General features: G+C 54.6%; 9 protein-coding genes across 15 annotated transcripts in view; 5 read left to right on the top strand and 4 right to left on the bottom strand.

Annotated features, from left to right (window-relative positions):
- The window catches only part of ASIC4 (acid sensing ion channel subunit family member 4), a 29,283-nt gene extending 17,582 nt beyond the window's left edge, over positions 1-11,701 (top strand). For both annotated transcript variants that reach the window (XM_017825399.1, XM_017825400.1), the window contains 9 exons: positions 6,516-6,660; positions 6,829-6,956; positions 7,048-7,207; positions 7,668-7,724; positions 7,821-7,974; positions 8,363-8,454; positions 8,771-8,850; positions 9,173-9,277; positions 9,555-11,701. In XM_017825399.1, the coding sequence (XP_017680888.1) occupies positions 6,516-6,660; positions 6,829-6,956; positions 7,048-7,207; positions 7,668-7,724; positions 7,821-7,974; positions 8,363-8,454; positions 8,771-8,850; positions 9,173-9,277; positions 9,555-9,674 (1,041 nt within the window). In that variant the 3' untranslated portion in view covers positions 9,675-11,701. The remainder of the gene's footprint in view (positions 1-6,515; positions 6,661-6,828; positions 6,957-7,047; positions 7,208-7,667; positions 7,725-7,820; positions 7,975-8,362; positions 8,455-8,770; positions 8,851-9,172; positions 9,278-9,554) is intronic.
- Positions 11,702-16,809: 5,108 nt separating this feature from the next.
- CHPF (chondroitin polymerizing factor) lies at positions 16,810-21,939 on the bottom strand. Its single transcript, XM_017825420.1, has 4 exons — positions 21,607-21,939; positions 19,829-20,393; positions 19,509-19,691; positions 16,810-19,085 (listed from the first exon to the last, which is right to left on the bottom strand). The coding sequence occupies exons 1-4, from the start codon at positions 21,909-21,911 to the stop codon at positions 17,823-17,825; spliced, it is 2,316 nt and encodes a 771-aa protein (XP_017680909.1). The 5' UTR covers positions 21,912-21,939; the 3' UTR covers positions 16,810-17,822.
- Positions 21,940-25,035: 3,096 nt separating this feature from the next.
- TMEM198 (transmembrane protein 198) lies at positions 25,036-30,238 on the top strand. 2 transcript variants are annotated; one of them, XM_017825406.1, is made up of 5 exons: positions 25,036-25,066; positions 27,029-27,279; positions 27,385-27,960; positions 28,195-28,385; positions 28,855-30,238. In XM_017825406.1, the coding sequence occupies exons 2-5, from the start codon at positions 27,090-27,092 to the stop codon at positions 28,999-29,001; spliced, it is 1,104 nt and encodes a 367-aa protein (XP_017680895.1). In that variant the 5' UTR covers positions 25,036-25,066; positions 27,029-27,089; the 3' UTR covers positions 29,002-30,238. The 2 variants fall into 2 exon arrangements, with proteins under 2 accessions (XP_017680895.1, XP_017680896.1); XM_017825407.1 differs by lacking the exon at positions 25,036-25,066 and adding an exon at positions 25,804-25,858.
- A 137-nt stretch (positions 30,239-30,375) lies between these two features.
- OBSL1 (obscurin like 1) lies at positions 30,376-45,981 on the bottom strand. Its single transcript, XM_017825408.1, has 25 exons — positions 44,561-45,981; positions 43,525-43,794; positions 43,005-43,265; positions 42,358-42,663; positions 41,964-42,239; positions 41,593-41,868; positions 41,184-41,456; positions 38,409-38,681; positions 37,447-37,755; positions 36,890-37,165; positions 36,396-36,671; positions 36,031-36,306; positions 35,484-35,765; positions 34,498-34,773; positions 34,088-34,363; positions 33,739-34,005; positions 33,318-33,587; positions 32,969-33,235; positions 32,441-32,707; positions 31,994-32,106; positions 31,677-31,830; positions 31,414-31,575; positions 31,171-31,275; positions 30,776-31,042; positions 30,376-30,539 (listed from the first exon to the last, which is right to left on the bottom strand). The coding sequence occupies exons 1-25, from the start codon at positions 45,597-45,599 to the stop codon at positions 30,532-30,534; spliced, it is 6,825 nt and encodes a 2,274-aa protein (XP_017680897.1). The 5' UTR covers positions 45,600-45,981; the 3' UTR covers positions 30,376-30,531.
- A 2,059-nt stretch (positions 45,982-48,040) lies between these two features.
- INHA (inhibin alpha subunit) lies at positions 48,041-50,975 on the top strand. Its single transcript, XM_017825290.1, has 2 exons — positions 48,041-48,616; positions 49,400-50,975. The coding sequence occupies exons 1-2, from the start codon at positions 48,250-48,252 to the stop codon at positions 50,131-50,133; spliced, it is 1,101 nt and encodes a 366-aa protein (XP_017680779.1). The 5' UTR covers positions 48,041-48,249; the 3' UTR covers positions 50,134-50,975.
- Positions 50,976-51,255: 280 nt separating this feature from the next.
- Positions 51,256-55,836, bottom strand: LOC108502454 (gap junction gamma-1 protein-like). The gene is made up of 3 exons (XM_017825430.1): positions 55,752-55,836; positions 52,349-53,544; positions 51,256-52,246 (listed from the first exon to the last, which is right to left on the bottom strand). The coding sequence occupies exons 2-3, from the start codon at positions 53,517-53,519 to the stop codon at positions 52,239-52,241; spliced, it is 1,179 nt and encodes a 392-aa protein (XP_017680919.1). The 5' UTR covers positions 53,520-53,544; positions 55,752-55,836; the 3' UTR covers positions 51,256-52,238.
- A 6,404-nt stretch (positions 55,837-62,240) lies between these two features.
- On the bottom strand, positions 62,241-80,984 carry STK11IP (serine/threonine kinase 11 interacting protein). The gene is made up of 23 exons (XM_017825270.1): positions 80,628-80,984; positions 78,479-78,553; positions 78,086-78,181; positions 77,038-77,145; positions 76,749-76,820; positions 76,312-76,441; positions 76,024-76,127; positions 75,146-75,235; positions 74,088-74,129; positions 73,417-73,584; positions 73,029-73,110; positions 72,559-72,924; positions 72,187-72,377; positions 71,087-71,197; positions 70,145-70,340; positions 68,248-68,739; positions 66,655-66,770; positions 66,366-66,463; positions 66,003-66,181; positions 65,669-65,753; positions 65,131-65,213; positions 63,391-63,617; positions 62,241-63,088 (listed from the first exon to the last, which is right to left on the bottom strand). Exons 1-23 carry the CDS (start codon positions 80,982-80,984, stop codon positions 62,948-62,950), a joined length of 3,609 nt encoding a protein of 1,202 aa, XP_017680759.1. The 3' UTR covers positions 62,241-62,947.
- On the top strand, positions 80,727-115,318 carry SLC4A3 (solute carrier family 4 member 3). 5 transcript variants are annotated; one of them, XM_017825381.1, is made up of 23 exons: positions 80,727-80,747; positions 86,508-86,648; positions 87,863-88,019; positions 91,482-91,816; positions 92,254-92,396; positions 92,952-93,163; positions 99,049-99,200; positions 99,840-100,020; positions 100,559-100,694; positions 100,795-100,969; positions 101,393-101,489; positions 103,218-103,402; positions 105,051-105,264; positions 105,575-105,796; positions 106,123-106,271; positions 107,586-107,780; positions 108,226-108,432; positions 109,039-109,128; positions 110,703-110,869; positions 111,264-111,517; positions 111,770-111,939; positions 112,412-112,585; positions 113,332-115,318. In XM_017825381.1, exons 2-23 carry the CDS (start codon positions 86,595-86,597, stop codon positions 113,407-113,409), a joined length of 3,747 nt encoding a protein of 1,248 aa, XP_017680870.1. In that variant the 5' UTR covers positions 80,727-80,747; positions 86,508-86,594; the 3' UTR covers positions 113,410-115,318. The 5 variants fall into 5 exon arrangements, with proteins under 5 accessions (XP_017680870.1, XP_017680868.1, XP_017680866.1 ...); XM_017825379.1 differs by lacking the exon at positions 80,727-80,747 and adding an exon at positions 80,767-80,787; XM_017825377.1 differs by lacking the exon at positions 80,727-80,747 and adding an exon at positions 81,341-81,412.
- A 9,555-nt stretch (positions 115,319-124,873) lies between these two features.
- LOC108502421 (unconventional myosin-X-like) overlaps positions 124,874-136,802 on the top strand; it is a 90,899-nt gene continuing 78,970 nt past the window's right edge. The window contains exon 1 of the mRNA XM_017825350.1: positions 124,874-124,933. Coding sequence (XP_017680839.1) covers positions 124,913-124,933 — 21 coding nt within the window. The 5' untranslated portion in view covers positions 124,874-124,912. The remainder of the gene's footprint in view (positions 124,934-136,802) is intronic.

Here is a 136,802-nt window from a genome sequence, read left to right as displayed (position 1 = left end):
GCAGTGCAACACACCTTTGCCACTGGAACTTCATCTTCTGCAATTCCCTTGGTGTTGGCTCCTTCACCTGCCCAGGCGTCCCTTTTGGTGGACTCTTTTAAAATGCAAACAAACCATATCAAAGCATAAGCTGCCGAGAGATCTGCAGGGAGCAGGTTAGCCCCGGCTGGGGCAGCAGACCAAACCGGGGTGGGATGCTGCCCCACGGCTGCTGTGGGACGGAGCAGTGTGCAAGCCCTGGGCAGCCAGGGCTGTGGAGCTGGAGCAGATGCTGTGCTGGGCTGCACAGGCAGACAGAGCCTGAATTAGGAGAGGAAACCAGAAGCAACTGGCACATGCAGGCTGGAGGCTACAAGGGGATGGGATTGCTGTTTATAAATACATCAAGGGAGTAAACACAAGGGAGGGAAGAGAGTTATTTAAGCTAAGGGACAATGCTGGCATGAGAACAAATGGTACAAACTGGCCATGAATAAATTTAGGTTTGAAATGAGTGAGATTCTGGGACAAATTCCCCCCAGAAGCAGCAGGAGTAGAAAGCACAACTATGCAATGGCTCTTGCTCTGCTATTGGAGGCAGCTGTGTGCTGCCCTGCTGTGCAGTGGGGTCGAGAGGTGATAACCTGGGGTCCCCAGCCACTCACCTCTGCGTCACAGTCATCCTGGCTCCATGTGGCACTGGCAGTGCAGATCCCTCTGGCTCCTGGCTTGGCCAGTGCAGGGTTCCTGGGGCAATGGTTTGCAGGGAGTGGTCCTTCCCTGGCACACAAGATTGGGCATGCCATCACAGATGTTGATCCTGAAAGCTGGATGGTGCCAATGTCCCCCTGCTTTACTAGTCACTGGCAGCACTGGGACAGATGTGCTGGGAAGGTGTCTGTCCATGAGCACAGTGCATCCCTATCCCTCTGCCTTGCATTGCATCTCTATGCTCCTGACCAACCCACCAGGAGCAGCAAGCCCTGTTCTAGATCCTGCCCATTCCTGGGGACACAGGCTACATGCTGGCCCTGATGCAGCAGTCTGGTGGCGACCTGCTGGCCCTGCCCAGTGTTGGTGCCCAGGTGTCTCCCACTGCTCTGCACCAGCCAGCAGCACAGCCTGCAGCCCAGTTGAGCAATTGGTATTCCAGCAGCGAGCCTGCTTGGTATGAGAGGGGCTCTGCCAGCCCCATGTACCCACGTCTCCACTGCTTGGCTCAGGCCTATCTGAGGGGACTCAGCTGGCATGGGCTGTCCTGTGGCACATAGAAAGGCACAGCTGTGGTGGCAGAAGAGGTCCTGGCCCTTCTGGGATATGCTTGTAGCATCCTCTGGTCCCCTTGCCCCACGCTGCTCTCCCTCTTCCTTTGGAGGCAGGTCAGGGAGCTGTGGAGGATGCTCCAGAGCTTTGCCCTTCACAGGGAGGGAAACAAGGGAAACAAGGAGCCCAGACCAGCACTGGTGTGTGCTGCTCAGGGTCAAAGGTGCCCTGCTCTGTTGGGGTGAGGATGCAAAGCCCAGTGCCCCACAGAGGTAGCAGCTCCAGCCCAAATAAGCAGGGTTGCATCCCACAGGAGCCATCCCAGCAGCTACATGTGGGGCAGGAGGCTGCACTGGGGGGCTGCTAGTGTGGGAGATGGTTGTGCTACTCGCAGGAGCTGGGGTAGAGCCAAACTGGCACCATTCCCAAACCTTTCTTGGGAGCAGGGAAGGGAAATGGTGCGACCACGTGTGAGAAGGGACGTTTGCAGTGGCAAAAACATCCCACTGGCTCAGAAAATTGCTGCAGAATCGGGCTTGAAATGAGTTGAAATTGCTGAATCCAAGCGGATCTCATATCCCGGGCAGTTGTAATGCTGGCGTCAGCGCTGCGGCTTCCCTCCCGGGGCACCCAGGCGGGGCCTGGCTGTGCCGTGCGGGGGGGAACGGGCTATTGGGGATGGGGGGGCTGCCATGGAGGGGCCAGTGGCATGGGGAGGGGCTCCAGCAGAGCTGGGCTTCAGGGCTGGGATGGCCACAGTGGGGGGCAGAAGCAAAGCAGGGGGCAGTGTTCATGGGTGTGCCATTGCCCCAGCTCTACCAGTGTCACCTCAGTTTGGCCCCAGCTCTTGTGCCATGTCCCCTGTACAGGAACATCCCTGTGCCTTCAGCTGACTGCACTCGCTCAGGAAGCAGCATTTCCAGTTTTGGAGGCTGCTTTCCTTTATGCCATGGCTTTGCCCATACTATTTTGCTCTCTGGGGTGGGGTACCTCAAGATCACCCACAAGGTTACCCCTGGGCTGGCATCCCCAAGTCCAGGGTGGGCAGTACTCCAGTGTCTTCCCATTCACGTCCCCATCCCCATTTTGCTCCAGTGATGACTGCTCTCAGGGGTGTTCCTATGCTGGGGTGATCACTCCTGCATGCTGTGTCCATGCCCAGGGCCTGCCCATCAGCTGCATGTCCCAGTGGGGATGTGGGAGCAGAGCTGGATGTCCCAGAGGGGATGTGGGAGCAGGGCTGGGTGCCCCAGGCGTGCAGGAGCAGGACCCACCGGCATCACACACATCACAGCTCGTTTCCCTCACATGAAAACGTTTGGCTGGAAGCTTAGTGTGGCCTCTTGTCTCCTTGGAGCAATCAGGATTTGTCACCGCTTGCAATGTTTAACGTCGTCTTCCAGAGGCTAAATACCATGGGGAGCCGTGTAAGCCGTGGAAATACCTGTGTGAGCTGGGATCAGCCTGGGGCTGGCACAATAGGCTGGCAGCACTGCAGATGGGGGACTGGGAGTGCATGATGCTGGTCCTCATGCCCCCACTGCTCACGGGTGGACTGGCGCAAGCCAGGGTCAGGATGCTGGGGGTCAGCACCTTGCTCCCATAGGGCTCTCCACAACAGGGGGCAGGGAAACAAGTCTCAGGGGCATGAAGAGGACTTGGGGGGCCCCAGAGCTGTGTGGAGTGGGGAGGAAGATGCCAGGGCCCCCACCAATCTCTGACTGGGATCTGCCTGCCAAGGTGCAGGCAGCTATTTCTGTCAAGGTCAGCGTGTCTCCCAGGCAGAGAGAGGAAAATGAGGAATTGTGTCAAGAAATTACCTCCCTAATGGGGTCTCCCCTGCACATCAGCATGGTATGGGGATGCCGTCATGCAGTGGTTGAGTGAGGAGACCGGCACGAGGTGTGGAAATGCTGCCACCCTACCCCTCAGGTTGCAAGATTCTTAAGTACCCACCAAGCAGAGCAGAGTGCCGAGAGGTCCATGGCCCAGTTGCTGTTCTTGGCTGGACATGTGTGCTACAGCCTGCAAGGTGCTTTTCTGGGTCAGCTGCAGGGAGAAAATCATGTTCCTGGTGCAGGCAGGCTCTCCTCTGCCCTTTCTCCTCCTCCTCCTCCTCCTCCTCATGCACTCCCTGTTATCTAATTGGATTTGTCATGCTGGAAAGGCAAAGCCCCTCAGGACTGTGCTGTGTGCTTGCCAGTGTGATTTCACAGCTGGCCTCAGCACCCCAGCAGCCGACAAGTGAGTAACTCAGCTGGATGCCACGGGCACCCCTGCTCTCCCCCTGCTCCCCCACAGCCATGCCCACCTGCCTAGGGCTGCAGGAGATAGGGGACAAGGCCACAACCACCACAAGGACCTTCTCCTCCAACCCTGCACAACACTGGTCCCTGTCCCTGAGCTGTCTGTCCCCGTGTGCCCCAGCCTCTGCCTCTCATCCCCATCCCTCACCTTGCTCCAGGGTGATTGCGATGCTGCCCGGAGATGTCTGAACCGACACGAGATGGAAGCGTTCAGAGAAATGACATTTTCTCCAGCCTGGGGAGTTCATCCTCCGCTTAAAGAAAACTAATATAGAAGCTGCCTTAGTGTGCCGGGGCTGATGGTATCAGGCTGGCAGCTGCCGGCGCTCACAGCCGTGATAAATCTCAGAAAGGAGCAGGCTTCGAGCCGGCTCCAGCCGCCCCACGGAAGGGATGAGCCTTGTCCCGGGAGTGCTGCGGGGACGCTGGAGGGGACAGCTCAGGGCAGCTACGGTGGGGTGACCCACGGCGTCCCGAGGATGCAGGGAGCAGGGAGCCCGCGACGGGATTGGTGCCGGCGCTGAATTCGGCGGCGAGGCTACGGCAGGAGCCAGAGAGCTCAGCGGCCCGGTCCGGCTCGAGGGCTGCCCTGGGGATGGGGGGCCGGGCTGGGAGGGCGGACGGGAGCAGGGAGAGCGCGGGGCCCTGCTGCCCTCTGCCGGAGAGCGCCCGCCCCGCACCCGCCGCCCGCGCTGCGAGTGCGGGGTGCGGAGTGCGGGGTGCGGGCTGCCAGCAAGGGCCAGAGCTGGAACCCTGCGCGCCTTTGGGCTGCGCTTCTCCCTGCAGCGGGGTAGAGAGTGTGATGGAGGGGGTGCACTGCCCTGCCACCCTGGAGTGCTGCCCTCGGTGCCTGTCCTGTTCCTGACCTGCCTAGTTTCCTTCTGTACTTGTAACCAAGCTGCCAGATGGGATCCTGGGCGGTTCCCTGTCATGGCTAAAGTTACACCTTGCTCAGGCGTCAAGGCCAGCGGCACAGATGATGCTGGGAGTCACTGCTAAGGTGATCTGGAGCCCCCCTTTTTCCAATCCCTCCTGCCACCAACTGCCCTCCTCCTGCCCAGGCACAACGGAGCTCAGGGGTGTTGCCCTTCAAGAGGCCCAGCAGCCCTAACTTGACCCAAGACCATGGAGACGGCGGGACCCACCCCCCATCCTTGATGCTAGCCCACATGGGGCGGATGCCGAAGGCAGGTGCCTAGAAGCAGCAGCAGCAGGAGATGAGAGGCTGCAGGGACTGCAGTGCTGAGCTTTGAAGGCACCTGACAGGCTGTCGGGGTGCTGCCAGCCACACTTGACAGCCGGGTGCAGACACCCCCCCGCTACTGCTGCGCTCTGATCACAGCCTTGCTGTCACTTCAAAGAGCCTGCCGGGGTCAGGTGGGCTCCCACGCAACCTCCCACCAAATGGTTCCACTCCTCCTGACCCACAGTCCTGCTTCTCCCACCCCACAGGGACCAGATGAACTGAGGTCCACAGCTCCAGGGCCAGTGATACCAGGGTACAGCCTTGGAGCCCAAGGTAGATATGATCCCGAGCAGCGCTGGCAGGAGGTGGTGGCCTCCCAGGCCTGGCACTGTCCTACCTCTATGGAGCATGGTCTCCAGCCCCAGAACAGGCACAGTTGTGGACCCTGCGGGTCCAAGCAGTATTTCATGGGGGCTACAGTGCCATGCTTGGCAAGGGACAATGGGGACGAGCTGAGGCGCAGCATCCCCAGGCACAGGGTTCACACAGTGTGGCTAGGACAGGTCACTGCTATCCAGACACAGGTGTACACCATGCTGGAACACTGGGGGTGGCCAGTTCAACCTGCCTGGGGTGAGGCAACCCTGCTGTCCCAGCCTGGCTCGAGGAGGAATTTTCCATTCCCAAATGGAGGTTGGGGGAAGGCGTGTTTGTAGCAGCCCCCTCCTCTCCCTCCCCTCACCCGTCACCAGAGCAGCTCAGGAAGGCGCCTGCCACGTTCGTTTCCAGTCTCCAGGAAGGTGCGGAGAAAGAGCCTACGGGGAGGGAGAGCTCCCTGGAGGGGACCAGGGACCCTGGGTAGCCTCAGGGGCAGCCTGCACCTCTGCATCCCAGAGGAGCCACCCTGCCTGCAGCCATGCCACTGCCCATTGCCTGCTGCCAGGACAGGGAAGTTCTGACATCATCTCAGGACAGCAGCGCTGCCCAGATTGCCGTTGGCATCCTGCGAGCCACACGGATCCCCGGGCTGCACTACATGTGCACCCGACCACAGTCCCGCCTGCGCCGCCTGCTCTGGAGCCTGGCCTTCCTGGCCTCTGCCGGGCTGCTGGCCACCAGCACTGCCGACCGCCTGCACCACCTGCTCTCGCACCCTGTGCACACCCAGGCACGCCTCACCTGGGCTCCCCAACTCCGCTTCCCAGCCGTCACCCTCTGCAACCCCAACCGGGCACGCTTCCTGCACCTCACCAAGCCTGACCTCTACTCGGTGGGACAGTGGCTGGGGCTGTCCCGGGAGAACCGCTCGCTGGTGCCCGAGATGCTGGCCGTGCTGGGGGAGGACCAGCGTGCATGGCTGACGCATCTGGCCAACTACTCACGCTTCCTGCCACCCCGCCGCTCCGAACGCACCATGCAGAGCTTCTTTCACCGCCTGGGCCACCAGATCGAGGACATGCTGGTGGAGTGTCGTTTTCAAGGAGAGCGCTGTGGCCCCCAACACTTTGCCCCTGTGAGTCTCCTCCTGGCAGGAGCAGGACAGCTGGGCTGCCCCCATGGGTGCTGGGAGTGACGCTTCACCCCTGCTTCAGCAAGGGTGGAGGAGTGACATCATCAGGAGTGAGGCTGAGATGAACCCTTCCAAGAGCCATGCAAGACTGTACCTCCCTTCTAGCACCTCCATGGAATTGGAAAGGGGTTCCAGGACCTCATCCTGCTTGTAGAACACCCTGCCCAGATCCCTTCCTGCTCCTTTACCCCTCCCCTTTCTCCATCCTCAGGTCTACACACGCTATGGTAAGTGCTACACCTTCAACGGGGACCGTAAGAATCCGCGTGTGACCCGCCAAGGGGGCATGGGCAACGGGCTGGAGATCATGCTGGACATTCAGCAGGAAGAGTACCTGCCCATCTGGAGAGAGACCAGTGAGTGGGGCTATGGCTTGGGCAGGGCACAGGTGAAGGGTGCTAGGAGGGAGGGGTTGCTGGGCAAGGAGGGCATCCTGAGTGGGGACTATGGGTCAGGCAAGGCACCAGAGAGATGCAGGTGCTGGGTCAGTGCAGCCATGCAGCACTTCTGCCCTTCTCCCACAGATGAGACATCATTTGAAGCTGGCATCCGAGTCCAGATCCACAGCCAGGATGAGCCACCCTATATCCATCAGCTGGGCTTTGGTGTCTCACCCGGCTTCCAGACCTTCGTGTCCTGCCAGGAGCAGCGGGTAAGGCAGGATGCCCCACAGTCCCCAGGAAGGTGCCTGTGGGCACACAGTCCAGCACAGCCCTGCAGAGATGCCCTTCTCACCCTGACAGCTCACCTACCTGCCACAGCCATGGGGGAACTGCCGGGCCAGCATGCAGGGGGAGCAGATGCTGCCTGGCTATGACACCTACAGCATCGCTGCCTGCCGCCTCCAGTGTGAGAAGGAGGCCGTGGTGCAGACCTGCCACTGCCGCATGGTCCACATGCCAGGTGAGGGGTGTGCATGATGGTGTGGGGGGCACCTCACTGCCCCAGCAGTTCTACCCACGGCTACCCCAACTCCCTGCAGCCTGCACCCAAAGATCACCCCTGCCCTATCACTCTGCACCCAATGTTCCCCGATTCCTCATCCCTCTGCACCCAATGACCACTCTGCTGTCCATCCCTCTGCACTCTGAGATCCCCCCGCCCCATCTGTCTCTACCTGGGGACCATCCCATCCTCTCCACACAACGAGTCAGCCCCTGTCCTACCCTCCTTACACCATAGGTCAGCCTCTTCCCTGTCTGCCCTGTACCTAGGGACCATCCCTGCCTCAGCCAACCTGCACCCAAGGACCACTCATCCCTATTTACTCCACACTGCCCCACTACCTTTAGGGGAATGAGTCAAGGGTGAGGGGCAGAATATGGTCAGACTCCCACCCTCCCAACCAGCTGTTTCTCCACAGGCAATGAGTCCATCTGCTCCCCTAATGTGTACATTGAGTGTGCTGACCACACACTGGGTAGGTGTGGCGGTGGGCGGGCATCTGGGGGCCAGCTGAGAGCTCCCAGGGAGGGAGCTGAGGGTTGCAGCCATGCCAATGGGTGTCTGCCCCCAGATGCAGCAGTGGAGGACAGCCAGGAGCGCTGCAGCTGCCCCACACCGTGCAACCTGACACGCTATGGCAAGGAGATCTCCATGGTCCGCATTCCCAACAAGGGCTCGGCACGCTACCTCGCCCGCAAGTACAACAAGAACGAGACCTACATTCGGTGAGCTGCCAGCACCAGGGTGTTCCGGGGGTAGGCAGGGGGATGGGGACCTGGGGACCCTCCACCCTACTCTTGGCAGCATGCAGGGAGTGGGTCCTGGCATACAAGGTCCTCTATCCAGGGGTGTTGCCACTAGAACATCTCTCCAACCCATCAGTGTCCTTCCAGCCCTCCTGCCAGCATCTCCCCACCCCATGGCCAGATGTCCCCATGACCTCGCCTGGGACATGCCCTGCTCATGTCCCCACTGGACCAGCCTGAATAACTCACAAGGGCCCTGGGAGCACCTGGGAGATGGAGGACTGGGGGACAGGGGAGATTTGTGGGCAGCGGGGGTGGGAGAGTCAGTGACCAGTCCTCCCTGCTTAGCACAATGGTGTCCCCACAGGGAGAACTTCCTGGTGCTGGACATCTTCTTTGAAGCGCTCAACTATGAAGCCATCGAGCAGAAGAAAGCCTATGACCTTGCTGGGCTTCTCGGTGACTCCCCTCACCTAACTGTGGGGCCTTGAGGCTCTGGGTCCTAGCCCTGGGAGGATGTGGGTCTGGTGTGGGAGGGACCACACAGAGCAGCAGCCAGCTAGCCACAGACTGGTTGAAGGGTGGAATGCTGCTGGGTCTCCCCTATCCCGCATGTCCCCCCACTCCCTCCATCCTGCTGCCCCTGCCCCTGTGACTGCACTGTCCCCCTCCATCCAGCAGTCCTGGCATTGCCCACAGCCCTGCTGGCCCACCCCAGGCTCACAGTGGGCTGCACAGCATCTCCTGGTGACCATCTCCTCCTCCTCCCCCCCAGGGGACATCGGGGGGCAGATGGGCCTGTTCATCGGTGCCAGCATTCTCACCATCCTGGAGATCCTGGACTACATCTATGAGGTGTGCTGAGCCTTCAGGGATGAGTCTCAGCATTGGGAGGGGGGAATGGGCTCCCTGGGGAGGGCATACCATGCGTGGCCACCCTAGAGGGCTATTACAGCCCCCAAATTGGGGAACACCCAGGGGAGGGCAGTGGGAGGAGAACGGGTCATCCAGCATTCCTCAGTGACCTGAGGACAGGGAGGGTAGTGGGCAGAGGTGCTGTCCCCACTGTCCCTGGGTGGGCAGGGCAGTGGGCAGCAGTTCCATGTAGACTGGGGTATCCACACACAGGGTGCCACCTGCGTGTGGGTCTGGGTCTGACCCCTCCATCTGCACCTAGGTGATCCGAGACAGGGTGAGCCGAGTTCTGCGCCGCTCCAAGCCACCCCTGAAGAAGCCCTCGGGCAGTATTGCCACACTGGGACTGGAGGAAACGAAGGACCAGGTACCCCCACAGGAGTAGGCTGTCTGAAGGCTGCAAGGACAGGGCCTGGGCAGTGTCCGCCCCCACCCCAGGGGAAGGGACATGGTCCCAAGACCAAGGGACAGTGTGGCTCTGCTTTTGGTGCCCTCAGGCTGCAGAGTCAGGGCAGTCCCAGGGAGGCAGAAAGCTGGGTGCCCCTAGGGGGGTTCCTATGGACAGGCTATGTTGGGTGGGGAGACTGGGGGGTGAGCAGGGTGAATGGAGTCTATGCTCACCTCACTGACTGCCATCCCTGCAGAGCCCCTGTGAGACACTGGGCCGGCACATGGAGGGCACCTACAACGCAGGCATCCTGCCCAACCACCACCACCGCCACCACTACCCTCATCAGGGTGTCTTCGAGGACTTCGCCTGCTAGGCAAGATCGGAACTAGGGGGCAGCCCCCTGCCGCTCCCCTCCCCATTGTTCTCATGGAGAGGGACTGCGGCGCTGGGTGTGGTGGGTGCAGGCCCCCACCTCCCCCAACCCACTGCCAGGACCGGCCACACTATGTGCCCCCAGTGATGCCACTGGAGCTGCCTTGGCACTGGCACTGGCACTGGAGCAGGCCCTCAGCCCTTTTGCCTGTCCCTTCTGCTTGCCCCTAGCACGTGGGCTCAGCCCAGTCTCAAGCACACGGCATGGAGGGGTATGGGCATGCCGGGGGGGTTTGGGGGAACAGCAGGTGTGGGCCAGAGGGGTCCTGACACTACAGAGCATGAAGGGGGTAAGCTGAGGTTCCTGTGAGCCCCTCCAAGCCCTCCCCTGCTGACCCCTCCTGGGTGGTGGTCTCTGCCCTGCATGGTTCCTCCCAGGAGACAGACATGCCTGGAACAGCTTCTCCCCTGCCCAGGGACCACCTCCCTGCCTTCCTGCTGCAGGGCAGGGCAGTGTTGCAGGGCAGCTCTCTGAGCAGTACAGCCCCCACAGCCAGTCCAGGGACACCCCAACTGCAGCCACACCTGCATGGCACCACCCTGACCCCTGGCACCACCACCACTGTGACACCCTTCCAAACATCCACCTGCCCTTCCCCAACCTTCTGCAGCCTACCAGGTCTGCAGGCCCCACATCACTGTTCCCAGCCAGACCCCTGCACTGTGATTTCCTGTGTCACTCCAGTGTTGGTCCCCAGTAGTCCCCAGTCATTTTGGCACCACAAACCTGCAGCCTCCCCCGTCTTCTACCCCAATCCATTGTGAACCCATGCTCTCCCTGCCCAGGTATTGCCCAAAGTGGCTCATCCCTTGGTGCAGCTGCCCGGCACAGCCCAGGCAGCACGGCAGGTCCTGCCCTCGCTCCCCTGCCTGTCGTTGCTCTTTTGCACCGTGCACGTACCCCTTACCATGCTCCCACCCCTGGGTGCTGAGCACCCGCTGTGCCTCCCCCAGACTGTACACAGTTAGGAGGGTGCTCCATGCCGAGCGCTGCCCAAATAGCCACAGTCCAGGCTGCTGGCCGGATCCTTGGCCAGAACCGGCACCCACAGTCCTCCTGCCTGTCCTGAGATGGTGGGAGCCATGGCAGGATCCATGTCAGGACCCACAGCACTCCCCCTGTCCTGTCAGACACTGCCTCCACCTCCTCCACTGTAGCAGACACCAGCGCAGGGCAAACTGCCCCAAAATATCTCAGGAGGGGGGGCAAGCTGGTAAAGCCCCCCTCAACACACACACTTGGCAGAGGGGGACCCCAGGGCAGGAATTTGGGATCTCTGGGGAAGGCTGGGGTTGAGCCAGGCAGCTCCTGGCCCTGTTAGTTTGGTCCCCATCCCTGGTGCCCACAGATGGAACACGGCCACGCCACGCTGTGCCCAAAGCCATAGATACAGGAGGAGCCATCATCCTTGAAGCTCTCAAGGCCTGCACATGGGATATGCAGGGCAGGAACCAGAGCACCAGCCTGGTGATGTGCCCAGCAGTCCTGGCTCTGGGTATGCGTGGCCCAATGACCCTCCAAAATATGCACCTATGTGTAAACATGTTCCCTGTTGGTGCAAGCACCCAACTGCATGGTATACCATGTCCCCCCACATGGAGGGGACCACAGCAAGCCTCCCAGCAGGGCAGACACTCTGGTGCTCCCCAGGAAGTCCTTCCAGAACACCCCATGCCAGCTCCCCATGGGGTCCTCATACACCAACCTGCTAGCAGGAGTGTCCCCAGAGGGGTGCCACACATTAGCCCAGGGAGGTGCCATGGCCATGCCAACCAGCCTTACACCAAAGTCTCCTGCAGCAAGCAGGGGGCGCAGGATGTGGGTCTCTCCCTGCCAGCTGGAGCAGCAAGCCCCGAGCGGGGTGGGCACGGGCACCATGGTGGGAGGGCCTGCGCGAACGCCCTCATGATGGTGAACGTGAGAGATGTGCATCACTGTTTTATAAATGTACAAATGCTCCCTAATAAAGAGGCACAAGTAGGTCTGGATATGCCTACAAGGGCTGGGGGGGAAGAGAGGTGGGGGAGCCATGACCCCAGGGGGGACGTAGTGGTGGGACCCAGGGAGCACTTTACAGCCCTGCGCCCACGTGCTAGGCTCTGCAAGAGCCAGCGTGACAAATCACAGGCAGCTGAGCATCTCTGCTCCCCTGCCCACAGAAAGCCTGTCCCACAGTGGCACCTCTAGCAGGACAGCTTTGGGAGCCATGAGTGAGGAGTGAAGGGTAAAACTGAAACGAGGGAGGCAGAGAATGGGTGGCAGTGAAGGGAGGCTCTGGTGGGACAGAGTCTATGGCTTTCCCTGGCACAGGTGCTCCTCCAGCTCCTGCCTTCTCCAGACCTTTCTCCATCTGCCTCAGCTACCCTGCAGCACAGAGAGAGGGGACAAAACAGGAAACAAAAGCTGACCTCATGGTGCAGGCTGCCAGCAGCAGGCATCACAGGTTTCCCCTCTAAACTGGTGAGGGCTGAAGATGCTTGGGTTAACTGGCTGCAGCTGGGACATAGGACCCCCATCCCACAGCTCACACCATGCCCTGCAAGAGGAACATTGAGTGCTAAAGCACTGAGTGCTGAAGGGAAAAGCAGAAAAATAGCTACATCCTCCACATCTTTTCATCACCAAGTAAGAGGATCATCCCCTTTGGGACGAGGCTGCCCCTGCCACCAAATTTTGACCCATCTGCCCCTCCAGGATGCCCCATCACCTTCATCTACACCAAGGCCATGACTGGGAGCTCATGCTGCCTCCTGCTCCACAGTGAAGACATGTCAGAGGAGCTGAGCAAGAAGAACAGGATTGCATGTTGAGCCCACGAGGCTCTTCCTCAGCATGTCCTCCAGCTCCTTCAGCACCATGCAGAGGAGTGAAGCATGGCTGAAGGAAATGCTGAGGTTCATGCACGGCCCATCCTGGCTTCTGTGCCAGTAAAGTGGCCTCAGGACAGGTCCCAGCAGCACTGTAGTGATGACCTAGTGAAGATATGACATATATTTTTCTTTGTTGCTCTCAGCACCACTGTTCTTTAATGTGACAATTTCCAGGTGCCATCTGGAGGTGACAGTTCCTGTAGCTCCACCTCTCCAAATAGGGCAGACAGGTGAGGTGAACCCAGCATCTCCCCCTACCTGTGCCATGCCTCATGTCCCAGTGCAGATGGCGCTGGGCTGAGGAAGGCCAGTGGGACAACTCAGGTTTAGCACTCCAGGGCCAGTCCCAAACCCCAGTGCTGTGGCCTCTGGGTGCCCCCTCCCCTGACCCTACCACACAACCACCAGAGGTTTGGTCTTCCCCAGGAATGGAGACGGTGCCACCCGGGGCTTACCAAGCCCAGCACTGCTTGAAACACCTGTAATGAGCCACAAGAAATAGCAGGGGCATAATTAGAAGGGGACTCACTGTAGTGAAACAGGCCCTTAATTTTAATGAGCGCAGCCCTCTGGACAAATGCCAAGTACCTGATCGCAGCAGGACCGGCTGTGCTGGCGACAGTTCCTGTCATTGTAGAGGCAACAACCCCAGCAGACACAGCTCCTGTGGTGCCAATCCCTAGGGAGGACGCACCAAAATGTAGTGGGCATCTCCTTGGGCACTTCCCAACATGCCTCCACTACCACAAACAGCAATTACATGTTCCCATGGAAAAGCTGCATTTCAAAGAAAAGAAAACTATCCAGCTTGGGAGCAGAGAGGTTGGAATTAAGCCCTGAAACGTAATGGGACATGTGGCATCACCGCTGCCACCTCCTCCCCAAGCATTTTCTGCCTGGACATGCTGGTGGTGACAGGCAACACCTGGAGAAAGGAGTGACCCTCAGCATCTCCGGATGACATACACATGGCAAGTTTGTTGCTTTGCTCCTGGTCATTTGCCCATGACCTGCTTGCTGGAAAAATGGACTGGTGGTGCTCATCAATGGGGCCAGGCAGAGGATACACAGCCTTCGCTTTCCAGCACTCAGCCCTGGACAGTGGGCAAGCAGGTTGGAAAAAATAAGAATGCAATTTAAATCAAAATCCAAGCAAGCTGCTTGCCTTTTCCCCCAGCCCCAGAGTTTCAGGCTCCTGCATTCTGCCACTGCCAAGAGTGTTTGTCCCCAGAGGGCATAGCTAGGTATGCTGACACCCTGTGCAGGGAAACCCCCCCAGGCAGGCACACATCGGCAGCAGCTCTGTCTGCACTTACAATTAACAGCTCTTCTTCATCAAGGCTTCGATTTCCCTGAGCTTTGGCCCTGATCAAAGCCCCTCACACCCTCCAGAGGGGTTCAGCAGTGCGTTGGGCTGTGACCCGAGGGATTTGGTACAAGCACAGCCTGGCATTTCCTTGTCTGCTTTTCCTCAAGCAGAGCAGCCTCTCCTGCCTTCATTTGCGGACAGGAGGAAACGCTTGCTGGAGTTGGGTCCCGCCCTGTGGTTGACAGCGCTGCTCCTGCGGGACAGGCAGCGAGGCACCACTGGCCCCTTCCCAACGAAAGCACAGGGACGAAAAGGCACTGAACTTTCCCTTGCCCTCCAGCCCTCTGCTGGCACGGCCGCAGTTCCCACTTCCTCCCAAAGGTCAGCCATTGAACTGATCAATATTGCCGGGGCTGAAGCAGCTCTGTCACAGGGTTTAGCACAGCCTGAAGTGACCCAAGCAGGGCTAGAGTAGCAGGTTTTGCCTTCTCTGCTCACAGGCTTACTGCTGTGTTTGCAGAGAGGCACAGGGGAACAAACTGTGGGGAAGGGGTGGGGGGGTGTTGGGAGAAAGGGTGTGGCAGGGAGTATAGCACAGTAGCATCTTGGGTTTTCCCTAGTTTGAGTCCCTTTCCTTGCCCTGGTGCAGAAAGGAGATGGGAGGCAGAAGGGGAGGCAAGTTCCTGCCCAGCCCTAGTGCACCCAGCCAGTCCCTCTTGTGCTTCAGAGTGCTCTGCTCTGAACCAGCTCTTCACTCATTCTTTTGAAAAATTTTCCAAGAGGAACTTGCTTTGCCCTTCTTGATGGCATGGTGAGCCAGTAACACTTAAAAAGTGTCCTCAAGGGAAGCAAAAGTCTACAAGGTAGGAGATGTGTTTTCTCTCGCCTCATTGGGAAAATTGTCCTTTCGCTGCTCTGCCTCTGGAACTGCGTCAGTGCAAAAGTTCACACATCGTATGGAAGTACCAGTCAAACCTGATGGGGATCACAGAATGTTCCTGCATGCTCAGTCACCTATGTCAGCACCCAGGGCTCCTCCTCCTGACACTTTCAAAGGTTGTCATCATCCCTGGTGCCCTGCCTGTCCCTGCCAGCCTTATGAGGACAGGAGGGGTGCACAGCGCAGTTGTGCCCAGGTAGGTCCCCATCATCCCTGGTCTCTGTCATGGCACAGTGAGCCCACTTACTTCACAGCCAGCAGTCAGTTCGCTCCCGTCACCAAACCCCTTCCCCAAGCTTTGCACATCCTTCTCCAGGGTTTTGTCATGTTTTGATGCTGCAGATAACCTGGCAAACACTAAAACAGCTTCAAACCCTGCAAGCTCCTTTGAAAAGGGAGCAGTTACAGTGCTGGGAGTGCAACAAGCACTGTCATTTGCTCATACATATGTCAGAGCGGGAAGGCTCTGCTGATATTGATAGTGCAGAGTATGCAAATATCTCTAACTCAGTCTGGGCAAACAGCAATAAGGAGGCAACGGCAACTTTATCTAAACAGTCTTGTGATAATTAAATGACAGTTCTGGGTTTCTTTTCCCAGCCAACTCAATTTGAAGCCAGTTTGCTTTATTACTATTTGGATACTCCTCTTATGCCTAATCACATCTGACTCCTAGGTCTGCTTTTCAGAGAAAAAATGTATCTGTAACACATCTGCATCTGCCTCACTCCCTCTGTCCCAGATTTCCATTTAAAGGGAATTTAAATGTGCTCAGGGAAGATCAAAAATAGAAATACACAGAACAAGCTAACGGCTACTGTCTGAAATATAATAAAATTATATTTAAACATATACACTCCTACACCATGGATACGAGACTGGAACGGGAATAGATGAATGAGGTATCCTTGGGAAAGGCATGTCACACAACCCAGAGGCTCTCCATGAGTTTCACTGAGCACTAACAGCCTTGATAAGTAACAGTGACTAGGTTCAGTTCATATTCTTGGAGATGTCTCTTTGATACATGTGTTTCATGAACCAGTAAAACATTAGGAGTACAGGGCTGGTGGGAAGAGTACATGGAGTCATGAAAATCATGCCTTCAGCAGGCGGCATGGGCAAGGGACACAGTCCCCATTCCTTGTAACGAAAATAGGAGCTGTAGGTGGTGAAACAGTCCAGGGCAGGATGACACTGCTCCGCCCAACTCAGAACTGGAAACCACAAGCTGTTGAGAAGCCTGAGATGTAAAACAGCCCCAAAAAAGTGACAACAATGCAGAGGGCAGGTCGAGGCCTGGCCTGGGAGTTTCCTTCAGAACTGATCCCAGATGCTGGAGGGCAGAATTCACCCTACTTGGGCAGCCAGCCTGCACTCTGACAGGGGCAGGGGTCCCACATTACTCACGCACAGACCACAAAGACTGTTACAGAGACAGCACATGCAGGAGGACACACAGCTGCACCAGCCCCTCACTGGTGCTCTTCCATGCACAGACAGGGCTGAGGACTGGTCAGTGAGACCACAAGCTTACAGCAACAGGAAAGACAGCAGTCAAAGGACTTTCTGTGGCAAGGGGCTCAGCATCCTGCTGCACCACCAGTGACTGGTAGCAGGTAGTTATAGCAGGACAGCCTGAGGAACCGTGGGCATCAGAGGAGGTGCATGATTCTAGGGTTTCAAGCACATATTTCCAAGTGTCTGCTTGGCCCAGCATCTGCTACCCTGTCCATAAGGAAATGGGCTCCTGCAGTCTCCCCAGGAAGAGGCAGTCATCTCCCAGCTCAGGTAGAGGATGGTTGCAGGTGCATGGGAAGAGCGGCATGCCTGTGAGGAATCCATCCATCCAGCTGCACCCAGAGTTTTTACAAACAGCCAGCACCTACCACCACATAGACGCGCAGCGGAACACCCAGAGGTGCTCCGTGAAAGAATCAGCCAGACTCACTAGTTCATCTCTCCATTTTATTAGTGTAAATGCAACCCATTTCCCCTCCTTTTCCCCTATTAAATACAAACCAGGAGCAGAGAGAGGCTCCTCAGTCGCTTTCTCCTTAGGAGATGCACAGCCAAACCCTCTGCCATGCCCACCAGTGTCAGGCACCATGTCCCTCGACCCCCACACTGGGGAGGGATCCAACCTCTGTCAGGAGGCTCTCGTTTGAGGGCTGTGACCTCCGACGTCCTATCAATACTGCGAAGGCCAAAGCGGCCTGGGTCACGGTTCCCATGGGGAGCAGTTCACGGTACGTGAATACAGCAGGATCCCCTCCAGCACCCCCTGCGCCCACCGGCCCCAGGGACCAAGTCCCCCACACCCCAACCAGCCAGGAGCGCTCCAGCTCATTGCCAAGTGGCAAAGCCCCAAAACCAACCTCCTTCTTGCTCTTTTGGGGTGGGACATGCCCCATCCCACTGTCCAAGCCTGTGGCAGGCACAGGGACATGGCCCTCTCTGCACAACCAGGCCAATGCTCCAAAGGAGCGAAGGGCACAGGCTTGTCCCAGGGCACTGGGGTAACCACGAGGGATCACTCCAGGCCCCGTGGCAGTCATGGCCCTGCAGCAGGGGAACCTTGGGCTCTACATTTCCCCAATCAAGGGGGGACAGCAAGGGACAGGGCAGCCCATCTCCCCTGTGCTGAGCAGTAGGGACAGGACAAAGGGATGGGGCCAGCAGCCAGCAGCTCTGTGATGAGGAGCCAGGCATTCCAGCTTGCAGCTCAGTGAGTCTGCCCCCTTCTTGCCCCGGGGTCTGCACAGCCATGGCCACTCCAGAAAGACCCAGGCACCCTGGGATGGCAGACCCCGGTCCAGGCAGCCCCGGCAGGGCAAGTCATGAGCTCGGGTACCAGCAATCCCTGCAGCTGCTGGGAGAAGGAAGACAGATTTGGGTAGCAGAAGAGGTGAGGTGAGCAGGCAGGCATGGCATGGCATGGCAGGGCCAGCCTCTCTCCACCCCAGAGTTCAGGTGCTGTTCCCTTGCTCCTGCTCAAAAAGCACCATGGCCAGCTGGGAGCGAGAGCCTATGCCCTCCAGGCTGCTCTGCACACAGCGGTGGTAGATCTCCTCACTGAGCCGAGGGTTGCAGGCCTGGTGCCGGTAGTGCTGCAGCAGGGCAGGCTCCACAGCCCGGAAGACATGGAGGTTGGAGTACTTGATGAACATGTCGTAGATGTCCAGGGTTTCCAGGATGTCTTCATTCTCCTGCACATCACCTGCCATGCGGGTGCGTGCTGCCATGTAGTCGGCGTTGTAGAAGCAGGCTTCGTGGAAGACATCCCGGTCGAACCGCCCCACGTCCCGCAGCAGGTCCAATGTGGTAGGTGGCACCTGGTTGTGGTAAGCAATAGCTGGGTTGTAGCCCTGGAAGTGGATGGGGAAGAAGACCTGCCAGTTGTTTATGGTGTTCATCCGGCAGCGGTTCAGGAAGTCGACGGTGACCTCTGTCCCCACGCCGGCCACAAAGAAAAGTGTGTCCACGGGATGCTTCTTGGAGATAATGTCCATGACCTTGATTTGGGAGGGTGCATCTGTCTTAACACTGATCCACGGGATCTTTACCTCCGCATATTTGCGCTCATACTCAGTGATCTGGGCCTTCACAGAGGCAAAGATGTCATTTTGGGTGACCTGCTGGGCCTCAAAGGGGTCATAAATGAAGAGGAAGGTGAGCACTGCATTCTCACTGCTCTCAAAAGCAGCTGCCGCATAAGCCTCCAAAAAGCGGGCAGCATAGTCCCGGTCATGGGCTGTCAGCGGCAGGATGACATTGATGCGACTGGCCTCCGTCACATACGGCATGGGGATGATCTCCACCTCGCTGAGGGGCCGCACCAGGTGTACACGTTTTGTGACGGAGCGGCTGTGCCCCTTCTGGGTGACCACCTCCACCTGAAGGTCCAGTGTGTACTCCATGCCACGTGTGGGGTCGAAGCGCCGGTACCCATTCACCAGCTGCTGCTTGCGGACATGGAGCACTGGCTGGTACTTGCGGTTCAGCTCTTCCATGGCCGTGGCCACCACGTCGGCAACGTCCGCCAGATCCGCGCCACGCAGCTCACACTTGGGGGAGCCATCCACACAGGCGTAGACTTGCTCCTCAGTGAAGTAGTCCCAGCGCAGCACCTCAAAGCGGGTTTTGGGCTGGAATGGGGGCGGGATGCCGATGGGCCATGTGGCGCTGTGGTCCCCATCAGCAGACAGGCTGCTGGCGTTCTGGATCTCCATCTGCAAGAGAAGAGATGGAGGAGTGACAGCCAAGACACAAGTAGGTGTTCCAGCTCTGGCAGCAGCCAAGCTGACTCCTGATATTCAGAGATCTGCCAGAGCTGGCTCAAAGAGCAGTGTCAGAACAACTCTGCCTTCAACCTGATTCCCATCCAGCACCTCAGGTTTGCTCTGCCACCCTACCCAGCCTTTGCTGACAGACTTCTGTACCCTGTTTGCCTCATCACCCTGAACCACCACCATCTCTCCAGGACCTATCTAGGTCTAAAGCTGCTCTCCAGACAGCACCACTGCCTCTGTAGCCACATGGGCTCAACTGATCGTGTCCCACAGTAGGATCAGATGAGAAACTTGCAGAGTAACCAGAAAGCCCACAGGGATGACAGATGGAACCAAGACCCTCCCAGCCAAGCCAAGTCTCACCTGGAGCTGCTGGATCTCCTGGTAGGTGCTCTCAAGCTCCACCTGTGCAAAGTACTTGTGCAGCCGGTACATCTGGAGGGGATCCAGCACAGGGTGGACAGTGAAGGCGCTCTGGAAACGGAGGTCAGTCTCCCGCTCAGGGTCCACGTTCTTCCCCAGCTCAAAATAGTGGTAATGCAGACCCTGTGCCAGTCAGGAGAGATAGGTCACAGCCAGCCCCAGCCTGCACTCCCACCCCAGCAGATGCCAGCACAGCAAGCTCAAAGGATATAAGGCTGCAAGGGCTAGTCTTCCCAGGACATCTCTGCTGCAGGACCTACCTCATGTTCCTCAGCACAGTTGACACCTGTGTAGTCGATGATGCAGCGGCCCAGCCACTCATCGGGCCGGGCGCTGAGGATGTCATTGCGGCAGCTCTCCAGGTGCTGCTGAAGGAGCAGGAGGAGGCTGCGGGACAGCAGGTAGCCAAACCCTCCGTAGCAGTAACGTCCCTCAGTGTCCCCACCGATGAACTCCTCGGGACGGCCCAGGTAGAGGTGGGTGTCGATGCTGAGGTGGGCAACCAGGCGGCTGATGCGGTGTGCCTCTGTATAGGTATCATCCTGCACCAGGAAGAACCAATCGAAGTCGTTCACGTAGTGCTCCAGAAGGTATCTGACAGTCTGGTACATGTTCCAGATGGGCCGCTCGTCACTGTGTGTCACCACCACCATGCCGTGGGGCACCTTGCGGCCCCGCGTGCCCGTGAAGTACACCAGGCGCTCCAGGCGGTGGGCCAGAGTGCGGTTGACAGCTACTCCCAGGGTGTTCAGTGTGCTCTTGGAGGTCAGCACACCCACAAAGAGCCGCTGCCGCATCCCCAGCTCTGTGCTGATGTATCGAGTCCTGCAGGAGGAAGACAATGTCTTCTGGGGCACTGCACCCCACCTCAGCCTGCACCCTCCCTGCTGCAACCAATGGCACCAACCTCGGTTCCTCTGCAGGAACTGCTCCCGGGCTTCAACCACGCACACAAGACATCACCCCAGCATCACCAGCTGCCACTATACCAGAGGCACAGCAGAGCACTTTGCTGAGGTCCCCCGTCAACCTGAGACCATGGAGGACCCTCCCTTCCCACAAGTTGGCTAGTCCAGCTTAAAACAGAGGCTCTCAAAAGGCTGAAAACAGCTAAAAGCAGGAAACAGGGCTGCACACCCTAGCCCTAGCAGAGACATGACCCACCAGGCACCCACACTATGAGGCCAGCCCCAGCCAGGACAGACAAACTGGGAAGCACCTTCCTGCTGCCCTTACCAGACATACTGCCCTACAAAAGGCAGGCAGGAGAGTCCTTGCTGCCCTCCCTGCGGAAGTCAGGCCCCACACAGGTGGCTGAAGCCAGCAAGGGGCTGGTTGTGTCCCCCTCCCCACCAGGGCCCCCAGCTGTCACATTCAGAATGACTTTCAGGTTTAATTCTCCCAGCCTGGTGCAGCGGCAGGAAGCGACCCCCCCATCCCGTCCCCCAGCCGCTGCCTGGTACACACTGGCCCCATTCAGCCCCCTTCATCCGCCCACCACCTCACCAGGACAAGGAGGCCCTTTCACTGCCTGCCCCCTGTCATCCAGGGGACACTGAGACGGGGCTGCAGCCGGCTCTGGAGCAGGCTGGAGTTTGCAGAGCCGGGTGGGGACAAGCCACCGCGGGAGGGGTCCCTGCTCAGGCAGGAGGGGACCGTGGCAGGGTGCCCGGCAGCACGTGCTGCAGCAGGCAGCCTTCGCATAGCAGGGAACCTTTGCACAGAGGGCAACTTTCGCACAGCAGGCAGCAGCGTGGGCAGGAGGCTCTTCTGAGTGCCTGCTGAGGGCTGGGAGTAAGGAGAAGAGGGGGCAGAGGGCGCTTGCAGAGAGAAAAATCCTAGGTGGCTGCAGGGAGGATAAAGTACATCGCTGGGCCTCCTGGAAAGCCCCCCTGCCGCGGCCCGGCAGGAACACGCCCACACCCGGGCACCCCGAGCTCGGCCGCAGTTACCCCTACATAAAGCCCGGGGAGCCGCGGCCGCCCGCCCTCACCGGGGCCCAGCTCCCCCAGCCCGGCCCGGCCCGGCCCCCCCGCACCTGACAGCCTTCTTGGCGGCCCTGCCGGGGCTGGGCGGGCGGTAGGGCACGACTCGAGGCTCCCAGCTGTCGACGCCCAGCCCGGCGGGCACGGCGTTGGGCCTGCGCGCCGCGTTGCCGTTGGCGGGGCCGGGGGGCGGCGCGGGGCCGCCGTCGGGGCGCGGGCGGGTGGCGGGGTGCGACGGCGGCCCGCAGGGCTCCTCCACCCAGGTGACGCTAAGCAAGCTGAGGGTGAAGCCCAGCGAGACGCCGATGGCCACGGGCCCGGCGGGCCGCAGCACCGACAGCACTAGCGACAGCCGCATGGCCGGGACGGGACCACGACCGGGACCGGGGGCGGCTCCGGGGGCCGCTGGCGGCGCCGCCGTCCGACGTGTCACCCACTGGCACCGCCCCGCTCGCGTCACCCGCCCTGGCCAATGGGCCGTGCTGCGGGAGGCGCGTCACGCGGCTGCTCAGCCAATCGCAGGGCGGGGGCGGTTTGGGGGCGGGTCCAGGTTGCTGGGAGACCGCGCGGCGGGGACCCCCCGAGGGCACGGCCGGGACCTTCCGCACCCCCGAGGGGCACCGGCCGGAGCAGGGGAGGCGCCGCGGGGCTGCCCCGTGCCGTCGTGTGCACCCCTGGCGCTGTAGGGCAGCAGTGCAGCTCCCCCGCCCACAGAGCGCCCTCCGGCTCGGAAAGCGCGTCCGCCAGGGACCTGGCACCTGAGCCGGCTTAAGGGCGCGTTTCCCCGGCCCTTTGTGCCCGGGGCAGGGTGGTCGCCGCGGGGCCGTGTGTCTTCTCCCCGGGACAGCCCAAACCACGACGCTGGTGATTTCATGGTGGGCTTCAAGCGACACGTTCCCCAAATCTCTGCCCGAGGGTCTTCCAGAAGATGTGGGTGGTGGCGCTGGGCTCTACCTGAAAGTCCTCAGGAGGTGCCCAGTGATTGTGGGTGGATGAGGGGTGAGGGTCTGGCCTCAGCAAAGCGTGAGCCGCGGGCTGCAATTGGCAGCTGAGCACGCCAGGTATGCCAGCTGGAAACCCCTTGGATGCAGAGCAGCAAACCATCCCAGAGGACAGGCAGACTGTAGGAAATACCAGCAGCAGGGACCCCTATCATGTGAGTCAAACGGGACCAAAGTGGGCTCCTTTGTTTGGGTCACCATTCCACCATGAGCTGTCTGCAGCACATAGACACTGTTGCACCGGCTGCCAGAAAGAGCCCCCCGGGCAGACAGAGCTGGAAAAACCGTCTTGGAGCAGAGTTTGCTGCACAAACAGAGCTTCCAGCACAGGAATGATCCAACACAGAAGCTACAAGGACAGCAGCCCTACATGGCCACTCAGTGCCAGGCATTACTGAATAAGGACAAGAAGGAGGACCTGGCCTTTCCGCCCATTCCCAGCCTATGGCTTCACTTCCAGCAGCGTCACAGGCAATGGGACTCTCAAGTGCCTCTGGATTTACTCTGGCTGGTGGGGAACCCATTCCACCCTCCCCATGAAACGCAGCCCACCTGCCCTTGGGAGCACCAGCAGCCACAGAGCACCGCGGGCACTGAGGGCAGCCGGAGGCCTGCTCAGTTCCAGGATCTCTTTCATTTTCTGAAACAAAGCAGCCTGTTTTCATCGAGAAGCGGTTGGCAGCATCTCACCCCCCTGAGATACTAGACCATCATCCAAGTTCGGCTCATTTTCATAGGCCTTTTTTCTCCTGAATAGGCCAAGACAAGCAATAGGCAAAGGCAGTCACGTGGACGGCAGTTTAATGAAGAACATATAAAAACTAGAAACAGAGAGAACGCAATGGGATGAGGAGATACCGGAAGGGAAAAGATGCAGAACTAAGAAATGAGCAAAGATTTTCCATGCATAAAGGTCAAAAAAACAGGCATGATCATATAAAAAAAAAAAAGGAACCTGTTTTCTGTACACAGAGAAATGTGATAGAAATAGATGTATTTGATTTCCTTTATGGGTTGGAATATGTAACTTTAGCCACCTTGTACAAACCTGGATCATTTTACATGAGTGATGAGAGGTTTCATTCTGAAATGACGCTGTTGATCTGAACTTATATTTAGACAGAGATACAGATCAGAGAAAATAATGAATTTTTCAGACTTTTAGCCTGGGAAACCTGCATGGAGAATAAGCTGTGGTCAGAGCACATGTCTCTCCAGGGCTTGCCTGGGCAGTGGCTGAGCCCAGGGTCCCCATGCCCGGCCTTGGGAGATCCTGTGGGGCAAGCAGGCAGCAGTGCCGTTCCTCCAGCAGCCCCTTCTAGCCCCCTACCAGCTGCAGCTCCCGCCTTTGTCTCTCCAGTGTTGGCATGGGGCTGGGAAGGGGCTGCCAGGGGAACGGCAGCTTCTGCCAAGAGCTTTCTCCCTGCCAGGATTTCCCGGGGGTCCCTGTGCGCCACAGCCAGGAGGCGCCAGCTCCAGAGAGCTCTGCCTCTGCAGAGCACTGTGTCCCCACATCTGCCTGCCATGGCTGTATCTCCCACCCACTCGTGTGGGGATGGTTGGGCAGCCACTCTAGGTGCCCTTGATGTGTACATTTGCCCCATCAGAATGCAGGCACTGCAATTCCTGTGGCCCTAGCACAGCCCCTTGCACACTGCACAACCCCATGCACAACTGACATGAGGTTATCCTGCAGTTTTCACATCCACACCCCTGCACCCCAATCCACTCTGTCCCTACGCACCATCCTGAGGGGCCCACAGCCCTCACAGCCGCTGTACACCCAGCACATGGCACATATGGCATGGCACGGAGCGCACTGCACTGCGCTGCACGTAGGGCCTCGGGCTGAGTCCCCCATGGCACAGGGCATGGCACCCCAGTGCACACCCTGATGTACACCCCAGTGCACGTGCTTGTGCACACCCCCAGTGCCCACCCCAGGGCACATCCCAATGCATACCTGTGCACATCCCAGAGCACATCCCAGTGGACAGCCCAGGGCACACCACAGTGCAAACTCCAATGTACAAAATGCACACCCCAAGGCACACCCAAGTGCACACGCCAGAGCACACCGCAACGCACACCTCAGTGCACCCCAATGTACACCCAAATACACACCCAAGGGCACATCCCAATGCAAACCCCAGTGCACACCCCAGTGCACACCTCATTGTACACCTCAGTGCACCGCCCAATGCACAGCCCAATACACACTCCGATGTACACACAGGGCACGTGCCCGTGCACACCGCACCGCACACCCCAATTCACACCCCACCGCACACCCCCACCTCACGCCCCGCCCATCGCAGAGGCCCCGCCCCCGGGCCGCGAGGCCCCGCCCCCGGGGCGCGGTGACGGAGCGGTGACGTCAGCGGAGCTGTCCGCTCAGCACCGCGCGGCGGCCGCGCCGCCACCATGCGCGGGGCCCGCGGCCGGGAGCGCCGGGAGCGCCGGGAGCGCCGGGCGCCGCGGGGCCGCCGCCGCTGCCGCGCCGGGAGCGCAGGTGGGAGCAGGCGGAGCGGCACGGGGGGGTCCGCACGTGGGGGTCCGGCAGGCGGGGGACGCGCCGGACCCCTCGGGGGAAGGGCTGTGGCACTCGGCTCCCGGTCCTCCCCTCGTGCGGCGGAGCGAGCGCGAAGCCCGGGATGGGCATGCGGGTTGGCCTGGCGGAGCGGCCCCCGGGACCCCCGCCCCGAACAAAGAGAGGGGCGGAGCGGCTCCGCGCCCCGGCGGCCTTTGCGGCCGTCGCTCGGCAACGCCGCGCCCGCCTCGGCGGTCCCGGGCCCGGCGGGTGCGGTGGGGCCCGACCGGGGGGCGCCGCGGCGGGGCCGTGTCCCGGGCGCTGCCCCCGGCCCCCGCCGCGCCGTGCCCCGCGGGGCGGGAAGGGGAGGCCGGGGGGCCCGGAGCGGGCGGCAGCAGGTGGGTAAGTCCCGGCGCCAATGAGCAGGCGCTGGGCTCCCCTAGCAACAGTGCCCGCGCCAATGGGCGCCGCCAGCCGCCCGCGCCGCTGCCCGCAGCCCTGCCCGCCGCCCCGCTGGGACCGGCCTTCCCGGGCGGCCCTGCCCCGAGCTCTGCACCGGCCCGGCGTGGGCTCAGGGCACAGAGCAGCACCCCGCTGCCCTCCTGCCACTCCACCGGCCGTGCTGAGCCGTGCCAAGCCATGCTGTCCCCACGCCGGCCAGCCAGCCGTGCCCTGCCCTATCCCCGACCCTCTGGGGTGGCAGAGCCCTACTCTCACCCCACACAGCATTACCCAGCCCCGCCAGGGCCGGCTCGTCGCTCCTGGGCTCTTCGGGTAAAGTCCAATCCTGCTTAGCATCCCCTCGGGGCCCCGCGCTTGGCTGCCCGCTCTGTGCCCGCCCGCTTCCTTGGGATTAGGCTCTGTGCTTGGCTTCCCCACGGGGATTTGCCCTAGCTGGTGGTTCCTTCCCCAGCCGGAGGGAGGGAGGAGGCTAGTGGCAGGGGAAGAGATGCCAGTGGAGTCCGGCCGGGCAGCAGCGAGGTGCTGGGCAACAGGGAGCCATGACTGCAGCCTCTGCCCTCTTCCCTGCTCCTTCTCAGAGCACTGTTTTTGTGAGCTGTCCTGAACTGGCTGCTTTAACTTGGCACTGGGAAGGAGTGATGCTGGCCTGGGGACAATCAGTGACAATAAACCCATTCTAAACCAACTGAGCCTTTAAAGGGACTACGGGGGCAAAGGGATGCTGGAACTGGCTCCAGGTGGGAGCAGGCAGACGGCCGCTGTAATTAGGTTTAAACTGGAGCTGGATCAGTCTTTGCAGGGGATTATGACCCCTCCGTCTGTGTAGGCGCTGTGGGGGGCCTAGTAACTGCTTGCTCAGCGTCCTGGCACAGCTGCAGCATTAGGGGTGAGCTCTCGGGTAAGGAGCAGGAACATCTAGGGCTGTTGCCTCTCTGGCCCCATAGGTTGGCATGGGAGGGCTGGATCCAGTGTGGAGGCCCAATTTGTTTTTACAAGGACACTAGGAGCTGGAGCAGAGATGAAAAATAGCCAGAAATATGATTAGAGGATTGGAGAAAATGCCTTGGAGTACAAGCTTAAAGAGCTCAATCTGTTTAGCCTATAAAAATAGAAGACTGAGGGGTGACTTAATTACTGAGCATAATTACTTCACAGGCAGAAAATACCAGGTTGTGGAAGTCTCCCGTTAATCGAGCAGGAAAAGGGTGCTGGAGAGCCACGGGCAGGAAATTGAAGACACAGACAAATTATAAAACAACGCGAAGCTCCTGGGGGTGCAGGCAGGTTCTCTGGGGACAGTGCATCCCTTCAGCCATATGCTGTGTGATGGTCTGCACCCCCACCGATGAGGCTGTTCCCCCATTCCTTCCCTTCCCACATAGTAGTGGGGGGACAGAGCAGGATTTGTGGTGGCTGAGTTCTGGGATTCCTTCTGGGCACATGCCAGTGGTGTCTCCATTCCCCTTGTCTCTTTCTCACCAGGTGGGGCGGGTGCCGGAACACAGTTTTGCCGGCAAGCCATGAGGCAGGAGTGGAGATTTTGATGCCTCTCCCAGCAGTCCCCAGAGCCATGACTGCAACTGTGCAGACGCTGCGGTTCAAGCTGCTGCCGCACGAGCCAGGCCAGGAGTGGGAGCCCAGCTGCCAGCAGGAAATCGAGCGTCGCTACCAGGTGGTGCCCTCGGTGGTGTGCGCCATGTGCTGCCTTTTTGGCATCATCTACTGCTTCTTTGGTGAGCCAGGCCAGCCCAGCAGCTGGTGGGGCAAGCAGGGAGAAGGGCAGGGGGGAGCTGGGGGTGCTGTCCATCCACTCCCTGACTGCAGTGGTCTCTCCATAGGCTACCGCTGCTTCAAGGCCGTCATGTTCCTGACAGGGCTGATGTTCGGCTCCATCATCATCTTCATGCTGTGCTACAAGGAGCGGGTGCTGGACACACAGCTGAGCGTGGAGGCCTCAGTGGGCATTGGGCTGGGCATTGGAGTCCTGTGTGGACTGGTCACCATGCTGGTGCGCAGCGTTGGCCTCTTCATGGTGGGGCTGCTCCTGGGGCTGCTGCTGGCAGTGGCCACACTGGTAGTGATGGAGCAATTCTACCACCCGCCAACAGTGTGGATCCCCATTGCGCTGCTCCTGGGTGTGGGGATGCTCTTCGCCGTCCTCACCCTGCAGTGGCAGCGCTTCTTCACCACCCTCTCCACCGCCGTCTTTGGGAGCGCCATCATGACCGTCACCGTCGACTACTTCATTGAGCTCTTCCTCCTGGTGCAGTACATCTACGAGCGCATCAAGGTGGCCCCTGCTCGCCCCGTGTGCTGGTACAGCTGGGTCATTCTGGGCGTCTGGCCACTCCTCACCACACTGGGTGTCCTGGTCCAGTGGAAGGTCACAGGCGAGGGCTACTCCCATACAGAAGGTGTGTGGGGACTGGCGGAGATTTGCATGTGCAGGGTGAATGGAGGAGCCAGGGACGCTAGGGACTGGGGTGGAGGTTCCCAGCACCTCGTTTGCATGGACAGATATGGGGTTTGGGACTCTGTGGTGGCACAGCACTCAAAGGGAGGTTTGAGTGCACAAAGCTGGCACTGGTTTGGGTGCGGAGATCATTTGGGTGTGCTCCCCAGTGCTCACAGGCCCCTCTGCTCCACAGTGATCATCAGCCGGCAGCAACGCCGGGTGCAGCTGATGCGCATCAAGCAGAGGGAAGACCGAAAGGAGAAGAAGAAGAAGCGGAGACCCCACCACCCGCCACCCCACCAGCACAAAGCCCACCCACCAGAGCCTGCTTACCGCCGCAAGCCCAACCCTGTGCGCCGCTTCGATGGGGACGTGCTCTCCCCTGTGAGTCCCACAGCCAGGGTAGAGATCTCCCCCAGACTCCACAGCCCTTCCTTCTCCATGTGGGTGGGCCACAGCATGGAAAGGTGTCCAGGGTCCTCAGTTGACATCTGAGCACCTCAAGGGATGAGACTGGGGCATCCCAGGGACCAGGCAGCTCAGGAAGGGCTAAGCTAGGACATTACCACCACAGAGCAATTCAGCCTTTGGAAGGAAATGAAAAGTGCTGGCCGAAGCACTGTGGGCACAGTAGAAACAGGTGGTAGGCAAGGTGTGAAGTGTGTGCCCAGGGAAGGCATGAGACTCTGCACCCTGCTGTGGACCGCCCCTGGAGGACCTGAGTGCTGGGGATTGCACAGGGCTGTTTCAGGGGAGAGGAGGGGGAATGCTGCTGCAAAGTTTAGGGTGGAGTGGGGTGGAGTGAGCCAGGAGCAGAGCCCCTCTCATTCTCTGTTCCCCCTCTCTCAAGCAGAGCTACATCCAGAGTTTCCGGGAGCGGCAGACGGGACCATCTCTGAACAGTCTCATCGCCAGCTCCCACGCCGTGGTGGACGTGGACTATGACTGCAGCTCCACCGTGCCCCTCACCACGGGCTCTGGCCCTGCTGTGAGGGTATAAGCCAACCCAGTGACCTCGAGCAACACCAGCACCCCAGCCTGCTCTGACAGAACCCCTGGGACAGGCAGGGCTGTGTCTTCGGCCCCAGATGGCCACGTGCAGCTGGGGGCTGCAGATGAAGACCCTTCTTGGAGACATGTGGGACTTGTCTGGGAAAGCTCTAGCTGCCCATGAGATCCAGAGGTGCTGGGGAAGCCCTTCGACAGGGACTCAGCCCAAGGGCCAGCACCCATGGACATACATTGCGAGTGGCTCTGCTGGGGTGGTGGGTTCCTGAGCCCCTACTGCTGCGTGTTACCCTATGGTCTGGGCACGCTCATCCTGCATCCTAACATTTCCCTCCCCATATTTGAGCCCCCCTTTCCCAAGAGCAGCTCCCCATGCCTGCCCCCACCCCATTGCACCACCCAGCAACTCCCCAAGTGCCTGTCCCCTATGTCCCTTCCTCAAAGAGCAGGTCCCACAGCCCTTTTCCCCGCAGGGACTCCCCTGAGCATGTGTGCCCTGTCCCACCCTGGCCCCAAGAGCAGCTCCCAGGCAACATTTCCCAAAACCTGCCTCCTCAGAAGGTCCCCCTGCCCTAGCCACCCTTCCTACACCCCAGAGCAGCTTGCCACTCCCCTTTTTCCCAAGCTGGACCGGGGTGATCCTGGGGCAGAGACTGCCAGAGCCGGGTGGTTCCCAGCGTGATGCTGGCAAGTGGTGCCTGTCCAGCGGGAGTTGCGCTCACGGGGTGCATCCCCCACAAAATGTTTCGATGGGAGACAGGACACTGGCTCCAGCCTTTGGGCGGAGGCTGGGCTGCCTCAGGGATGTGGGGACCCCTGCAGTGTCAGAGACCGTCGCTGTTTTGCTGGCGACTGGATTTTTATAGTGGCCAGGGGGGCCCTGGGGCAGGGCAGGGCAGGAGCCCCTGCCCAGAGCACTGCTGAGGGCAGAGGCTCACGCCTTGTATATATTTCTCTTGCTGTGATTTGTATTAACTTATTATGGAGTGAGCCAGGATTTCCCCATGGCCAGGCAGGCAGGATAGTGGTGAGACTGGACCAGGGAGCCCCTTACTTTGGGAGCCCCCCACAGCGCAGCCCAGCTGACCTCGCTGCCCCAGGAACTGCATGTTTCTGCCAGGCACCCCCTCTCCTGCAGCGTCGTGCTGCCATCTCCTTTTCAGTCTCTTTTGTAAATGTGCCAAATGCTGCTGAGGCCTCGGCCACACAGTAAAGAGCCTTTCGGAGTCCTGCGTGTGAGGCCAAGGGCTGTGCCGGGGGCAGGGGTGAGGGGCCGCCCCAGGGGCCAGGCTCCCAGGGATGCTGGGTGGTGCCACCACCCCTTCTCTTAATGGGACCCTGACTTGCTGGCGTGGAAGAAACCATGTCAGAAAAAAAGGGGTGTTTAATGCAGAGCCCTGAGGCTGGAGCAGGCACGGGATGGAGTCTGTGTGTCTGTACGTGGTGGGAGAAGCGTGACCCCATCTCCCAGCAGCAGCATCAGTCTGTCTGTGTGCAGGTCCTGAGTGCCGCATCCTGGCTTCTAGCTCCCTGTGGGAACAATGGTTGTCAGAGAGAGCTGGAGCATTGCCAGAGCTGGTGGGGCACCCAAAAAGTGTATCTCAGACAGGGAGGCACAGACCCCTGGGCCCATATCCAGCCTTTTCCCCCCACACCAGCACTCAGACTCTTGTAAGCAGTGGGGCATGAGGACAAGGCCTCTGGTGTCCCTCCACTGCAAGGCAGATCAGCACTGCCAGTGGTGCCCCCCCCAGGTGCCCACTCACCCTCTACCAGGAGCCGAGCAGTGGAGCGGTCATCAAAGGCATCACAGGTGTATGAGTCCTCATCCTCTGGCCCCACGCGGTGGATGATCAGTGTGCGGTAGCAGTCCAGATTGCAGATCTCATACTTGTCACCAGCAAAGATCTCGGTGTCCCCACGGAGCCAGCGCACCCGGCCCCGGGCGTGGGACACAGTGCACTCCAGTGTCGCCTTGTGCCTCGCCAGCACCGTCTTGTCCCGCAGCGGCTTCACAATCCGGATGGGCAGCGCTGGTGGGAAGGGGCAGGGGATCAGCATTGTGAGGTGAGTGGGCTCCCATGGGGACGCCACAAGCTGACCTGGTGCACCCCAGCCCTGGTGCTGGAGTCCAGCCTGACCTCGCTGCCTGCACTGGTACCTTCCACATGCAGACTGGCCTCAGAGATGGCTGTCCCGGCTGCAAAACGGATGAGTCCCTGGTCCTCAGGGCGCACACCACAGAACAACAGGAAATGGCGGGTCCCTGGGGAGGGAGAGGCTGGCTTAGTTGGCACCCATAGCAGGCGGGGGCAGAGATCCCCTTTTGTCCACACAAACTCCCGTTGCTTGAATTCACCCCCTCCCAGCCCCAAACCAGGTGTGGGACCACCTGCAACCCCACCTTCTTGCCGTGTCTTCACTATGCTGGAGACCTTGATTTTCTCCCCTTCCCGGAACCACTCGCCCTTCACATCCTCATGTGACACCTCACAGGTGAAGACAGCGTTGTCACCTTCCCGCACCTGGACCTCCTGCAGCTCCTGCACAATGTGGACCTGGCGCTCTGCAGGTAAGGGGCAGGGTGCCAGGGCAGCCAAGGGTGAAGGGGAGCAGGCTGTGTAGGGTTTGGGGTTGCACAAACCCCCAGGAGCTGAGTGACTGTACCCTGGACATGCAGCACGGCGGAGGCCTGGCAGTCGCCTGCATCGCAGGTGTAGCTGCCTGCGTCGGCCAAGTTGCAGTGGCTCAGCTGCAGGATGCGGCGCCGGCCCGCTGAGTAGATGCGGCAGTGGGGCCCTGGCCGCAGCTCCTGTCCATCCTGCCCAGGAGAGTGTGCTCAAGGGTGCAAGCAGGCAGCACCCTGCTGCTTTGCCCCCATCTGCCCTGCCAGCAGCCCTGTCAGGGAGGGCAACAACCGGAGGACAAAGCAGGGAGGAGGACATGGCCAGGCACTGCTGGAGAGGATTGGGGCAAACCCTCACCTTGAACCATTTCACCTCTGCATTGGAGCGAGACAACTCACACTCAAAGCTGGCGCCCCCTGTCTCTGGGACCCCCAGGTCTCGCAGGACCCTCACCATAGTGACTGGAGGCTCTGAGGAGGCAGAACACAGGACAGGAAGGTTTGGTAGGGCAAAGACACACCGAGAAGGGTATCTGTGCCTGGATCATTTCAGCATGGGGTGAGTGGCACTTCTCAAGGCACCACCATGAGCAAGCACTCATCAGTGGTGGTCCAGCCACCTCTGAACCCAAACCCTGGCTGGACCCACTGCCTAGCTCACATCTCCTCCCTGAGGACAGGGCGACACTTGCCAACATGTGCCCAGAGTGGCTCAGCTCAGTTCTGGAATCTCCCCCAGTACTGAACAGCTGCAGGACAGACAGTGCCAGGGCCATGCACCCCCAGCCTGCCCCAGGGACCGTACCCCGTACACGCAGGCGGGCACTGCAGCGCAGGGTGTCAGCAGTGAAGGTGATGGTGCCCGAGTCTTCCAGTGCCAGCCTCTCCAGTGTCAGGCTGTGTCCACAGCCCATGGCACTGATCCGGCATGTGCCACTGGGCTTCACCCGGATGCCATCTCGTGTCCAGACTCCAGGCACGTGAGGGTGAGACAACTCTAGGTGGAAGGTGGCTGTCTCCTTCTCAAAAGTCTCCACATCTGCCAGTGGTGTCCGGATCGACACCTTCTGGGCTGTGAGAGACCCATGTACATGAGTAGGTGTCTGCCCAGCCCCTGGGTTCCCAGTCTGCACTTGCTGAAGCAGTACTCTAAATCCAACCATTTGGATGAGTGTGTGGGCTCCCACCCCTGCCCACACACTCATCTACCTCTCTGCTCAACCACCTTCCAGCCAAGGATCAGCTCTGCCCACACTCTCCCATTGCAGCAGTTGGGTGCCCTCCCCATTCCCATCCCCATCCATGTCACCTTCCATCCCAGGATGATACTCACGCTCCACACAGAGCTTGGCCTGTGTGCGGTCATGCAGGCTCTCACAGCGGTAGGTGCCACGGTCAGCAGGGCCAAGGCAGCGGATGGTGAGGGTGCGCAGGCACCCCGACTCCTGCAGCACGTACTTGCTGCTTGGCTGGAGGAGGACACCCTGCTTCAGCCACTGCACCTCAGCGGCCTCGTGGCTCACCTCCACCTCCAGGCACACGTCCCCCTGCTCCTCTGCCACCATGTCCTGCAGCTTCCTCACAAACAGCACCTGTGCCTCTAAATGGCCCATACACTGGGTCAGCAGCTTGCCCCAGGGCTGTGCCTTGGGCTGAGCCCCACCTGTCTCCTTCCCCCTCACCTTGCACACTCAGCCGGGCCATGGTCACCAGCCCCTCGGCGTTGGCTGTCACAGTGCCTGCATCCCCTGGCTGGCACTGCCGGAGGGTGAGGCTGTGGCACAGCCCACTCCTTGTCACCAGCAGCCGCTCGCTGGGGACCACAGGCTGGCCGTTCAGCTGCCATGTCACAGCCACATCCTCAGGGGACACCAGGCACTTGAAGGTGACATCCTCCCCCTCCAGCACTGTCAGGCTCTGCAGCTCCATGATGATCTCCACCACCCTGGGGACTACAGCCAGGGTGTCAGGGCTCAACACAAGGGACCCCCTGTCCTGCAGAGCCACTAAGCATCCCTGCAACCCTGACATCACTGTGCCCAGCTTCCCTGCCACCCCCATGGCATAAGGGTCCCTGGAGTGGTGGTCAAGCCTTGGGCTCACCCTGCACTGTCAGCGTTGCCAGCGTCTGGTCGTCGTTGGACTCGCAGCAGTACTCGCCAGCGTCCCCAGGCTCCACGTGGCTCAGCACCAGCGAGCGTTCCCGTCCCTCTGCCATCATCTCCCGGTGGGGGCCAGGCGCCAGCACCCGCCCATCCTTCCGCCACACCACGTCGCCCCGCGGCTTGCAAAGCTCGCACCACAGAACCACCCGCTCACCCTGCCGTGCTCGCACATCTGACAGCCCACGCAGGAACTTCACCTGCAGCTCTGCACAGTCAAACCCCCCATGTCAGCACCTGCTGCCACAGCAGGGGTTCCCCGGGAACGCCACTGCCCCCCAGCTGCCCACCTCTGACGCTCACGTCGAACTGCATCTGGTCGTGGGGTGAGAGGCAGGTGTAGATGCCGGCGTCCTCCATGACCACACTGTGGAGGATGAGGCTGTGCACGCGGCCCTCCCGACGCAGCTCGCAGCGCTCACCACTCACCGCTGCTTGCTGCGGGCCCAGCCAGGTGACATCAGATCGCTCTGTGGAGGTGATGGCAGAAAGCACAGCACTGCCACCCTCCAGCACCAGCAGCTTCTCCTGCTCCTCCCGTTTGTTCACGAACAACATGGGCGCCTCTGTGCCATGGGAGCATTGGGCTCAGCCGTGCCCCTGGCAGTGGCACCAGCATGGAATAGGGGTAAAACCATGCTGGCATGAGGCAGTGGACTGCTTCTGCCCCTGACATGGCTGAGGGACACTCCAGGCTCACCTTTCACGTGCAGTGTGAAATGCACCTCATCATCACCAGCATCGCAGAGAAAGATGCCACCATCACCCAGCTCCACTTGCTTGATGGTGAGGCTGCGTGTGGAACCCTCACTGCACACCAGCAGCCGCCCACCTGAGCACAGCCTCTGTCCATCCTTCTGCCACTGCACCGCCGCTGTCTCCGGGGACAGCCGAGCCACCAGTGTCACACTGTCCCCCTCCTGTACCTCCAGTGGGCTCTGCGCTTCCTCCTTGTTGACAATGCACACGGGCCGAGCTGAGGGGCACGAGACAAGACAGGGATCAGGGGTGTCCCCATAGTGTGGGGCAGTGCAGGGGCAGGACCGCTGCAAGCAGAGATGATCCCTCAGTGAGTTACTGCAAGGCAGGAGGACTGTGGGGCTGGCTGGGGGTCATGGTGGGACCAGACAGGGGTCCCAGAGGGGCAGGCATGCAGGCTGGAGGGGTCTGGCAGCTCAGAGTCCTCCACTCAGGAAACTCAGGTTGTCAGCACAGCCTGTCATTCCTGCATCACTCCCTGCACAGGCAGCTCAGCTGCCAGGTTGGGACCATTAATTTTGGTGCACCCCTCCATCCTGAACACCTTGCTGGGGAGCCAGGGCTCCTGCATGCACCAGGCCCTCTCCCACCCTGTCCAGCCCTCCATCTCCAGCTGATAAGGGTCTGGGCTTAGTTCAGCCTTTGGCAGCCAAAGCAGGAGGAGCGGCGCCTGGGAGCCGGCCAAGGCTAAATTTAAATAGTCCCTGGCTGGGGGACGCAGCAGGGACATGTCTCGCCACAACCCTGACATGTCCCTTTCTGACCAACAACTTCCATAGGGTTGAGGACAGGGCTTCTACCCTCCCCAACATGCTGCCACCCTGTCCTCTGCTATCAGCGGGGTCACATAGGTATCCCCTCCCCTCCCCCAGGTCTGTGGCATGATCCCACCACGCTGAGGGTCCCCGGGGTGCTGAGCCAGCTCACCCGACACCTCCACATTTGTCACCATGCGGTCGCTGGCAGCATCACAGATGTAGCACCCTGAGTCGCTGGGCTGTGCCCCACGGATGGTGAGCTGTCGCAGCACCCCACGGGCCTCAACCTGCACCCGTTCACCTGGATGCACCTCATGGCCATTCCGGAGCCAGCGCACGATGGCGTCGGGCCGGGACAGCTCACAAGCCATCACCAGATCCTCCCCGGCCACCAGGCAGCGATGTACCACAGTGCCTCTGCTGCCCACGATGGTTACTGGTGGCTCTGGGACTGAAGAGATGGGCAGTCACCACAGGAGCAGCCTGTGCCAGGTATTGCAATGGCCAGACTCTGTTCAGACTCCTCTGCCTGCAGCTGGGCAGCACCGGAGTTTCCACGAGGCCACCACACAGGTGCAGCCTGCTCCCCATTTGCCCCCTACCAGCCTCCCTATGCTCACTGCCGCCCAGCCCAGCCCCACACTAGCCTGGCAGCAGCTACAGACCCACCTCAGTCCTTGCCCCTCTGGCCATCTCCACTGGGAGCTCCTGCTCACCTTCTACAGTGATGAAGAAGACGATACTGTCATCGCCGGTGTCACAGAGGTACTCGCCCGCATCCCTGCCCATGGTGCCCAGGATCACAAGGGATCGGCGTGCCCCGTCCTCCTCGAGCCGCACACGCCCCGTGTCCTGCAGCTTCTCCCCATCCTTGTACCACTTCACCTCCCCGTGGGCGTGTGAGAGGTGCACCTCCAGCACCAGGTCCTCCATGGCCCGGCAATGCCGGTGGGTCAGCAGGATATCCCTCTCCAGGATCATGACCAGCGGATCTGCAGCATCCAGTACCAACAGAGCTGGGGTCTCTGGGGTCTGTGCACCCAGCTCTTCCAACCAGGCTCTCCCCTAGCCTCTTGCTCACCCAACACTTGGACAGTGAAGGTCACTGTGTCATTGGCAGTGTCACAGGTGTATTTTCCAGCATGCTCAGCTTGAGCAGCAGGGATGAGCAGCCGGCGATAGGCACCCTCCTCTTCCAGGACCAGGCTGCCCCCAGCCTCCAGCCTGATGTCCTCCTTGGCCCAGCACACAGGTGCATCCACACGGGACAGCTCACAGCACAGTGTCACTGTCTCCCCCCGGGACACCGTCATGACAGGGACAGGTCTGCAGGGCTGCAGTATCCTTACTGGAGGCTCTGCAGGAATGGCATGTCTGTGATGCAAAGCAGCGCAGGGACATCGTGGCCCAGGACACTCCTCTGGTGCCAGCCCCAGGCGAGCAACTGCACTGGTGGCCCTATCAGTGGGCACCCACCATCATCACCATGGAGGAGCCAGTCCCCTCCCCCAGGCTGGGACAGACCCTGCAGTCAGAACCAAATCAGCACCTCCCTGCTCCCACGTCTCCACTGACCTGACACCTTGACATCGAAGGAGACGGCCTCATCCTTGCTCTCGCAGATGTACTCGCCTGTGTCCTCCATGCTGCTCTTGGGGATGAAGAGACAGCGCCAGGCCCCCTCCACCAGCAGCAGAAGGTTGTCAGTCTCATCCACCTCCAGCCCATCCTTGAACCACCGTACAGGAGCATCTGGCACAGAGAGCTCGCACCGCAGCTCCACACACCCCGGTGCCTGAACCAGCAGCTCCAGTGAGCGCTGTGGAGGGTGCAGGATCCTCACTGGTGGCTCTGCCAGGGGTGCAGAGGAAGGGTATGAGACCTGCTCACTGCACTGCTCCTGGCTCTGCTGTCTCAGCTTACTGTCACCTGTGCCCCTGTTCCTCAGGGGCTGTACAGATGCTACAGTGTCTCACCCCAGTGCAAAGAGGCGGGAGCTGTTTGAGGACAGGGGCAGGAGGCACACAGATACAGCCGCATAATGCTGAGGGCAGGGAGCAGGGCTGGGGACTCCACAGCACAGAGCTGGGGCAGTGCTGCCCTTCTCAGGATGTCCCTGGTGTGCCACTAACCTGCCACCAAGATGGAGTAGGAGACAGATGCATCTCCAGCGTCGCAGCTAAACTCCCCTGTGTCCTGTGGCCGGGCACAGGGCAGCACCAGCCGGTACTGTGGCCCCTCCTGCTCCAGCACCAGGCTCTCATCCATCTCCACTTCCTCCCCGTCCTTGTACCAGCGCACTTGGACCACTGGACGGGACAGCTGACACCACAGCTCGACATGCTGCCCAGCCACATAGGAGTGAGGGGCCTCCTTGTTGGAACTGACAATCCTCACTGGTACCTCTGTTGGGGGACACATGGTGAGGCTCAGCCTTGGTGCTGAGTGAGGCCCATGTGAAGACAGGCATCCCCTGGAGCAGCTCACCCACCGCTCACAGTCACCCTGAAGCTGGCAGCATCGTCCCCAGCATGGCAGACGTACACCCCTGAGTCAGATGGTGTGGCTGTGGCAATGTGCAGCCTCTGCAAGCATCCCTCTGAGCAGATGGCCAGGACCTGGGTTGGGACCACAGCCTTGCCATCCTTCATCCAGTGGACATGGGCATCTGGGGGGGACACTTCACACTCCAGCACCAAGGGCAGCCCTGCCAGCACCTCCTGGAGCTGCTGTGCCTCAGTCACTGGGGTGATGTGGACCTGTGGGGCTGAGAGGACCAAGACCCTGTGTCACTTGGACTTCCCAGCCCTGCAGTGCTGGTAACTGCAAGTTGAGGGAACACCAGGGCTGATGTGTGAGGTAGAATAAACCACGGGCAGGCAGCTGGTTGTGCTTTGGGGTGTAGAGCGGCAGTGTGGCACAGGGCTCTAGGAGACAGAGCAGCTGGCCTGCTGCTGCCTGTATCCCAGGGGCATGGGTAGAGAGCTGCTCACAAGGAGGCGAGGGGCAGCTGAAGTGCTGCAGCCACAGTGTAAGCATGGAGCTGGGCCAGAGGGAGAAGGGGAAGAGGGATGTAGGTGTTCATCTCACCCACCTGCCACAGTGACAGTGTAGAAGACAGAGTCCCCGCCAGCATCACAGACGAACTCCCCTGCATCCTGTGGCTGGGCGCAGGGCAGCACCAGCCGGCACTGCAGCCCCTCCTGCACCAGCACCAGGCTCTCACCTGCCTCCACCTCCTCCCCATCCTTGTACCAGTGCACTGGGGCCACTTGATGGGACAGCTGGCACCACAGCTCGACACGCTGCCCAGCCACGTAGGCATGGGAGGCCCCCTCATTGGAACTGACTATCCTCACCGGCGCCTCTGCCAGGAAGAGACACGGGGTTCAGCCAGGACATAAAGACCAGAGCCAGTGATGGTGGCAGTCACAGCCCTGTGTGGAGTGATGCTTTAACCAGCTTGTTGGCTTTAAGGCTGGAAGGCACCACCTCATCCACAGCCTACATAGCACAAGCTTCTATGTAGCAGGCACATAGACCTGCCCAGGTTTCCCTCTTCTCACCCATCACACCCAGGAGGAGTACCTGGCTTCAAGCTGGCTGTAAATTGCTGCAGCGCCCTCACACCTGTGGTGCCTGCCCTACTCTGCCCTGTGATGGAGCTGAGGGATGTGGAGGGAGGTTGTGGGTAAACAAGCACCTCATTAGCAAACCCCAGCACTGCTAATCACTGTCTGTGGTGTCAGCACCAGCCCCTGTGGCTGCTCTACTGGGGGTGCCCACTTCTCTGCCTGTCTCCCCATTTCAGAGGCCACCAGGGGCCAGCTGATGTTTCTGTCTTGGCTCAGCTTTGGCATTTTCTGACACTGCAATGCAGGCATATGGCTTACCTGTGGCCAGCAGCCCTATTCCTCTGTCTCACCAGGGCCCAGGACCCAATTCCAGATTGCAGTGATCACTAAACACCACTGTTAATGGGTTACACATGAAATGAGTGCCACTGCTCACATCTCCCCCCTGACCTGAGTCAGAGATCTAAAGGAAGAGGGGCTCCCAGTACAAATTTTAGGTGACCAGCCCTCCTGGGAGAGGATCAGGATGCTACGCACAGCCGGCACTGCCTGCCTAGCCACATGCATTGCAGCCAGCTGCAGCTGGCCTGGACTCTGCTGTGGGTGTTCATCCAGCCCATGGCTCCAGACAGGCATGAGGTACAGCCAGCATCGGAGCACACACCAGCAAACAAGCAGTAACATGCCCTTCTCATAGCCCACAGCTGCCCCGTACTGGGTATCTAGCCTGGAAACCTCCCAGATGGTTCCCAGCTACCATGCCCAGGCCCAGCAACACACCACAGCCCCGCAGCGTGCGTGCGGCGCCAGTTTGCAGTGATTAACCTGCCACACGCTGAGCCTGCATCCGCCTGGCTTTCTGATCAAACAGCTGGTAGCTGCCTCTCTCCCTGGGCCTGCTAAAAGCAGTCACATCACTGAAGTGCAACTGGAGATGTTGAGCAGCACCAAAGCAAGGAGGGGGCGATGTGCCAGCCCTCAGCAGGCAGCACCACTCTGGCCTCAGCCTCTCACCAGCTCTGAGGGAGCTCCAGCACTCAGCAGCTACCGGAAGACCCAGAGGTGCACAGGGGTGGCCGGGCTTGAGGCAGACATGCTCCATGCCACAGCAGCCCCATGGGGGATAGCTGGGATGCCTCGGGGAAACCCAAGCATGCCACAGCAGTGCTTAACTGCAGCAGCCAGCCTGGCACTCGTGCCAGAGAGGTGTCAGCCTGAGCCTCCTGTCACCCACCCCCAGCCCTGCTGGTGACATTGATGTCCAAATCCAGATCGAACCAAGCCAGCTTCCCTAAGACCCTTCTGTTGAAGTTATGCAAAGCTGCTCAGTCAAAAGGCTGAGCTTCAGCAGATGGTGTTCCCCCTCCTACCCGAGGGAAGCAGAGCTCTCCATGCCCCATGCTCCCGCAAGGCACACAATGACTCCTGCCTCTGCCCAAAGCCCACACTGCCTGTCCTTCCCACTAGCGATTTGGCCTTTATCTCACTAAAAAACCTCCCTTCCTCACTCTTCCAGCAGTCACCACTCCATTGACTCTTCAAGCAACTCTTATCACTCATCCCATCTTCACTTACATCCTCTGCCATCAACTTTGGCCCTTTGTCCCATGTTAACACCACGGCGAGGCTTTACCGCTGTGATAACAGAGCTTTTTAACTGGGTTTTAGCTCTGCCCCCGGTCATCTTCCTGTGACTGTGGGATGTGGGTTTCAGGGCCAGCAAGGGGAAGCCTTTTGCTCACTTTCAGCTTTCATTATCTTCTGCCAGCCAGAGACGCCAGCAGCCGCTCCACAGCCGAGGCAGCCGCTGCGGGATGCTGTCCACTGCTCCCACCCAGCAAACACCCCCAGTCATTGGTCTCCAGGCAACCACTAATTTTCAGGTCAGCAATTAATTCTGTCCATCAGAGTGATGTCTGACCGTGAGTCACCCCACACCAGGTGCCCGGCCCACTATTTTTAGGACTTTGGAGGAGGGTTTGGTTACTGGCCATGACAGAGGCCTGGCAAACACCCTGGTATGCAGGTGCTGGGTGCCCTCGGGTGCTCTAGTGTTTTGGACAAGCAGAGCAAGCTGTTCCCTCTGGCAGTCAGTTTGGGTGGTTTTATGCACCAGAGCTGCCACAAAGACTCCAACCAACCAACCAACCAAACTGCGGTGAGGACCTGGCAAGAGCATGTCTGACAAGTGTCCCATAGCGGCAAGTGACAGCAATACTGACAGCAGCATGCACATGCTGTGGCACCCTGCACCACCACCTGAGACCCTGCCAGCCCTCCTGCATCATACCCACCTTCCACAGTGATGGTGTAGAAGGCAGAGTCCCCACCGGCATCACAGACGAACTCCCCTGTGTCCTGTGGCCGGGCGCAGGGCAGCACCAGTTGGCACCGTGTCCCCTCCTGCTCCAGTACCAGGCTCTCATCCATTTCCACCTCCTCTCCATCCTTGTACCAGTGCACCGGGCCTACCAAGCGGGACAGCTGGCACCACAGCTCCACACGCTGCCCAGCCACATAGGTGTGGGTGGCCTCCTCATTGGAGCTGATGATCCTCACTGGCACATCTGCCAAGGATAATGTGGGGCTCAGCATGGGTACCCAACTGGCTGCAGCTTTCAGCCCCATTATGGGGGTGAGAAGAGGGGCAGGAGCACTATCAGCAGGTGGGGTCCAGGCTCCCACAGGCAGTCCCCAGCTCACCGGTCACGGTCACCACAAAGCTCACAGCATCATCCCCAGCATCACAGGTGTACACACCAGTGTCCGAGGGACTCGCCGAGCGGAGGAGCAGCCTCCGCACGCAGCCCTCTGCCTGCACTACGATAACGTCATCTGGAGGCACGGCCTCACCGTCCTTCAGCCAGCGGACAGGAGCATCCGGGGCAGACACCTGACATTCCAGCAGCACAGGTAGCCCTGTCGGCACCTCCCGGAGCCGCTCGGCCTCGGGCACTGGAGCAATATGGACCTGCGGGGCTGAGAGACATCACAGAGAGGTGAGAAGCATCCTCCACCAAGAGAGCCCACACTGTTAGGGTCCCGGCAGGACCCCAGGCAAGCGCCCTACTCACCTTGCACATGCAGCATGGCTGAGTCCCGCACTCCACCAGACACAAAGGTGATCTGGGCCCCACTGTCAACCAGCCGTGCTCCCCGGATAAGCAGTGAGTGCTCCGTCCCGCGGTGCTGCATCCTGCACCGACCTCCTGCATCCTCCTCGCCCAGCCTGGCACCGTTGAGGAACCAGGAGCCGTGCACTGCAGCTGACAGCTCCAGGGAGAACTGCGCATCCTCGCCGTCCCGCACCTGCACATCCTGCAGACCCCTCTCCAGGCGAGCTGCTGGGACTGGAGCACAGCCAGACTGAGCCCCAGCGGCACTACCAGCATGCTGTAGCACAACGTCCCAGCTCGCCTCCGGGGAGACCCAGCTCCCAGGTGGAAGTCTCTGGCTCGGCATCCTCACCGAGATGCACGGAGCCGGGGAATTCCACGGGGCTGCTCCTGCCGTGCTTGTTAGTGGCGCAGATACGGAAGCAGTAGTCGGCCTCGCGGGGTACGCTGTCACCCAACACCCGCACGCAGCCGGGCAGGTCAGTGGCCAGGCACTGCACCCACTCACCCCCCACTGCCTCCCGCCGCTCCAGCAGGTAGCGGCTGGCAGGGTGGAGGTGGGCATCAGGTGCAGGACACCAGGTCAGCAGAGCCGTGTTGCTCTCCACCACGCTCATCTCAGCTGCCACCGGTGCACTTGGAGGATTGTGCTTCACACCTGCAAGTCACAGCCCATTGTTGGCTGCTTGGGGATGGCAACGAGACTCTGAGTGGGGTGGCAGAAGGGCTGAGGGGGGCTACACAGCCTGTTTCTTTGGGGATCCTCTCTTTGATGGAGGGGATGGTCTTGCTTTTGTGTAGCATGGTGCTAGTTACAGGGGTTTGTGAGTGCCAGTGAGGCTGGGGTTCTGGAGCCCTGCTGAAAGCTCCCTTCCCCAAAAAAATATTGCAGCATCACATCCCCAGCATACTGGGTACCCATTCCACCTCCCACTCTCTATCATCCCCCATGAATGGGCAGGAGAGAGGACATGGGACCCCTTCAAGCCTGCAGCTTACACTTGACCCGGAGCTGGGAGGATGTCTGTGACTCCCTGACAGTGAAGGAGATGATGCCCGCATCCTGGCGGGTGACATGCACCAGCACCAGGAGGTGTGTCCTGCCGAAGCTCTTCAGCACAGTGCGGGGTGACTCCCGCAGCTGTAGCCCATCCCGGCTCCAGCAGGTCCCCTCTGCCTCATCTTGTGTCTCCACACAGAAAACTGCATTCTCCCCCTCCATCACATCCAGCTTCCGCGGCAGCCGTTTCACAATCACCCCTATGGAAAGAGATATATGAAGGCTGGGGAGGGATGCTTGGGAACAGAATGGGCTCTTTGAGGTGAGAAAGAAGAGGAGGAGGAGGAGGAGGAGAAGGAGGACGAGGAGGAGGAGGAGGAGGAGGTGGAGGAGGTTGAGGAGAGGCAGCAGTAGGCAGCACAGCCAAATGGAGGGAAGGCAAATGCAGAGGGCAGTGGGGACCCTGGCAAGGAGGGGGATAGGAAAACAAAGTTGTGCCACCATAGACCTAACCCCCACCTCGGACAGAAACCTCGGCGATGCTACGCCCTTTGTCCTTCATCTGGCAGAGGTAGATGCCGTCGTCGTCAGTGCGGGCATCGCGGATGGTCAGGCGTCGCACCACTCCTTGCTCTTCCATCACGTACTTGTGGCTGGGCTGCAGCTCCCTGTCCTCCAGGTACCAGGCAGTGGGGATGGTCTCCAGTGGCACCTGGCACTCCAACACAGCATCCTCTCGTTCTGCCACCTCCACATCTGCCAGTTGCACCTGGAACCGCAGCCGGTGCTCTGTCACCAAAAGAGACAGGAGCTGAGGGCATGCGGGGTGCAGCACCCACCACAGTCCTTTGCTCACATTGTTCCCAGCTCACAAAGAGCACTGAGCCCTTGGCCCTCCTCTGTCCTCTCCTTTGGCCTGCATAAGATGGACTCTGCCTTGAGAAACACATCCCCCAGAGCAGGGAGAACCATGACACAGCCTGGGGAGACCCAGGGATGCCCCCAGCATCTCAGCAGGGAGTTTTGGGGGATGCAGAAGCATGGAAGACAACACGCTGTGGCAAGCATCTTAGCGGAGGGGAGCAGTAGGGTGCACAGGCAGGGACTGCACCAGGGACAGGGTCACTCCAGCAATGGGCTCTCTCCAGCTGGCAGGGTGGCTCAGGGGGGATGGGGCTGCCGCCAGTGTAGATGGTTGGAGCCTTGCCCTGAAGGGTTGCCTGCCAAAATCACTCAGCACTTCCAGGGGAATTTGTCACCAAGGCACTGTCCCCCTTCCCTGTTCATGGCTGGACACCCACAGCCATCCCAAGAGGCCACCTCTCTGTTTGCAAGAAGAGAGGGACATGGAGGGGGACACAGCTCACAGAGGAGCCCAACATCCCCTGCTTCCAGCTCACAGCTCTATCTTGAGGACCCTGAGGTGACCCTGGCTGCACAGAGCAGGAAGGAGCCTAGGGATGCTAGGCTCCCACACAGACACCCCTGCCAGACAAAACTCCCTGTACCCACCCAGTGCCCAGCCACCCCTAGCACTGCTTGGACACACTCCTACCTTTCACCTGGAGCTGCACTGCACTGAGGGTCTGGCCAGCAGTGTTGGAAGCAGTGCACATGTACAGCCCCTGGTCCTGGGGCTTGCAGTACAGCACCTTGAGGATGAAGTAGCCCTCCCGGTCCTCATAGATGAGATGCCTGCGGCCAGGGGCGAGGGGCTCACCATCCTTCTGCCAGATGATCTCTGGCTTGGGCTTGCCAGTAACGTAGCAGCGAAACTTCGCGTGCTTCCCCACACTCACGGCAAATGCTTTAGCTGCTGGCACTCTGGCTGGCACTACACCATTGGGTACCCAGATCTCTGGTCCCATGCGCCGTCCCGCTGTGTGCCGCCGCCGCCGCTGCCGCTCCACTAGTGGTTCGGGACCATCAGCAGGAGAGCCACTGGGAAGCCCATCCATCAGTGCCTGGGGTTCGACCAGGAGCACGGCAGCAGCCAGGGCCTCATGGGAGCCACTGCGTGCCCGGCAGACATACACACCCCCATCTGGGGGCCGGGCACCAAACAACTTCAGGAAGTGCCAGTCCTCGGGCTTCTGCCCCACTGCGAAGTGACTGCTCTCAAAGAGGTCGGAGAGCTTGCGCCCATCCTTCTCCCACTCCAGCACTGGGCAGGGCTGCCCAGACACCCTGCAGGTGAACATCACATCCTCCCCCCGGCACACCCTCATGGATGAGGGGGTAATGAGGAAGGCAGGTGCCTCAGTACCCAAGCATCCCTCCTCCTCTTGGGGCTCTGCTGCCTCCACCCTGAGTGCAGTGGCAGCATAAGTCTCGCCAATGCTGTTCTTGGCCTTGCAGATGTAGAGCCCACTGTCCTGGGGGCTGGCACCAGACACCAGCAGGCTGTACACGTCCCCCTTGGTCTCTATATGGAAACGGCCTGAGGGCTCAATGGGGTTCTTGTCCTTTTCCCAGTGGATGCTTGGCTGGGGATCACCCCTGATCTGGCAGCTCAGGACCACATCAGTGCCACTTTGGACAGTGAAGGCACGTGGATAGGCCAGGAACCTGGGGGCTCCCCCAAACCCCTCCATCACCACCTCCTGTGGTCACAGCAGGCAGATGGCTGGAGCAGCAGTGGGGACCATTAGCCTGGGGAGATACACAGACAGACCAGGGTTGGGGCTAAGGCTTTATCAAAAGGACTGACCAGTGTGGAGCCCCACCAGGAGGGAGCCGCGCTCAGAGCAAAACTCCCAGCACGGACCCCATGCTGCAGGAGCATCACCCTCTCTCTGAGCAGCTCAGCCCCACTGGATATGCTCCTGTGTCATCCAAATCACCCATTTCCCAGCCCGCAGCAATAGCAGAGGGGATAAAAGGCAGCTCTTTGCACCCCAAGGGCCTGGGGCACTCACAGCCTACCTACCCCAGGGTTGCAGAGGGGGCCCAAGCTCGAGCAGCAGGCGATCCCTGCCTAGACAGGGAGCACAGGCACTTGCTGAGGCTGGGGGACAGCAGAAGCAAGAGGGCCCCCCTCCCACCCCTTCCCCACCCGCCGGGCATTCCTGCAGTATCGGGTGGTGGCAGAGCCGCATTCCTACATCATCTGGGCCGGCTCAGCAGGCAGGTGCTGACACAGGGCTGTCATGGGCGCGAGGCTCCGGCTGGATCCGGGTACTTCCTCCCAGACTCGGATGGGCAGGCGGCCCCCCCACCCCGTGCCCGGCAGCCACCCCACAGGGCCATGCCCTATGGCAAAGTGGGCTCTCCCAGGAGCAGGTTCCCCTCCAGAGTGTGGTCCCACAGGCAGGATCCAGCCCTTGTGCACTGAAAGTCATGACTAGAAATGATCAGCCCCAGGGGCAAAGATAAGGCCGGGAAGATGGGTCCTGCTTTTGGAGGGCATTGCCTCCATCCCCAGCTTTCTGGGTAACCATGCCCACTATCACAGGCAGGAGCAGGGCAGGGTGCTCTGTGCCTCCCCCGGGTGAGTGCACTGCAGCCTCTGCCCACACCATGGCCGGGGCTGGGGCAATATCCGTCTCTGCCTTGCTCGGGCAGGGGGAGGGGAAACAAGAATACTCCCTGAATGAGCCAGAGGGGACGGTGGGAGAGGGCTGTTCCCCAAGGAGTGAGAAGGACTAGGGCCAGCTTCTCCTCCCAGCGCCCTACCCCTGGAACAGTGCATCCATTCAGAGCCACCTCCCCGGCCAAAAACTCCCCTGACCCACAGCCCACCCCACAGCAGCCTCTGCAGATGCAGACAGACCTAATGGCTCAGCCGCCCCACTGCACCCTTTAACCACCCCCTTCCCTGATCACCCTGCCTCAGACAGCCCCTCAGCCCAGTCTCCATCTCCACACACGCACCTCAGTCCACTGCCTCTTCCCTGTGTCTCCCAGTGCCGGTGCCCAGCTCCTGCTGCTTCCTCCAGCTCCGCTCCTGGGTGTCAGTGCACAGGGACCAAACGTTATAAATGCCTGCAGCTGCTGTCCCCAAAAATACCCTCTGATGACACGCTGGGTTGATAAGACCGAGCCTGCTCCATTCAGCGCCTCACTGAGGCAGGGCTGGTCTACCTATGTATAGCAGCCTGGTGGGAGCCACCCCAGAGAGCTGGGGTGCCACAGCCCCAGCTGTGGCTCCATGATAGCTCAGCCAGCAGCAGGAGACAATGCACCATGTGGGATGTACAGCATGGTGTGGGGTATATGGAGCGGGACACCAGACTGCAGTGAGAGAGACATGCCATGCGAGACATACTGCACGGGGTGGGATGTACCGCACTGGATGCTGCATGAGGTGCCAGGCTGTGCATGGGCTGTGCAGGACACTGGGCTGTGGGAGGAGCAGAGGGGATACACAGGCTGCCCACCACCCACAGGGCAGGCAGGGCTGACGAATGGAATCGGGAACACCCAGCAGTGTCCCCTCAGGCCCCTTCCATTAGAGGAAGGGCACCGGGTCCCCTTGCAGCCTATGCCTATGCCTCTCCTGCAACTCCCACCCTATGAGCCAGCCTGTGGAGCAGTCCAGGATCCTTTGCCTGCTGCAGGGTTTCCAGCTGGCTTGGCTTTGCCTCACCTCTTCTCTCCCTGAAGCTGGCCCAGCATTCCCCAGTCCCAGCCCCAGGGACCTCTTGCTGTCCCTCCTGCTTCATGTCTCCAGGACCTTGCCAGATTCCAGACTGTCCTGGAGATGCCACAGCCACACCACCCCCCCCAGCCTGCCCTCTCTAGGGCCCCATCCTCACATCCTGGTTGCCCTGGCTTGTCCCAGAGATCCCAGTGCCCAGCCTGTACGCCCCAACTTGCCTCCCCCATGCCAGAGCCTCACAGGGCTCTGAACCCCATCAGGTCTTTGCCCAGATTTCCCTGCTGTGCTCAGCTGCTGTCACCTCCCACTATCCCCCCTGAAGCTGCAGATCTCCAGTTCCTCCACCGTGGGGGGCACCCAGCACCAGCAGCTGCAAAGCTTGCTCAGGATGCCCCCTCCATCCCTGCCAGCACAGGAAAACCTTCCTGGCAGCACCCTGCCCACAGCACGGCCTCCCCAGCCCCATGCACCCGCTGCTCCCAGCAGCATCCCCCACACACACACCCCTTGCCCAGGCGCTGCCCCCCCCCCTCCAGACCACACTGTCCTTGCAGTCCTCACATTCCAGACGTCTCAGCTCTTTCACAGCCCAGAGATAATATTCACGGCGAGCAGACGTTTGCGTCAGTGTCAGATAGATCTCAATGCCACCCTGCCCCAGGGGGAGAACAGCGGGCAGACAGGCTGGGCAGGCAGGCAGAAGCCCACGGCAGAGCCCCCTGAGCCACTGGCCTGCTGCACACCCCACAGTCATGCTGCTCCTCCTGCACCTGCTGCCTGCCATGCTGCCCACTGCTGCCCTAGCCAGCTGCACTGGGGCGGGTGCTGACAGGCAGCTCATCCTGGCCAAGGTGCGGGCTCGGGTGCTGGAGCATCTGAGCCCCCCGCTTCTCCAGGAGGAGCCCCAGATGGAAGCAAGGAGGGTACACCGGAGAGACATCCTTGAAGACGCTGAAGTTGAGCCAGAGGAGCTGGAGGACACCTCCCAGGTGATCTTGTTCCCTTCCACAGGTGAGAACATCATGGTGGAATGGAGAGGGCAGAGGGTTAAGCAGGGTGGGGCCTCAAGGCAACACGGATGCTGAAGGATGGAGAGGCTGCTGTGGTGGTCTGCGGGAGAAGGGAAAGAGGGTATGCCAGGCTGGGGCACGGGCATGGGCAAGATTTGGTGGAGAGCCAGGAGGGGGAAAGGTATGGCAGGCAGGGACAGGCAGAGCAGCCCAGTACAGACAGGGAGAGGTGTGGGCAGCACAAGAGAGTGCTAAGAGGCTGAGGAACATCTGGCCAGGCAGGATGCAGAGACATGGGTAGGGCTGAGGAGCAGGCAGGGTGGAATAGGGTGGGATGTTAGGGAATAGAGCAGGATACTAGAAAATGGGATGGAATACAAAGGGACAGAGCAGGATGCTGTGGGATAGGGCAGGATGACCAGCTATAAAGCACAACAGTGGGAGATGGGGCAGAATGCTGGGGGATGGGATAGGATGTGGATGCTGGGGGAAGGCAGCAGGATGACCAGCTATGGGGCAGGACACTAGGAGGTGGGGCAGGATGCTGGGGCAACACTAATGGACCAGCCCAGGGCATAAGCAGGGCTTGGCTGTGGGACACAGCACAGAAGCTGCTGTGTAGCACTAGACAGCAGCTCCCCTGCACCCTGCCACAGCCTATGCTGGCAGCCAACTGCCCTGCCAGCATCCCAGGGACCCTCTGCAACATTTCCCCTGCTGCCTGGCACTGGGGGACTCTCCCCAGGTTTGGGCACACACCCTGATCATCTTTTCCCCACCACAGATGTGCCTTGTGAGCCCACACAGCCGGACAAATTGCTGGAGGAAGAAGGGATTTTCAGCTATCTCTTCCAGCCCTCAGCACACACCCTGAGCCGCATGGTGACTTCTGCCCAGCTCTGGTTTTACACCGGTCCTTCGGCCACCCTGAACCACTCAGCCCCTGACGTGCTGGCCCTGTCACCACAGGGCCGGGTGCCGGTGACAGCCATGGCAGAGCAGACACCCGAGCACTGGACAGTGTTTCACTTGGCCCCCGTGCTGCTGCCCCAGCTCTCGCAGCCACTCTTTGTGCTCCTGGTGCGCTGCCCTGGCTGCCCCTGCCTGGCCGAGGGGGACAAGATGCCCTTCTTAGTGGCCACCACCCGGGCCAAGGGCAGCGAGAGGGCTCGTCGCTCCACCATGCCCTGGTCCCCAGCTGCACTGAGCCTGCTGCAGCGCCCATCCGAGGACTTGGCTGCCCACACCAACTGCCGCCGGTCTTCCCTCAACATCTCCTTCGAGGAACTGGGTTGGGACAAGTGGATCGTGCATCCCAGCAGCTTCGTTTTCCACTACTGCCATGGGAGCTGCACCGCGGGCCATGGGCTGAGCCACCGGCTGGGCGTGCAGCTCTGCTGCGCTGCCCTGCCCGGCACCATGCGCTCCCTGCGCGTCCGCACCACCTCCGATGGCGGGTACTCCTTCAAGTATGAGACAGTGCCCAACATCCTGGCCCAGGACTGTACCTGTGTCTAGAGCATCCCACAGCCCAGCCCCAGACTGTGATCCCACTGAGAAGGAGTTGCTTTCCCAATGGGACCTTGGCCCCACACTGCAGGGACCAAAGGGACCTGGAGGAGCATTTTGGGCTGTGCCACCCTCCCCTGCACAAGCCAGAGTTTTGGGCTGCCCCAGGTACCATCATGCTGCCAGACCTGCCCTAGGGCCAGTCCCTGCCCAGAGCAAGTTGGGGCATGGCAGGGCAGGGATAGGCACAGCCTCTGGCAAAGGCACCATTGCCCTGCCAAAGCCAGGCTGCTGTCTGCAACCAGGTTAGCCCCCATCTCTCTCCACCTGCTCCCCTCCCTCAATTCTGCCCCTCCCCAAAGACTGGGGTCCCGCTTCTGCTGCAGAATTCAACAGCCTCCCTGTGCTCCAGGCAGGGCCAGGCAGCTGCAACAGGATCAGATTGTGCCTGGGCAAGCCCACGACAGGACCTCACACTGGTAGGGCTGGTGGCATGCATGGCACCGCAAGTGAGCCCTCTCCCGGCAGCACAGCTTGTTGGAAAGCTTAACGGGACGAGTGAAATAAACGTGCTCCCTTTACTAAAGCAGTGTGGAAATGTCAGCTTCCATCAGAAGCAGCCACGGAGGTGGCATGCAGTTGTGCAGTGGGATGCAACCTTCCTGGGGGGCTTCCAGATGGAGAAGTGAGGGGACGGGCAAGTACTTTATAGGCATCCAACTCTGACCTGGGGTACCAGAGAGGGGACTGGGGTCTGCTGGCCAAAACTGGCATGGCGCGGCTGGGTTTGATACTGCCCTGGGCACGGGAGCACAGGGCAGAGCAACATCCCTTCTGCTCCGGGCAACAGGTTGTGGAGGAACGGGAGCGACAGAGGGATGAGGAGGCATGGGGATGGTGGGAGGATGGGGAGGAACGGGAAAGCCCCTCACCCGGCCCCTCAACAGGGATAGGGCCAAATAGGAATGCAGCCAGAGCAATTCTTCTCCACCAGGCCGATGATGAAAGCTGCCCCGTCACAGCCTCTGCAGAACGGGAACGACTGAGTCACCCTGGGTAGCAGGGAGGTCCCAGCCCAGCCACGCAGGATTCCCTTCCCACCCCTTCCTCCCAAAGGACCAGATGCAGCAGTTCAGTACAAAACGTCTTCAGCCTTTACTAATATAGATATTAAAAAAAAAAAAAAGGAAGAAAAACAGAGTGACAATCATTTCCGAGTAAAAAACAACGCTACAAAAGTCCCCGTGTGACCCAGGCTGAGATGACAAGAAATGCTCCACTGGCTCCTGGCCGAGCCCAGCTCGGGGCACCATGTCCCCACACTGTGGGGCCAGGGTCTGGCTCTGTGTGGGGGGTCCCAGCCCCGCAGGCAGAGTGGGAGGAGATGAGTTTTGGTCCAAGGGCGACCTGCCAGGACAGGGCGGAGACAGCGGGAAGGACAGCCCCTGACCTCTGCACAGACATTTCTGAGCAGGCCAGCCCACAGCTCACAGCCCCGTGCCAGGATGCTGTGCAGCATGGCCATACTGGCCCTTTCCAGCAGCAGTGCTGCCAGGACCCCTTCCATCCCCTCCACTTCAAGTGTAATGCCAGCCCAGCTCTCTATCCCACAGCTCAGCCCAGCCAGCCAGACCCCCAGCCTGCTCCCCTAAAGCCCCACACCTTGGGGGCAGTACCAAAATCACCAGCATCACCCACAGATGCACAGCACTGGACGGTGCTGCAGTGGGTGGCAGCTAGCACAGGGGGCACAGGGAGGTGTGAGGAGAACATGCTGCAGAAAATGGGTGTGGGAGGAGGAAAAAAGGGTGAAATGGGAGATGGGGGAGCACAGGCCCAGAAGGGATATCAGGACGGAGTATAAAAATGCCAGGGTGCACACGCTGATGAGTTTATAAAAATGTACAAAAATAAGATATTCCCTTTTTGAAAATTAAGTAGGAATGAACCCCATGGCCCCCATCCCCTCCGCTGCCCACCAGGACAGGGCTTGCCCAGACTGCCCTGCTGGGCAGGCACATGGCATCCTCCAACCCACACTCCTGGCAGGACGCCTGTCCCATGGTGGCGGCGGCAGCCGCTCCAGCAGTCACCGCCGTCATCCCTGGTGGCACTCACAGCCCTGTGGGGAGCAAGAGGCAGGTTAGTCCCGGCCCCAGGTGGGATGGCATCCCCTCTCCAGGGGAGCCTAGAAGCAGCCCTCCATGCCCTCTCCCCAGCTCACCCGTGGTCCTGTCGCAGGCAGTGGTCCCCTTCTCGTGGGCGAGGTTGAGGCGGTTCTGCTCGGCAGCAATGCCGTTGGCCTCAGGACTGCTGCTGCGGGCAGGGCTGGGGGGCCTCGGAGGGGGCTGGAGGTGGAAGGCCACCTCCAGGTGCTCCTGGGCCAGGCGCAGATGCTCACGCAGCCGGTCCAGCTCATGTGCCGGGGGAGCCCCAGCCAGAGCGAAGCGCCCCTGGGCCAGGCTCTCCTGGTAGTCCAGCTTGCCGTTGGTCAGTGGGGCTTGTGGCAGCTCCTTCTTCAGCGAGTGGTAGGTGGGAGGTGCACTGGGGGCTTTCTTGGGGTACTGTGGTGCAGGACTGTCGCCAGTTGGGAGCGGAGGGCCACCAGACTGGCTCAGGGCATCACGGATGCGCCCCACACCAAGGTGCAAGAGCTCACAGAGGTTGAGGAAGAGGCAGAGCCCACTGACAGCATACATGATGAGGAGGAAGATGGTCTTCTCAGTGGGGCGGGAGACAAAGCAGTCGACGGTGTGCGGGCAGGGGCTGCGGCTGCAGACGTAGGAGGGGCTCACCTCAAAGCGGTACAGCAGGTACTGCCCAAAGAGGAAAACCATTTCTAGCAGTGAGCGGCACAGCAAGTGCAGGACATAGGCACGCATCAGCCCATCCTGCTTGATGCGGCGCCGGCCATCATGCTTCTCTCCGCCCTCTGGACTCTTCTCCTTCTCCACCTCGATCTCCTCAAAGATCATGGGGTCTTCTTCGTTATCATCTTCTGCCTCCTCGTAGTCCCGCCCGGCTCCCCGGCGCACCACTGGCATGCGAGCCCGCCGGGCTGCTGGTGTCCGGCGCCGTGAGGACTCAGGCATGCGAGCGATGCGGTGCATGGCAAAGCCCAGGTAGAGCACTGATGGTGTGGCCACCATGATGATCTGGAAGATCCAGAAGCGGACGTGGGAGAGGGGGGCAAAAGCGTCGTAGCAGACGTTCTCACAGCCCGGCTGCTGTGTGTTGCAGACAAACTTGCTCTGCTCGTCGTAGTAGATGGACTCACCCCCCACGGCTGTCAGCACGATGCGGAAGACAATGAGGACAGTCAGCCAGATCTTGCCTACAAAGGTTGAGTGGTTGTTGATCTCCTCCAGGAGCCGTGTCAGGAAACTCCAGCTCATCCTGGCTAGGCAGTTGACTCAAACCCTGTGGGGAAGGGGCAGGCAAACAGGTACTGAGAGAATCTGCATGCACCTCACAAGACTTGCCAGTCCACCAGATCCCACCCCAGCTCCCTCCTGCTCCCTTTCCCTCCAACATCCCTTCCCTTACCCACAGATCCACAAACACAGCCCTGCTCAGGCAGCCATCTCCCCAGAACTTTGTCCACCACCACGCAATGCCTCCCTATGCTCCCATCTGCATCCTGCTCCCGCCCTGTCGCCAGCCAGGTGGGTGGACGGAACTTGGGAAAAGGCTGGGACATCCTGGTTCCCTGCAGGGACACATCTAGGGGAAAAGTCAGCACAGTCACAGCCAAACACGTCAGCACAGGGCAGCACCAGCTGGGGACTGTGAGGGGGCAGGCAGAGGCAGAACCACATCCTCTCCCCCATTTGCCATCTGGCCCTGGGCAGGTCCTCAATCAATGCTGCACCCTGTGACAGCATCCACACCCTCCCATGGGGGTCCACAGGCCCCTGGAGGGCATGCAGCAGCCCCACTGGCCCACTGCAGCTGCCAGTCCTGAGCCCTGGCCAAGGGGGGATCCCCTGAGGAGCACCCCCCACCATGTGCTCAGGAACCAGGTGTTCTGCACCCCACAGAGCTCTCCCCTGAGGGCCAGCAGAGATGCAGCATCTCTCTACCCCTCCAAATCTCTGTGCTGTGCCCTTTCTCCTGCAGGACCCCCAGCCTCCAAAGCACACAGTGGCCAGTGGTCAGAGCAGCCTGAAGGCCGATGGCAAGGGCTGGCAGGGGGAATGGAACAGGAAGCAGGACAGTGATAGCAAGGGGCAGCGTGGGGCAGCCAAGGAATTGCACAAAGCCCTGGCAAAGCAGCTGACACCAGAGAGCGGGGAGGAAATTGCAAGGACCACATCACAGCTCCCAGCCAAAGGAGAAGACACAAGAGGAGACACCCCACTGCCACCCCTGGCATGCAGCTTGTGCATGTGATGATGCAAGGGTAGCAAGTGGCAGGGCTGCCTAGGGCAAGCAGAGGGGATGCGTCCCCAGTTTCTCCTGCCAGCCCCATTCCATCACCTCCAGCCACAGCATGTCTCTAAGGATGACGGCTGCCACTGCACTCATGCCACTATTGTCCAGAATAAGAGGATCTTTCAGGCTTAGTTCAGCCTGCCTCCTGACCAACCCCACCTAAACAGAAGAGCTCCTCCAGCACAAGCATCCATGCTGGAGACATGCTCTTGCTGACGTCTTGGTGCCCAGCAGAGCCTGCTGAGCTGTGGGAGGTGGCACAGGCTGGCACTGGGGATCCAAACCCAGCCCATCAGGGCCACCATCCTCCTGTGGTCAAACGCCCTGCAAGATCTCACTGCTGCCCCGTACCACAAGGGCCCTCTCCCCCACCACCTCACTGGAAGGAGGATGCTTTGTGCCTCCTTTAGCCCTTGTCTGCAGCAGCACACTGCCCTAGCATGAGGGTGAGGGGCTGGGGCAGAGAACAACGTGAGGAGACCAGGCAGGAGGGCAGCCCTGGGAGGAATCAAGCACATGGAAAGCAAAAGCACATGTTGGCACTGTAGTGGTGGTCGTGGAAGAATAACATAGAGATGGCCAGCAGCGTGGAATGGCAGCAGCAGTGGGCATGGCCAGGGCAATATAGAGCTGCCCTCAGCTTCTCCCCCACCAGAGGCAGGTGGCCAGAGTCCAGCTCTGCCAAGGGGCACAGCCATCCAGGGCCTCCTGGCCATGCTGGGAGTCAGGACTAGCACCACACACGCTGGCTCGGCCCTACATCTATGTCTCAGCCCTACTGACCCCAGTCCCCCTACCTGGGGCCTCCAGCCACCTCCACCCCTGACTGCACTGTCGAGGGCCCCCAGTCTCCCCTGCCCAGGAGCATAGCAGCAGGCATGCCACTTCGGGGCTCACCAGCCCCTGCCCGCCCGGGGACCCCTGTTCCACTGACCCCTGCCACTCTGGGGACCCAGCCCACAACCCCAGCCTTCCCGGGGTCCCCAGTCCCACTGACTCCAGCCCAACGGGGGCCTCATGCCCAGCTGCCCCCACCGCCTGCCCGAGACCCCCAGCCCCTCGATCGTCCCTGCCCACGCCCCATCCCACGCCTGTGGCTCTCGCCTCCCGGGGCACCGTCGCCTGCCCACCTGCCTCCCCCTGCCCACCGCCCCGCGCCCTCCCGCAGCCCCCCGCTCCCTAGCCCCACTCACGGCGCACCGGGACGAGCGGCTCCCGCCGGCAGCGGCGGACAAAGCGGCGGGGCGGCGCGCCGCCGCCTCCCGCCGAACAAAGGGGCCCGGGGCCGCGCCGCCCCGCCCCGCGCCCCCCCGCCCGCCGGTGCGTACCGACCGCCCCGCTCCGTACCCCCGCCCCGCCCCGGCCGGCCCGCTCCGTTGCCAGTGCCCCGCTCCGCGCCGGCCGCGCCACGCGGCGCGGAGCTCTGGCCCCGTTCCGGCCGGTCCCGCGCCCCCCGGGCGGTGCCGCCCTCGGTCCCCCCCGCCCGCGGCTTGGGAGGCCGCGCAGGACTGTGGGCAGGGGCCGGCGCCGGCCGAAACTCGCCCGGAGGCGGCTCCCGCCCCACCAGCTCCATCCAGCCGCCGGCTGTCCGGCTCCCGCCCTCGGCCCCGCGCCCCCGCGGAGCCATTGGCTCCCGGGAGGCCGCTCCCGGGAGGCGAAGCGAAGCGGAGGCTTCCTGCCCACCGCAGGAGAACGCTCAGAACCGCGGGTGCGGCTCAGCCCGCGGGGTGTTCAGGGGTGAGCCCGGCCGCAGAGGGAGAGGAGGGAGCCACCGCTCCGGCCGTGAGAGTCTCCTGCACAATAACCTCCTGCCCCTCGTAGCATTCTTCCCCTCCGAGTGGAGAGAAAGTATGGAAGAAAGGAGAGATCCGATGGCGTGCCCTCAGACGTGGTGGGAACGCAGAGGAAGACGTGTCTGTGTGGTGGGAATGTGCCTCAAACCTTTTGAAGCCCGTGCTGCTTCTTGTGTTCCAGACCAGGTCTCTGCAAGACGGGGCTGACCATGCAGTACCTCCAGATATGCCCTTATAGTCAGCGCTGTTCCCCCAAGGCCAGCACAATGGCAGCAGTGGCTTTGAGTCACCACTGGAGCAGTGGGGCTGTCCCTCCATTCAAGCAACCCAGCCACTCACTTTCTGCACTGCTAAAATTGGCTCTGTGGAGATTTTGTTGGTGCTGAGTCTCCATGCTGGTGGGCCAACCACACCAGTGATGTCCTGGGTAGAGCATCCTGTCCTTGTGCCCTGGTGTGGGGATGAGGAGGGATGCCAAGCAGCCTTGCACAACCCAAACACTCAGGGGAAAGCTGTGTTGCGTGAGCTCATGAAATGCTGCTTCTCCTCAATGAAACGTGGTCCCTTCTGCAGAAGGGTTTCCACAAGCTGGCACTGGTGGGTTCAGCACTGGGGGCTGGCTGGCTGGGAGAGGACTGACACCTTGAGGCTGGGGCAAGGAGAGGGGTAGGAAGTGTGGCCGGCACATCTAGTGTGGGGGGTTTGTTACTCTGCAGCAGCCCTGCTGCTTCCTTAAGTCAGCAATGCTACCATGGTATTGTAACAGCACTCGCAGAGCCCAGGCACAGACTTGGTGCTCTTACATGGAAGGGCTACTGGAGCACCCCCAAGAGCAATGGGCTGCACCCTGACATGGGTGTGGGTGTGTGCACAAGAGGCTGGGCAAAAGAGCCCTGCTTTCAGCTCCCTTGCTCAATCCTTCCTTCTTCCCAGTTCATGAATGTGTCAGTCCCCTCCTATGGAGGGAGAGCTGCTGCAGAAGAAAGGGGATTTGACCTGGATATGAAGAAACGCTTTCCATTGAATGCTGTTCCAATGCATGCAACTACAGCATTAACGTTTCTGTACAGGGAATAAATGCATGCTTCAGATTTAGCACAGACACTCTGGTCACAATCTCCATCACAGGTCAGGAGAAACAGGAAGACATGGATGCAGGGAGGCATTAAGTTGAGCACAGAGACGCAAGCTTTTAGAAGGATATAGGGAAGCATTCAAGGCCAGAAAGGAAACCCCTTTTTTTGCAGGTCAGCATGGAGAGGTGGGAGCAGGGCAGGGGGCTACCAATATGAGGGCAGCATCCCATCATGCTGGGGGTGTCAAGCAGCACACTGTCTATGTTGAACCTCCTGCTGTTGCCAGGCAATTAAAGTGGCTTGGGGCTTTCTTTCTCACAGTCACCACTAGTTTTCAAGTGCTTCCAGGTCTCACCTCCAGCTGGCTTTACCCCCAGATAGCCAAGGAGTTTGCCAGAAGTAAGGGATCTATGTGACCCTTTGACTCTGATGCTCACCGTGTTAAGAACAAGCCCCTGTTTCACCAGCCTCACATTAAAGTGAGGAGTGTGACCCCTGAGGCGCTGCAAACTGAAGCTGTTGAACCCAGAATGAAGCTGCTTGTTGGGTGGGGTCAGGCACCACTGCTGCAGCATTTTTGCACAGCACAGCTCAGCCCATGCCTGGACTGTGGGACAGAGCTTGCCTTGGGGGGCCAAGCCCAGGGGGTGGTGTTGCCCATCCCATGGACAGCCATTACTGTGCTTGTCAGCATCTGGCCATTGGCATCAGAGCCCTCCAGCTTCCCCTGTGATGGTACCCTGGGTGTTCCCGGGCTCTACCCTTTTCTTCAGCTTACAACATCCAAATGCCCACAGAGGCATCACCCTTTCAGCCTGGGACAGAGGGCAAACCCACATCATCCGGGAAAGGAACAGTGGATGAAGGGCGTTGCCTACCCGCATCCCTTTCCACATCAGCTGAGGCTGACAGAGCATCGTGGGCAGGAAGGATGTACAGACCAGCAACATCGTGGGCTCAAAGATCAGCTTTGCAGAGGAAACAGGGGCACCGTCACCAACCGCAAAAACCAGGATCAGCCCCAAACTACTGACTCTGTGTAGCAGAGCCATGACAGGGCAGCTGCACAGCCCAGCAAGAGCAAGGGGAGCTGGTAATAGAGATAGTGGCTGAGGGGGAGCATAAGCACAGGGATTAGAAGAACATCCACTTCTGGGACAAGCACTACAGCTCAGGAGGGACGTGGCAAGAGCTCGCACAAGCAGTTCTTTCTCACTGTTCAGCCACAGTGCTGCAATGGAGGCACCCTCTGCGACTGCACTGCCAGCCCCTGCCTCAGCTGCCAGACACAGGGTGCAGGGAGTGTGCAGCTCAGTCTGGATCTCGATAGCAGCCTCGGTTTCTGCTCTGATCGATAGAGCAGAATGGGCTGGGCCCTTCTATGACTGCCTCTGCTTTCGGGGATGGTGGCAGTGAGACAGATGGTGGGGTTGGGTATCCTGGGTGTGTTTGCTGTGGGGCGACATGGACCATGCCTAGCTGGTGCTTGGCAGCAGGGCGAGGGAACCAGCTCCACCCTCCATGAGCAGGTGGCACTGCAGGTAGGCAGCATGTGTCCTCAGCAGCAAACACCCTCTTCCCAGATTAAACAACTTGTCTGGCACTGGGACAGGGAGCAGACAGCTCTATTAGGGACTGTTTGTCCTGATACAGGACAGCTCCATAACTAGCTTAATAACCTTCTGATAACAGGCAGAGGCACACTCAGTTGAAAGAGCATAAAGGGCAATGACTGTCCCCTCCAACACAGCCTGAGAGAAGGCTGGGATGGCTTCAAAATAAAGTCCCTTTCCCTTTCACCCCCCCACTTGATTATGCAGCACAGTGGGGGGTAGATGGGACAGCCCCTGCTCACCTCTCTTGTGCTAGGGTCTCCTTCTCAGTTCCCAGGTGCTGACTTCTGCCAGCACCATGTGCAGCACTTAAGCCCAGTCTGTGTTGGCTGCTCTTCCTCTGCCAGCCAAGCTGGAGGGCAGCCCACAGGGAAGGGGTTTACATGGCCCTGGGATACTGCTCTCTATGCTGGGTAAGGAGCATTGGCACCTCCAAGGGATGGAGCTGGCCAGGCAGGTCCATGAGCCACAAGCAACATGTACCCTTTACTGCTACATCTCTAGTCCCCTGGAGATGAGGCCAGCGGGGATATTCTGCCAAAAGTAAATGACCAGTCACTCCAGTCACCCAGTTTGATTAGAAACAAGGCTTCACTAGTTCGACATAGTGCAAGGGGGCTGACAGCTAACCCACAGGCTATGAATGCTCAAGGCAGTACTGTTTTAGAGGGCAGGCAGATGCAGCAGAAAGCACTGAAACTCGTGACTGAGGCATTGAACAACAGATTAAGGCAGGGCTGGTATGTGCCCATGGAAAAGTGGTGGTAGCTTCAGGCTTATGGCAATGGCCAGCCTGAAGCCTGAGCCCACAGCTGCCTGCAGCCTGTCTCTAGAGCCCTATGGCCACCCCAGCCTGGGCATCCCTCCAGCTACATACACCTTGATACGAGACCACTCCAGGTAGGCACAGGCAGGGAAACACTGAGGTTCAGACCAGCCTTGCTCTGTGCTAGCAGAGCACTCAGAAAAGGAGAAAGGAAAAAGGGAGAAAATCCACATTGTTTGAGACCACAGCCGGGGGACTGCATAATCAAAACCGAGACGGACAGAAGATATCTGCCGCTGGTTCAACAGATATCCCACCTTTCTGCAAACCCCAGCTATCCTACACAGTCCTGGTCAGGGCTGCCTGCAGGGCTGGAGAGGCAGTTTGTGCCAGGGGGACCACTGCACACACCCAGCTGATGCAATGAGGCCAGTTAATGTAATCACTGTGTCTAGTGCAAGAGGCCCTACAGCAAAGCATTGTGATCACAGAGTAACCACAAAGGGGTAAATCTGTAATAACCAGGACAAAACCCTAAGGGAAAACAAAGCAAGTGTTTCATGAAGAGGCAGGAGACAGGTTGTGGCAGCACATGTGAGATTCCCTGTCAGCCCAGTGGCCAAAGGAATGCAGAAGAGCAGGGAGCTGTTAACAGGACCAAGAGGCTAGTGCTGAGCTGACAGCACAGACCAGCACAGACCTAGCAAGGAGCAGAAGCAAATGAGTAGTCACTTCAGCAGTAAAAAGCAGGAAGAGCTTGAGAAGAACTATGGACAGGCACACAACCAAAACCTTTGGTTCTGGCAGTCCACGCTTTGTCAGGCCCCTCGATACATACTTGAGACACTGGTGTGGCAGAGGTGCTACTTCGTTAGGATTGGAAAAGCAAGTTACAGGGATGAGCTTTCTCAGGGGATCAGCTTAAGCAGAAGAGGCATCAATGAGCTGATCCAATAAATACAAATTTGACTCTTGCCCTTTGTGAAAAACACAGCTATAGAAGGTGAACATAGAACTTACACAAGCTCCTTAAATGGCTAGATGAAAACATAAAACCCTACTGGTCTTTACTGGCTCAGCTTTCTCAAGAGTCCTTCCCTGGACAAAACATGGACTGACCTCTCTCCCACTTGAGATCTGAGATCACTCCAAAGGAACAGAGAGCAGCAGCCATATGCTGACTGAGGAATAGGGAAGTGGGATGTGTTGTGACATCTGCCTCAAGATGGCATAGATCTTGTCAATCAAGCCTATAGAAGGCTAGATAAAAATATCACCCACTGTGGGCCTTCAGCAACTCAACTGCCTTTGGAAGCGACAGGAGAACATCTAATAGTACAGCAATTCCAAGAAAGCATCCAACAGTGTGCTGTGAGATGGCCTTCAGACACAGAAAGGAAACTGAATTTCCTGCTCTCCTCAGGCTATGAGGATGGCATAGATGGGTTTGAGCAGGGAAGGAAACTATCACATCTGTCCAGGGGATCAGTGGGACCAAGTCCCTGCTGTTTTCTTGAAGACAGAAAGTGAAGCCACTGACATCAACTTTGGGCATGTGGAAAGTTTGAACGTCATAGACTGTTGTAAAGAGTTGACATATTAAGTATCCAAAAAAACCAGGCATCAGGTCACTGAATGTCAAACACGTCTTTATAAAAATCAAGATCACATTGACATAAAATAGAGGTTTTGTCACCAAGGATTGAACAGTCAGAAAACTTGCCCGAAACCGTGAGTTGAACACTCATAGCAAGACAGAGACATTACTTTGGGAAAAGTGACCATCAGTAAGGTCCCTGCTTGGGGTATCAGATCCCACCTGGCAGCACTTTAATGTAACAAGTCCATTTCTGCCCACCACCACAGGGAGCTTCAGCTGCATCAAAAGACCACACACAGCATCTCACTTTGCTCTTCAATGGCCAGGGCAGAGACCCTATGACACAGCAAGCCCTGGCCAGGCAGCAGCACTTTTTGAGCTGCATTTAACTCTATGCAGGAGAGGTTGAGACAAAGTAAAGCCTCATACAGGGAAAAACCTAGGGGCCGGTACTACCATCTTCACAGCCACAGCAGCAACAGCTCCTGAGAGAGGCAAGCCTCTGAGGGTCTGTGCAGCCAGTAACCAACATGCTGGAGCTGGAAGGCCATAGGATGCCCACCTGAGGGCAACTGTCAATGAAAAACACCATAATCAGTACCTCCTGTCAGTATAATGCTATCTGGGTCTTACTCCTTGGTTTCTGCTTGGCAGCCAGGCAGGTGGAGAAGATTAGCCCAGATCCCACCAGCACCCACTCTGAACAGAAAGGGGAGAATGGCTTGAATCCTGTGAGATGCTTGGGAACTCCTAAGGCTGCAGCAAAGCTAGTGTGGAAGACCTTACAAAGATATTACAGCACTGCAAGAGGATGAAATAAGGAAAACATGACAATTTAATAAATATAAGCTTTTATTACAATAGAAAATAGTAAAACTCATGTTAAAATAGACTCTTCCTTTTGGACTGCTCAGAAAAAGCCTAAGCCTTGCTTTTACCTGCTTGTGCCCACCAAGGTCCTGATCCTTAAGCAATGAGCAACACATTTCTGTGATGAGAACCTCAAGGCTCCTTCCTCCCCAGTGACAGTGAAAGACTACAGCAGCAGACTGAGCTGCACCCCACCAGGCAGACAGGTAAGGGCTCTCTGTGGGGTTGTGTACAATATGCTTCATCACCTTGTGCAATCAGGCTCCTGTTGGAAGCAGGCAGCTATAGGGAAACCGTGGACAAGAAGAAGGAAGAAGAAGAAAAAAATCATCAGCAGATAATGGTAGCTGTCCTGAGACAGCTAGGAAGGCAGCAAATACACCTCCTAGAAAGACCACAGTGCCCAACTGCCCTTGGGTAGCTTATGCGCTACCCCAGGCAACACCCACCACCTTATCCTTCCATGGCCAGTCCAGTGCAAATGAATGACTGTGCAGTCTGAACCATCGTGTGCTCCTCTCTTCCTCACCAAAAAGGGCTGGGGCAAGAGTAGAGTAGAAAGCAGAGGCCACAGAACAGCAAGGTCAGATGGGAGTAGGAGACACTTGTGCACCATTGCCAGCACAGCAGTACTCTTGACTCCAAGTCCCGCCTGTCTGCAGCCAGCAAGCTCACTCCAGTGCCTCATACACAGCCCTCCGTAGCTCGATTGAGAACATCTCCTCCCAGGGACTGCGGATCCACTCCACCAGCTCTACCAGGAGCTCAGGGCACTCTGTGCGAATGTGCCAAGTGCTCTCCACCTTCAGTACCTGGGAGGGAGGAAAGAGAGGGAGGCAAATGAGCAGACTAGCCTGAAAGGCACAGATCAGCCCTGAGCCACTATCCCCCAGCACGGGTGCCACCTCCTCCCAATTCCTCTGTGACCTCTTCCTCCCTCTCTGTTGCCAGCAGTGGAGTGTCCCCACATGACTTTCCACTGTGCTCCCCTGCCTCTGGGGTGCAAGGCCCTAGGTTAGGTTGGGAGATGACAGCCCCAAGACACTCTTGCATGAACAGGATCTGAGCCCAATCAGCCCCCAGCATCTTGACCTCATGACCACCTCCTGGTTACCTCATCATAAAGCATCAGCTTGATGTCACAAGGACAGAGACGATAGGTTATGACATTGCTAATACTGGTGATCGGCTGCTTCTCTTTCAACTGGATGTTGCTCCTAGGAGGCATTTCTGCCTCATGGTCTTCATCCAAGGAGGGCAGCACCTGCCACTGGTGATTCTCCTCCAGCAGAAACAGCATGCTTCGGGTGCCCAGCAGGGTCACAGGGAAAGCAGATGCCCCTAAAAGGATATGAGGGAATAGGAGAGGCTTTGCTGAGAGCCTGAGTCACCACAGAATCAGCTTTGCTTTCCGTTCCTCCCCTAGGGAAATCCTTTCTAACAGTAGTAACTTGGGTGAACAGCCTTATCCAGCTTGCTGACTGAGGAGGGGAGCAGGGTAGTGAAATGTGGCTGGGCTTGACCAGCTTATCCAAACTTGTTGCAGGAGCAAGCGTATGAAAGGCCACCGCCCAGCAAGCCTTGTCCAGCCCATGTCCTCAAGTGAGGCAGGAAAAGCCACTTGAGTCCTTTGACTTCTTAAACAGCACTTTACTAATCCTCAGTTAAAAGTCAGCAGCTGCAGCTCAAAGGCTGCCTTTTTTGGCCTGAATACGTCTGGCTGCAGATATCTGATGAATGGAACAGAGAGCACATAAAGTTTAATACAAAGCTGGGATGTGTCACAAGTATTGGCAGGAAGCAAAGTAGTTTTGATAAACTTTAGGGAACATCCAGCTGACTTCACTGGATGCAAATTAAAAGCATTAGAACTTGGGAATAAGTTAGGTGCACAAAAATAGGGAACCACTAGCAGAACTGGCTGAGGTCACAAGGGATCACAAGCTGATGCAGCAACATGTTGCCTTTCTCATCACATCTCACTCTTGGGAATTAGTAGGAATATCAGAAATGGGATGTTTAATTAATCCTGTCTACTTGGCAATGAGATCTCAGCTGGAATTGTGTCCAGTTTTGGGCACCATACTCTAAAAGAGGAGAAAACTGTAGAGTTAAGAAAAACACACTTTAAGCTCTCCCTCCCACAGGCTATTTGTTCAGCTCCAGGAGACCAAAAAATGTACTTCGCAGATTCCTTCTGATGGTCGTTCTCTCATACCTCCCCAATGGCCAGTGGTGACCAGGTGTACAAACGCAGCAATCAATTGGTCAGAATGTGATTAGGAGCTAGGTTGCTTTTTTCAGTGTCCCAAGCTAAGATGATATCGGAATTGTTTAGTGAAGACTCAAATCCCAAGTTTAACATATTTGTCCCCCAGCAAGTCCTGCAACAGAACTTAATGGGCTCCAGCAGGCTGCTCCTGTACTATCATCTTAGGTTCTGGACACCTACTTCTGTTTTTCCAAAAAGCCTTTCAGCAAGTCACACAAGCTAGATGTTGTTTATGACCCCTCATCTTTCCCTCAGATCAGGGCAATGATCCAGCCTTCAGATAATCTCCAGCTTCTCAGAAACCATCCCGAATTGTCAACAAACCTGGTGTGCAAGACCAACTTGCTCCCTAGAGCCTAGACTTTGATGTAGAAAAGGGCTGGTAAATTCACTGGATGTACAGAAGTATGCTGCTATCCTACACATCCCAACACTAAAAAAGAGCCCTCACCCATGCCCCCACCCCATCTCACTGCTGGATGAATGGCCCAGCTCTTTTCCCACAGACTGTACACTAAAAACACAAGCATGTAAGCAGATAGCACAAGGTATGGGACACCTGGCCACTGAGATCTCCTGTACCTTGGATCAGGTAGGCCAGCAGGTAGAAGAAACAAGTGTCATCTGCAGCTGCAGAATCTGTGGTCTTGGAATCCAGCAGAGGCCTGGAGAGATACAACAGCAAGTGAATCAAGGAAGCACTCGGTTTCTAGTCTAGATTTGCTGAGAATTAGCTACTGTTCACTGCCCTCTTGGGGAAGGGAAGGACCCATCTCTTCCAGATGTTGCAAAAGTCCTCTCTCTGACTAGCACCTTGCCAGCTAGGAGTGAAATGCTTCTTGCAGGTGAGAAGGCGGTCCTATGCGTTCCTCTTTTTCTCTCCTCCAGAAAAGCTGAAATTGCCCTGCCTGGCTCAGTCCATGACACCCCTTTGTTCACTCCCTCTGCAGCAAGCACCTGAGACAGCTGCCTTAAACCTGTAACATAGGCCTGGCTGCCACTCCAGGGGTGCCTCCTCTTTTCTGCTACCCCGTTTCCAGCACCATGCTTCCCAGAGCCTGCTGGACAAGCAGACATCCCTTTCTATCTCAAATCCCAACCTCTCATAGGCTGTTCTTACCATAACCAGTGTTGTGGATTCATTTCTACAGTGGGGATTTCCTTCACCTTACTCCTGTGCTTAGCAGGCAGTTCTTGCATGAGATCTAAAGAGGAGGAGAAGGCAGAGATCTTTTATTGTAAATCCAAGAGCAGTACATAACAGTTCAGGATGCTTCTCTAGTCTTTAGAGAGGCACTGCAAGTTATGATGCCAGTAGGGTTCTCCCACAGCTCTTTTTCTGAGCTGGCCAGGAGCAAATTTCCATCATATATCCAACAATAGCTCTCCTGATAGCTCCCCAAGAGCAAATATTTCAGATCCTGTCCCCTACTCCTCTACAGCTCTACTCTTACTTGTCAGGGTCTGCAGGAACTGGTCACAGCAGCTTTGGCTCCGGATCAGCAGGTTGTAGGAGGCTTTTGGATTCTCAAACTCCATTCGCAAGCTCTGGTGGCACAGTCCCACTTCCAGAAGGGAAATATCAGACAGGTAGTGAGAGTCACTCTTCTTCAGCCAGTCTGCAGGTTGTCCCCTAATCACAGAGCACAGCCCTCAGCTGCAGCAGGCTGCCCCATTTCCTCTCCCACATCAGACTGCAACAGGGAGGTTTGCCAGAAGAGCCTCTGCATGTCACCACACACCTCCAGGGTAAGGTTAGCATAGGCTAACACAAGCTGGCACTACCCAGCTCTCACAGACTTGCTCAGGGTTCTCACCTGATAGCCCCGATGACTTCCAGCACATAAATCTTGAGATCAGAAGCAACCAGGATTGAGAGGAACTCTCCTTGCCGGCCAAACTTCACCATGACCACCTAGAACACACAGATGGTGGGTCACAGCCTTGGCTTGCCCCTTGCCAGTTTACCCACGGAAAGGACAGACTCAAAGACACTTCAGCTCCCTTCACACCCCCCAGTCTCTGGGATGCCACCCCAGCGCAGAACTTGCAGGGTGGCAAGAGGGACAGTTGAAGAGCTGTTGGAGTGGTGCTGTGGCAGCTCACCTTGAGGAAGCACTGGAACTCCTCAGCATTCTCCTCAAAGACCTCCATATCCAGGTACAGCTTCAGGCGATGATCCACTGAACGGAAGTCCCTCGTGTTCAAGACACCGTTTACAGCTGAGGAGAGCAAAGGGCAGCACTGACACTCTGTCCACTGACCAGGTGCTGCCCAGCCATGTGGAATGGCACCAGGGTAGCAGCATCACCCCCTCTGCACAGCTGCTTCCATCAAGTCTCTCCTCAAAACAAAGGGCCAAACCCAGGGCCTTACAGGCCACAGGTCTCCATGTGGAGATACAAGGGCACTTCATCGCTCTGACACTTGCTTTTTTTCACCTATACAAAGCTTTGATCTAAGCCAGCTTCAAACTATGCTCAGCTGTCTAGTCACAGGAGGACACTGCTTTGCTGCCAGATTTGGCAGGAGGGCAATTCTTTATCACAAAGCCAGAAAATCTTTCTCGTTTCAGCTGGTGTCAGTTCAGGTCAACTTTTTAACTCTGACTTTCATCGTGGCAAGGTTAAAGGGTCCTGAGGAAGACACCAGTAAAACTGCTAAAGAACATAATTATGTTTGTCATGCAATTGTATGACCAAATAATTTATACAACAGCCACAATACTGTCTGAGAGTACACACTTCCCAGCGGAGCCTGTTCTCCACCAGGCACACTACGCTAATCAACTTCTCCTCAGCAGGAGCTTTTTCATAGGCTGTTTTAAATTGAGACCTTGCGATTTGACCCAAGAGACTGCTTTATTTCTCACACATAAAGTGTACAAGACTGAATATAGCAATCCTAAGCTGTGGTTCTCATCAGCTCCGCTTCAGAGGCACAGCAGTCTTGAAGGGCTGATCTATAGATCATGAAGCTGATGGGTTCACAAATCAGAACTAGACTCAGCTGCAGTAGAGTGATTTGGTGGGCTGGACCAGATAACCTCCACAGCTCCTTTCTAACTTGTTATTCTGTAAATCACAAGCTGATGCCTGGGCAAAAGCAGTCTGCTACATCAGAAATCTAAGGTCTTTCAAAAATCATTTGTGGACCTCCTAGTAACTGCTGTCTTGCATGGCAGCTCTGGCACACAGCCAGCATGCAGTCTCTTGGACAGGCTTTGTCATCTGAAGCTCACAAAAAAGTGAGGAAAGCAAAAGCAACTGTAGATCCACTAACAGAGCCTCCTACTTACACACCAGCCTCACACTACACTTAAGCCAGAGAATAAATACAGAAAAATTGTGCATACTGTTGTCCAAAGGTAATGCTCCAACTGGCAGCTACCGGGTGCCACAGGAACCCAGTGTGTCCATAACTGAGCAGAGCACCTTTCAGAACATGACCCTATTACTCAGAGTGTAAGCAATAACAGGGATTAGGAGCTGACTCACTTTTCCCTACCTTCAGGCATGAGGATTTAACAGAGGAGAATGCAAAACTCTGCTCTCAAGAACTATATAGTTACAGCTGCTCATACTTGATGTCCTCCTCTCCATTAAACAGGAGGCAGTGTACCCAAGCAAGCACCACTGATAAAGCCCAGTGAATAAGCTGTCCACACCCCCAAACTCTGGACAGATCCTACATACTCACAGGGACTGAGATTCCATGTTTCCTCAGACTCAGAGTTCAAGGAGAGCTGGGAAGGAGTGGGCCCCCGAGAAACACTGTAACGGTAGCTTCCCATCAAGCTGCCCCCATTGGTGTCTGTGTGGCTGAGGGACAAGTACTGGCTCTTTATGCTCAGCTCCTTCCCGCAGCCCCCATCTGAACCACGGGAGTTGGAATGAAGAGCGCCTTCAGGCTCACTGCTCAGCTCCGGGGTCCTGGTCCTGTTGGTGGTATCCACCTCCGAGCTGTCCTCCCCGCCGATGTAGAACTTCCCGCTCTCACTGGCCAGGACAGGTGTTTCCTCTGGGCCCTCCTGCTGGCTGCCTCCCTCCAGCACAGAGTCTGAGAGGTCCTCACTCGTGCTGTCGGCACCAGGTGGCACAGGTGTGCTGGAGCACACCTCTGAAGGCAGAATGACCACATGGTCACTGGAACAACAGGGACAGGCTATGGGCTCACCAGCTGCTGCAGGATCTGCGGAAGATTTTGTCAGGGATAAAGAAAAGGCAAAGCAGCTCTCCCCTCGCAAGGTTTTACTTCCCCCCCTCCTCTGCAAACTACAAGCCCTCCCTTTCAAAGTAGACAATAGTTACAGTCTAACTTGAGCAGCTTGTTGAGCAACTTTGTTCAGAATCATATCCTACATACCTCCCCTCACAAGAAATTCTGGATCAGTGCCAATATCCACATAAAATAGTTCTGCTCAGATTTAGGGTAACCAGCGTGTGCTGTGGTTGCAACTGAAACTACATCAGGGCTTTGGCTTATGACTTTCCTCCACATCCACAGGAGCTCACAAAACCTTTGAAGCCCAAGCTCATGACCAGTCAATCCAACCTTCCTTAGGCACCTCCCTCCCCGGCTTGGTTTATCCTCCAGTCAACCATACCACAAGCAGGCTATGTCCCTTTCCCAGCTGTCCTCATCCCTCCTGACCCTGATTCCTGATGCTCCCTTCACCCACACCAGAACAGACTCCCAGCTGAATCATGGGACTCCTTGGCAAAGTGAGGAAAGTGTCCCAGGGGAAAGGAAAGTGCTGCAGCCAGGACAGCACTTCTGCCTCCACTGCAGTACTTCAATCCCAGGAACTTTGTCAAACAGCATCATCAAGCCAAGGCTAGGCACTCCCCACTTCAAATATAAAGTAAGCTTTGAAAAACTCAGCAGTCAGAAGATGCCTATTCAGCACTAGCCAAGTCTTAGCCAAAATATCACATCTAGTTTTAAACACCCAAATAAAAATGTGGACAAATGGGAAAGAGTACAAAGGAGACCAGTAAGAAACTGCATGAATGAAATACGAATGACAAGCAAATTATCTAGAAAGTTGAGCTTATTTAGTATAGAGGACAGAAAACAGGACAAGTTGTGGGGGGAGAACAATGGCCCTCAATTGCAAAGAAAGGAATGAATTGCTCTCCAAATGGGCAGCAAGGATGGGTATACACTTCACAGCCAGGAAGACTTAAGTTAGGGTTAGCCATAGTTTTACCTGAAATACTGGAACAGATTCCCTGGAAGCTTCTGTTAGCAGAAGACCTTTAGAACAGTTAAGTCTCTGTGGCAGAACTGACTACATGACCTTTAAGGCCCCTCCCAGACTCCAGTTTCCAGCACCCCTAAGTTCCCCCAGACTCCAGGCCCCCAGAACAGAAGTGCTGTTTGCCTAACCAGTGGCTAATATGTGCTAGGAAACAAGGCAGGCTCTTCCCAGTCCAAGTAGGCCAAGTGAGAGTACATCCCACAACAGACTTTAATTCCAGTACAGCCAAGGCATCACCTCCTTCTATACATTCCATGCTCTGCACCACAGCTGCCACTCTGAAAATCTGCCTGGGCATTACTAAGCATCCTTCTCCTAGACACTAAATCCTACCTTGATTTGAGGCAACTAGGGGCTCCAGGATTTTGGTGTCTCCAACCTCTGAAGGATAGGAACCTTGATGCCAGGAAGCCAGGGACTGTGAAAACTCCTGCTTGCATTTCAGGCACTGGAACTTTGTTGATCCCTTCTCCTGGTCCCGATTTCGCCGATTCTCCTCAACAGCTGGGGACAACACTTCAAGGACATTCTAAAAGTAGCAGCACAAGGAAAAGACTGTTAGCAGGGAGCTATGATTGTCCTAATAAAACCAAGCTTCTGACACCAGCAAGTTTCTTCACATGCCTCACTACAGCATTTTAGAGTGTGAGGGGTACAGAGACTTTCACAGGTTTGCAAGACTTGCCAAGGGCACGAAGCTTCACTGCAGAAGACCAAGAGAACCTGTTTTTGCAGGTCTGTGCCTTGAATCTACATACTGACAGGCTCCCTCTGGAACTCTAGTCTCAAAGGTCCCATCTATTTGTGTCTTCTCTTTAACAACTTGTTTAAATATACTTAAACAGTATCCTAAGAAAAATGCTTGGGTTAGAGACCAGAGTTCCTACGGCAGCTGTGTGGACCAGAGCTGCCATAGCACTGACACTCACTGTCTAGAGGGCTAAGTACAGGCTGGCACATCACTCAGAACACACGAAACATTATGCTGCACATGCACAGTACATAACAATCACTAGCTTGACTACAAACTTTTCACCCCAAGAGAAAGAAAACTGCAAGACTTTCCCCTTGAGAGCACCCTTTATGCTGCAGGAGCTTCACTGCCCACGGCCATGCTCACAGGGCCCTCCACAGGTCATCTGTGCAGCAGAAGAAATCCCAACAAGCCAGACATGGGCAGCAGGTGCTCATGTGTTCTGAGAACAGCAGCCCTTTGCTGGCTGAAGAATCCAGTGTCCTGCAGTAACACTGCCCCCCTTCCCAGGCCTTCCCCACCTGTAAACACTGCTCTGGGCAGTCATCAAGCACCACATATTTGCGCTTCTGCCGGTCCTTGCGAATGTAGCTGAAGTGCAACACAAGGACAGGGAAAACTCGCTCCAGGTCCTGCAGGAGACAGAAAACACCCGTTTTAGGAAGCGGAAGCAGTTTTCAGTATACAGACTACATTTGTTTGCAACCAGCTGAAACATGGCCATACAAGCACTTAATTTAGTGAGCCCTGAGCAGCCCTCCATAGCTGATAGCATTTGAGAGTCTGGTAAAATGGGCATAAACAAAAATAAACAAATATAAAGCAAACAAGTGTTGACAACACTTGTGTTGAGTGCTTGAAAAATTGCACGAGTGCTTGAAACTTACAACAGTAACTTTCAAGGCTTAGAACAAAGCATTTCAAACAAAACACCTTTTCATGAAGGTATTTCAGAAGAATATCAAGCCACAAACATTCAAAAAGGCACAAGGGCAGGATTTAAAAATGAGTTGGAGCTTTTACAGAAAGCAGTATTGGAGAAACCTGTAAACATGTCTGTGCACAGACTGAATGTTAAAATCCTACCACAAGGAAAAAGACATTTCCAAACTCCCTTTCTAAAGAACCACAAAAGCCAAACAAGGCTGGTAGTGCTAAAGTGTGCACCTAGAGCAGATGGCAAACTGCCCACTGAGCTACCAGGAGTTTTCTAAACATCAGAGTTAGCTCCGTGCTGCACTAGAAACTGTGCAATCCACAAACAGTCCTCCAAGGCCAGGGTGATATCCCAGTGAGGAACGGACAGGAAGGAGGTCACCATTTCATCTCAGTCCTCTTGAGAAGTCTCTCATTCTTGGATACTGGAACAAGTTCAGCCATTGTCTTTTAATTTCAGCTTTGGAATAAATTTGATGCTGGTTTCTGCTACATTATTGCAGGTACTTTAAGCAATACAGATGCTCTTAGATACACATGCATTGGGTGGAAGAGATGCTTTTTCAATCAGGCTTTGCAGGAGCTAGGAAAAGACCTGCAGGATTCTCTGGCAGAAGCCCAAATGCAGAATGCTGGCCCAGCCAGTGAGTAAGATGACAAAGGCTCACACAGAGGCATAACTCACCATTCTCTTCCAGTTCAACTCGGAGGTCTCCACATTCTGCAGGCATTTCAGCTCCAGCTTGTGGAGAACTCTGGCAGCCTTCAGTTCCACCTCAATCACATGCTTAGCTGTGACTCGCAGGAAGATCCAGTCTGGCTCTGGGTTCCCTTCACCTTCTATTTGGCTCACCAGCACTGGCTGGCACAGGTCCACTGCCAAGCAAGACACAGTACAGGTCAGCACATGCAGCAGGCCTTCAGGCCCGCTGGGCCAAGGTCCTCAGAATTCCCACAATAGTGGGCAGCATGATAAAGCTTCAGAGATATCACATTTGATTCATCTATTCTGTCATCACCCAAGCCCTCAAACACAGCAGTGAAAGGACATGTTTACCTTCTGGCTTCTCCTCTTCTTCCTCTCCTAGCATTAGCTCATCTGCCTCCTCTTCTCCCCTCTGTTCTCCCTCCTCAGGCTCATCCAGCTGTACTTCAGGCTCTTCCTCCTTCTCAGTGTCATTCAAAGGAGGAGAGGATTCCTCCTGGGCTACCTGGGGTTTTCCTTGCTCTAGGTCAGAGCTCTCACTCTGCAAGTCCATGGCAGCAGGTCTGCCTGTGATCTCATCTGCAGAACGGCTACGGGAGATGACAGGTACTTGGTCGTGCTCCTCCAGGTGTCTCTTGTACTGCAGCCAGTCAGCACCAAAGCGATCTCTGAAGCTGGCCAAGCGCTTCATCTCCTTCTGATGCTGTAGGACCAGGCCTGCAGACAGAAAACTTGGGAAGCATGAAAATAGTTACCAGGCCAGAATACTCCTCTTACTGTGGGCAGTTCAGCTGCTATGTTACTAAGAAGACAAGCCTCACCAGCAGAGAGAGGTAATGCCTGGGGCTCATGTTCCGTGTCACTCGGCTCTGAAATACTCGCTCTACGCACTTTGATTTTACCCTGGAAAAGGCAAGGTAAGAAAAGTTGGGAGGGATCAGAACAACCAAAACAGTATCTGATGAGGGGCTCTGCCAAACTGAAGGGTTTATAGATGTTACAGTGTAGAAGTACACCATGAAACATTTTACATGGTATATCAAGACTGATGTTAAGCCCAGCCTGTTCCTCAGATACAGCAGCGCAGAGGCTCACTAATCACACAGACAGTACCAGACCATATCCCACTGCACGAGGCTTTCACGTCAAGGCAGCCCCTTCACCCAACATGCCAGCTACATGGTTGAGAAGTTATGTCAGTTCCCTGACCTTGCTTTTCTTCCGAGGGAGCCTGACAGCCACATTCTCTGCTGGAGACTGACTGTCACTGAAGTCTGCAGCACATGAACTCTCCAGAGCACTGCGGTCCAGTGTGGTCTTCTCTGAGGTAGAAGTGTGGATGGACTGTGACACACTTTGCACAAGTCTTGGAAGGTGCTAAAGTAAGAAGAAAAGACCATTGCTGGCTGAGTGCAAAGGGCAGACAAGGTGACCAAGCCACAACTCAGGCTGATAACTTCCCTACCCCTCACCCCAAACTTTCACCATCTCAGTCAAAGTAGTGACAATAGATCCTGCCTGGTTGACTGGATTGTTTATCACAACCACTCTGATTTAACTGATTTAACTCTCTGCCTTTCTTAAAGCAGATGGGAAACTGATAACAGTTTGTTTTGCTGACATGTAGTTCAAGTGTCAAGCACCAGACAGCACCTGAAGAGGAAACAGGCAAGGTTTCAAGTCCTGCAAAGCTACATAAGCCAGAATAAGTTTCACTGGCCAATTCCAACAATTACTAGGAATCAGCATGGACTGAGACAAAATGAGCTATGTCAAAGTCATGGCAGCCCATATAGATTTAAGGGACACATAACAATGCAAAAACCTGTCAGTTCCCAGTCCCAAAGCCAATAAGATCAGTTTTTAACAATTATACTTACCATTAGGTCCGAGGAAGAGAGTGGCTCCCCATCCAAGAAGAACTGTAATTAGAGACCCATTTGCAATCAGATTCCATTTGGCTGGCACATACTCAGGACAACTTCTGCTGACTCCTACTCCCCTTCAGGCCACCCTAGGGTTGGGATCTCTGGCACAAAACTGCAAAGAGACAACCCTGTTCCTGCCTATCCATCAATCCTTTAATTGTAGCCACCTGACCTAATTGCATACAAGGCCAGAAGGGACCATTGTGGTCTTCCTGTTTACATACTTTATGACTTCTAGAAACATATCCAAGACAGTTCACAGAAGAGCTACAATAGATTATTCTGCAACAACTCAAATTGGTTTGAAAGGCACTCACTGTCAAAGCTTGTACCCGACTTCTAGCCTGAATCCACCTAGCTTCCAGTAACTTGAGCTCAGGGAAAGCTTTTTCCAAGATGCAGTTTGAAGACAATGAATCCAGCCATTTGCCTCTCATATGAAAGGGCAGACCAGCTCTGGAACACCTCTGACCCTTAGCAAGTAAGTTTACTTTGTTAAATTGCCAGAACGCTGGCTTTGTTGGCTTCTTTATTTGAAATGAGATTACCAAAAACTGGCCTAAGCACTGGAGTGCAAGGGAACAGTGATGACACCTAGCTGAGAGCAGAGTGATGGGGAGAAAGAAAGAGGTGGCCGTGGCAGTACATACTTAGGTAAAGCAGGCCAAAACTGTGAGTTCCTTTTTGCGCAGTCCAGCTACATAGTTACTATTTAGCAGGAAGAGAGCAAAGTTTTGAAACCATCAGTCAGCAAAAGTGAAGACATACTAAGATATGAGGTCTTGCAAACTTGAGATCAGTATTCAACTCTGCCTGGCCAGTGCATCACATAAAAATTTAAGGATACACTACTCTATATTAAAAAAAAAAAAAAAGGCAACCACAAAACAATCACCACTGTTACACCACTGGAATAAATTTACAAGTTTCTTTTTCCACACTTGCCCCTGAGTGTCAGAACACCCTACACCTTCAACAGCAGGGGCAGAAGGCACATGGCTAATACTCACACTGGAGGAGGCTGCCCTAGGAGACAGATGCACAATGGCTGCAGATCGGTGATTTTGATGGAACCATATCGGGTTTCCCTCTAAATGCAGCTGGGTGGGGGAAATAGACAAACTGTTATTAGAAGCAATATTCTATACCCTAATCTATTCTGCCTGCAGGCTTCAGTCTTTCTCTCTGCCTTGGGAAATATCCTTGCAGTGGGACAGTAATCAGGCCAGGAGAGGACTAAGCTTTTACAATGCTTCCTGAAATTAGTTCAGCAAATAGAAAAGGAGATTAAAGGACTTCCTACTCATGCCCCTAAATTATTCTGAGTTTTTCAGTACTGACTCTGAGAAGTGTTAAGAGAACAATCCTTTGCAGGCCCAGAGAAGCTGTGGATGCCACATCCCTGGAAGTGTTCAAGACCAAGCTGCATGGGACTTTGAGCAATCAGGTCCAGTGGAGGCGTACCTGCCCATGGCAGCGAGGATGGAACTAGATCTTTAAGGTCCTACCAACAGAAACCACTTTCTGATTCTATGATCTTCTTTCACAAGCACTATAGTGACTGCAGTGATCCTCTTTCAGACTTCTCTGAACATACAAATTCACAACAGGACTAGGGGAAGATCTTCACTGAACTTGATAGTGTTAAAATCGGAAAGAAGGAGCAAGGAAGTGGGGATGAATATACGTAAAAGCTTGAGCAGGGGTCACCAAAACTGAAGGCTGAAATACAGGTATCTAAGGCTCCCCCATCAGTTTCACACATTAAACTTAAATGCTCAGGAGTTGAACTTATCTTTCAAAACTTTCTTCTTACCACAAAGTCTCCATCTTGCACACCCTGATCATGAAATCTCTAATCTACCAACCCATCAGGCTTTATGCTTACTTTTTTTAAACAGTGCAGAGTGGACAATGGTGTCAAGTGGGCATGTTCCAGCAGCAGGTTATAGGCCACATCAAGGTGCTGCAGATTCACAAGCTGCTCCACCCCTGTGAACAAAGCAAGAAACCATCAGCATGCTAGAAGATATAACTTAGCAACCTCCCACCTATCCCTCTCACCCAAAATTGAACCCTAATAAAAATAGTTGTGCCCAAGATTTCAAGTTCTGTCCCTTCTCAAGGAAGACAGAAAGGCCTCAAGCTCAGAAATGCTCCTCCCTTGTAAGCTCACCATTAATGCTGTCAAGCTCATTGTTGCGCAGGATCAGAGTCACCAACTTGGATCGGCTGAAGATGCCAAGGTTTGGCACCTTGGATAGGAAGTTATAAGCCAGATTGAGGTACTCTAGTTCTGTAAGGGTCTGTTCAGAGAGAAGAGCAGCACCAAATCAATTGGGAACCCAGCTCAAAACCTGACCCTGAACTCAAGACAGGGCACTAGCTTCTACCATTTTTTCCATTCCAACAAGGTCAATAACAAGTGAGTTTCTTAAGATTGTTTCTGCAGAAAGACTTTGATGTTCACATTGGGAGTGGTTTGTCTAGGGGCACTCAGCATGATCTAACTGCTTTACAAAATTTGCTAGGAGCAGCTTTCTCCTTCCTCATCAACTTCAATGGAGCACAGAAAAGGACTGGACATGGATTGAACTACCAAAAGACACTCACCGTTAAATAGTGCTCACAATCCTGGATCTTGTTATGACTCAAATCCAAGACCCTCAGAGCATTTAGTAATTGCTGAAGGACAAAAAGATTAGGGTTAGATCTAGATCAGATCCTACAAATGTCTCCATTGCAGTACAAAAAGCCTGCCCTGCTGGGAGAGGCCAGCAAAATTAACTCTGCTCACTTCCTCCCACCCAGACCTAGCAGCGTCAGCAACAGCGGGCCCAGCTCTTGGCTGTGATCATCTCCTCTCTTCCCCTCAGTCATGCAGGAAGGATGCCCCACTCACCAGCGAGTCATCCAAGGCAGTGATTGAGTTATAGCTGAAGTTTACAGTCTGCAATTCCAACCACGGGAGAGCACAGCTCAGATCTCCACCACATGCTGAAATGATTTCCTAGGAAGAAAAGAGGAGTCATTCCTTGGTGAGTACTAGCTGTTACACTAACAGCAGAGGAACACAGGAGAACAGTCAGTCCAGAACAAGGCTGACATACTGTGTTTTACAGACCTTGCCTTGCTTACAGAACCAATGAGTTTTATGCCACTAAAGCAAGTATTTGGAGGTGGTGGGAATCCCACGGCTAGATGTTTAGAAAGAAGGGAGATGCTTTTGTTTCCTGCACTAAAGTGGCAATAGTTAACCTAACTTGTTAGAATTCTTAGGCTTGGAACACTAAGCACAAAGATTCATGCTAACAAAACCTTTTTCAAACCTCCATCAAAGCAAAAGCAAGTTAAACACTTGTGTTCTGACAGACAAAAGAAGCTCTCAAAGCACTCCCTATCAGCAGCTCCTGTTCCCCAGCAGGCAGCTGCTTCTGTGCCCCAGACAGAAACCCAGAGCCCCACAGCCAGCACAGCCCACGCCACTCAGTTCTCCATGGCTGGAGCTTGCCTTCACGTCTCGGAAATCCGCTGGGCAGCAGTGCAGATAACACACCAGAGCACATTTCCTCTGATAATCAGCTCTTATTTAAGGCTGCTGAGGTACGATGAAATAAACCTTGACCAGCTGCAGGCCTTGAATGTGGAAACGGCCAGATACACAGAGCTGTCAGACCTAGCTGACATGAATATTGTCTGGAGCCAGAAATCGTCAAGAAGTGAAGAAGGAGAATACAGAGCCCATGTGTACCCAAGCAGGGAATACTTCAACACTGCTTGAGACAGGAGTAGAACCTCAGAATGTGGAAGGGAGAAAAAGCCATACACAACATGCATGGATGGATGGAAGGGTTAACACTGTCTCCTATATCTTCCCTGTGTGAAGGGCTGTAGGATCAAGATAGCCTTTCTCTTGCAATTTTCCCCACGAGCTGTGTAGAGACACTCACCTCCAGTGTACTGATACATTTGCAACACGTTAGAGATTCCAGCTGAGAATAGACAAATCGCAGTCCCCGGAGGCAGTGTGGAGGGACAGACCTCAACTGCAGCAGTGATGAGAAAGCAAGGACAACATACATCAAAATATTACACTATAAGAGCAGCTCACATCTGCAAGAGTTCTCCCACTTCCATGCTGCAGCCTCCCTCTCTGACGTTCCAACCTTTGCTCATACCCAAGTTATACCCCAAGCAAGTGTTACATGAGTTTAGACTTAGCCTTTTAGGGAAGCCACAAAAGCCTACCCAATTTTTAGGAGTAGAGGTATTCTGCAAACACAAAACTAGTCACGAAAAGCCAAACAGCAAGACTCAAAGCCAGTCCTGCCCTCTATACTTACTTCTAGATGCCGGAGGGACTTGAAAGGGAAGATCTTCACAGCAGATTGTAAAACACAGTTTGGAACATGAACAAGCTAGAGAAATGAGAATAGAAGTCTCACATCAAGCTTGATTTGTACTGCAATACCACCATCCTGACGCACCAACCGCAGCACTTTGAACAGGCTCCCCCTCCAGCTTGGGTATTCACTGACAAGCTCTCCCCCAGTGCTGGTAGCAACACTGTCTCCCAGCCCCATAGCATGATAGAGGTCAAACAAAATAGCATGTTAGCAAGCACTGTCTGGCAAACCACAGAGCTCCTCTTCATCTCCTCTGCCCACATGGCTTCACCACTTTCAGCACCACTGGGAGGTCTGACAGCTGGAGCCCTCAATCAGCCACCACTAACAAATCTACTAAAGACAAATCTAACTGCTGGAGCTATGTTTATTGAACAACTGAGCTGAACTAGCACACTGGTGGGAGGTGTGCACGTGCATTTCACTACAAGAGGCCAAATAAGGCAAATCACAAGCAGATACAATGGAAAACAGAGCTGGTCTCCAAGACACCTGTTAGTATTAGACTGAGGTGCCTGCAAATCTCCTCTGCATTCTGTGGTGCAGCCACAGGCCTTTCACCACAGGGCAGTTACAAACACAAACACAGTTTGTGTTCATGTACCAAAAAGCAGTTTATTAAATCCACCTTCTTATGCTTTCTATGGACAATGCAGAAACAATATTTCAGGCTGCTATTGAAAGTGAGTAATGAAGTAGTTAACACCTCCACTGTAGACAGCAAAGTACAACCAGAGACCATCTCTGCCAGTTACATCCATGTTCCCGCAGAAGTGACTCATCAGGTGCAGAACAGACATTCCAAGGCCTCATCACCACTATTGCTTCCAAGCCCTGGCAGCAATGAATCACTGCCCACTGCCTGCCAGCACCAATGCTGCCCATTGAACAAGAGCATCTGTAGGGGAAGCTTGTGCTGGGAAGCTCTAATGATCAGTTTTAGCAAAGTTTCTTTCAGATGCCGTTCTTGCTGTATGTCTTGATCATCTCCTCTTCTTCCACTGCCTTAAAAATCTGATCAGGCTGCTATAAATTATTAACTTCTCCAAGTAAATCAGTTACCAGACAACAATAAGCAGCTTTCCCTTCTTTACAGGCTTATTATAGAGAAAGCCCATTTTCTGGTTAACACAAGAACTCACCACAACATCCTCCTGATTACAGTGTCCCTCCCTGCCTCCTCCTGCCAGGACACTCATGTTTCTCCAGAGGCTCTGGGCCCCACTCCAGTCTCCACATTCAGTACACTGCTACAAAATCCTCCCAACAACATTCTCTCTAGTCTCACGGGGAAAACACTTCTAAAGACATCACAGATTGTAGTGCTTAGTCACAACACCTCCTGAGCACCAGTGTGGAACCTAAGAACAGCTGCCAATTCCCCTTCCCCTTTCAGGCCCGTTTTCACCTATACTACCCTCCCAGCAGTGCCCCAGTGCCGAGTAGAATCATGTGCAGCCTTGTAGCACATGCCACCCTTCAAAAACCTCTCTGAAGAGTTCCTAGAGCTGTACTTTTATCTTCATTACATACTTGTTAAAATTAATGAGGATAAGTTACTAGCAGCGTCCCATGCTGTGAAATCAATCAACAAGAACCACTGCCCAGGCAGGAGCATGTAAAACTCCAAAGTAAGCAGCAGATGGTCTCAGAGTAGCAGGTGTGTACACTGCCTAACTAACCCCTCTGCTCTGCTGCCTTGGGCAGATCAATCACCACTCAGGGAGCACTCGGCTGTGCTCGGCTGCCAGATACTGCCTGAATTGCTCCAGCATTTCAGGAAATAATAATTTCCCAAAAATGACACCACTTTACCAAGGTCAGAAGATAATTAACTCCTTCTGCCCCTGTTTTTAACTCCAAGAAACTTTCTGCTGAGCTGCAAGGCTGATCCTAGGTAAATTAGCTATAGACTATCGTACTGAATGAACTATGACTCCACGCAACGACCCTGTGAGAGCCACCCGACCCACTGAGCACACACGCCAGACGGGGGCAATGGGCACCAGAGGAGGCCGTTTTGAAGCTGTGCCTGCCCCCTCCACCGGCCGGCCCTGCAGCACCCCTGGCCCCGGCGTGTACGGACCTTCAGGGAGTGAGTCTTCTGCAGGACGTCGAAGAGGAACTGCGCCTGGAGGATGGCGGCAGTCTCGGCAGGGTGCGAGGGCAGCGCCACGAAGCCCCGGTTCTGGTTGCGGGAGCCCAGGTGATGCTCGAAGACCTGCGTGAGGTGCTGCAGGGTGGGGGTGAGCAGCGTCAGCGTGCTGGAGCCGTCCAGGACGAGGTCCCCTGCAGGGAAGGGGAAGGCAGGGCCGGGCCGTGAGTGCCCACACACCGGGGGCACCGACACGACCCGGTCCCAGCGAGGCTCGGGCGGCCGCCACTCACCGACGTCCTGCAGCAGCCGCGCCAGGCCGCGCACCAGCGTCTCCGCCGCCGCCATCTGCGGCGGGGAGGCCGAGGCGGTGGAGGTGGAGGTACCCGGGCCGGCCGGTGCCGCCCCGCCGCCCTTCCGCGTTACCGCCGCGCCCTTCCGCCGCCCCGGCGCGGCGGCCGCCGCTCACATCCGGTTGCCATGGAGCCCGCCCCGGCGTCCCCCTCCCGCGCGGCGGGGCCCGCGCCCCCCGGCCCCCGCCCGGCCCCCCCCCGGCGCCGCCGCCCCGCAGCCCCCCCGGTAAGCGGCGGCGGCCCGGCAGCGGCGGCGGGCGGCGCGGAGCGGGCCGGCGGGAGGCCGGGGGGCAGCGCCGCCCGCCGCCAGCGCGGCACGGCACGGCACGGCACGGCACGGCACGGCACGTGTCGGGCGGAGCGTGGCGGCGGGGCCGGGGCGCGGCGCGGCGGCGGGCGGCTCTTCTGCTCCGGCGGTGCGAGGTACGGGCCGGGGAGGGGGTGGGTCCCGGCGCTTGCCTCTGCGCTGCCCCGGCTGCAGCAGCCCCGCCTGGCTGCCTTTCCCCAGCCCCGTGTGCGGGGCGCTCCGGTGCTGCACGGTGCGTGGGGCGGTGCGGGTGGCTGCACGGTGCGGGGCATGGTTCATGGTGCATGGCATGGCACGGTGCGAGGCGGTGCATGGCGCGGGGCACGGCACCGCACGCAGCGCAGTGCCCGGTGCTGGATGCGACGCGGCGTGGAGCAGTCCCGCGCTCGGCGCGGCACAGTACGTGGTGCAGTGACCCCGGTGCCTGCCTGTGTCCCTTCCCTCCTCCGGCTGTACGTGTATCTGTCAGAGCCGTCCGTATGTCCAGTGGAGGGATTGGTCCTCGTTACTGTCTGGTGCTGGCAGTTCATTCTGGACTGGGTTTTGTTCCGTGTGTTCGTGTATGTGTCTGTGAGCTGCATCGGCTCCGTCCTGTCTGGTACCTCTGTGAAGGGCCTCTGAGGTAGAGTCATGGAACAGAGTCGGTGCTTCAGGAGTGAATGGCTGTGGTGGTTCATCCAGGGTAGTTGAGTATAGGATTCATTGAAATATTTAAACCTTCTGAAGTACTTGTGTAATATTACAAATTTCAACATAGCCATGTGGTAAAGAGATCCACAGGTTAAATCCTTTATGCCTGGAAACTTTGTGTGTTTACTGTCTTGTGTTGCCTTTGCGTTCTGTTATGTGTGTCCATTTCTCTGACGTGTCAGAGGAGAGGTAGAGGCTGTGCAGCCCACTCCTGTTTTGTTTGGCTTTGAGGCTGTGACTGTCAGAGCAGCATTCGAATGCTTTGGTGTATGCAGCAGCACCCCTCCTGCTCTGCTCCTCTCCTCCATGGGCAGGCTCATCAGTATGTCTTTACAGAAAAGCTTCCCAGGCCTCTAATCCTTCTCCTTTGTGAGCGCTTCCCGTCTGCATCTATTAGCCGGAGTCCCTTCTCTTCCTCTATCCTCAAACCAGCTTTGCCCCCATGGCTTTATCCCTCCGTATCTTAACATCCACTCCTAGTCTAGACGCTCCACAGCTAAATTATACTCAGCTGATGGCCAAGGGATTAGGGAAGAGCTGAGGAGATGGATGCGTGGCCTGATGGCTGTCTCCACGCAGCCCCTTGCCCATGGAGCTGGGGCAGCCCCTTGCCCACGGAGCTGCCTATAGTGTTACGAGCTTATCTTTGTTGCAAAGGGGCAGTGTGACCTGCTTGCCTCTGCCCCTCGAAGATGTGTGTTTTTCACAGCAAAACAGGGAAGCTCCTACACTGGCATCGTGAGGCAGCCTTTGGCGGTCGGGGAAAGTCCCTCTGGAGTCCCTGTGAGCAACATGTGGGACATACCATAGCTGCCAGAACTGCAGGGACGTGCCTGCTTGCTTTCCTTCAGCATCTGTTAAGCTGAGGTGGTCAGTATGATGGTCGGTACAAGGTATGGTCATTTAGGTGAGCCAGTTCTGTTTACTGATGTGTTTGTGGAGAGAGCAGGGATATGTGAGTGTGCACAGGTTGGCAGACTGTGGATTTTTCTGGACACCCTTTGAATCTGGCCTGCTGGCATGATGCTTTTATTACTGAAAATTACTTCCAGCGGGAATGCTGAATCATGTACTCCCCATAACCAGGAGATACAGTGGAACGAAGGTATCAGTCATTTGCTTTTATTTAATGGTGTTTGGTTGGTTGGTTTTTTTGTGTTTTTTTCTAGTTTCCCATTTTGTCTTGTGTTCTTATGGCAGCCCAGGCAGTGATACCAGCAGGCTGGGCACTTCAGCATGATGCATATTAGCAGTATTCTCCCTGATATTAGTTTTAAGTTTCTATTTTAAATTTTAACCCATTCCTAAGTCTCTTTGTGAAGGGCTGCCTGACAAAAAAAATTAAAAAATCTTTATTTGTGTTTTACACTCTTGAGATCTTTCCAGACTGCTGGTTTGTCCCCTCCCCGTCTTAGTCATCCCATATTGTGCTAGACAAAATTAGCTCCTAACCTTTCTTTATAAATCATTTTCTCTAGCCCACTGGCAATTTTTGGTTGCTCTTCTCTGAACTCCATCTGTTGTGGGTAATAGAAAAGCCTGGCAGGATCTGACTAGGTGTCCATCCAGCCTTCCTCCAAAGGTGGCACAGAGTAAGGAGCAAGTGGCCTCTAGTGGCCAGCCATCAATTAATGTACCAAAGGGAAACAGCAGTGCTCCCAGGCTGTGGACTCTCCATTCTTCAGAAAGCAGGAGAGCTGGTAGGGTTAGGATTGGAGAACATGCCTTCCATCCTCACCTCTCTCCTCCCCAAAGAGGCAGAGCCTGCAGACAGCTCAGCCCTGAGCCCCTCTGGCTTGGAGCACCCACACATCGCATCCTGCTTTCACAGGGTGGCGAGTGGAGCATTGATGGAAACCCTGTGGGTACCTCACGGTCCCTCTGAAATTTCAAAGCAAGTCCCCAGGGCTCTCGTACTTCTAGTACAACTGTCTGGCTTGTAGTTGTTCACCAGCATCATTAGAATGACATAGCTTCAGCATAATTCAGAATATGCTGAATTTGGTGAGTAAAGAAAGACTAAGTGGATTTTCCCTCCCTTTTAACTTCATTTAGGCAGTCAGGCAATAGTTTTAAACTCAGTGTAGCGTCTTGCAAATCTAGTGTCAGCAGAACGCATTGCATCCAGCAATTCTCCCAAACATGGGTTTCCTCCCTCCCAGAGCACAAATGCCCCTGTGAACCTCTGCTTTGCTCCAGACATACCTCAGCTTGACCTGAAACAAAGCACAGTGCTTCACAACACAGCTGATAGGTTTTAGTTTCCTTCAAAGGCCCCACGAGGCACAGCGGGACAGAGGTGGCACAGAGGTGGAGCTGAGCATTAGCATTTTTTTTGTTAAATTATCATTTTGCTAGTTTTTAGGGATTTTGCCTCTACAGGTGCTGCTGTCCAAAGCCCCATCATCCTTTTGCTCCCTCAAGTAATTGTGCTTGTAACACATTTTTGCAGACAGTCTGGAGCTATGAATGTTCGGTTCCTTAAAAATATTCAGTCCTTTCTTTAACAGACGTGATGCCATGGCCCTACAGAGTGAGGTTCCCCTGCCAGGTCTTCCTGCTGGAATGAAATGTTCCTTGCCTTCAGTTTCAAATGTACTGCTGTTTGTTTTTGTGGAATTATACCCTCTTCTTGAGTTAAATGCAAAAGAAAATAAAAGCCTTATATTACCCTTTTCTCTATCTTGTCTTCTACTAAAAGGCAACTCAGTCTCTGCCTACAGATGATTTCTAGACCTTTCTCCTTTTTTTTCTACTATCTCTCTTGGAACCCTTTTGCTCTATTTTTCTTGAAAAACAGGGTTTGAAGTTGAAGATTACAGCTTAAGATCTACAGAGTGGATTAGGTGTTTTAATTCTTTTCTGCCTTGTTGCTTATGGCCTGGATGCTGCATTTGCTGTTTAGATGTCTGTCTTGGCAGCCTATTTCTCTTGAGCTGTTCAGGTCTTATTGCGGGATTACTGAAGAGTCCAACTAGGTGTGTTTCAGGGGTTTCTTCCCTTACGTTTTGCCTTGTTCCTGATACTTAGGAGGATGGACCAAAGAATGCTTCATCAGTGGTCAGATTAGCTCCTCAAAAACTTGCCTTACAGATGGCCCTGGGATTTTTGGTTTGAATAAACTCTTCAGATAGGCAGAGTAACCGGAGACTGTAGTAGCACCTTCTAGAGATCTTCAAAGATAGAAGGGATGATGAAGTAGCCTTACTGTTGTCACCTTTAACCATCTGTTTTAGTGGCCTGTCTTGAACAGTGTCCCATACTAGATACTTCAGGTGAGATAGTAAGAAACCCCTCTGCAGATAACCAGGACATAAACTATAATATTTATTCCAAAGCTTTCAAAGCTGGAGAATAGCTTGTTCTGAAAGATGGATTTAACTTCTTGTACTTTTCTTTGTCATAAATACTTGTTTTATAAAAAGTTGTTACCAGAGAGATGGCCAAGCTATCCTCTGACTTTGCAGTTTTTTAATCCTTGATGACATCAATGAAAAAAATGTTTTCTTTTGCCAGTTTTTAATTCATTTGTATTCTACCTTTGTAGTTTTAACAAATGTCCCATTTCTTGAGCTGTTAGCTGAGGAGACTTTGCCTCTCCCTGTGCCCAAAGCACTGTGCATGTGCTTACATCTTCTCTGTTTCTCTGTATGAGTTCAGATGAGTTTTTGGAAGCCAGCATCTTCCCAGAGCCAGTCTCTGTGTCATCTCCAGTTCTTCCTGGGGTGCAGCTCATGCTGAGCTCAGCCTGCACTGTTGCAATAGACGATATGACTACAGCTGTTTGTGTGTTAGTTTCTATCCCATTCATGCCCAACCGTGGCACCTCATTGCCTTCTTCACTTGCACAGAGCAGATCACGCCCTTGGGCTGCCCGCGGGGTCTTCTGTGTCCCTTGGCCCTGCCAGTTCTGACAGGGCCCAGATCTGCAGCCTGAAGGTGGGCCTCTTTGCCTGTAACTTGTGTTGTTTTCTGTGTGGTGTTTGAATGATGAACTGTTTGTCCTTGGGCTATCTCTGTGGCCTGCACAGATCTCTCTGAGGTTCCTTCTGGCCTTTTTTGGGATCTGCCCAATAAAGCTAGGTGCCACAGGACCACTCTGCTACCTGCTCCTGGTATGCCCCCCCAGCAACTGATCTCTCCAACTTTATTTTTCCCTGGCGGTCAATCACACAGCTTTGCACAAATGTGCTGGTGGAGACGTGTCTGAACATGAAGCCTTTCTTTCTCTTGCACAGCCCATGCGGGAGCTATATGTAGCTGCTGTCTCCATGAGTCCCTCTGACCTTTCAGAGGAGGACAGGGTCCCATCTACCCCTGAACTGTTGGAGCCGGTGGCCAAAGCAGTGCAGGCTGGGCCACTCACCCCAGCACGCTGCCGGGGACAGGCCTGTCCTAGTGATGCTGGGGAGGTTCCTTGAGGGCCGGTGAGGTGACCTCTCTGGGTCAGGAGCCAGGGGGGTTGAGGGCAGTGGCCAGCAGTCTCCCACGACATTCCCTTGTCCTGCCCTCTCTCCACAGGTTATGCCACTCTCCAGGTTTGCTGGGTGCCTGCCGGTGAAAGAGAAGGGTTGATATTTTGCCCAGGCCCTTAGGTCCTGAACCAAAATGGCAGCTGGAGAGTCCCCTCCCGTAGGAGATGTCTTCATCGACCTGCAGCAGGTGAGGTGGGAATCCAGCAGCAGCGGGGCCATCTCTTCTCTGGGGACTGTGCTCCTGCCAGGATGAGAGCAGGACTGGTGTCCTGGCAGCGTGCTGCAGTAGGAAACACAGCCTGTGTTCACCAGGGACAGGTCTGCACAAAGGGTGCCCCAAAGCTGCCCACAAGCCCACATCCACTCTGTGCAGACAGCAAACTGTGGCCCAGAAAAGGCCATAGGTTGCTCTGTGGGGTCCCTGTGCCTTCACATGCCATTAGGTGGGGTAAGCAAGTGGCAGGAGGAGCTGGGCAGCTTGTAAATAGACAGTCCCCATTTAGGCTGGGCTTGGAACACCTGTGTGTTGCAAGGTGAAAGGAGAAGCAGTCTCACCCACAAATACAAAGTCGCTCCCAGGTCAGAGCTAGGAACAGCTGAGGGATGCAAGGAGAGGCACAGCTCGGCTAAAGCTGCCTTGCTCCCTCTTTCTGCCTAGCACAGACAGATTTGTCACAGTTGGGCCTCCTCCTGTTTCCATGGAAACACGGGAGTCCACAACAGCTCCACGCTGGCATTTCAGCTATATCGACGGAAAATTTTACCAGCTGCAACTGCTCAGGAGACAGAAAGGACAGGGGTCACCTGGTAATGCTCATCTCGGGACATTCCCACTAGCAAAAAGCAGAGAAGTGCCCATAGCCTGAAACAGGCAGGAAACCCTGAAGAAAGCATCCAAGGGGAATGAGCAGTCCCTAGGTGTGTGTAAGGGGAGGTGGGAAGGCACAGGATGGTCAGTGATCCAAGGGCAGCTCACCAGAGCAGGGATGCTGTTTTCTAAGGGGAAATGCAGAGGAGGTCTAAGAATGAGAGGGATGGCAGACTGGGCAAAGGGAAGGTCAGAGGGCAGCAGTTAAATAAGAGAGAAATTCCAGCCAAACAAAAGCTACACGTCTCCTCTAATGGGAAAGACAGGCACTGACTAAGCCCTTGATACCTGCTGCTCAAGGGAGGTGTGAAGGAACTCTAAAGTATCTCTCCAGAGTGTGCCTTGGAGCTTGCTGATCTGTTCTGCCTCTTGGTTTTGAGCGCAGCTGTGCCTCTATGTGAGAAACCATGCCCCAGCCCTGCCTTGTGAAGCCTGCTCCTCCTTAGCAAGCCAGCACTATTTGCAGGGCAGGAGGATCCAGAGGGCTGTAAGGGTCTGTGGTGGTTGATTCTTATCTGGCGGTTTCTGTGCAGGGCAGAGATCGCGCAGAGAAAGCCTCTCCTGGTGCCGAGGACGATGAGGACTTGGATAAGACTTTGTCAATCGAGAGATTTGGGGACCTCATAAGCAAGTCAGCATCAAGCAATCTGGAGAAGCAAAGTCGCAGCTACAGTGAGAGAGATTTTGAATGTATGTAGGTTTGAACTGTTATACCCATTTCCACCCTCACTGCCAACCCACACACGCTCTGCAGCCTTGTGCTGGGACCCTGCAGATTGTATTAGCCTGCTATTCACTTCCTCCCTCCAGAGCGCTCCCAAAGTGCTATGTACACACAGTTTAGCACTTGTGCCCACAGCCTGTTCCCAGTCTGTTCCCTGTTTTCTCTGTCTCCACAGGCGTAGCTATTGCACAGCCCACGCAGCAGCGTAGCTGCCCAGGGTGTTCGATCACCCAGTCTCAGGGACCTCTGCAACTACTTCCCCAATATTGAAATTTCCAGTTTAAAACAATTTTTCTTCCATGTGCCTGCAAAGAAACATCCAAATATGACCAGAAGCCAGGCTGTCCTCCCCAGTCTGAAAGCAGATGGCTCCAGTCAGACATGCCTATATATTTCTGAATAGAAACCATTGGGCTTATCTGATCAAAGAAAGGACTGCAAAATAAAAATAGAGTGTGAATTTAAAGTGCTATGGCTATCTCACCTCAGTTCCTCCGAGCAGCATATTTATTTCTCTAAATACCCTTCCATGATGGAGGCAACCATCTGCCCAAACTCACTTTCGCTGTAAAATGAGAGTGTATCCACAAGAGTGACTGTAAGGCGTTGCCTGGTGTAGCTGGGTTGTGTTACCGTGTAGTAAAAGCACTGAAGGGCACAAAGAGGCCTGCATCCAGCAGCCTGTTTGTGTGGCAGACACGTAGCAATGGTTGGGATAGTTTCCCAGTCTATGGCTCTAGACAGTCACATATTGCTTATTTTCCAGCTTGGCTTTGATGGGATACAACCTTGGGAACATTATGTCCCAAGTACATCACCAGGCTGTTTTCTGCTTGGCCACTCATTTCCAATGGCTGTTGTAAAAGTTTGCTGGTAAAAGTCCATTACTGTAGTGCACTGCAGCTGCAGGTTTCTGCTTGTGTCATTTCTCTGCAAAGGCTCCATTCAAATAATACTTCCCACCTGAGCTCACAGTCACTCGTGCACGTGGCTGCAAGGTGCTAATAGCTTTGCTGTGGGTTGAATTCTTGCCCTGTGCCCAGAGGACCTACCTGCTCAGAAGCTCTGCCTGTGTGCACAGGTGTGCGGGTTGGCTGGGAGGACATGGGCAATCTGCTTGAGCATGCATGGCAGAAGCTTCTTTGAAAATTTGACTAGAGATTTGTTCTGTTTGGGGTTGGGGTTTTTTTCCCTTTTTAATAGGAGAGTCCTTCTTCCTTTGTCAGAATCAAGCTTGTTTTCCTCTGAGCTCCTGATGTATTCCTGTTGCCTAGGACTACATCAACCCCGGTTATCAGAAGTTTTATGCAGTTTCATAAAGCTGGAAGATCTCGTTGAAAAATAACATACCAGCCTATGGAGGTGAATGCCCTCTAGGCTTAGAAATGTTTCCTGCTCTAGTCAAAGCCAGGAATTCCTAATATGTAGGCTCTTCCTTCTGGGCTCTCTATCCAAATTACTTTTTCATATCTCTTGTATCAACTTCACCAAGAAGTGTAATCAAACATCTGGGACACTGGTTTGGCAGTAACTTTCCATACAGGCAGGCAGTGCAAGGAATGGAGCTGGGAAGGAGGGCAGGGACTGGACACACAGGAGGACAGGGAGGAAGAAGAGGGAGGCATGGATCCTTTTGTGTTGGGTAGAGGTGCGTTTTTCCCACCTCCAGCCCACCTCTGTGGAGATGTGATCAGTTGACACTGGGCAGCTGAGTGCAGAGGCGCTCCCTCTGCTGTGCCAGATCACACACTTTGCATAACTGCCCTTCCCTGCAGCCCAAGGCTTCGGTTTCCTTCTGATCTTAAATGTAAATGTTTCTGTTTTGGGCTGATGTGAACAAGCCAAAAGGGAAAGATGGGCTGTGTCCTCACCAGCAGCTTTGTCTTGTAAAAGGAGCAACATGTATATAGTTGGGGCCTTCCTTGCTTCTTACATTAGAAATTTATCCCTGGCCTATCTGTGGCATGCAGAGCAGTGCTATAGAAGTACAGCAGCAGGACAGGAGGGTCTTTCTGCTAAATCTTGTAAGTGAAATAGGGTACATCTAGGTAAGTCAAAGAAAAGAACACTTTTGAGTAAAAAGTGTTTATAAAGAGCCCAAACTCTTTGTAGATGTCTGACCAGTCCCAATCTCCTCTAATCTAATCACAGGCCTCTCCTGCTGAACTAGAGGGATGTGTGAAATATCCCTGCTGTTCCCAAGGGGGGAAACAAGGGAGAAAAGACTTGAGAAACCAAAGGAAAGGAAACATGACAGCAGAACAATGAACCTGCCTGGCTCTCCCAGGGAGAGGTTACAGCTTCCATTGAAAATGTCCTTTGAAGGTAGTTTTCACTGTAAACAGATTTTGCTGCCATGTCACAGGAAAGCTGGGAAGGAACCAAATCAAAATAGACTGAAAACAATTCCTCAGGAAGAGCTGCCGAGCAACACCGCCTTGCCAAGTGGCCAGTGCCCCCCTGATTTCAGTGGTGCCGAGTGCAGCCCCACGATCTGTGCATCCTGCAGACTGTCTATGGGAGGCTTTGTGGCTGCAGGTAGACCTGGCAGAAATGGCTTTCCTTTCTCTTATGGGGAGATGCTGAGTTTGCCCTGTTCCCTGCCTGGTGCATTGCCTTTGTTTTGGAGTGAAGGTTCAGAAATGCCCTTAATTTCTTCTCACTCACTCTTAATTCCCATGACACCCAGGTCAAGCCTGTATGAATTTCTCATTGTAAATTAGTTTAAAGAAAAGTCCTCCTACCCTGTTTTTTTACACTGATTTTTAAAAGACAGCATCCTAATTGAATCTGCATTTCAGAAGCTGGTGGACACACCCTCACAGTACCTGGAACGTAGACTTAGGTTGCATCTGCACTAAAAGGCTCGGTCTGTTTTTCCTGTCTATGGAGGAAGGACTTTCTGTCAAAGCCTGGAGGACAAATAACATCTATTTAATAGCATCTATTTAACTCAAAGAACCCTGTGCAGAATTCATAGCATCACAGAATCATTTAGGAAAAGACCTCTGAGATCATTGAGTCCAACTGTAAACATAGCACTACATCCACCACTAAGCCATGGCCCTAACCACTAAGTTATCTTGCCTGTTTGAGAATGTAAGGGGATGTTGCCTCTGGCAGGTCACCACAGCTCTGTGCAGCCATTCAAATGGCTTTTGGCAACACTGGGAGAGGAGTCCTTCCTTCCCCAGGGCTGTGGAGCTGTGTTGGGGTGGTTTGGCACTGCACAAGGGCTGTCTCCCCACCTACTCCAGGCTGGACACAGCCTGCCACATCACTGAAAGAGCTTTGCTGTGTCCCTGTGGGCTGGTGGCTCTCCTTGCCCTTCCTGGCCCTTGATCTCCAGACCATGCTGTTTCCTGGAGGGGCGCCTGGCAGGTTCCTCCCAGCCTCTTCCTGCCCCTGACTCTCTTTTTCTCTCTCAGTCCACCGCCAAACCTCGCACCACATCCATCATCCCCTTTCCACTCACCTCCCTTCTGCCCTCAAGTTCCAAAAGAGGCCCCCCCGTGCCAGCAGGAGGAAAAAAAGGAGGAGGAAAAAGAAGAAAACCTCGGTACCCCCCTCGGAGGTCACCCCTACCATCCAGGAAGAGGACGAGGAGGGAGGAGAAGAGGAGGAAGAAGAGGAAGAAGAAGAAGAGGAAGAAGGAGAATCTGAGGCAGAGGAGGTCCAGGAGAAAGAAATCTCTGCTGAGTCTGAGGGCAAAGCTCGTGGGAAGGAAACATCCCCTAAGCTGGAGCCTCCAAGCAAACCAAAGGCAAGGCCAGTGCATCCCAACCTGGATGGGGCTTGGAGGCTGGGGGGAGGTAGAGGGAGGGTTCCAACAAGTGCGTTGCTCAGCGGGAAGAAGTTGTAGCTGTGCACTATTGTGGTAAGAGTGTTTTTATCCTTGCCTAGCAGAGATGGGCACTGGGGGACAGTGACAAGTAAGTCATTGCTTGGGGTGGATGCTGGGGAGGGCATGCTTGACCATTTTGGGGGTGTAAGATCCATGGGGAAAGATCAATGTGTCCTTAGAGTTTATAGGTTGGTGAGGGGCTCAGTATGACCAGTATGCCCCAGGGTATGGGGCATGAGAAGCAAGTTGATGTTGCCTGTTCAGGGAGATGGTGACATGGGGAGGATCTGCATGCCAAGGATTGGGGTGAAGGCTGCCTGCTCCAGCTCTTGCTGTCAGGACTGTTGTCTCTGCAGTTCACTGTCGGCAGCGATGAGGAGGAGTCCAGCAGCGCTCTGGCTCCCGCACAGTTCCACGTGGAGGAGGAGTGTGGCATCCTGTCTCCCATGCCTCGCTTTGCTGACCTTCTGCAGGACAAGGGCCCTGCCTCCCTCCACAGGTAGGCGAGCGGTGCCAAGCTGCCTGCTGCTCCCCCTGCCTCAGGGTCGCTGCACAGAGTCTGTCCCCATGGGTAGTAGCCGTGTCCAGCCTGAACTTGCCTGCTGAGCCAGAGGGGACATGGGGCCCAGAGGGAGAGCAGCTGTGAGTAAAAGGGCTACTCTCCAGTCGGACAGTCACTCCACGGGACTCCTGCAACATCCTTGAGTCTGTGGGATCCCCAGGGTATGGGTTTGGGGGCACTGGGCTGCACACCTGGAGTACCCTTCCTCCCAACTAATTTATGCTGTTGTGCTGACCTGCAAGATGGGAAGCCCCAGGAGGGAACTCTGAGGCCATTGAATCAGAGGTGGGTCTCAATACTGACCGTAAGCTGATCCCACTCTGTGGTGGGGGAGAGGAAGAGCAGAAGGGACAACCTTTAGGCTTTGGGATAGGTGACTCCTGGCTGTACTCCTTCTCAGGGACTTTTTGGTCAGGGCTGGGCCAAGGAACTCCAAACCCTGAGGGCCTCATTCACCTCACTTGCTACCATCAGTCCCTTTGGTTCCTACAGCCCCCCCGGGCCTCGAGAACGTCTGTCGCGTGGGTGGGAGAAGCGCAAGCCCTGGGGCCAGGTGGCGAGTGGACAACGGGTTACCTATGACTTGAAGGAGAGGATGTGCATCGGCAGCATGACCACACTGGAGAGCGCAGCATACCAGCGTGTCCCCACGGATGAGGCTGAGGCCCAGATGCTGGCATCCGCTGACTTGGATGGCATGAAAAGTGAGGCTTTACAACACTACTTGCATTACCAGTGTGTGTGTCCCTTTGTCTCGTGCTTCTCTCTGCTTTACCCTCTTCCCTAGCAATCTCAGGCGTAGTGTTCAGCCTGCCACAGGACCCGGTCCTCATTTACCTCAGACCCTGCTTTTCCAACAGTATCTCACCTCTGTCAGCTTTGCATTGTCCACAGCACCTATCCCCATGTTTTCAGCATCTCTACTCCCACCTACTCAATGAATGCTTGCTCCTCCACCCACCCCACTGCCCTCTCTGGTTCAGGGCTCCCAGCATTTCCCTGAGACCCAGCTCTCTCATCTCCTGACACACTTTCCCAGCAATCAGCCCTCTGTGTGACACGCCAGCTCTGGTATTGCAGACAACCTGAGGTGAGGAGCCTTTCCTCGCCTCTCCTGGCAGAGGCAGCTGCCCCCTCTAGAGTGCCTCAGAAGGGGACTGCCCCTGTGTGTGGCACGAGGGCAGAGAGAAGAGACGTCATGGAAATGCACGCTCCGGGCCTGAGGACATGGAGAATTCAATAGGTTGCTCTGCAGGCTGGAGAGGGAGGGAGACACCAGAGGGGAGTGAGGGAGAGAAGCAGTGCTGCATACGCAGCCTGGCTGTCCCCGGCCACAAGTGCCGCATCCCTGGGCATCTGGCACAAGACCCCACGGCAAAGCGAGGACGCTGCTCCTGAGGAGCTGGTGGGGCAGCCCCCACGGAAGCATCCCTGGGTGGAGCCAGCCTTCCTGGAACCTCGTCAGTCATCAGGGCTTCTGCAGCTGGCACCTCCGTGCCCCATGAGGAGGTGAGCGAGGCACCAGAGCTGTCCCCAGGGCTTCGGTGAAACCTCCCCAGGGGGGCAGCTTGCTTTGCACACATCAGCCTGGCTACCCCGCTCCCTCATCTGAAGGCGAGTGGTTCATGACACCTGACCCCTGACTTTCACAAGGACAAAATGACAACCCTTCAAGAGAGAGAGGAGCCAGCGAAGGAATCGGGAGGGGGCAGCAGCCCGGAGGTAGCGATAAGCGCTCATATTCGCAACTCACTCAGCTATGAAGACTTTGATGAATTTGCCTTCAATTTTGAAGACTATGATTTATGGGAGGCCATCAGAAACCATCTGGGCTACCCAGGCGGGGAGCCCACCTGTAAGTACTGGAGCAGTGACCCTACAGTTGCAGCTGTAGATCAGAGCCCCCAGTACAGTGCATATTCCCTCCTGTGTTTGCTGTCTGCACCCTTGCCATGTCAGGTTGGTCTCCTGGTTTAGGAGAGGTATGGTCTTGCCCCACCATATGCCTGGGGACACTGGAGATGCTGCTTGATGTCTGTGTGCCTGTTCAAGGTCTTAGTACAGATCTGTGTCATAGTGTTGAAGTGCTTTACTGTGTGTGTCTCGCTCAAGCAGCTCTGGAGGCAGCTGCATCTTGCTGTTTGTGCTTATCAGGATGTGGCCCATGCTGTGGCCAGAGAAAAAGCAGCTGCTTTGAGGTGTGTATAAGGACAAAGAGATTTTCTTTTCCATCTGTAGCACAAGGTGACAGTGTGCTGCTGCTCTGTTTGATGGAATTTGAGTCAAGGTGCGGATCTGACAGCAGAGGTGGGTATCAGGTTTTCAGCTCTGCACCGCAGCCTAATGCCCAGAGAAAAATATAGCCTAATCCCTGTGTCTGCAGGCTTGAGCGTGGCTGTGAAATTAGCTGATGGCGGGCTGGCTGGTGTGCCTGGAAGGGGGAAAAGAGGAAGGAAACAAGAGTGAGAAAAACAGGGAAGGAGAGGATAGGAATCCTGAGAGTGAAAAATGCCTTTCTGTTCTCTGCATCTGTTTCTATACCTGCACATCCCTTGCAGAGGGATCTCTGAGCCATCCCAGGGACCTCACAGAAAGCAGAGCCTCACTCCCACCATCGCACAGGAGTTCTTCCTTAGCAGATGGTGGTAACTCAAAGGTGGCTTTGTGACTCACTTTGGGAGTGATAATGTTCATAGCCAGAGCTTTGTGGCGGTTGTCCAAGTGTCCTCATCTGGATCGTGTGTTAATTTTTCAAGGAATTTTAGGAGTGCCCATGGGAGGGTGATGTGGTCCCAGAGCTAACACACTTATTGGCTTTGCACACAAGAGTGGGAAGGGAGAGTGCTTGCAACAGGCACTCAGGATGCCTTGGTTCAGCTTCTGGCTCTGCCACAGACTGTCTGTGTGATCTCAGGCAAAACACTTAATTTCCCCTGCCTCCTAATCCTAGCATCATGTTCTCTTTGTCATCTGTCCCATCTTTACAAATCTTCAGGGAAAAAATGTCTGCCTATGTACTTCTACAGGGACCAGCAAGTGGGGATTAGGTTCTAGCTTTTACAGTAGCAAGTCTGCTACTTGTTACTGTAAATTGATAGAGCATATAATAGTAGCAAAGTTCAAAATAGAAACCTGGAGCAAATTGGTCCCATCAGCTCTCCCAAGCTGAGTGAACTGTACATTAAAAGTGTGAGAAATTTCCCCAGGTTCACCTGGAAAAGGATGGCTATTCTTGGGAAGGTAGAAGGGGCAGATCACTCTGCAAGGTGTGATATACATCACTTGTAAAGTGGGGAAATTTGGCTTGCTAGCATTTAATACATTCATTGATTGCTACAGCTAATATTGCTGGTGCTTGAAACAGGATGCACTGTACAGTCAACTCTTAATTATTTCTGTATAATGAATTCACACTGTGGATTAATCCTGCAGAGAGAGATGGCAGAGTCAGACACGGCAAAGACCCAGAGTCTGTTCTGTGCAGAACCAGTTCACTTTTGGCAGTGCCCCTTGCCCAGCTATTCAGTCCATGGCAGTCCAGGACCAACTCAGATCCAGGAGGAATCAATTGCCTTTTGAATAGAGTTGAGTCTGTGGTCTCCTTGCACTCTTTAAAATGTTCATAGCATGGGCAGTGCTGGGCAGGGATACCTGGGTGGCAGCAGGGATGAGCTGGGGTTTAGCTGTTCCTATCACATTGAACTCAGCATCAGCCAGGAGAGACCTGGGCTTTGTGCGGGACAGAGCAGTAGCTTTTTCTAGAAGCCAGCATAGGGTTGTGTCTTATGGCATGTTGATTAGCATTTTGTTTAGTCTAGTTTTAAATATTTCAAGAGATGGAGTTTTAATCTTTTTTTCTTGCTACAATTTAACCATTAGGGTATATGGGTAGTGTGCACCATCCCTGTGATGCAGGTTGCTCTCTAGTACTGATACAAATACTCTGCTGCCTCTTTCTGGTCTTCCTGTTTGTGGATCAAGGAAAATGAAAAGAGGGAACACAAACGGAAAGAAGTTGCCTGCTGAGTTGGATTGACTAGCACGGGCACTCTGGGGGAAGACTTTAACCAGTGCAAAGTCATATTTGTCATATTCAGATTTAAGCTGGTGGAAAAGGAACTTGGTCATCTGAAGAAATCTGACTTCTGTGGAAGCCAACATGGAAGATCTTCTGGAGGACACTGTAGGAGATGCTGTGTGGGAGGGTGACATACTAGTTCATTGTAGTGGAGCTACCACAGGAATCTCTCTCTGTCCTCTGACATTGTCACTGTCTCATGCTCATATCCTGGGGAGCAAGAGGTGTATTCCCTGGGGAGTTTGGCTTCAAGCAAGAAGGGCAGACCTATACCCTGGACATATCACTCTTTGATCTCAGTCCAAGATTCTGTCCTGAATAAGTACCCCAGACTTAGGTGCTCTCTTGAGCTTGACTTTCATTTGGGGGAAGCACCAATCTCACAGAACACAGAAAAGGTTTCTTTGAGCAGCCTGGAGCATCTCAATTGGGCTTTGCATGAGACTCCCAAAAGCCAGTGTCCTTTTCCTAAGTTAAGCCCATGTGCGCACTCTGCTCCTGTAGTTGTATCCCCCAGCTGGCATCTCAGTGGCCACAAGTACTGCCAAGGGAGACCAGCAATGTGGATCTCTCCTTAGTCTTCTGTAGGGCTCTGTAGTGCCTTCACCAGTGCACTCCAACCCTGCAGCACTCCGGCTCCTGTCCCTGTCACTGAGTGTGGGAGTCACTGGAGGCTCTGTCAGGAAACTTGGCTCCTTGTGTTTTATCTGTCCTCCAGCCATTTGGTGGCTGAGACTGGACATGTGAATGCTTTCTGGGCCTGTTGCTGAAGAGCACTGTGTAATAAGTTGTCATCACCATAGGGAAAGCTTGCTGTGCTCTGGGTGAGCGTTCTGTCTTGCTGGGCAGAGTGTACTCTGGCCCTGGTCTTCCAGTGACATGGTGAGAATGAGTCCCAGGGTGCATATGAGAATCAGAAGCTACAGGGATTGGAGCAAAGTTGCTGGATACCAAAATTGTCTGCCTGGTGGACTGCTTGTTTTATGTACAGTCTCACAAAGAGTGTGATAAAGTGGCTACTGAGCACACAGGAACTCAGAAATCCATGCAAAATTCCATGGAAGCCCCACACATGCCCAACTCCCAGAAATGTTTGTAGTGGTGGGCAGTTATTGGCTCCTATCGACATTGCAGTGCAGTAAGTGGAGCAGGGAGGAGTCCCGCCATCAGCAGGACGTGTATCAGTAGGGCAGCCAATGGGGGAAAATACCCTGAGGCTCAATATTGATTCGTTTTATATTTAATTTAGCGACCCAGATTTCCAAGGTGCAAGGCCATGGTATGCCTGGCCCAATGCTGGGTGTGTCTTTCCATGCCATATGTGCATGGATATTTCCCTAAAATATCAAAGAGATTACTCAGCTTTCAAATGCAGTGCTTTTTACTGCCTCTCATACCCTGAGAGCTGCAGGTCTTCAAGCTAAGTGCAGAAAGGTGCATGCAGACAGAACATTCATCCCAGCCAATGGAGAGCTGGGAGAAGACCTTGGCATTGTCTTACAAGCAAGGCCAGCAAACCTCGATGGACCAAACCTGAGCAAGAGCGCTCACTCCATGATCTACTTGGAGCCTGCCCATCCTGAAGGCAGGCTCTGAGGCTTTCCCCATTCCCATGGTTTGTCTGTGCTGAGAAAGATACACTTGCTGTCTCTGAATAGTGTCCAGGGAAACTACTCTCCATGGCAGGCTGTTGCCCAGGTGCTGTTTCTCCAGCATTGCAAAGGGGGTTGGCACAGTTGTGACTGAATCATTTTGGTGGGTACTGGTTTGCCAACAGCACTGGTAGCTTGGTGGTTGGTCTGAACTTCAGCCTTAACAGCCTCTCTAGAGGCTTTGTGAGGCTTTGTTTCAGCCAGCCACTCTCTAAGGCAGACCTTTCCGAGGGCATCACAGCGGCACTGCGGAATGTCTAGAAGCAGCGATAGCTGGAGTTCACTGCCCAGCGTCCGTGCCAGCCCCAGCTGCAGTGTTATCCTACACTCTCATCGCACAATTAAATAAAACAGTCATTGATATTTCCTTATGTCTCCCAGACCAGGAGCTAAATATCCTTCCCCTTCACTGCCCTTTTTGCTTGCTGAGCACCAGGCCTTCCTCTGGTGCGAGAGATGAGCCCCAGCCAGGTGCCTGCCTGTGCTATCTGGGGTGCAGAGCTGTGCAGACAAGGCTGCAGGTTGCTTTTTCTTGAGGGAGTATGGGGAGGGTTCACACACCACTTGTTTGGGTACCATGAGTAAAAGCTTTCGTGATGAAGCTCCAGTGTATGCACAACCTGGGAGGAAGCCTTCTTTGTGAAGAAATTAGCTCACAGGCATCTGGAAGAGCTGAAAGTAGGCAGATGAAGCAGTAAGGATCTTCAAAGGTCTGGAAGATGATGGTGAGTTCTCTAGCTGCCAGAGCTTTGGTAGCATAAGCTAATAAAAGAAGAGTGTGCTTGGATGTGTTTCCCTGCCAGACAGTGTGTATCCACTAGACAAATTGGCGGTCTTTTTTTCTTTCCTATGTCTTCAGGCCACCGTTTTGAAGATAACCCTGGTGTGAGGAGACATCTGATGAAAAAACCATCTCGGAGTCAGATCACCAGGACAAGCAAAAAATTAGCATCAACTCCATCTGTCAAGAAAAAGAAGAAGAAGAAGAAGCTGGATAGAAAGCCCCATGAGGTATCCATGTGCTGTCCTCCCACACTTGTTCAGAGGATATAAATCAGGACTAGAAACGTGCAGTTTATGAAGTGATAAATGTGTTTCTATATAATTAATTCTTTACATGACCTTGAGGGTGACATTTCAAGCTATTATCCATTATCTTGGGGGCTGAAAATACACTTTTTTCAATAAAAGTAGAGATTTCCCTGAAATTGCAAAGCTTTGACCTTAGGAAAAACATTAAAATATCCCAGAACTGGTAGTGCTGTTGTGGAAATTGGCAGCATGGTAATATCATCATCTCTGGTAACTGTGGAAAATTCTGGGGGAAACCAAGAAGGAGGCAGACGACAAAATTGTCACAGTTTGGTGGAAAGGGATGCAGCAATGCATCATTCTCTCTCATCTGCCCACACCATCTGACTTGAAGCTTTCTGGTGCTCCATGTGCTGATGGAAGCTCCTGCCACGCTGTCAGTGATATTTGTCCTGGCTGCTTCTGTTCATCAAGCCTCTGGTTAACTACAGCAGGCTTGCTCAGGCAGTGCTTCAGACCAGGCGGTACCTTGAGAACAGAGCTCAGGCTCTCTGTGTGTTGCTAGTAGAGCTGTATACATCAGGGGAAGTCTCATGTCCTGGCTGTAATTCGCACTAGGTGTTTGTGGAGCTGAATGAGCTGGTGGTGGATAAGAACCAGGAGATGCACTGGAGGGAGACGGCCCGCTGGATCAAGTTTGAGGAGGATGTGGAGGAGGATACAGCAAGGTGGGGGAAACCCCATGTAGCTTCACTGTCCTTCCGCAGTCTGTTGGAGCTCAGGAAGACGATTGCCCACGGTGAGTCAGGAGCAGCAGGCCAGAGTTTGGCTCTGGCTCTGGGACAGGTTTTGCTGGATAGCTTCTGTCACTGTTTGGCCCATCAGTGGAGGCACACAACAGTGTCTGTGTCCAGTCTCCATGAAGGGCCTGTGGAGACATCCTGCAACCTGTTTGGCAGGGTTTACAATAGCCCAAGGGTTGGGCTGTGTTGGTTCCATGCTCTGCTTCACTGCTCTTGGGCACGTGACAGCTGCAACACCCAGCTGTGTCTCGGCTGACAGGTCTTGGACACATCTTTGGTGTGAAATGGAAAGTTTGGTCAGAGCAGGAGACTGAAACAAAAGGAGATACCAGAGTGACCAGTGCGTCTTGGAGATTTTGGGTTCTCTTGGGACAAGAGTTTACAGAAAGGACATAGGGCACCTGGACTTGGGGCATTTCTCATCTGAGAGACTCTATGAGCCCAGTTCCTAGTGGAACAGCTGTGTCCCCAGAGTGTGCATGAAATGGGGAACATTGCACACTAGGAGCAGGGCTCTTCCCCTCTTGATGGCAGGTGCTGTCCTCCTTGACTTGGAGCAGACCACTTTGCCTGGCATTGCTCACCTCATGGTGGAGACGATGATCATCTCTGACCAGATCAGAGCAGAAGACCGAGCCAACGTGCTGCGTGCCCTGCTGCTGAAGCACAGGTGGGTGGCACACAGATGAGGATCCCAGGGCTCAGGGATTACATGTGAGCCCTGGATGGGAAGGGAGGCAGGTCCTCATGGCCACCACTCTCCCCCCCAGCCACCCCAATGATGAGAAAGAGGGCTTCTTCCCAAGGAACCACTCCAGCTCCAGCATGAACTCCATTGTGGGGAACCACCACCACAACCACACCACAGACACTTGTGTGCCCCTCATGGGGGAAGAGCGCATTGAGATGGCTGACCCCAAGGCCAACGAGACCGAGTGCAAGGAGGTGAGGGTGACGGGGGTTGGGGGGAGGAACTGTTTCTTTTTACACACTCCAGGGACAACTCTTGGCTGACAGCAACCCTTGGAACCCACCTCTGGGCCCCTTCATGGGAGAACCTTGTACTGCAAGGACTGAGCTGCCCTGGATCACCCAGAGTTCTGGAAATTGGGTCACTGCATTATGATTTTGGAACCTAATTTTAGCTTGGCACTGTATGCGGATGTCTGCTTGAGCATGTAATGGCAGCAACAGCCCTGGTGCTTGCAGGGTGGCCTCTGCTGTGAGGGTGCCTTGCCTGTGAAGCAGAGTGTTGGGTGTGCAGCCAAGGCAAGCCCAGCTGCAGTTACAGCAGTGGAGTGCAAGGCCCGGTGGGGAGACCAAAGCATGGAGATTTCATCCTTACTTGTTTGTATTCTTGCCTGGCAGAAAAACCCACATCTCCATAACTCTGAGGGCCACCGTAAATACCTGAAGCTGATGGAGAAGATCCCTGAAGATGCAGAGGCCACAGTAGTTCTCGTGGGTAAGAGATGGCATGTAGTGTCCCCCAACAACTAGTGCAGATCTTGGTCTGGCCCCAGCTGTCTGTGCCCTCCTGAGAGATATTTGGTCATCTCTTACATGTTTCCAAAGTTCAACCGAGGAGGGAGCCTGGTACACTCTCTCCTTTGCTGATGGTGCATGTTCTCTTTGTGGTAAATGTATGGGGTGCCAGGGTAGTTCTTTTCCTAAATTAAAAAAAGAGGATGATAGACTCTGCTGCTGAGAACTGGGGCACAACTTAGGGGTGAAAGTCCTGCCAGGCTCACCAGAACCTCTGGTTTTGCAGCTCAGAAGTAAGTAAGTGGTGCCTGAGGGACTGGTGGCCAGGCTACGACTGCTCTTGGGCCTCTGAGCATTGCTGCCCTCTGTCTGCCTCTTCACACCTCACCAGCACCTGGTCCCTGTCCCTGACCAGTGTTGACTGCTGGTTGTGTGTGCCAGGGAGCTTTCAGTTTACAGAAGCAGGGCGTGGCTAGTGGCAAAGTCTCAGGTATTTGCCATAGCACTGCCAGGGGATTTTTTAGGGCTATGAGCAGGCAGGCTCAAGCATCACTGGGCTTGGTTCCTTCTGACTACAAGAGTATTCCTTCTCAGCTCTTTGCTGGCATTAACATCTGAGCAAACCTAGCAAGCAAAGTAAATGTCATTGCCTATCCAGTAGATTAAAAGCTCAGGCAAAGATGCTTGGCAGCTCAAACAAACTGATTCTTAATCATGATGAGGCCAAATCAGGTTCATAAACACACTTTGAATACTCACAAAACTAAACATTGGCTTGTTTCTGAGATAAGGCTGTGTTTTGCGATTCACTTGGACTCTCGGATGGCCCATATTTGCCAGTCTAACACAGAACACAGCTCTTTGCTGGACACAGATGGCAGAAAGATCAGTAATAATGCCACAGAAATACAAGTATTCAATAAACATTTGTGTTCGGTAAGTGAAGGAAGCAGCTGGTGTGCCGGAGGATTCAGGAGTACTTCCCAATCTGTTAGGAACTGAGGAGACTGTCAAAGCACTGATGAGATGCAGACATTGTAAAACAAACTGTGTAGTTTGCTCCTATGAGTCTAGAGAACTGACTTACTTTTCCCTGGAAAAAAAAAAAAAAGTTTAGGAATACAGGGAACATACAAGATAACAAAAGAAATCTCATAGCATCAGTGCCCAAGAAGGGAAGGACAGTGAGCCAGTACCTATAGGTGGTTTAACCTGACATCCTTCTCGGCCAACATAATGGCAGAGCTAATATGGGATTCAATTAATAAAGAGCTAAAGAATAAGAATGTAATTATTGCCAAGCAATGAGGTTTATGGGAAATAGGTCATGTCAAACAAACCTGATTTCATTCTTTGATGAGATTAGAAGTTTGTTTGATAAAAGTAACATATGAGAGTCTTCCTTCCATAAGTGGGAAGCAATCTTCCGATTTAAAATTAGGCCTTCATAGTGTAAGTAGAGCCCATCTGTAAGGGATTAAGAATGGGCTAACTGGGAGGCTAAATAAAGTAGCACTGCTTGTGAATGATCAGTAAAGGACTTGGAGCAGTCCTCAACATGTAGCTGAGTGCTGTGTCAGTGGCCTGGAGAACATGCAGAACTGCAGGGCTCCTGGGAACCCCTGAAATCCTTGCTTCCACTGTTAAAGGCTATCCAGTACAGCTCACCCCAGTGATTAACTCTGCTCCAAACATTGCCTCCTGGTAGGTTGCGTGCAGTTCCTGGAGCAGCCAACTATGGCTTTTGTCCGACTAAATGAGGCCGTCTTCCTGGAATCTGTCTTGGAGGTCCCAATTCCTGTCAGATTCATCTTTGTGCTTCTGGGACCTAGCCAGGCCAACATGGACTACCATGAAATTGGCCGCTCCATCTCCACCCTCATGTCCGACAAGGTGAGAAGCTGATGGACGGTGATACTGAGAAAGGCAAGGGAGTTTTGGTGGTTCCTTAGGAGACAGTCCTGAGATGAAAGTGCTGAGAGATGCTGTGCATAGGCCTGGGTGGGGTAGGCAGGTATGAGCACCTGGGATTTTTAAGAGCAGCCTGGCTTGACTAAGGTAGTCAACGCTCCAGTACAGAGAAAAGAGTAGGACAGACACTTGGCTTGGTGAAGAAAGGGGCCATATGTAAAAGCAGGAGCAAAGAATGCCCAAGGTTAGAGGAGTGGTGTTCAGTTGACATTTCTCAAACAGAGAGGAGGGGAGGCTGAGCAGTGCCTGTGACCATGGCACCTGGCCCAGACCACACTGATAAAAAGACCCAGCAATGCCTGGGGATGGTTGTCAGGTGTTTGGATGAAGCTTCCTAGCTGAGTCCCATGGCTCAGGCATCCATGCAGAGGAGCACATCCATACAGGAGGAGAGATGAGGAGGCAGGAAGGTTTTTCTGCCAAGTGCGTGCACTGCTAGAAGTCCCCTATCTGTCTACATGGGCAGGAAAGTGAAATTCATTAACTTGTTTAGGAATTAAATGCAAAAAGACAATCTGAGCATCTGCATACATCCAGGACAAGAGGATCAGAGATTCACAGGGTTCTTCCGGCTGGTGCCATGTAACTATAAGCAAGTAACAAACATTCCTGTCCTGCCAATAGTGCACAACTTTCCCTGAACTGGAGACTAAAAGGTTCAATCAGAAAATGTGAGTTATAGACAACAAGGTCTCCCAGGTGAAAGATCCCTTCCCTGGAGTTGTACAGGGCACAGGGCTCAGCTGAGAATGTGTTTTTACCCGGAAGAGGTGAAATGCCATATTCCAGCTTCAGCACTGTGTTTGTGGACTGATCTTGTTCATTTGAGTCTCTGCTCATCTTGCTGGAAGAGGAGAGGCAGCTGCTGCAGCCAGGGCTGGCTGTAGCAAGGTTACACAGTGGCTGGCGCCATGGAGAGAGTACAGTATCGTTTACATTGAAGTGTGGCTCCAGGGAGTCTGTGTGCTGCAGGGACCTTAGCTGTCCCCTCCCTGCTTTAAAGGCTCTTCACTTGTTCATCATCCTCCAGCCCTTTCTCTGAAGGCATGTTTCAGAGGCAGTGCAGCACTTCTGCCTGTTTGCCAGCACCTCCCTGCTTATTTGCAGTAGTGCTGTCCCCTCCTGGTCTCCTTGGAGTCCTTCCTTGTTATCCTGCCCTTGCTCTCAGAAGTATCTCACCTTTTCTGCCTGGTTTCCCTTGCATGGCTTCCTTCATGCTGTAGACTCCTATTTTCTCTCTCTCCCTCTCTCCCCCTCTCTCCCTCTCCCTCTCTCTCTCACTCTCTCCCATGTGGAGACTCCCAAGAGTCTCTTATGCTTCCTGCTCAGGTCCTGGTTCTTGTGCTTTTTATCTGTGGTGCTTTAGGGCTCCACCAGCTTTTCCCTCAGAATGAGAAGCAGGATTCAGGAGTGTGGGTCACAGAGCGGCAGTAGTGAGACGAGTAGTGGGTTGAGGGAGCAGGATGTTACTGTGAAGGTCACAGCAAGTGTTGACTTTCCAGGCTGTAGGTAGCTGGGTCTAGTCTTGGTCTGAGCCTTCTCCCTCTCTCTTTTTCCCTGCCCCTCTCAGCACTTCCATGAGGCTGCATACATGGCAGATGACCGTCAAGATCTCCTCAACGCAATCAATGAGTTCTTGGACTGCAGCATTGTCATCCCCCCATCAGAGGTGGAGGGGAAAGACTTGCTCAAATCCATTGCCACCTTCCAGAAGTTGCTGCTGAAGAAGAGGAAGGAGAGGGAGCAGAAGTCCATGAAGGAGGGGACTGTTCAGGAAGCCAAAGGTCTCTCCACTCACATTTGGGCAAGTTTATGCCTAGTGCCCTGCATGCCCCAGTGGGCCCTCCCCTCCCAGAACCTGGCAGGGGTGTGAGGAGGTCCTGGCTCCTGCAGTGGGGAGCTGGGAGAGGGACAAGGGGAGCAAGACACTGGCTGTGGGCAGCTCTGGCAGCTGGGGGCAGTGGGATGTGCAGTGGAGGGGGCTCACCAGGCTAGTGCTGCTGGAGGAAGGTCTCTACGAGGTACTGGGGAGAGGGACAGCCCAAGGGCTCAGCTCTGTTCCCTGCTCAAGCTCTGCCCTCTGTACATCTCTAGAGCTGTGTGAAGTGAAAGCTGAGGAAGAAGAGGAGGAAGCTGAGGACGACCCTTTGAAGCGAACCGGGATATTTTTTGGAGGTCTGGTTCGGGACATAAAGCGCAGGTACCCCAAATACCTCAGTGACATCAGAGACGCCTTGCACAGCCAGTGTCTCGCAGCCGTTCTCTTCATCTACTTTGCTGCTCTCTCTCCTGCCATCACCTTCGGGGGACTCCTAGGTAATGGGCCTGCTTTCTGGTCTGTTCTTTGCACTCTGGGACACTGGCTGTGTCTGTGTGATGCTGTGCTGGGGTGGGCTTTGGTGCTGTTCGCTCAGGGAGAGTGGTTGTGCTGCATCTCGGCTGCTGCCTTGTTCCCACCCTGCCACTTGGCCTCTCCAGTCTCAGCTCCCCGGGCTCCTTCCGTGCTCCCTGCCTAACACAGGGGACCTCTGACTGATGGGATGGGGACCTGCCTCCTCTTTCTGGAGCTGTGCAGCCTGCCTGCCTGTAGTGATGGTGCCTGTGTCCAGACTATAACACTCACATGTTGTTCTCTTTCCCAGGAGAGAAAACTGAGGGTCTCATGGGGGTCTCCGAGCTGATAATCTCCACCTCAGTTTTAGGGATTCTCTTCTCCCTGCTCGGAGCCCAGCCGCTCCTGGTCATTGGCTTCTCAGGGCCTCTGCTGGTGTTTGAAGAAGCTTTTTACAAGGTACATGTGAGGCAGTATCTATGCTTGGCACCTGCTCACTCTGCCCTTGTTTGGGAGAGTGCAGCTGGCATTTCTCAGCTCTGCAAAGTGTCTTTGGTAGTGTGGACTCCTTGGGTCCTTCCAGGCTCCTCTCAGCTCGGCCAGGGCTGCCCCTGGCTCTGCTGACCCTTTACAGGTCATGCTGTAGAGAGTTCTGCCTCCCATTGCTGTGTCCATTATGTCTTGAGGTGTGACAGTGATAACAGCGCTCCTCTACTTGCTGACTCTGAGGGAAGCATTGTCCCCCAGCCCTGTGCTGCAGCCCATCTTGGCACAATAAGCACTTGTAGCTGCATCCTAAAACTTTCTTGTTCTTGGGGCTTCCTTTGAAGACCATTTCACAGCTTTCACTTGTGTCCAGGTTTCCTTGTATGTGAGCCCAACAACGTGCGTACCACTCATTTGGGATGTGCCATGTACATTACTCCTACCTCTCAGGATAAGGCCTAGGGTGTGTGCAGAGGTATCCTCGCCAGCCAGGATGGATATGTTTCTTAAGTAGCATGACCCCTTTACTCTTACAAGCATCCTTGTACCTTCAAGCAGTGGGTCTAATCCTTCTCTTTTTTTCTGACTCCTAGCATGTCTGTGTCTTTAAAAAAGCATGTTTTTTCCTACAGTTAGATTTTCACCTTGGTGTGTCAAGAGTTTGGAGGTGATGCCATTGCAGAGTGTGAATTTCCCTGCTCTTTTGTGACCACACTTCTCACTGACCTCTTTTCTTTGCCCAGTCACAGTGTACACAGGTGTACCTCTGCTTGTGGTGGTACCGAGGAAAGCTGCAAAGGGAGGGATGTGACTGGTGCTGGAAGTAGTTGGTGTTGATGTGTGTGGAGGAGCAGAGGTGCTGTCTGAGATTATGGCCCAGCTAATGTAGCCTTTATGCAATGGGACATAGCAGGATGCTCACGCTCTCCTTTGTAGGGAACAGGTTTGTGCTGTTGAGTGCATGGAACAGTGGAGGGCTGTGTTTGAGCAATGGCACCTCCATATGGGTGGGATGGGGAGCATCATGCATGGTTGGCTTCAGCAGAAAGCAAAGGAGGTACTGTTAAAAAGACTGAAAAGGTAAAGACCTGCTTGGTGTGAGCTGGTAGGTGTTAAAGAAAAGTCTGCAAATTTGCCTGTGACTTCAGCAATGAATTCACTGTCTCTGTGCTGGATGCCCAAGCAGATGTAGATGCTTTTTTCCAGGAGAATCTTTGATCTTAATGGGGAGCAGATGCAGGAGGCAGCCTGAGGAGCCGTAAGTAACTCCTTCCCTTTCCATTTCAGTTCTGCCAGACACAAGGCATTGAGTATCTCACAGGCAGAGTGTGGATTGGTCTGTGGCTCATCGTCTTCATCTTCATTATTGTGGCAGCTGAGGGAAGCTTCTTGGTGCGCTACATCTCGCCCTTCACCCAGGAGATCTTTGCTTTCCTCATCTCCCTCATCTTTATCTACGAGACCTTCTACAAACTGTACAAGGTGAACCTTCCCCAGGGAGATGGGCCACTGCATCTCTTGATCTCTCAGGACCCTGTTGCTTTAGCATACGAGTGGCAGGGGAACAGGGCCAGCTCAGCCACAGCTTTCCTAGACATTCTGCAGAGCATTTCTTTGCTGGCCTCTCATGCCTCAGCACAGCTGCCTCCTGTGCCATCACAGAGGGTGGCAGGAAGAGCCCTAATGTCTCTCTCCCCTTCTCTTCTGCAGGAGGCATTAAAGAGGTGCTACTTTTTTCTCCCCAACCCTATGCAGCTGGGTAGGTTGTGAGGCGAAGTGACAGATGCTGGGATTGTCTGTGCCCACCATCTACCACACTCACCTCTCCACAGAGCAGGACACCTCCGCTTCCCCCGGCTCCCGTTAATGACAGTGCCCCCTGCCCCTCCTTGTGGTAACTTGCCTGCTGCTTTTCTCACCTGTCCAGGTGTTTGCAGAACATCCTTTGCTGAAGTTCTACCCACCGAATGTGCAAAGCAGCCTGAACGCCAGCATGCTCTCTGCAGATGCGATGTCACTGGGCACCAGGATGCAGCCCAATACTGCTCTCCTCTCCCTCATTCTCATGCTAGGCACCTTCTTCATTGCCTTCTTTATGCGCAAGTTCAAGAACAGCCGTTTCTTAGGAGGAAAGGTGAGAAGTTCGTGGGACCCAGATGTTGAGGACAAGGGATGTGCCAAACATGTAATTCTTCTTGGTACAGACCTTTGTTCTCCAGAGCATTTGGATGTCCCCCAGAGAAACACCAGAAATCCCTTAAGTACCTTGCAGAAGGGATAGTAGCCCACCCTAGGCTGCAGACCAGAGCTGACTGTTGGTGACAGTATTTGCACTGTCCTGCTCCAGTGAGCTTTGCCGGAAAGTCCTCTGCACCTTGGGAAAGCTCTTTGGTCTGGATACAAATCTATTAAACTAGAATATAGGGGCAAGAGCTTACAAGTTGTTCTCTTTGGACATCTCTCACATGCAGGGCATCTGTATAATACCTGCACCACTGTCTAAAAAGGCCAGCAGGAGCAATAAGCCAGTCATTTAAGAGGACTGTGTGTTATGTGGGCAATGGGATGCACAGCCCTATGGGTCAAGTCTGGGTTCCCTTGCCCTGCCCATCAGCAGTGCTTAGGTTTGCAGTGGTGCCTGGCCCCACTTGGGGCTTCTCTTTGCTGCAGGCTCTCTGTAGCAAGGTGGATGCATGGAGCTGGCCCTTCTCTTTGCCAGTGACAGGTCTTTATTCTGCAGGCTCGGCGGATCATCGGAGACTTTGGGATCCCCATCTCCATCCTGGTCATGGTGCTGGTGGATTACACCATCACTGACACATACACGCAGGTAGGTGCCAGCACTGCCCTCAGAGCCCCTCCTGCAGCCCAGCAGTAATTCCCTGTGGCACTGTGGCCTGCTCTTGTGCAATGGGGAATTTGTATTTCCTGCTTCTTTAGTCATAACAGCACAAAGCAAACAGAGACGTTGCCCTTGTCCTCACTCCCACGCTAAAGAGAAGCTCCAAGGGTCTTGCTGAGACTGAGGCCAGATCTACAGCGACTGGAGTGTCCTAGTGTCCCTCTGGTATTCCAGCTGTTCGTAGGGGAGGCTTTAGGGGCTTTAAGGAATTTCACTGCAGTTAATTCCTTGTTTGTAACTCTAAACACTTGTAGTCAATCAACAGGATATAAACTGGTTATGCACACTGAAGAAGCTGGCATGTAGAATGGTTTCAATGGGGTTTAATACTTAACATACTTATTCTCTCCTTGATTGTAGAGGCTACTAAATATTTTGATCACAGTCTTAATAATTTTTTCCCAGTTTATGCACAAATTTAGCATTAAGTTTGATAACTTAATGTTATCAGACAAGCCCATCTCACAGGTTTCATTTTTTCTCCTTTTTCAGTAGATATGTACTTATATATTTTTGTTGTGGTATTTTTTTTCACTAAGACTGTGGAAAGGGTGAAAGCTATTTCCTGTTCATCATGCAAGGTTTTTATCAAGACAGCCCAAGGCTTGGTGGAATCAAAATGCATTTTTATTCATTTGAATTTCAATGAAAAATTTGGGTCTATCAGATGTTAGTAAAATCATGCACTTTGTTACATTCTTTTCATACCCTTCTACACTTCTACAATTAATATCAAAAGCATTATCATTTCAGTATTAACTCAGCATATGTACAAAGCTTTCTGAGAAAATGGTACTTAGTTACACAGCTTAGCTCAAGGACAAGCATTCCAGGAATATTATTCATACTTATGCTGATTAACATAAATGCAAATCATAAACTCTCCCTGCAGTGCAGATAGCAAAAATTTCTGTAGAGGAACACAGATTCAAGGGTTCAAATGCTAATGAACGCAGGGTCAGGATGATGTACAGCTAGGAGTCTGTGTGGTCTGATGGGAGCCACAAACACGATATTCCCTCTGAACATGGTTAGGATGAGGTCATTTCCAGAGAATGCGGTCACTTCTGGGGTTCACACTGCAAAAACAATGCTGAAAAATGTCTCAGAAAAGTCTTGGAAAGTCTGGAAAGCCACTTCAGAGTAGGGTAGGCAGTTCAGAACACTTAATTTGTCCAAGAAGAGGTCAAGGAGCATTGTAACCACTGGCATAGGGGTGAGGTTCCTGAAGGAAGATGATTCCTTGGTCTTTTGGACAAAAATTAAGGATATTTCAATAGCTGAAAGGAAATGAGACAGGCCCATGTTAGGGGACATGGGACTTTTTGCACTGAAGGGGATTGATTACCCATGAGAAAGTCCTGCTCAGTTCAGGGTGGCTTATCCCATCATCTGAAGTGTTCAGACCAGGGAGAACAGGAGGATCAAGACTAGTCCTGTGTAAGGCTGTGGGCAGGTGTGTATTGATGAATAATTGCTGGGTTTTGTGACTACACCACCAGAAGCTGAATGTCCCTTCCGGCCTGTCGGTCACATCTCCTCACAAGCGTGGCTGGTTCATTCACCCCATGGGCAGCAGTGGGACCTTTCCGTTGTGGATGATGTTTGCCTCTGCCATCCCTGCTCTCCTGGTCTTCATTCTTATCTTCATGGAGACACAGATCACTACGTGAGTACCTCCCCTACCAACCCCAACTGTCACTAACCCCTAGGCAGGCAAGACCAGCATAAGCACTGGTGCCATTCACATGGAGATGCAATGGGCATCCCAGAGGAACAGCAGGGGCAGGATCCTGGCCATTTCAGGCTGTACCTTGGCTTCTCCACTCATCTTTTGGTTCCCCTCCGGCATGTGGTGTGGAGGAGACCTGCCTCAGCCAAGCACAGGAGGAAACTTCTAACCTGAAGCTGACAGCCATCATCCATCCCTCTCCTCAGCCATTTCCTTGTTATCCCCATGTGTGCTATCTCCAGAGAGCGAACTGAATGTTGTCCCCAGCTGCAGTGCTATCTCTGGGCACTGACCTGGGCCTGGCACTGACCCAGGCTCTGTTTTCTTTCAGGCTGATTGTTAGTAAGAAGGAGAGGAAGTTGCTGAAAGGCTCTGGCTTCCACCTGGACCTTCTTCTCATTGGCACTATGGGGGGGCTTTGTGCACTCTTTGGGCTGCCCTGGCTGACCGCAGCGACAGTACGCTCCGTCACACATGTCAATGCCCTGACTGTGATGAGCAAGGCCATCGCACCAGGAGAGAAGCCCAGGATCGAGGAGGTGAAGGAACAGCGTGTGACCGGAGTGCTCATTGCTGCTCTCGTTGGTGAGTCTCTGCTTGGGTGAGGGAGGGAGGGGAGAGGTCAGGACCAACCATGTGCATCTGCTGGCAGTGTCCCTGCCCCACAGGCAGCCTGTGCTCTGCCTGCTCACTGCAGGACTGCCCACACCAACCCCTTTGGAGCTTCCTTTCCCTTGCAGCCCAGGACAGAGAGGGGGTGGGAGAGGGATGGAGGTTGAGGTGCCTTGTGGAGGGGCTGGCATGGGACACACCATGCCCTGAGCTCTGTCTGTGCAGGTCTGTCCATTGTGATGGGGAACATGCTGCGGCAGATCCCATTGGCTGTGCTCTTCGGCATCTTCCTGTATATGGGGGTTACATCTCTCACTGGCATCCAGCTCTACGAGCGGCTGCTTCTGATTTTCATGCCATCCAAGCACCACCCTGACCACATCTACGTTGTCAAGGTGAGCAAAGACAAGTTGCAGGGAACCAGGTAATGAGGAGCAGAGTAAGAAGAGGTAGGTGAGGGGAGGATAGTGCTTTGCTAGAATGATGCTTGGCTTGGTGACCCTCCTTGGCTGCAAGTTTGTGCTGAGAAGTGCAAGCCATGCACAGAGGTGGTACAATGCCATTGTATGCCTTGGATAGCATGCCGTTAGGCTGCACCCAGGAGTGTAGTGCCAGTATATTGTATGGACAGACAGACAGTTTATAGGAGTGAGTGGATGAAGGGACACTGCACTACCAGGTGGGTATGCTCCCAAGACACAGGGGCTGATGTGTTATGGAGTTCTACCTCGCTGTAAAGGCAGGTAGAGCATGCAGCAGTGTTGCGTTGCTGTACTAATCTATGCAGAAGGGTTACATTCTTCCAGTTGGGTGTTCATTAATCTGTGTGGAAGGATAATGTGTTCTTAGACTAGATTTACCTCCTAGGTGAAGACCTGGAGAATGAATCTCTTCACCTGCATTCAACTGGCCTGCATTGTGTTGCTTTGGGTGGTGAAGTCTACAGTGGCATCCCTGGCCTTCCCCTTCGTCCTGATCATGACAGTGCCATTGCGACGCTTCGTGCTACCCCGCTTCTTCCACGACAGGGAGCTCAAAGCGGTAAGCAGATAGCTGTCTTCACAGTCTAGCTTGCAACACTGCAGTGAGATTGAGGAGATTTGGCAGCCTGAAAGGCTGGAAGAACCTGAGCCATCAAAGCCTTGTTTTTTCTTGCTGTTATCTGAAGGTCTTTGTTCAACAGCAGTAGGTGGGTGAATGGCTTCCTTGGAGGTTTTAGCTCTGGGAGTGCATTGTCAGATGGATGGGCAGCCTTGGGCAAGGAAACAGAGGTTCCTTCTAGGCAGGGGCCTAGAATACAGGTTTCCCCTTCCATCTTGTGGCTCATTCATCAAGAGACACCCCAGTTCCCCACTGAGCCAGTAGCAACAGCCCAGCATCACAGCAGAGCCTGTGGCTGCCTGGCACTTAAACATGTAACCACAATGCCAGGGTGCTGGCAGCTGCTTGAGAGCTGGCAGCTCCTCTGCTGCTGTCAACATCCTGAGCTCCTGTTGGAGAACAGCCTGGAGCAGCACCTAGGAGTGGGTGCTGCAAGCAGGGGAAGAGGGGGGAGCTGCAGTGCTGGACCAAAGCCCTGGTCCTTGGAAAGGGCATCAGGCTGGGGATGCATAGATGGGCATGAGGGTTTAAAAAAGGAGCCTGTTGGGAGGGGAAGGAGCAAGAGCCTTGCTTTTCCAGCACAGCCCAGCTGCCTGGGTCACTGTGTGCTGATCCCTCCGTGCCAGGGTTGACCCCACATTGGGGCCAGCTGTGGCCTTCAGAGCCTGGTCTCTGCCTCTTCCCAGTTGGACTCAGAGGATGCGGAGCCAAACTTTGACGAGGATGGCCGGGATGAGTACAACGAGCTGCACATGCCTGTATGAGCTGGGACCTGCCCTCCCCACTCATGGGACAGGCCGCTCACACCTGCTCACCCCTCCTGAGAACTAACTGGGGACTTGCCATGAGTCAACGATCTCTTGCCTGGACCAACGAATGGCTGTTCCATAGCCCTGCAGGAGGCAGCCCTGGATGTGGCTGCCCCATCGTTCGCTCAGCAGAGGCTGTGAGTCTCTCTCCTCTTGGACCTAGTGGGCTGAGAGATGCCTCTCACATCACAAAGCTGTGTGGGCCCTCAGTGCCCTTGGGTCAGGGGTCTGACCCCTCCCTGCCGGAGGCAGCCTGTGCCTAGTCTCCAGGTGGTAAAAGGGAACCCTGCCAGCTGGTGCCACTGCATCCCCCTCCACTACCATGAAGCTTGGATGTCTCAGCACCACATGACACTGAGCACTCACAGAGATGGGCTAGAAGCTGCCTGTGGATGGCCAGTGGGCTTCTCCCAGGCCAGCAGTCTCTTTACTCAGCTGGCAGATGCCTTGCTCCTACTCCCTCTGCCCCCTTCTAGGAGTGCTCACATTGGGCCTCTGCCACAGCACCTGGCCCATGGGGCTGCTGCAGCCTGGCAGACAGGCAAAGAGGGACAGGCACCCTGGCCCTATCCTCCAGACCATCATCTGTGCAGTCACCTTCCCACGTAACTGTTTTCAGCTCTTGCTTGGCATGGGAGAGGTTGTTAGCCTCCTCTCAGTTTTCCCAACCTTATTCCCGAAGGCAAACTGCACCGGGAGGGGAGGCTGGGGACAAGCAAGTATCCTGAAGCCTTGAGTGTCTGCCCTCTTGCAGGAACTAAGAGGAGTCCTGTGCTATTCTGCACCTCCACAAAGGTTGCAGGGGTAAATGCATCATAGGGCTGCATCCCAGTTCCTGATGCCCACATTTCTGTCCCTGAGAATAAACCATGTTTAAGAAGCTATACAAGAGATGTAGTGCTGAAGCACAAAACAGTCCTTTGAGTCCCCTCCCGTTCCCTGTGCAGTGATCCACTGAGTCTGGCTCCTTGCAACCCTACAAGGAAGTCACTGAAACCCCCAGCCCCAATTCTGCTGCCATACTGAGATGACCTTTCACATCCAGTGGTTCCCTCCTAGTGGGAGGGAGCAGCATTCAGCCCCCCTCTCAGCCCCCATCAACTCTGGGCAGCTCCAAACACAGAATCACAGGATGGGTCAGTGTGTTATCTGGTCCAGCCTCTGTTCAAGTAGGGTCATCCTAGAGCACATGGCACAGGACTGCATCCAGACAGTGAATGTCTCCAGTGAGGGAGAATCCACAACCTCTCTGGGCAACCTATTCCAGTGCACGGTCACCAACACAGTAAAGTTCTTCCTCCTATTCAGATGGAACTTCTGTGCATCACACCTTTCTGCCTGACAGGGCTTCCTCTGGGGTCTCACCGACCTGGCAGCATTTGTTCAGAGCTGGCCCAGAAACTGCTTGATGGTGCCCTTACTGCCTTTGGCAACTCCAAGGGTAGTGCCAGAGGAGACAGGCACACCACCCTCTCCCTGATGGTTGGAGCTGGAGCGGTCTTCTGGAGGAAGCTGGGATGCATGCTTCACCACTGGATTTGGGACAAGACATTGCCCCTATTCCCACTTACCAGCCTGGCTCCTGCGAGAGATGGTGGTTGCTTCATTACAGGAGGGTCTGATGCCTTCCTTGGGAGGCTGCAGAAATATCCCATCAGAGAAAGAAGCCTCCCCCCACAGCAGGTTCCTGCCCACAGCCTGGCCCCCCCCGCAGGGCCCAGGGCGGAGAGACGAGTGTCTCTGTGTGTCTGTGGCCGTGTGTGTCCTGTCCTCCCTGTGTAGTGTAGGAGGCCTGTTGTTGCTGTGCATTGTGACTCCTCTGACTGTAGTGGAAACAGCTACACCAATAAACTCTTCACAGGAATTGTGCCTCTGGATCTGCGCCTTTGTTTTTATTGCCAACGGCAATAAATTGATTGAAATTCCCCAACACAAAACTTTCTTGCCCACAACAGCCAGTAAGGTAGCAAGCCCCAGCTGGAGCAAGGGCTGTAACCATGTCATCCACTACCAGCGCAGAGGTGGGTTTTCCATTGCCATCATCAAGCAGACTGGTTACTGTGGGCCCAGCTAGATCCCCCATGCTGGCTGCTGGAAACGGGAGTCTGAGCCCCATATTTAACCAGAAACACATATTCCTGTCTGCTTGCATCCGTATACATGTACACGCTCCTGCCTGTGTGCTCAAGAGCGCTCAGTGCCCATGTCCTTATGCAGTCTGTAGCCACACGCTGAATGGCAGGGCCATGTGCTGAACATGGAGGAAACATCTCATTAACATGTTCTCTCCATGCTTTCTTCCCAGGCAGGAGCTGAGCCAGGTTCCCATGAGCTGCTGGCTGCCCGCAGCCCATGTGGTGATGGGCTGGGTGTCCTCCAGTCATGCTCTCCTGGGTGCTGCTGCTGGGAGTAGGCAGTAGTCCTACCTCATGTGGTCAGTCACGGGCTGCTCCAGGGGCTGGCCAATGCCGTGGGGTACGTGGCAGAGGGCTGAGTCTGCCCAAGTACAGGAGTGGTGGCCATCCTGTTTCTGGGCCGGGCCTGCTGTTGGGCAGGCAGTGCTCCAGGTCCTGGCAGCACTGCTGAACCTGCCGGAGAGGAGGCAGTGTGGGTGCCTGCATCCTGAGCATCCAGATAGGTTGGATGGGAGTATCTAAGACCTGCAGGCTGCTCTACCATGTTAGGAAGCACTACCTCTTCCATTCCCCACTTCATGACTCTCCTTCCTCACATCATCACATGGCTGCCTAACGGGCCGTTGGGTTGAACTGGAGAGGTTATGGCTATACCCAGTCCCACAAGATCCACATCTCCACCTGGATGCCCAGCCCTTCCCATGCAGCACCCTGGCCCACAGCAGTGCCCCACTCACCCTGGTATGCAGACCAGGGAGTGCAAGCAGAGCGAGCACACGCCCCTTACCACATCAATCCTCCAGAGGAGAATGGGCCTGACCTCCAGCTCCAACAGCTAGTCAGCCTCCAGGATGCTGTGATGGTACTCTTCTAGCTCCAGGCTCTTCTGCAGCTCCTCAGCTAGGGCAGCCTGGTGCCGGCGATGTCCCACACCCATTCCTGGGCTCTGCCAGGGCCAGGCCAGCCCTATCCCCTTGTCCCGCTGCTGCAGGCACAAGAGGCGGATGCACTGGGTGACGTGACGGACCTGAGCACGCAGGGTGGCCGCCTGCTCCCCGTGGTGCAGCAGGGCCAGCAGATCCTCCCGGCTCTCCCACAGCTGGGCTCGCAGCTCCCCAGCACTGCTGCCTGAGGGCTGCAGCAGGACCATGAGGTTGTACAAGCCCAGGGGAGACCCAGGCTGCTGGGGGGCCCTGCTGCGCAGTGGGGGCTGTACAGTGCTGGGAGCCAGCCCTGCTCTGCCACATGCTGGTGGCTGCTGTGGCAGTGACCGTGGCAAGGAGAGGCTGTACCTGCTGCGGTGGAGACAGACCCACCTCTGGGCAAGATCTGCCATGACTAAGTTCCGGTAAAAGACATCAGGGACCAGCCACAAGACCTTCACAAAGGGCCCCACATCAGCAAAGCCATGCAGGTCATGCAAGCTCTGGGGGCTGAATACCCTCTCGCTGACGGTCCCCCCCCTGCAGCAGCAGCCCCCAGTTACACCGGTGGGCAAAGAAGTGTGCAGCCAGGTGGAGGATGGATGCCAAGGGGGACCGCTGAATGGGGAGGAAGCTGGCTCCTCATGCATGTATAAGTTCTCACAGAGTTGAACCACCACCCTGGTGTCAAACCTCTCCTTGACTGTGCTCAGGTGCTACAGGTAGGAGGCCAGCCAGTCCACATAGCTACTGGCCATGTCGGGGCTGGCCAAGCCAGGCTGGCAATGGGCGAGTCTCTGCAGGTGCTGCCAGCTCTCCACCTGCCCCAAGGAACTCTGTGGCAGCACCAGCAGCAGCACATGGTACAGGCTGCGTAGATCAAAGCCCTTCTGGCACCGCTGCACGTGCCTCACAAAGGTGCTGAATCCCCTTTGAGGGCAGAGTACAGGGCCTCCATGGGTGGCCATGATGATGGAGAGGAGGCAGCCAGGATCACAGCTTATCCAGATGGTCCTGGGTGCTGGATGTGCTGGGAAACACTGTGCACCAGGATGCAATGCAGGCAGGATTGCTGCGGGGGCTTTGGTTTGGGTCACGCGTGGGGGTTCAGTCAGCAAACGGTTCTACCAGAGGCTGGCGTGCTGCTTGAAGGGAGGGACATCTGGCCAGCTCGAAGGAGTCGGTCCTGGTTGCTCTGCCGGAGAAGAGACATTGGGTGGGTGGGGAGGAGGGCAACAGGGATGGGCTGGGGCAGGAGGAGTAAGAGAGCTGCAAGGGGTGCACTCCATGGGGTACCCCCACTTTTGTGAGACCAGAGGAGGAGGGAGAGGCTGCTGGGTGCTGCCACACCAGGAGTGTGCTGGATCGCAAAATGCTGCTGCAGTATGGGGACAACAGCTGAGAGGCTGCCTGCAGACTCGGAATGCTCCTGCGCTGGGCCCTGTATGTCTGCAGGCCCCCTGTTTGCCAGGGTATGCTCTGGGATGGGGCAAGTGTTCACCTGCTCCCTTCTAAGGGACTCAGTTATGCCAGACCAGGACTGCACTCCCACCAGAAGTTTCTCCCACCTCTTTGTTGTATGGGAAGAGGTTTACCTTTACAAAAGCAAGCCTGTCCAGAGACTAAAAATAGAAGGTCTGTTCCTAAAACTATCAACTGTATTATTTTAAACAATTGTATGTTTAAGCAAACTATTTGGGTTTCTGTTTCTGCCACCTGGGTTCAAGTACACTCAAGCTATCCTCTCCAGTTATTTTTATTCCCTGCAGCTGGGAGGGGCTGGCACATCTCTGTTGTCAGATACCACTGGCACCCATTCACACAGCTATATGGCTGGGAAGCTAAAGAAACTGCTGCTTAAGACCATTTCCACAGCAAAACTGTGAACCAGAGCCACTGGCAAAATTTCCCTTTCCCGTGTATGTCTGAAAGTCCCTCCCTGGGCTTTGATGTCTGCTATTCAGCCACCCAAACTTCATTAAAATAAATTCAAAAAATCCTTTTTCATCTTCCCGTGAGGAGGGGTTTGTGATCCCTGCCCCTGGGGGGTGTGGGGCAGGTAACAACGGCAGGAGGTGGCAGTTCCTCACACTTGGCAGGGGTGAGAGCGGTTCCGGTTGTATTTGCCTTCCCCAATGCAGGTGGGTTTGTTCAGATGTGAGTTGCATCAGTCTGGGGAGAGCAGAGCTGATGCTGAGGGGGATGATGGTTGCATGTGAAGCCCCAAGAGCAGCCCCAGCTCATGGTTGCTGGGGTCCTGTTTGCTGTTGCAGGTGTTGAGGACCACCAGCAAGTACTGCTGAGCACTGGAGATGCTGCACATCCCTAGCCCCACGTTCTCTGTCTCCTTCTGCCCTCCATCCACCTCCCCTCCATGTCACTCTAAAGAAGGGACTCACCAGCCCCAGGAGAGGCACCAAGGAGAAAGGGCTGAGCTGGGCCCTGTTGTCTGCCAGGGGAGGAACATGCCCTCCCTGGGCACGGACACAAACCTTCCTCCCCATGGGAACGGCAGGTTTGGATGTGTCCCTCATGCTGGAGCCAGCCTTTCCCAGAGCCAGTTGCTAGGTCCACAGGCATTGCCACAGAACTACAGGGCAGAGATGCAGATTCCTTCAGCCACTCTCCCTTGCATAGGTTTCGCAAAGGACATTTTTCTTGCAGAGATACCTGAATCCTGGGCACTGGTTTGGATAGCATGTTTCTTCAATTCAAGTGAGTACTCCTGTAATTTGTCTGGCCTTCACTGCTTTGCCCTGGGCGGTTCACTTCCTGCCTGCTGCCCTGTGCCCCTGCCCCGTCCCTCCCAGTGCATTGTCCCTGCAGGGCTCTCCAGCCCTCTGGCTCTCTGAGGTGCCAGTGCTGGGACTGCTCCCCAAAGGGACTTTAGTAGAAGTGAATGAGGACAGTGCTGGGGCAATTCTCTTGTGCCCACGCAAGGTTCCCCATGAGCTTGTGCAGAGAGGGGCAATGCTGCTGTGAGGTGGGGATGGGGAAGACTCAGCCTGAGTTCTGAAAAAGCTTCTTCCAAAAAGAAACCAAAGCTGCTTCTGTGCAGGGAGCAGCAAGGAGGTAGGCTGGCACCCATGGGTGTTCTGCCCTGCTCAGAGGGGGCCATGCAGGAGCCGGAGCAAGGAGGAATACTGAGCATCAGTGCTGCACAACATCTCCCATCTCTCCCACCACTTTGTTCTGTGACCTCCTGGGCTGCCAGATGTGATCTTGCTGCTGAGCAGGACAGGAAGGTAATCCTCTTCTCGTGATTTCTGCAGAGAAGGGGGACCTTGCGATCTCTGCTGCAGGAGCCCAGCTGGATGATTGCCTTCATCCACCAGTCCAGTGTCCCTGGAGGATGTCCCCCCCCGCTTCCAGTATGCAGAATACAGAAACGTCACTGGGGCTAGGAGAGGCTGGGGAGCAGCTGGCCCCTTCTGTACCAGGCTCTCATCCTCAGTAAAGACAGATGGCCAGATGCTGGGGCCAGCTACTGGTGCTCTGAACTGCAGCTGCACTCACTTTTCAGCCCTGGAGGTGATAGCACAGCCTTGCCTGCTTCTTGGGTTTGGTAGTCCAGTAGCCCAGCATTTCAGGTTGCCTCCTGGGGACTTATAAGGGACAAATACAACAAAACAGGGCAGGGATTGGCATTAGTTTGGCTGCAGATGCACAGAGAGTAGAAGAGCTCTCTCCTTCAGCACAGAAATGATTTTGCAAGCTGAAGCGGTGCAGGCAAGATGAGGAAGAGGAAATGGCTCCAGCTACCAGCACCCATCAGCAGACCTTGACTACAAGCAGGGGCAGTGATATGACACCATTTAACCTCCTTGCTTGCTTGCCTGGATTGCTGGTTGCAGTTGGAGACAGAGAACTCGCCATATCTGGTAAACAGCCCAGTCTGGGAAACGCCTGCACCACAGCTGCCTGACATACTTTCTACAGCATGAATCCTGTAGTAATGGTATCTGTGAGCAAAGCCCTGCTTATACATTCAGTCAGTCAGAATCCACAAGGCTGCTTGTAGCAGAATCATCTGTGACCTCCACAGCATCATGCCATTAATAGCAAGGCTTGGTCTGGGTCAAACAAAAGCAAGGCAGGCTTAATAAGAGAGGAAATGAGGTGGATGCACTCGGCTGGCCTCATCCCCACATGCTCCCACTGTAATTATAGCCTTGTGCAGCTCAGCTCCTTCATTCAGCAATCTCGCCGCCAGGACCGTATTTCTCATGACCGAGGTGTAAAAGCCACACACAGATACATTTTGGCCCCAAGCAAACCAGCAGCAGCATAAAGAGAGCGGAGGCAGGGAACCTCAGCTTGTTGCTGCTGGGAGCTGGGTGTGTGGCCTGGGATGTGGCAGGGAAGGGAAGGAAGGGTTGGGCTGAGGGAACAAGACCAGGACCGCTATCTGCAGAGAAAGCTGGAGATACCTTATTATTGGTCTGTCAGCACAGCCAAGTGCAGATGGAGCTGGTAGAAGGTCCCAGATAATGCTGGCCCCAGTGATATAGCTCGGGAGGGTACTTCAGAGGCCAAGGGGTGGCACATGGTCACAGTGGGATGAATGTTCCCAGCATCCACCCTCTGGGACCATCTGCTCCAGCTCTCTGCTCTTGTGCTCAGGCTGAAAATGAAGACGACATCCTGTTTTCCTGACCTACAGAGAAAGGGTGGCACTGAAGGGCATTCCTGTGTGTGGATGGGATAAGAAGCTTTTCCCACTGTGATCAGACTAAGCAAGGGTGTAGCCACCCTTGGCCTGAGCTCTGTAGCATGTGGATGCAGCACTGCACATTGCAGTGAGACAGGCTCGCTGCTGATGCTGGCTGAGACAGAAGACAGCAGGGTGCCCAGGACAGATAAACACTCCCCACCCCACATTGTTGCCCCCTACAAGGAGTGCTCCCTCTCACACTCCTGCTCTCTGGGGGAGCAGGTGCCTCAGTGCTTGGTGTGACCCTGTGAAAGCGTCTCCAGACATCCTTAATCACATTCCTCTGGAGCAGGGACACATCTGGTACAAACATGATCCTGTCCCCAAGGAGCCTGGGCTAATTCCTGTCGCAGAGCCTCAGAGCAGCCCCGGGCAAGGAGGGCTTCAGCATGGCTTTGATCATCACCATCATTACCTTGCAGGGAATGGGGCTGGAGGAGAGGTCCCCAGCTTTGTGTGCCGAGTTCAAGCAGTCCAAGCCTGAGCTGGCCTGGCCAGACCCTGCCCAAGTCTGAGCTGTGGCCAGGCTACCCGCAGGCTGGGAGTGGGAGAAGGGAGGAACTGTCATTTTCAAGAGTTGATTTATAAGATGATTTCAAGGAATTGTGAAACTGGAACAGGGAGAGAGCCAGAGCTGCGGGGCCAGCGTGCACCCTACTGTGTGTACTGTGTGTCCCCTTCCCCTTGTATGTGTGCAGTCTATGTCAGGAGAGTGCTTCGGCATCTGGTGATCTGCCAGGGTCTGGCCACAGGCATCATGCTTGATTTCTGTCTGCTGCTTCTCAGTAGTTCTTCCCCCTTGGAGAAGGGGGACTTTCCAGGCTGTCCTGTGCTTTGGGCAAGGGGGAATTTGGTGGCCCTAGCAAAGCAGCAGGGCCTGGCAGTTGGGGCTGCAATGCATAGCAGACACGGGTGCCCTCCTCCTGAATCCGTGCCTCCCTGTGCCCTTGGTTGGGTCCAATGTACTCTGGCTCTGCTGCTGACTCTCCCAAATGAGATCATCCCAGAAATGATGGTGGAGGAAATCAGTCCCCTACGCTATGACCACAGCTCTGATGAGCCATTGGGGAGGTGGCACCTGCAGCCAAGGTGTCACAGCTTGTTCCCTTGCAGGCAACGGGAGAGCAAGTCTGGCAGATGCTCACCACCCGCAGCGGCGGCATACTGGCCTGCCCACCTCCCAGCCATGTGCCAGACCCGTGGCAGAAGAGGAAATTAAGATATTGTCTGGTGTCCAGGAGGAATTCCTGCCTCAGCTTGTTCCTGCCAGTCCTCTGCCGACCTTCCCTCAGTATGGAAAGCCCAGCAGGAAGCTGACTCACTGTCTGCTGCCGCCATGGCTGGGTGCGGGGCCCTGCTGCCTGCAGCACCAGAGGGCTGCTCCTTTCATGGATGCAGGGATAGCTCATGGCCCAGACCCACAGTCACCTATTTGCCACAGCTCTCCTCTACCAGAGCCCAGCTCTCTTCTGACAAAGGAAAACAGCCATGGCACCCTGGTTACTGCGACATCTGCACCTGGGCTGACAGGAGGGCTGGGAGTTCACTGGGTTGGTGACATTGCTGTCAAACACAAGAGCAGCACTGCTGTGCCAGGCTTGGGGCAGGAGGCAGCCCCAAGGTGGGCGGGAGGAGGGCAGGCTGATGGGCTAGAGAGGGGTCCTGGGCTTGTCCTGCACAGTGGAGCCCATGCCAACCCTTACTGATTTCTTTGTGCTCATCATGTTGCCGATGCGTCCAATAGCTATTGTTGAGGTGCCAGACGTGGTGGTGGCAGTGTCTGGGCCAGCTAGTGATAGCAAGTCAATGATCATCTGCTTATCAAGGCTCTGTTAAGAAGCAGATGGTTGTAGCCACCCTTTCACAGGAACAGCACCTAAAGCTAGTTAGGAAACAGTTCAGACATTGCAGTTTCCAGGTGGGCAGTAGGACTAGTGCTTTAATCCTGTAACAGAAAGGAACACATATCAGGTGTTAAGTATCTTGTCAAGATTCTTGCCACCTTTTCTACCAGGCTGATAGAGTACAGGGCTTACAGCATCAGTCACTGCTGCTCCCTTTATGGAATCCAATGTTTATTGCCTGAATAGTTTGTAAAATTACTTTGTTCTAAGGACCGTGTCAAGCCACCTTCTGCTTCCCTCTTAGAAGGTGTCAGTCAAGAGTGTTAATACTAAAAACCTTGCCTTTTGAAAGGTAGGACTCTTACTTCACCCTGGATGACAGGAACCATGGCCAAAGTTTTTCCAGAGAAGCCTGGGAGGCGATGTCTGGTGCTGGAGATGCCTGCTGGTGGAAACTGCTGGCAGGCAGGCAGACAGAGGAGAAAGGTGAGCCTCAACTTTCCTGTGGCTATGAGGAGCTCCATGGCTCCTGGGTTACCAGCCAGAATGGAGAAGCTGAACAGCCAAAACTGTCTGCAGAAGCAGCAATAGTGGAGGAACTGTTCTCTTGTGAGGAGAAAGCTGGCTGTGGCAGAAACAGCTTAACAACAAATATGCGGCTTTAAGGAGGACTATCAAGGACACATCACTGTGAGTTGATCTAATCCCCTTCTCTAACACGGTAATTGGCCTTGCAGATAGAAGTATTAGATGTGAGATAAGGACTGCAGTTAGGCTTCTGGCGCTGTATTGCATGATGTTTTCATAAGGCAGGGAAAGTGGTATAGATTAAACTAATCCAGCACAAGTACAAAAGAGGCTGGATAGTCATGCCCAGGACAGCTCTCAGCGACTTGGTATCAAAATGGAAGGACACATTGACAGTGACTCATATATCAGGAAACTTTACTCAAAGGTCCAGATAGTGAAGGTGGAAGAGTGGTGGGGGTGGTCGTCACAGGTTAGGCAGTGGCTGAAGTCTTGAGTTGGATGTTGGACAAGATACTGTCATCTACCTCAGAATGCTCTCTGTGTTTTAAGTAGTTAAAAATCCCACATTATTAACCAAAATAATAATAATTTTAAAAAAACCTTCCCCTAGCCCCTTCCATTAGATCTCCTTTCTTTCAGAATAAAGAAGTAATTTCTGATGGCAAGAAATACCTTCACAGTGCATTTGTGAACTATGATCTGGCCACACTTCGATCTGTGATCAAGTTCTATATTCGAACTATGATCTAGACAAACTTTGCCCAACCTCTTGCTCTTCACCAGCTGTTCCAGATCTCAGAGACATCATTCTGAAGCTCCATCAGAATTCCTGTTAACAGTCCTGTCAACGTGCTATGATGGTCTGCTGAAGGGAACCCCAAACCCCAAATGTTTGTTATTCCAGATGACACCAGTTGCCCATACAAAGGTCCACAAGTGGCTGCTGTGGCTGTGTGCAGCAGTGGTCCCCCGTCCCCGCTGCGTGTCCGTGGGTGACACCGGCCTCTCGGCCCCCCCCCCCCCCCAAATCCTTCTCGGCACCCCACTCTCGAGGTGCGGGCTGCTCCCCAGACAGTCTCACCCCGCTCCTAAACCCTCCGGCACAAGTACGGCCCCGTCGCTGCCGCAGCGACCCCGCTCCCCGCGCCCCGGGGCGGGCGGAGCGGGGCGGAGCGGGCGGCCCGGCCGCTCCCGCTGCCCGCGGCCGGCGAGGCGGAGCCAGAGCGGCGCGGGGCCGGCGAGCCGTGCCCGCCCGGCCACGGCGATGCGGCGCTGAGAGCGGCGGCAGCGCTCCCGCGGGCGGCACCGCCGATGGACGCCTCTCTGCGCCAGGTGGGCAGCGGCGGGACGGGGACGGCGGCCGGGCTGGTCCCTGCTCAGGGCTGGGAGAGGGGGGGCCGGGTGGAGGCCGGCCGGCTGGATCGGGTCCCGGGGCGAGTCGGGCACCGGGGTGCCGCGCCCCGGGCCAGGAGCGTCCCCGAGGCCGTGGGACGCTGCGCTCCCCGCGGGCCTCGCCGCGCCCCCGCTGCCCCCTCGCCGAGGTGGTCCCGGTTGCACTTTCTCTGGAGCGCTAGGATGCGGCAGGTTTTGTCCCCGAGCGCTCCCCAGCCCGCCGTGGCACCGGGCAAGTCCGTGCGAGGGGCTGAAGGGGTTGCGGGAGCCGGAGCCCGAGCGATGCGTGGTCCCGGCAAAGCCGGCCGAGGGCTGCTTGCGGGAGGAGAGGGTTTGTCGCATGATAGTCATGGCTGCCCAGAGCCGGCTCTTTAATCCTCGAGAGCGACTTCAGAGTCCGGAGCCTGCTCCTGCCTGCGTGTGCGTGTCACGGCGCGGCTGTCGGCCGGGGCACCGGGCCGGTGAGGGGCCGGGCAGCGTGCGATGGGAGTCCCCTGCCCCTCTGTGCTCCTGCCCAGTCACCGTCACGCCGGCGGGCAGAACGGCTGCTCAGCAGCCGGACTCGTACCTGTTAGTCGCGGGCTCTGGTACCCGCCTGTCCGCGGTGCCCTCGCCGCTGTGCACACAGCCGTGCGGGGCACTGTGATGACGGGGGGAGCGAGTGACTGAACGGGAGGGGCCAGGTGCCGTACACAGCCGGGACGCCCCGAAATTCTCTCTTGCCCTTTTCCTTGCCTGAGCGTGCACAGGTTTCCAGCCCAGTCTGGTGATTCCTTTGGTTGTGAGGGGCAGGTGGGTGCAAGGCCGGGGCAGCCCTTGCTGGCCCCGTGGGTGACAGCGGGTACCTGTGGCACTGGCAGTGGGCACGGCAGGCACTGTGGGGTGACAGGGCCATCCTAAGATCTGCATCTGAGGTTTGAAAGCCTCCTGTTTGAGGCAACAGACATCTGCCCCCTCTAACCCCCGGATGGTTTCCAGGTTATTAACCCCAGTGTCTGGCCTTGTGAGTCACGGGTGCGGTGGGGAGCTAGCAGCCCCTCCCGAGCAGCCCGTAGTCAGTGGGTTGGAGCAGCTAATGGGCTCAGGCCTGCCCCCTCCCTGGTGAAGTACTTTCTTTATCAGAACAGATGTTTTCCCAGATCTGGCCCCAGCGAGGAAGGAGTGGCTGCCCTGGGGCTGTGATGCTGGGGCTGCCCCGCAGCATGCGCAGCAGCACATCGCCCAGCATCCTTCAGCCATTAACTGATTAACCTGCTGCTCCTGGAAGCCTGGGCCATCTGTATCCAATCAGATGAAGGCCAGGGTTTCCCAAAGGGCCATTTCACCAGAGCATTTTTGCCCACCCCTCTGTCAGGAGGAACCTCCCGGCCTCTTGCAACAGGAGTAGCCACCGAGGAGCCTGAAGCACCTGATGGGAGTGGGAGCTGGAAAGGGGATGCCCAGAGATGCATGTCTCTGCAAGTAGCACCCATCAGAGAACTGTCTGCTATGTCCAGCTCTACTTGTCCAGGCATGATTCTATCATTATGTAGAGAAACAGGGATTTCCAGGGAAAGACTCAGGGACAGTCCTGAAGCCAAAGTCTCTCTAAGAGTCCCACATCTATTGTAAATCACAGGCTGGAGAGCTGGAGTGAGCATGTATGGGAAAGCATCAAGCTTTGTTTTGCAGGAAAGGCCGTGGGGGTGGGAAAGAGGGAATGCTTCCCCAGAGCGGGAATGTTTGGCATTTGCTGCACCCCAGTCACTCTTCCTCTTTCTCAACGGGAGGGGGGGGGTGTTCTTGGTAGGAGGGAAAGCCTGAATAGAAGGGAGTTGCTTCACCTCTTTCTGCAGCAGCAGCAAATGAGCTTGTCCCAGGGGATGCATGTTGTCTCTTACAAGGAATAGCTTAAACCCCAGCATGCCGTTGGTCTTGCCTTAGCAGGCTCCCATGCTGTGCTTGCAGCATTTAGATACCATGCTCAGCAATGTGAGGGGTAGGTGGGGATGCCGTGGGTCTTTACAGCTCCCCTGGTTCCCCCTTCAGCAAGCTGGAGACCAAAGGAGTTCCTATTCTTTGAAATTTGTCTATGATAAGTGGCTTAGTGATGGGTTCAACCTACTTATCATCCAGGCTCTGCCAAGGGGGCAATAGTTTTGGCAGGTTGTGCCAACTTGACACTACTGAAGGGATTCCCATGTGCCGTGCCCTCCTCTGCCTGCAGACCCCAGGGACAGCGAGCTGGCAGGGTGTGTGCTGCCACCACTGTTCCCCTGCAGTGTCCCAGGTGGGCCAGATTAGAAAGACTTCATCCTCAGCAAGTAGTACAGCACAAAGATGTGCACCTCTGCCATCTGAGGTCTGCTGTGCAGCATGTCTCAGAGATGTGATGAATGACGCCTTTGCTCCAGACAGGTCTGAGTGGAGGAGCCGAGACAGTGTGTGTGCTCTGCCATCTCCTTTCTTGGCTGCTGCAGCAAGTCCTGTGCCCAGGCAGGGAGGAGGGGCCCTGGAGGCCAGGGCTGTGGCATGGTGACAGATGATGGTTTCCCTGTGTGTCTGGAGTGTGGGCAGGATGTGGGGTGACACAGAGGATATGACTCGCTCTCCAGTTCTCCCCCAAGGAGCAGGAATGTCATGGCCACAGTTAAAGGAGACACTTCTCCCATCTTGTCCTTCTGTACTCCAGTTGGAGTGACCAGCCAGCACGGTCCCATTGTCAGCCTGCACTGACCAGCAGCATCCAGTGGAGTCACAGGTGCTGTTCTCCTTCTCACGTGCCACTGGCCTAGAAATGCTGACATTTTAAGCATTTTCCTCATTGCTCTTGCAACACAAAAGACAGTTTTCCTCATTGCTCTTTTGGTGAAATCCAAAGCTTTTCTTCTGTGTTGTAAAATAAATCCCCTGAAGCTCTTAAACTTTCTCACATGCAGAGAGAAAGGCAGGGGGATTCTGTGCTCATGTCCTGCATGGCTGTGATGGTCAGAATTGTCCTCTCTACAGCTGTCATGGTCTTCACTTATTGTTCCTCATCCTTCCCATCTTTCTCTGACTATAGCCCTTCTCTTCTTTTGGCCTGGGACATCTGCCGTGGAGGTAGGGAGAGGAGCCATCTCCCCCAGGGACACATGCAGACCAAGGGGAAGTCTCAGAGTCAAGTCTGTGGAGGAGCACAAAGGTTACCCAAGTTGCCACCATGCATGCATCTGAGCTGCTTTCCTGGCCCCAAACTGAGGTGAGAAGCAATCAACTCTGCCAGGTTTCTTTTGGTCTGGCAGTTTTGCCCCAACTGCTGACTACCTGATGCAAGTGGGAAGTGCCTGGCTACTTCACAAAGCTATCAGCGAGTCTGAAAAGTGTGGCCCTTTGCCAACCACATGACACTTGACTGTATTCACTGTCCTTCAGGTGTCTAATGACTCCTTAGTCCCAGTGTAAACTCATGTGTGTAAACATTTTCAGGCAGGGTACATGGGTAAGGAGAAGAACTGAAGGGACTTGACAGTGAAAGCATCTTTGCAGTGTGGAGCCTGCCTGATCCATGGGTGCAGCAGGTACAGGACTGGTCTGATTTTTGGTTGCACATGCGATTCTCACCAGCTTTGGCTCTTGGTTGAAGCGTCTGGCTACATCATTCAGAGACCAGTGTCTGAGGGAGCCCAGATTGTGCTAAGTGGGAAGAGTTTATACATGGCATGCTGGATTAGGTTTCTCAACATCTTGTTTTGCCCTTCCCATGCTCCCTGCCATTGGGAGAAGGTGGAGTTCCTGTGAGAGAGGAGCCTGGCCAGATGTCCTGGAGAATCTATCTAGAGACTCTTGTCTGAGATGAGGGAAATGGTTCAGCTGACTTGGATGACACTGACCATGAGTGATGTGCTGTCTTCACAGATAAAAGAGAGCTGAGTTCCCATGTGTTAACAACCATTGGCTTAGGAAAATGCCATCTTGGAAAGAAAAGGTACATAGAGCATCATCTTCTTTATCAGTGAGGCTGCTCTTTAAAGGGGTATTCCAACAAAGCCTCTCTTCTCCCCTCAGGAACATGTGCTTTGTCAACTTTTCCTGACAACCTCCTCTTAGTCTACTGAGAGTATTGTGACCTCTTAGAAAAGAAGACCAAAGAGATTGGGAAGATTCAGAAATTCTGACTATTACATCCATCCTGTGTATGTAATGCTCTCTGTGTCAATACAAAAGAGAGCAATTCCTCTCTGTTTAATTAATCACTGTAGTTCAGCTAAAAAGAAGTACCACTGTCCTTGAAGATATCCATGGGGCTAGTGTAGCATGGACATTCTGAGATGCAGAATCATCTATCCCAGCTCCATCTCCCCCAAACTATTCAGAGTGATAAAGAAGCAGATGTAGGACACAAGGTTTCGACTGACGTGTTCTGGAGCAGAAATTGCAGGGAAGAAAGCTCTTGTGCCAAAGGTGACATGAAGAAGTGTGTGGTGGAAGAGAGAGAGTCCTGCTAGCTCCCTCCTTAGGGCATTCATCTGGAGCCAGGCTGCATGAGCTGCGACCTTGTCAGATCCCATCAGCAGCAAGAGGGTGGGCTGGCGCAGGCTCTCGATGAGAGTCTCCACGTGAAGCATGCCAGGTTGCCCCGGGCCAGCCTGCAGCTGCCCCATCATGGTCTCCAAAACCACCTTGTTCTGCTCTGTTCACTTCTTGCCACACTTTTATTTAACATAATAATCACAAATGTTTCTCAATTTCTTGTTTCCCATTTTGCTTTAAGTAGAATCTGCAAACTATTTAAATGTGATCATTAAGACTGAAACTTGTGAGAGTCTGGGTTTCTTGGTTATCCTCCAGTTACCCTAAACTCTGCAGTTCTGCCTCCTCATTTCCCTCTGAGATTGCCCACAGTTCAGCAGAGCTGTAGAGCCAAGTCTCAGGAAAAACACCTACGGATGGCCTGTCTGCCATACAGCACTTGGCACGGTGTCCAGGGTACTCTGAGGTCCTGTCATTAGAAATGCAATAATTATCACAGCAACTGAACTGGTGGCGGGGCCTCTCATAGGTACAGTGACCAGCATATTCAGTGAGAAGGTGGAAATTAGGGTTAGGACCAGGGTGGTGTATTAGTCCTGTTTATTCCTGTTACCTGCGTCTTGAGCCAATGATGAAGATTTGGCTGAATCACACTTTCTGGAAAGGCTTCTTATTTCTGGAGGATACTCCACTTTTTGCAGTTTCTTCAAGTGGTTATGCAACCTTGTTTTAAAATAAATCCTGCTTCATTTCTAAAGTGTCTGGCAGATCCATCCATTTTTGGGTCCTACTTTGCTTCATGAGAGTTGTTTTGTCCCAAATAACTTCTCTGTCTGTAAAAAATTATTCTCTGTCACCAAGTTGCCTCTGGGTTGCTGGCAAAGGTGAGCCAGGAGGTAGCAGAGCAGGGGTCTCAGCGCTGCTGATATCCGTGTCCTCTCAGCAGGGTGTGGTTAATTGAAGAGGAGAGGTTTGCAGCCCATGCTGGGCCACACACTGCTCCCCCCTATCAGTGTCTGGGCTAGATAGGGCAGCCCTAGCCCTGGCAAATCTACATAATGACATTAACATTTTCACAAGTACTTTTGCACTACAAGGGACCTTTCCGAATAGTAAAAATGACTGAGCCTTTTATGTTGTATCTGGAAGGCTTCTTTCTCACTCAAAGGATAAGTAAGCAGTAAACTTCCTTACTCCTGCTTATACATCCCAGACATGCATCAGCTCTTGTTTCAACCAAATGTCCTGGGAGTTTCTGCTGAGCAATTCACAATCCTCTTTGGGTCTGTGACTTTCCAGAAGACATTCCTCTGTTTGAAGTGCTCCTTGCATTCCTTCTCTCCTGATGATGACCTTTCTGTTTGGCTGTACTTTAATCCCTTTTTTTTTCAAACAAGTGGGCTGTGGAATCCACACTGCTCTGATGGTCTCATCCTTGTGGGTACTTACTTATCTACCAGATGTTGGCATCTGCTAGTACTGTCAGTGCTAGTTTTGATTTCAGGTCCCTGATGAGAATACGAAATAGTACTGACCCTGTCACTGCAGATATTTGTTAGAAACTCCTTCAATTAGTTGTGATTTTCCCTGTGCATAACAACAGTTCTGAGATCCCTTTGCTGCTGTTTGCTCAAGAACTGACTTTTACTAGAATACTGTGTTCTACATGAGCAATGCCGGGAGAGTCAATCACTGTCTTATTTCTCTCTTATGCTTGGATGCTGAGGAAGGACTCTTTTTGACTACATGTTGACTGGCACTGGAAAACGATTAAAGCCAGAGTATCCTTAAGATGAAACAGCTGAGAGCAAAACCTCTGTATTTTCCCTGGGGTCCTCAGACTAAGCAACCCATGGTTACGTGGGATAATCCTGCTATCACTGCCATTTAGGCTCTGACCCTTTCAATCCCTTGGAATTTCCTCAGCATTACCAGATTTATAAAAGATTAATATCAGTTGGTGAGAAACTTTATTGGACAGATCTCTGGGAACTCTTGGACTTGTTGATTTTTAAAATGTTTTATGTCCTTTTAATTTACTAATATATGGGAAAGCACGTCAGCATTGCAATGTGATGCAAGAGGGGTGCTTTCCAGGGATATTTGTTAAAAACTTTTGCATATCTGCATCATTACTCATAATACTGCCATCCACATCTAGTAGTTGGATGCTGCTACTAGCACATGTATGATTTTAGCTAGTAGCACCCAGTGATTTTAGAAAACAGTGAAATATGGACTCTTCTGTCTTCACTGTCTCCCACCTTCTTTCTTACATGGCTTGTTTCCCCAGTTTTTCCCCACATTCACTCTTATTTCAGATAGACTGACAGTGTATTCCAGCTCAGAGGCACTCCACTTGCTGTCTGTATGGTGTTTGAGAGAAGGACACTCAGGATGATCAAACACCAGGAAAATGTCTCACGTGAAGAGTTTAAAGAACCTGAGATTAGTTTATTAGTGAAATGACAAATAGGGGGAGACATGGCAAAAGAGCAGAAAATAATGGATGAGACAGAGAAGGTGGATTGAACTCCTCTGTTCCTCTACCTCTGACCGCAAGAAAAATGGATTTTCTGCTTCATGGTGATAAGACTGGTTTAAAAGCATACGTTTCTGTATAATGTGTGAGTAGGTGGTGGAACTCCACAAGGTAAGGAATTATTGAAATAAAGGTTGTAGCAAGATACAAAAAGGTATTGGACATAATCCCAAATTATGCATAAACAGTGCGGAAGAAATACTGTTTCAGGGCTCTCATCCGAGATTTTTACAAAAGGCATTGCATTGTGGCTTCTTGAGGCACCATGTTGGAGCTGGTGTCTTTGTGACAGACTGCTGTATCCTCATGGCTTCCTGAGGCCCTGAGCTCTAGTCTGTGAACCTTGAAGATTTCTCGACTGCTCATCAGCCCAGCCTCACCCTTGAAGCCATAGGCTGAATTTGAGAGAGGGAGGGAACTGCAAGCAGGCTGTGTCACTATGTATTTGGTGGCAAGAGGGAGAGGAGACCCAAAGCAATGTTCCTGTTGAGAGCAGGGCAGGAATACCTTTTCACTTGCTATGTTTGGAGCTGCAGGCTGGTCAGTAACAGTTTTGCTAGGGCCAGGCTGGGCTTTAGCACATGCCATGTTGCCTCCTTTCTTTCAGGGCTACAGAGATGATGTGGAAAAGCTACTGTTGCTGTGATGTGACAGGGAATACACATCTGTAGATATACATGTGAGTAACATGCCTAGGGAACAACACTGTTTTAATTCAACTTTTAGGTGGGGTAGAGCTTATTGAGAAGGCAATATGAACTTAGCTAAATTTAGTTAAGTTTTATGAACTAAATTTAGTATGCATTTTCAAGGCTGGTGAGAAGTTCTCAGGCAGTTGCAAAACCCTGTAGGACTGTTGCTTCAGCTGAGAAGGGGAGTGACTCCACTGCCCCAGTGGAATTGCAGGGGGCAGCTGATCTTAAACTGAGCCTTGAGAGAGCATACAATAAAGTCACACCTGCCTCCTCTCTGTGCACCTTATGCTCATGGCAAAGGGCAGCCCTGAAGTATGTAGAAACAGTTGGGGATTCACTCCCTCCACTCCCATGAAGAGGAGTTGGTGTGGTTGCTATAGCTGGGTAGTTGCTTCTTTGAGAAGATCAAGAATTACCTCCAAGGACCAGGCATTTCCTGTGAGATATTTGAAGTTGGGAGATGTGCTGGAGAGTGAGAAGAGAAGCTGTGCAGCAGCCAAACTGGGGGAGGAGAGAGGAACAGAACAGATGGGAGGGGGAGGCGAAAGGGGAGTGGGAAGCAGTGCACATACATCAGTGACCAGAAGTGACAAACTGCTCTTAGATGATTTAAAATGCACAAACCTTTTCCTGATATTGCTATTCTGCAAAGCTGCTGGCAGACTGAGGGCTTTGCTCCTTAATTAGTGAGGAATGGGGCTCCTAATTGGCAAAACTAGAATGAGTCATGGGCTCACTCTAGGCTGCAGCTCTGGAGCAGCAGGACCCATGGCTGCAGTCTGTGCTCAGCTCTACGAGTTGTGCTGGCTTGCAGAGGCTGCCTAGGCTCAGTGGGCTGCTGTGTGGGAACCATGGGACTGGACAGGTGCAATCCAGTCCCTTTTTGCTCTACAGTGTGTCATCCTTGTGCCTTACAAAAAGTAGACTTTTGTTTCTGTTACCCCTACCGCTGTTGAGGTTTTGTCCCTCTTCCCAGCTACTCCACATTGGCTTCTGCCAACTGAGCTGTTGTTGCTTTTGTCTCTCTTACCTATGGACTCCTGGGCTGCCCCTCCCTTTCAGCAGCTGGTCCTGGTTTTGCTGATCAGATATAACCCAGGAACTGACTGTATGGCTTCATTTCAGCCTGACATCAGAAAAACAGCAAGGTTGCATTCCTTACCATATGGGTCTAGGGTGTCAGGGACTCCCCCTCCCCACCAATATTATATCCATTAGCTAAGGCTCTTTATATCTGTTCTATCACTTATTCATGATCATCCAGATCAATCTGTTGAAAAGTGCATTTATTGAAACCTGATTCCAGCTTTGTCTGGATTGCAAGGGCCTTTCTAGCCCAGTCTCTGCCTCATGGTTTACAACCGCAAAGCCCACTGAGGAAAGAGAGCTGGCATAGCGCAGTGCTGCAAGGAGAGTCTTTTCCAAGCCTAGGAGCATATGGATCCATCGCCAGGAAAAACACAAGGCTTGGATGCCCACTGAAGAGCTTCAGTGTGCTAGAAGGACAAAGGTATGTTATGTATATAGTAGTTAGAGTTGAAAACTTCTAGCACCCATGTAGATTTTTGTCTCAGACTCTCAGTGCAGGGGTGTACATTTTTGAGACCTCTCTGCCCCTTGCAGAATGGCTGATTGGGGATAGTTACCTAAATCAAGGGACTGCAAGAGCCTCTCATAGTATTGTGTTTGTAGGTACATCTGGAGGCTGAGACAGCCATGTTCATGCACAAATAAAACATTAAAAACATCCCGTAATGGAAATAGCAGACAACTGTATGCTTGTTTCATACACTGAAAGATGTCTTCCTACCAAAAGTGCTTTTCCTCTCTGAATAACCCCTGGAAATTGATGCAGCCTTTCTGGTTGTAGCCCCTGCTGAGCATGTTACTCCTGGGAGTTGTGTAGGTTTGTGCACAAGGAGGAATGGGATTCTGAGTGCACTCAGAGAGAGGCAGCACTGCTTTCTCATCAAATTCAGCTGAGGCAGCTCATTCCTGCTTGTGTATGGGAAGAAGCTGTTTCCAGAAGAGAGAGGACATCCTGGGAGAACATGAAGATTCAAGGGTAGTCCAGAATACACAAATAAGAACAGAATATGATAACTTGTTTCTGAAGAGTGGTACATTTGTGGAGTAGGGGCTTTCTCATGTCAATCTCTGAATGTGCCTCCTGCTGAGTTGGGAGGCTCTGGAGAGGCCAAGGCACCTGCAGGTACAGAGTTCTGTATCTTGTACTCTGGAGCTTACCTTGCTGCCTTCAGTAGCTGAATAACTGATGAGGAGGATGTAGCTGGTGTCTACACACTCTAATGTCTACTGCAGTAAGAGTTGTGCACTGCCATCTGCCTCTATGCCCATTCCCTGGGTACAGCATGCAAGATCTCCCTTATTCTTTCCCTGCCAACACAGCATACTGCATCTGCTAAGATACAGGCATGCGAGTGTAAGAGAGAACTTCTGGTTTCAGACTTGTAAAAAAAGGCATAGAAGGCCAAATAAATCTGTGGCTTTGACTGATTTCTTGATATCACGAATATCAGGAAACGTTATTTATTTCTGACTCTAGGATCATATTATATGAACAGAGAAAAATGACATCATAGAGTTTACTGTCCATAGTGGAAGGCATCATGGTACGACAGTGAGCCAGTACTGATGAAACACTGCTCCTTGTATGCAAGCAACTTTATTTTCTAAATTATAACCCCATGGTGTGGGATCAGTTTTCAGGGTTGTGCTTTGCTACACACTTTGTGGCAAGGCCAGTTCATGGACAGATTGTCACTGAGGATAGGAATGAGGATGCTGGTCTCAGAGTTTGTTTAACATCCGAGTGACCTACCCTTGATATAGGAACTCTAATATGTTACTACTTTATTTGTCCTTTCAGTTCCTGCTGTTGTTGTTGCCTGTAAAAACCAAAGCAAGACCCCTAATAAACTCCTGGTAAAAGAAGAATTGGGAGGGGATGAGCTATTCTCATTATATAACGGGCTTGAGTTGACTGTATGATCACTATTCAGCCAGCTGTATTTGATTGAAAGTGGTTACACAAAATCATCACTGGTTGATGTTCCTACACTGTCTGTTAAGGTGTTCTTTTCAAATTAGTGATTGCTTGTTTCACTGTGTTAAACTGTTTTGTCTCTGGATGAGGGTGAGACCTTTTATATCCCTAACTGAAAGCTGAAGGACTTCTGTACTAGAAGAGCAGGGTGTTCCCATCCTCTGTGTTGCCTGCTGGGACCCCCGAGCCAGCAGGTCGCTGCTCTGCAGTGCTGTGCAGTGCTCTGTGCAACTGCCCTTGCTTCTCCCATGGAAGTTCAGCCTTCCTGACTGGCAGTTCATGGAAGTTTTCTGCTCAATATAATCCTTTCAACTGATCAATGAGATGTGTGGTATTGGGGAAGAGGGGAGCGAAGAGAGGGGGCAGTCTCTTTGGTGTCGCCATCTGTTTCTGTATTTAGACAAGGTTCCTTGGGGAATTTGATTTTTAGAAAAAAGGGCTGATGGAAGGAGATGCACAAAAACAAACTTGGCCTTCCAGGAAATGGGAGCTATGCTGGGCAGAAGTTACAATAATTATTTGTTTTGTGGTTCCTTTTCTGGATGTATCAGCATGATGTTCCTTTTGGAAACAACATAACTGTTGAATTTATTCTGCTAGGCAGAGGCAATTGCTGTTGTAAAAACAGCTACAACATCAAAGTAAACTGAAGTAAGTAGTTCTGGGCAGCTGAAATGCCACAGTGTCTGGTAGCTTCAGTGTGTTGCCTTCTAGTCCTTAACAGCACACAGAAGGATCTGCCATAAGCTTGTGGAGTATTGTATAAAAGAACTACATCTCCTTTTAGGAGTATTTGTCAATGCTTTTGCACATGGACTTCTGCTGGGAAAGGGGTCTGGGTCAGTCTGGACTTTCAGATAATTTCTATGTGTTGAAGATACCAGAATGATCCCATTGTTCATCTCCCTTCTTTTCCCCTTTAAATGGTATCTAATCAATAACAGTGTCCATACCCGTGGAGTGTCACTTACTTGTGTGTCAGATTAGCAACTGCATCTAGCTCCAAATTTATTT

Source organism: Lepidothrix coronata, unplaced genomic scaffold, assembly GCF_001604755.1.
Source record: "Lepidothrix coronata isolate B3197 unplaced genomic scaffold, Lepidothrix_coronata-1.0 Scaffold118, whole genome shotgun sequence".
Taxonomy (NCBI): Eukaryota; Metazoa; Chordata; class Aves; order Passeriformes; family Pipridae; genus Lepidothrix; species Lepidothrix coronata.
Note: the sequence above shows the minus strand (reverse complement) of the source record. Positions and strands in the feature narration are given on the sequence as shown.

Coding starts and splice junctions, on each gene's coding strand:
- CHPF (XM_017825420.1), bottom strand. CDS start 21,911: ATGCGGCTGTCGCTAGTGCTGTCGGTGCTGCGGCCCGCCGGGCCCGTG. Junction 19,692..19,828: donor ACTGTGCTGAGGAACATGAG/GTAGGTCCTGCA, acceptor TGACTGGCACAG/GGTCTGCATTACCACTATTT. Junction 19,086..19,508: donor AGGAGATCCAGCAGCTCCAG/GTGAGACTTGGC, acceptor CTTCTCTTGCAG/ATGGAGATCCAGAACGCCAG.
- TMEM198 (XM_017825406.1), top strand. CDS start 27,090: ATGCCTCTCCCAGCAGTCCCCAGAGCCATGACTGCAACTGTGCAGACG. Junction 27,280..27,384: donor CATCATCTACTGCTTCTTTG/GTGAGCCAGGCC, acceptor GTCTCTCCATAG/GCTACCGCTGCTTCAAGGCC. Junction 27,961..28,194: donor GGGCTACTCCCATACAGAAG/GTGTGTGGGGAC, acceptor TCTGCTCCACAG/TGATCATCAGCCGGCAGCAA.
- OBSL1 (XM_017825408.1), bottom strand. CDS start 45,599: ATGGAGGGGTTTGGGGGAGCCCCCAGGTTCCTGGCCTATCCACGTGCC. Junction 43,266..43,524: donor CGCCGAGGTTTCTGTCCGAG/GTGGGGGTTAGG, acceptor CTCTTTCCATAG/GGGTGATTGTGAAACGGCTG. Junction 31,043..31,170: donor GGCCAGTCTGCATGTGGAAG/GTACCAGTGCAG, acceptor CCTTCCCACCAG/CGCTGCCCATCCGGATTGTG.
- INHA (XM_017825290.1), top strand. CDS start 48,250: ATGCCACCCTGCCCCAGGGGGAGAACAGCGGGCAGACAGGCTGGGCAG. Junction 48,617..49,399: donor GATCTTGTTCCCTTCCACAG/GTGAGAACATCA, acceptor TCCCCACCACAG/ATGTGCCTTGTGAGCCCACA.
- LOC108502454 (XM_017825430.1), bottom strand. CDS start 53,519: ATGAGCTGGAGTTTCCTGACACGGCTCCTGGAGGAGATCAACAACCAC.
- STK11IP (XM_017825270.1), bottom strand. CDS start 80,984: ATGGCGGCGGCGGAGACGCTGGTGCGCGGCCTGGCGCGGCTGCTGCAG. Junction 72,378..72,558: donor AGAAGAGGAGAAGCCAGAAG/GTAAACATGTCC, acceptor CTTGCTTGGCAG/TGGACCTGTGCCAGCCAGTG. Junction 66,771..68,247: donor AACATGGAATCTCAGTCCCT/GTGAGTATGTAG, acceptor TGCTCTCCTCAG/CTGTAAACGGTGTCTTGAAC.
- SLC4A3 (XM_017825381.1), top strand. CDS start 86,595: ATGGCAGCTGGAGAGTCCCCTCCCGTAGGAGATGTCTTCATCGACCTG. Junction 111,518..111,769: donor GCTCATTGCTGCTCTCGTTG/GTGAGTCTCTGC, acceptor CTGTCTGTGCAG/GTCTGTCCATTGTGATGGGG. Junction 112,586..113,331: donor ACGACAGGGAGCTCAAAGCG/GTAAGCAGATAG, acceptor GCCTCTTCCCAG/TTGGACTCAGAGGATGCGGA.